The sequence below is a fragment of the Gossypium hirsutum genome, chromosome A12 (genome assembly GCF_007990345.1).
Source record: "Gossypium hirsutum isolate 1008001.06 chromosome A12, Gossypium_hirsutum_v2.1, whole genome shotgun sequence".
Lineage (NCBI taxonomy): Eukaryota > Viridiplantae > Streptophyta > Magnoliopsida > Malvales > Malvaceae > Gossypium > Gossypium hirsutum.
In genome coordinates this window covers 84,614,706-84,744,853 of record NC_053435.1, presented here as the reverse complement: position 1 = coordinate 84,744,853, position 130,148 = coordinate 84,614,706, and the positions used below count along the sequence as shown (strand labels likewise).

The following is a 130,148-nucleotide window of genomic DNA, read 5'->3' as shown; positions in this document are numbered from 1 at the left end:
TCTTTCTCCCAGCTTACTACGATTTCCGGGTGGGAAGAAAGTCATTGCTAGCTCTTTGAACGAATACGCTCTTGGGCCGCAGGAAGATCATCTCTCTCTGTCTATTCAAAGATCCGAGACAGCTAGTTCAGTTGCCCAGAAGAGTCAGAAGCCTAGAGTCAACCTAGAATAGGAGGCCTAGTAGTTTTCGTTCCTTACTTATTGAACTTGAGGGCCTTACCTAGAGTTAAGTCCTAGGAAGTAGTCAAAGAAGTACAGTCGAGAAGCCAGGCACTATTGAATTGACAGGACATACGATAATTCTTCTTTATAATAAAAAAAAGTACTAGGTAAAAGTGAGTTCACATTGGGACGGCTGTAGTCAATGTATGACTGAGGCATATGAGGATAAAAACAAGGCTATATCTTATTCCAAAACCACTGGGTAGTTGTATGAGGAGAAGAAATGCTGTCTCCACCATGCAATCGAATAAGCGCAATACCTACAACTCCTCCCCCCTAGCTAAGGCAGAACTGAAAGTCTTCTCTACTTCACTCCGCTACTAGTTCTATTTTCGGAGGAATATTTTTCTACTTTCTTACTCTTATTCTGTCACATCGAGGTAGTGCTAACTCATCAAAAATCTCCTTACGATCTGTCTTCTCTTCTGAAATTGATAGTTAGTGCGTAGTGGGACTGCTTGTTCGTGAGGTGGATGCTGGCTGACGAGCCAGGAAAGGACTCTTCCCACTAACTAGCGTTTCGCCCCTTTAATAGAATAGCATGTACCCATCTTCCTAAAACCGATGCCTCAGCACAAAAAAAAAGTAATATTAGAGACAACTGGCCAAAGGGTTAAGGCTAGACGCACCTCTTCCTGTTTCTTACTTGCTCTCATGCAGCGAAAAAGCTTTCAGTCTCGCTTACCCGAGAGCTAACCTATGAGAGAGATTCTTTGACAACAGACCGGCTATGTAGTTGGTTCTGTGTAATATGATAATTATTACTAATTTTATTTTATTGTAATAATATAATAAAACGGAGAATGTGTTTGCTAGGCATTAATATGTGTATGTCTTAATGTAGACAATATTCTGAAATGACATTTGCTAGAAAAACATTGTTGTTAAACTTAACAAAGGTGAAAAGCTTAGTGAGAACAATTTTGAGATATGGAGTATGAAAATCAAGTATTGTACTGGAAAAAAAGGTTCATGAAATTGTAAATAATGTCCTAGTTGAGCTTGAAGAGGGAAATACAACCCAAAATAGAAGGGATCGGGAGGCATAATGATGCTTGAAAAAAGAATAATTCCATGGTTCGCATAACATTGTTGAGCAGTATAGACAATGACATCATGCATGAGTTTAAGAAGTATGAGGTCATAAAAGACATGTGGTTTGCTCGTAAAGAGAAATTTGGTGGCACTTCAGTCACTAAACTCTGGCTGCTCACAATCAAGTTTGACATTTACAAGAAACGACTCAATCATAACATGAGACAACATGTAAGAGAAATGTCAAACATGATTAGTGAACTGAAAGATGTAGGTCACACTCTGTATGATGAATAATAGGTTTAGGCACTCATTCAATCATTGCCTCACAGTTGGGAGCATATAAAATTGCATTTTACTCACAATGAGGGCATCAAGACTCTAGATGATACCGCTCAACATCTTTAGCTGAAAGAAGATCGTATTGAGGCAATTATGTAACACCCCACGCCCGTATCCCTCACTAGAATAGGGTTCGAGGTGTTACCCGACTTAAACTCAGTCAATCACACAAAAACCGTGCTGAAAAAATTTCAATCAATTTAAAACTTTTCTTTTCACATGCAATCTATCCCATATATGAGCTTACGAGGTCCAAAACATTAAAACCCTATACATGCCATAGACTTGAAATACTAGGATTTACTTACACCGATAACGTGAGCTCGACAGTGTGATAATATCTCCGGCGAACTCCAACCCGAGCAGGTAACTGAAGTCAACAATCTATAAAACAGAGAAATGTAACAACGGAGTAAGCTTTCATAAGCTTAGTAAGTCTTAAGCAATGGAAACAAATAAACGCAATTATACTTCGATTATTTAATTTCTTAAGAGGCCAAATTCTAGGGATATTGCCATCTGGCCGAATATACACAAGCACATAATGCACGTTCAGCATTCTTATCACACTTAATCTGAATTCATATAACATATTTAAATCAAATACCCTCATATACTTTCACACCCTGACCAGGTGTATCATGATCATAGGTATAGTTTTAACATTTATTCACGTACGTATCACATTATTCACTTATGATTCACTTCAAATCAAACTCACATCTGAGTACATACTGCGTACATGGCCCACTTTATGTATTAAATGTATTCATTTGACAATCTAGCACGAGGTACCTTAGTCATAGGCTTTTCTCAAATCACCGGCATTTCGCCTACTAGGCTCGAGGCCCGATATCATTTCACCGGCTTTATAGCCTGCTAGGCTCGAAAGCCCGAATAGTATCTTACCGACATTATAGCCTGCTAAGCTCAAAGGCCCGAATAATCAAATCAACAAGTTCCATATAACATATTCATATCAATTGAGTACTAACATCATTCAAATGTATATAATTATACATCTCAAACACTTTTCTTTCATCTCATTTTCACACTTAACATTTGATAGCTTATGCATAACATTTCACTCCCATTCATTTCAAACTTATCATTCGATTATAAAAGCACATTGCATATTTACCAACATGTTATACTTGCCATTAGGCCATATAAGCATGATACAATACACTATCATTTCATCTTTAACATTCGGCTAAACCCTTATCTTACAAGGAACACCGAATTCACATAACATATCATTTCACCGGCATTACGCCTGCTAGGCACGAAGGCCCGAATACACATCACCGGCACGAAGCCTGCTAGGCACGAAGGCCCAAATACACATCACCGGCACGAAGCCTGCTAGGCACGAAGGCCCGAATATACATCACCGGCACGAAGCCTGCTAGGCATGAAGGCCCGAATACACATCACCGGCACGAAGCCTGCTAGGCACGAAGGCCCGAATACACATCACCGGCATGAAGCCTGCTAGGCACGAAGCCTGCTAGGCACGAAGGCCCGAATATACATCACCGGCACGAAGCCTGCTAGGCACGAAGGCCCGAATACACATCAACGGCACGAAGCCTGCTAGGCACGAAAGCCCGAATATACATCACCGGCACGAAGCCTGCTAGGCACGAAGGCCCGAATACACATCACCGGTACGAAGCCTGCTAGGCACGAAGGCCCGAATATAATACCAGCACTAGGCCTGCGGGATTTATCCCTGATATAATACCAGCACGAAGCCTGCGGGTCTTTAAGCCCGGATATTTTACCAGCACGAAGCCTGCGGGTCTTTAAGCCCGGATACACATCAAATATCATGCATATTTAATCATATATTAACACATCTCATTCAACATATCACATTTCCATTTCACCATTCAAACTTAATCCATAGTGACCATTCGACTATAAGTCATATGCATAAATTATTTATCGCGCAACTTAGTTCAAGTAGAACCAAAAGGTCACGATTCATCTAATATATACATATTGCTCACTGATTCGCACACAACCTTTCAAATTAGCAATTATAAGATGGTTCCGCACATAGCCCATCCTTATCAATAATTTACGATGGTTTTACCCTTACTCACATAAATGTCATAGGCATTTTTACCTATGCTTCTCAATTCACATTCATGATTCAATTCCAATCGATTTAACATGCCTAAGTTCATATCGCATACTTGAATAATTTACTTTACGGAACGAATCCACATATCGTATTAGCCCATAGTCTTATAGCACCACACTTTTAATGGTTTACCTCATCGAAGTTCACATTTAATCACTTTAGTGCCAAGCCATATTCGGCTACCACAAAGGACTAATAATAATAATTTTATACACATCATGGTTTCCTTTAAATATTTAATAATCATAAATCGTGATATCTCCACCAGCACATATACGGCATAGTTTATTCATTGTAACACTCATTTAGTGCATCAAATTTCCAAATCCAATTCAACTTAAGCATAATAGCCATAATCGGCTTATAGCCTTAAATCATTACATATTCGGCACATTAACTAAATAAAATTTACATTCCCTTTACCATATTAATTTAACTCTTGGGCATATAAAAAGGAATCAAGCTTAAACACTTAAGAACTTACCTCGAATGTTGCCGAACGGTTACAACGGCTATTCGATTACTTTCTCTTTTCTCTTATCCGAATTTGCCCCTCTATGCTCTTGAGCTTAAAATTTAAAGATTTTAAACTAGTCATTATTCGACTATTCAAGCATCACTTTCAAAATATATATATATATTCAACTTTCACATCTACTGATCATAGTAAGCTTATAAGAAATCAATAAGCAACTCATTAACAAATTTTTGTCAATGTTTACCACATAATCATAATTTCACTGCAAGCTGTCTTCCTGAGCAACAGTCACTAAATCATTTATAACTGGAGCTAAGAAACTCCAAATCAAGTGTTGTTAATTTTCTATGAAAATAGACCGATATATCTTTTACCCATAAAATTTTCAAGATTTTTGGTTTGGCCAATCAATACCAGATTTTTCTTAAAGATTCCCTTATTTCACTGCTTGACTAATCTGACCACTCTTCACTACGAATCAAATTTCTCATTGTACAGAATTCAAAATATGTTCTCGTTTATTTAATTTGAAACTATACTCATTAAGGAGTCTAAGAATATAAACTTCATCTTATAATCATTTTTGTACAATTTATAATGATTTTATGAAAACAGAACAGAGAATCTAGAAGTCATTCTGACCCTGTCCCACATCACTTCAAATATCTCATCATCGGCAATTCTTTTGCTTACACAGTTTCTTTTATAAGAAACTAGACTCATTAAGATTTAATTAAATAATTTATTCAGCTTCTAACTCATCTCCCACAATTTATGGTGATTTTCCAAAATCACGTTACTACTACTGTTCCAAGCAGATTTATTACCAATTCACTCTTTCACACATATCTTGCATGCATGTTATTTAAACATGCATATCACAAATCAATCATCACATACCTATAACTTCACTTAAGCATAATCTTCCTTTCATCATTTTAAATTACAACATTACTCAATATTATCCAAGTTCACATTCGGCCATAATACACACAACATGTTAGCCGATTTTCCCCCCTTAGCATCTAAGGCACATGCATGCTCATTTGCTTGGCTCAACTTCATCTATTCTCCATTTTTTATCAAAAGAACATGAAACAACAACCATTTCTCTCATTTCTATTCATGACCGAATGCTCACAACACAACCAAAAATAAAAAATATGCTTCATGGGTTAAGGTAGAAACAAGAAAAACCCATGAACATCAAAATAGAAGCAAAGCACCATGAACTCACCTTGGATTTTCTTCCCCAAGTGACTGAACATTCAAGAGCTCTTTTCCTCTCCTTTCTCTTCTATTTTCGGCTACCATGAACAAGGATGGACAAACTTTTCCCTTCCATCATTTTGTTATTTTTAGTCTTTATTTTATGACATAAAATGACACATATCAATTAGTACCATAACTTCATGTCTTAAATTATTATTATCTAATGCACATGTTGCTTCCCACCAACATCATGGCCAGCCACTACACATAAAATGGGGAGTTTGACATGCAAATCCTCCCATTTTACACTACAAATTATTTGCCCACTACAATTTGGCCTATAGCATTTTCAGAAATTTTCACATAGGTCCTATTTCATAATTTTACTCTCAAATGACAAAATCAAAGCATGAAATTTTCACACATGCACTTTCACATATAATAAACACAGAGTATAACATTCAATTATTTCTGTGACTCGGTTTTGTGATCCTGAAACCACTTTCCAACTAGGGCCAAATTAGGGCTGTCACAAATTAAGCCTAATATTATGTATATATGGCAAGAATGAGTTCCAATGCAACTTTTGGCTCCAAGAAGTGCAAACCATATGATGGGTACAAGGGAAAAACTTTTAAAAAGCAAAAGTCTAACTCTTAAGGCAAAGATAAGGCTTCCCAGACATTTAAGAAGAAGAAGAAAAATAAAGCTCAAATTAAATGTTTCAACTATGGCAAGAAGGATTACTTTGCTCATGAGTGCACTTAGCCAAAAAAGGTAAAGACCCATAAAGTACTTTCAAATGCAATAAATATATTTGAATGTACTACATTTGTTTCTAGTACTATATTACTAACAGAATCTTATCCTTTGTGGAATTTAAACTCAAGGGCCACAGATTATGTAGTTAGAGACCAAAATGTGTTTGTGGATTTCTATCAGATTCCATTGGGAACTAAATGGATTATGTAGGCGACTAGCTGCACGCGTGCGCATTAAAGCACTAAATTTATGAAACTATATTTAAAGTCTGGTTTTACTGCAAGCGTACAATGTCAGTTGTAATATTTATAGTATTACAATGAAACACTGAAGTTTTTCAAGGATCATACCCAAAGGATTTGACGATTTAATGATTTCTATTAAAAAATACATGCAAGAAAGGAGTTTAGCTAGCTACTCACTAATTATTATAGTACGAAAAAACATAAACAGAGATTTTTAACACTAATTTCTAAATCAACTATCCTAAGGACTAAACTGTAAAGAACACAAAACTAAGAAATTATCTAAACTAATGGTGGTTGGTTGATTTTGATGTGGTTTACCGATCCTTGAACAATGAACTTAAATTGCTTAAATTACTAAGTGGCTCCATTTTATCTCTTGATCTCAATTTTACCGACTTAGACGAATTAGGTCTAGTTTATCTCTCGATCTCGCCGGTCCGGGACTAACGAATAGGTGCGCAACAAGATTACCGGTCTCACTTTATCTTGATATTCCTTTAGGGGTATCACTACTTAAGTTCTTAGTTCTATCCGATTTAGTCAAATTTATTACAATTTAATTCTTTGTCCAAAAATCAGCTTACTCACATCTCCATCAATAAACCTCTTTGGGTTTAGTTACCCATTACCATATTAAAGCTAACAAACATGAAAGAAACAACTATGGAAGCTATTAACATAAACTTGAACAAAAAGATGAAAGCTTTAATTTTTAACTTGATAAACTTAAATGAAAAGCAACTAACACAAAGATTAAAAAAAAGAACACTAAATATGAGAGCTTTAATAGATGAAAAGAAAGAAAATTGAAATAGGACTAACTCAAATATTAAAGCGTGATTACAACTAAGTTTAAAGTCTTTAACATGTAAATGAAACTAAGTTATAGAAAAAACTAACTTAACTAACAACTATGAAACTAAATAAAACCAGAAAGAAACATGAACTAAACCCCTAAAACTATAGAGATGAAATCTACCCTATTCTTAAGCTAAAAGATAAAAGAAAACCCTAAAGCTAGAAAGTTTTCTAACCTAAAACTACAGCCTCCTTTGGTCACAGCAAAAAAATGGCTTTATGTAGCTTATTACAACCCAATATTTAGTGACAAAAATACCCCTGGACTTTATATTTTGATTGGTGTTGGACAAAAACTACCCCTTGCAATCATTTTTCTCCACGTTAGATAGTGATATCGCGATACCCAAGCTTGGGTATCGCGATACCCACAACAATTACAAGTAGGTGGTCCTTTGTATTAATATCTCATTAAGAATCAAATTGCTAAGAGATAAAATCCTATAATATCCATTAGAAATCAAATTGCTAAAAAATAATATCCCATAATAATATATTAACAAAAAGCAACTCTTCCACAAACTGAACTGAGAGAAAGACGGGAAACAAGAACCAAAAAAGAACAGTGACCCATACAAGGAAGAAAAGGAGATGAAAGCAATCAAACGTCTCCCATCGTGATTGGAGAAGTCAACGTAATCGATGGCAGCAACACTCTTTAGAATAGCAAAACGATAGAGAAAAAAGAGTAATAACTTTTTCAACATATTATAAAAATTGAAAATGAGAAAAACTGAGCCTTGATTAGTGAAGTTAAATTCAACCCATTTTTTAAACAGATTTAATATTATTATCTAAGCTTATTTTTAAGCTTTATTTTTGTTCAAATCCTTCAAATATTATTCAAACCTTCATATTTCAACTAATAACTAAATAATTATATGTATTTACAAGCTTCACTTTATAGGAAAAAAAACAAACAAACAAACAAATATCCTCAAAAGATTTATAAGATTTAAATAAAAGGAATGAATAAGTTAATTTTTCCATATGAATGAAAAATCCAAGTTCAAAATAATTAATACAAATGGAAACACAAAATCTTAAAAGTATTTATTTCCATATTGGTGAAATTTTCAACTTTAAACTTAAGACTTATATATATGAAAACCCAAATTCTTAATTTGAATCATACCATCGTTTTGTCTATTGATATAATGTCAAATTTCAAGTATTTTTCTATTTGTCTAATTCTCTTATGTATTATCTTCGCTGAGAACTTGGATCTTTACGAATGTAAGTATATATGTTTCATACTAGTAAATAATTTATATGAGATTTCAGATTTAAATTAGTTGAAAAATCATATTTCTTACTCAATAAAAAATATATATTCGTATTTTTTTATTTCATTAGAAAAATACTTATATATTGGATGTTTAATTTTGTAGGTAAAAGCAGAAAACTTGTAGGTACCGAAAATGATATGGATTGGTTTGAAAAAAATGGGAAGAAAATTGAAAGTGATGCAATAACGTTGTCACCATGCCATAGATTGCTTTGCAACGGGTTACATAATTGTTATTATTGTATTGCAAAACCAGATTTAGGATGTTTTAATGTGCAGGCTGATTGTGAAAAGATTTGCCCTTATCAATAATCTCATCTATTTTGTATTAATTTCAATAAATTCATGAAATGGGTAAATAAAATGATTTCATATTTATCATTTTCTATTGATTGGCAATATTGTTTTTAATTTTTTATTTATAATTACTTATAAATAGTAACCAATAGTAGAAAATGCTTGGTAAATATGAAAACTATTATAATTTCGTATTCTTTCTCATTCATATATTAGTATTACACTATTGTTCCGCTTGAGGTTAAAACTAAGATTAAGATTAAGATTTTTTATTAATTAACATTAATTTTATCAAAAGTTCAGGAAACATATATAATTGAACCCAATACATGAGAGACCTAAAATCTCTCATATCACTTAAGAGGCTGCAACCCTAGTTTTATTATCTAGGGTGTGTCATTCACCTCTACTCCAGTTGGAGTAGGAGTGTATTTTCTATTAAATAAATATTATTTGTGTTATTTTTATTTAACCTGGATTCACCTCTCTCTCTATAAATTGACACCTACGGTAAAGGAAAATAAACTTGATTCATACATTGTTATTCTACTGAAAAATAGGGTGAATTTATTCCTAAGCATAAATTTTATTTTTCGAAATAACAAACTTTTTGATTTATAAAGAGAGAAATTACTTTTACGCTGAAAGTAGTCCTTCAGTTTGTTGTTATGTGTTTGGTTCATGCCACTCAAGCTTACACTTACACAATTCAGAGTTCAAGGATAGCAGCAAAGGTTGCTTGGTTGAAAGCCAAGAATGTTTCAAATTCGTTTCATACAAAGCATATATACTTTTTTTGAGAAAAGTTAATTGCTATAAATATTACAAGTCGGCTCAGTTTTTAAAATTTTAAACTTCTGCTATAACTGAAAACTCTTTTCTTAACCGAATTTTTCCAACACTCGAGACATGTACCCTATGGTATCGAGCCAAGTAAACATCGAACCTAAATTAATTTTTCCCTGTTTCAGGTCTCGAGAGAGATACCCTCTGTCTCGAGCATCCAAACATCAAAGCTAAAATAAGAAAACAAGGGAGGCAAGTCTCCAGACTAGTCTCGAGACATGAAAGTGTTGGAAAATATGGACATCACATATATAATAAGGATAATTACATGTTATTATTTACTATCATGATATGTTAGCCAAAATTAAAAATAATCTAATTTGGTTAGAATTTTATTGGGTTTTAATTATTAAATAAAGTATAAGTCAAATATGTGTAGATACTCTACTAATTGAGTTCTAATCAAAATCTAATCAATGATGGCTAATTAGAAATTGATTAGAACTAATATGCCAAGGTTATAAATACTAGGGTTATGATCCCCAAATTATATACAGGATATCTTTTCTAATATCCCATCATTAGGAAAAAGAGAGCAGATATTCTCTGAATTTCTTGTGTTCTAATTTGGAAGATCAAATCCCCAAGATCTGATAAAACTTCAAGGATTTCATGGATTCAGGTACGCTTCCGCATCTAATTTTGTTCTTGATTTATTCTTGATGATTTGACATGATAGATCTTGGTTTATTAAGTTTTATTTCAGATTTATTTTACATATTCTAAAAAGTGGTATCAGAGCCTTGTCATGTCGAATCATTGAGAATTGATTAAATTTGTATTCTTTTTAAAATCATCTATTCAAGAAATTTCATGGGTTTAATATTTTAGTTTGATGTTTTGATCATACACCTTTTAAATTTTTTGGATTCAAGATTTTAGGGTTTGGTATAGAAATTGGGCAAGTGATGATGTTTATGAGGATTTATGTTGAAATTTTAGGGTTTTAATTTTTTTATGAATTTGGTTTTTGAGGAAATTGTTGTGTGAATCAAATTATAGTTTATTTATATTTTCAGATTAAAGTTTTGTTAAAAGTAGATGTTGATGTTTGCGTTTCATTATGAAACCATATACATTTATTTTTCTTTAACTAATTATGTGTCTATTTAAAAAAAATTATAGAAATTGATTCATATATATGTTTCGTTTATATATATAAATATATCACTACAGGAAAATAGGGCTTTAACGGCATTTTTAGTGGTGTTTGAACAAAAACGCCGCAAATATTATACATTAGCGGCGTTTGCAATAAAACGCTACAAAAAACTGAGCAATAGCGGTGTTTTTTATCCAAACGCCGCTAAAAACTGAGCAATAGTGGCGTTTTTGGCCCAAACGCCGCTAAAAACTGAACAATAGCGGCGCTTTTGGAAAAACGCCGCTATAGGTCGAGGTTTTAGCGGCGCTTTTGGAAAAACGCCGTAAAAAAGTAATTTAGTTTATGGGTTATGGTTTAGTGTTTAGGGCCTAGAGTTTAAGATTTGGGGTTTGAAATTTAGAGGTAAATATGGTAAACTATTTAACTTGTGTATCTTAGATTTTTTTATAATATAAATCTAAATAAGATAAATATAAATTATTATTTTAAAATATACATATATCAAAATGGGTTAAATCCCAAAAGTATACGTGAATAATAGTTTAGTGTGCAATAGGTTAAATCCTAAAAATATAAATTATGAACACAATTATTGATATAACATCATTTTATATTTATATATTGCATACATAAATATTTATATTTATTCAATATAAAAATATATTGATGTATTTATTTTTTAAAATGTGTATGATTAAATCAAAATTAAAGTTTCAATTATACATTTAAACCACAATTAGAATTTCACATCTACAATTACACATTAATCGAAATTCATATATAATTCTGATATGTATCTCTATCAAAATTTAGGTGTATACATATAATTAAATATCTAATTATGGTTTAAGGGTTGGGATTAAGGGTTTATGGTTTATGGTTTATGTTTTATGGTTTAGAGTTTAGGGGATAGGGGTTATGATATAATTTTTATTATTTTGGGGTTTAGAATTTATGATTTAAGATTTAAGGTTTAATGTCCATGGTTTAAGGGTTTAAGGTTTATGATATAATGTTTATTGTTTTTGGTTTAGAGTTTATGGTTTAGAGTTTGTGGTTTTTTTGTTTTACAGTTGGGATCGTAGTATTGTTCATGGTTTTAGGGGTTAGGCTATTAAGGTTTAAGAGTTAGGATTTTTAATAAGATAACAAAAAATCAAATTATTTTTGGGTTTAGGTAAGTAATAAGATCCTTTTTTAATTACTTTTATCCCTAGTAATATATATATTTAGGGTTTATGATATAGGTTTATAGTTTGGGGTTTAGGTTTAGGATTTACTATTGGAAAATTGAAGCAATATTTAGATTTTATTGAGAAAAATTTTAAAAGTAAAAATATAGAAAAATACATGTCAAAAATGAAAAAAATAAAATACTATTAATTAAAATAATTTTAAAGTTATTTTTGGGTATATGACTGATTTTTTTAATTTATATATTAATTAATTTCTTATATAATTATAAAAAAGATAATATTTGTTTTAATATATTAAAATTATCAATATAGTTTAAATTATTTAAGAGATAATGATAAAATTTATATATATTAAAACAAAATAATGGATTTTTAGTAGAGCAAAACGGCGCCATTTTGTGTAAAGGGAAATGACTTTTTCCCAAAATGCCTTAAAACTTTTTCCCTAAATCAGTTCCCCTTCCCCCCGAAATCCCAAAATCTCTTTTTTTTTTTCCCTCCTTTCTTTTTCCCAAAATCGGTTCCCTCCCCCCTCCCCAAAGAAATCCTAAAATTTCACCTGAAATTAGTAGAAGCAATGGCTGAAGAAGCAGCAGTAGCATCGACGCCGCCTCAATCATCTGCGCCGCCGTTGGGATCTACCGTTATACCGTCACAAAAAGAAAGTAAGATTTTTTTTCTTTTGGATTCTTTTTCCTGTTTCTCTTTCTCTCCTAATTGAAGAATATTTTGATATCCTTTCTCAAAGGTGCATTCGGTAGCCTGGAATTGCACCGGCACCAAGCTTGCTTCCGGTTCCGTCGATCAAACCGCTCGAGTTTGGCATATTGAGCCTCATGGTCATGTAAGCTGTCACCCCTCTTTTTTTAATTTTCTTCGTTTTTCATTGTTTCTTTCTCTTCTGGGTATTTTGAATGTTGCTTTTTTATTACAGCACTAATAATGAATTGGGATTTGATTCGAGATGCATCTTCGTGCACTCGTTCTCATAGGCATCCTTTTACTTAAATTTTTGAATCTTAGTTTCTTCAGCCATCTGCTTGATCTCTACGTTTTTTCATTATCAACCTGCTTCTTTTCCGATAAATTGTTCATTTGTTTTCTCCATTTGTTACTACTTGAAAAATTTCAAAATCGAGTATTATGATTTCGTTTATTTGAATAGGAAGATCTGATGCCTCTTTATTTCTTTATTTATTTTGATTTTAATCTTTTTCTTGCAATTTGTGAAAGAAGCCAATGATGAAACTATTTGAGATTTTTTGAAATGCAGTTCTATCTGTGCTGTATGAATTTGTAGAAACTCATGAACTAGGACGGTCTGAGGCTTTCTTTAAAAACAAAATAATATCCATATTATCTTATTTAAGAGTTTTTACTTCAGTTCTGTCTGTTTATGATGAGAAATCTTTGAATCAGTTATCCCTGTCTGAGTTTTTTGGATGAGATCTTGATATCTGACACAGACAACTGAGTTTTAGTTCTTGTTCTGTTTTTTTAAATGTGGTGCTTAGACAGATGAATTTCAGAGCATTTACTATCTTCATCTGTTCAATCTTTCTTTCTTTCTCCTTCTGTTTCTGTTACTCTATCTTCTCTGGTTTCTATCTATAATTCTCTCTTTCTCTATATCCTTTTTTTCTCTTATTCTTGCATCTCTTTTTTCTTACAGCTGATGATTGGTAAATTCTTTTAATGAAAACCAGTTCGTTAATACTGCGAATGACCTGATATAGCTATGAGATCTGAGGGCTTTGTTCAACATTTTGAATGTCGGGGTTTGTCATCCAGAATTTGATTTATAATAATCTTGTGGAGGATAGAAATTTCATATGATCTTGAATTTGCTACTCGATAAGTGATCATTCTTTTTTGTCCGAGACTTGTTTTCTCTCAAAGTAATGATTATGTAATTCTCTTGATGTTGATTGGCTGCTTACTTTTATAGGATTATGAGTATGCAAGTTATAATCCTGTTGCCTTTGATATTGCAAATCACTTCTGTGAGATGGCTGCCCATTATACACAGATACACCCCATGTTATGGATTATAGTAAATATCCAGGTGAACCTTTTGGATCTCATTTTTTTCTTTTGGATCTTTCTTTTGATTTTTTACCTGTCAGTTGTTAGCTGCTTAAGGTGTAGGCAATAAAACAGGATTGTCAATGACTCAATTCTACTTTAAGTTTACTATGCTTTTTAATATGTATTTATGATCTGAAATTTAAATAATTCATTTGGATGAACAACTTATTATATTGCCTGAAATGCTGTCAAGAGGCATGCTTCTTTTCTTTTCTTTTTAATATTAAATTTTGTCCATTTATTCTGTCAGTTAGAGCATATTAAACAATATATATATATACATGCATATATGTGGTGTGTGTCCCTTCTATTAAATTCTTCGTTATGTATTTGAACTTTGTTAATATTTTAGGTTTTTTTTTTCTCATGGAAAATTTTTGGTGTGTTAAATTTTCTATGTGTTCAATATCTTAATATAATTGTTAATAAAAAATTTCAAAAAAGAAAAAAAATGTTGAATAGGATAAAATATTACAGTAAGAAATATATAAATTATTACATCTATTGTATTATCATCTTTAAATGTATACATTGAGTCAGCTTTAAATATATAAATTCTTGGGAAATTATTACACAAGTAATATATATATGCAAGTTTTTTTTTTATCTTTGTCTGTTTCTGCTAAGCTGTATGGTATAATTCGTGTCGTGAACTTTGTAGGACAATCAAATAACTGGACCATGGATAGCTCAAGGAGTGCTGTTGGTAGGAAAGAAAGTGGAACAGTTCCACCATTAGATAAAACAGGAGGTGATGAAAGTTGTATCATTGTGAATGAAGCTAAACTTCATTGTCATCCTCATAGGCAAGGCAAAAAAAATTGAAAACTACGGTCTTTTCTCAAACTACGGACTTTTAAAAAAATTGTCAATTTTGTTATGATCAGGATCAGCAAAGCAGAGAGCTGTCTCAAGATCCCATATCTAAGCGAGCCAAGAAACGAAGAATGAAGGTATGGCTGGGGTGAAATGTTGGCACTTTTCTGGCTATGTCTGCATGTATTAGTCAGCTGTTGTAATTTTTTGAGTTAATTTTTGAGTTCAACTTAGTAAGAGAAACATAGGAAGAGGCAGGTGTTGAAGTGGAAGTCATTTCCCCTTTTGCACAACTGGATATTCCCCTTATTGGACAAGTTAGAATAAGCATCCTTAATTTACCTCTGTATCTCATGTACATTTATGTAAGATGTTTATGTATCTAACATCGCTCTGTCTTTTTTGGAGTAGACATATGTAATCTTCTTGGCAAAGCTGAAGAAGCCCCAATTTTCACCAAGACCAGAATCATCCGAGTGCTGTCTCTTTGAATTGGACGACATTCCCTTTGATTCTTTGGCATTTTCTTCCATTTTTGTTACTTTGAATTTGGTATGAGCTTTTTGTTTTTCTTTCTTTCCATAAATGTAAATGTGCTTAAAATTTATCTAAAAATTCTCATCAATATAAATTTTCATAAATTGTATTATCTCTCTGTTGTTGGTAGATTGCCCATTTATTTAAGCATAATATTTAAATTCTAAATTTAAATTCATCAATTTTTATATTTAGTTTTAAAGTTAAAATTTTAATAGAAAATTTAATTTAATTAATATTTTTTATTTATCCTTAAAAGTATATAGTTTAAAGTTTCAAAAATAAAATATAATATAGAAAATAAATATTATTTAATAAAAATATATATTTTTAAAGGTTATATTCTTTAGCTGCGCTTGTGACAAAAGCGCCGCTAAAGGTTTGTTCTATAGCGGCGTTTGTAAAAAAACACCGTTAAAGGTCATGGTCTTTAGCGGCGTTTGCGGGAAAAGCGCCGCTAAAAGTCATGGTCTTTAGCGGCGTTTGCAAGAAAGGCGCCGCTAAAGGTCATGGTCTTTAGCGGCGTTTGTAGGGAAAGCGCCGTTAAAGGTCATGGTCTTTAGCGGCGCTTGTGAAAAAAGCGCCAGTAAAGGTTATGGTCTTTAGCGGCGTTTTTTAAATAAACGCCGCAAAATTTTGTGCGTCTATAGCGGCATTTTTTGCAGCGCTTGTGAAAACGCCGCTAATTGTTTTAGCGGCGCTTTCCAAAAAAAAACGCCACTAAAAGTCTGTTCTCTTGTAGTGTATATAATATATGTATGCTTTGATTGGCTTAATGCATGTTGTTTTGGAAAATTATATAAATGTATATGATTATCTTTTAATTTCATTGAAAGATGAAATTAAGGTAAATATTTTGAAACAAATAAATTCAGATTTTTGCTTTTAATTAATGATGTCTAATATTTTAAATAAATTAGTTGAAACAAAATGCCACCAAAAGTGACCTCTTTTGTGTAGATTAGTTTATTTGAAATATTAAGATGATTATATGTTTTTTTGATTCATGCGTTTATTGATTGACCCAAAGGTAAGTTAATATTTAACATAATTTCAACGACATCTGTGGTGATAAATGTATGACAATTATAAGGTATTTTATGTGAATAAGTTAGTCCAAAGATTAATTCATTGTTTGACATAATTTATTGTCAATGTTTGATTGCTACAACAAGAGTATCGTTTACTGTTAATATTACTGTCCAAAGACTTGATATTAATGTTGTGTTTGGTATCTTGAGATGGGATTAGCCATTATCTTGAATTTATTGTTTACTTATGAATATTGATTTAAGCTTGTTTTTGTTCTATATTCAGCTAATTCATCTTCTGCTGCCACAATATCTGCTAATATAAATTCTATACCCATGCTTAATGGGACTAATTTTAAGGAATGGAAAAGGCACCTACTTATAGTGCTTGGCTGTATGGACATAGACCTTACACTAAGGGAAGAACAACATGCACCCCTCACTGCGGAAAGTACCCTTGATGTTAAGAGGGATTTTGAGAGGTGGGATCATTCAAATCGCATGAGTCTAATGATCATGAAACACAGCATTCTAGAAGCCTTTAAGGGTACAGAATCTAAAGAGATTACTCAAGCCAAGGGTTTCCTTGATGAAATTGAGAAACATCTTGCTAAAAACGATAAGGTTGAGATGATATTACTTCTGACTTCTTTGATGTCTATGAAGTATAAGGGTTAAGGAAACATAAGAGAGTACATTATGGAGATGTTTCATACTGTTTCAAGACTTAAGGCACTTAAGATCAAGCTTTCTGAGGAATTGCTTGTTCTTATGGTTTTGGTATCGCTTCCTATACAGTTTAATCAATTTAAAATTAGCTATAACTGTCAAAAGGAGAAATGGACCCTAAATGAGCTCATTTCTCATTGTGTGCAAGAGGAAGAAATGTTGAAGCGTGATAAGTCTGAAAGTGCACATTTGGCTAGTGCCCCTAAAGACAATGGACAAGAAAAGAAAATATCAGAAAGAAGCTGCTAAGGGTCCAGCTCAAAAGAAACAACAACAAGCTACAAAGAGTTGTTTCTTTTGTAATAAGTTTGGACACGTAAAGAAAGATTGTACCAAATATCATGCTTGGCGTGCAAAGAAAAGTATAATTCTTAATTTGGTCTGTTCTGAGATTAATTTAGCTTCAGTACCTAGAAACACTTAGTGGATAGATTCTGGTGCTACTACTCACATAAGTGTTTCTATGCAGGGTTGCCTGAGTTACCGAAAGCGAAGTGATGGTGAAAGACACATCTTTGTGGGCGATGGAAAATCGGTAGAAGTGGAAACGATTGGGCATTTTAAGCTATTATTAGGAACTGGTTTTTATTTGGATTTAAAAGACACTTTTTTTGTACCGTCATTTAGATATAATTTAGTTTTCGTTTCTTCGTTGGACAAATTTAGATATTATTGTTCATTCGGAAACAATCAATTTAATTTGTTTTTAAATTCAAATGTTATTGAAACTGGTTATTTAAATACTTATGACAACATTTAGTTACTAGAAACAGTTGCATTCTATAATGAAACCTTGCATGTGGAATCACATGGTATTAAACGCAAATTAAATAAAGAAAACTCAGCATCATTATGGCATAGGCGCTTAGGTCATATCTCAAAATTTAGAGTTGAACGCCTTGTGTCTGATGGTATTTTAGAATCTCTTGACTTCATAGACTTTGATGTTTGTGTCGATTGCATTAAGGGAAACAAACCAAAACCAAGAGATTGGGTGCCAACAGATCTTCAGACGTCTTAGAATTAAGTCATACAGATATTGTGGGCCATTCCCTATGGCATCCTAAAATGGTCAACAATATTTCATAACATTCATAGACGATTACTCACGTTATGGGTACTTATATCTCATTCATGAGAAATCTCAGTCTTTGGACATGTTCAAAGCTTATAAAGCTGAAGTTAATAATCAACTCAACAAATGGATTAAAAACGTCAGATTTGATCATGGTGGTGAATACTATGGTAGATATGATGGATCAGGTGAACAATGTCCAAGACCATTTACGAAATTTCTAGAGGAATGTTGTATTATCCCACAGTACACCATGCCAGGATCACCTAGTATGAATGGTGTAGCTGAAAGACAAAACAGAATTTTTAATGATATGTTAAGGAGCATGATTGCTTATTCTACCTTACCTGAGTGCCTTTAGGGAGAAGCATTAAAGACAACAACTTACGTTCTGAATAGAGTACCCAATAAAGCAGTTGCAAAAACACCTTATGAGCTTTGGACAAGTCAAAAGCCTAGTATAAAGCAATTTCATATTTGGGGATGTCCAGCTGAAGCAAGGCCTTATAGGCCACATGAAAAGAAATTGGACTCCAAAACAGTAAGTAACTACTTTATTGGTTATTCTGAGCGATTTAGGGGCTATAAATTTTATGATCCCATAATAAGAAATACTTTTGAAACGAGAATTGTAATATTTTTTTGAGGATGTTGAGTTTGGGGGAAGAAATAAGGCTAGAGACATTGCTTTTGAGGAGGAATTGGATTCTAACTCAATTCCTACTATCACTTTTGACGATGTTCAGGTTCTTATACATATCATTGATCAAGAAGTGAATTTAAAACCTTTACAAGATAATGTTGAACAACTCCTCATTCAAAATGAGGTAATTGTTCCGGAAGAACAAACTCAACAACCTCAAGAACAAGTGCCATTAAGGAGGTCCACAAGAGAAATGAGAAATGCTATTCCAAATGATTATATTGTATTTCTCCAAGAACATGAGGATGATAATGGAATGATGAAAGATGATCCGATTAATTTTCATCAAGCCATGAAAAGTCCTAATTCTCAAAAGTGGATTGATGCCATGAAGGATGAGTATAAATCTATGCAAAACAATAAAGTTTGGGAACTTGTCCCATTACCTGAAGATGCAAAATCAATTGGTTGTAAATGGATATATAAAACCAAGAGGGATGCAAATGGTAATGTGGAGAGGTATAAAGCACGTCTTGTAGCTAAAGGATATACTCGAGGTATTGATTTTACAGAGACTTTCTCTCCAGTTTTATCGAAAGACTCCTTTAAGATAATCATGGCGCTTGTTGCTCATTTTGATCTTGAGTTACATCAAATGGATGTTAAAACTGCATTTTTTAATGGCAACATTGAAGAAACAATATATATGGTGCAACTAGAAAATTTTGAGTCGGAAGACTCAAAGAATATGGTTTGCAAATTGACAAAATCCATCTATGAATTTAAATAAGTTTCATCAAATAATTGTTTCGTTCGGTTTTGAGATGAATATTGTTGATGATTGTATGTATCATAAATTCAATGGGAGTAAGTACATAATTCTGGTTTTATATGTTGATGACATTTTGCTTGCTGCTAATGATATAGGCTTATTGCACAAAATTAAGAGGTTTTTATCCAAGCACTTTGAGATGAAAGATCATGGGGACGTCTCTTTTGTTTTAGAAATTCAGATACATCGAGATCGATCTCGAGGTATTCTTGGATTATCACAAAAGAGCTATATCAATAAAGTATTCAAAAGGTTTGGCATGCAGAGTTGTATACCAGGTGACAACCCTGTCACTAAAGGAGACAAATTTAGTCTTACTCAATACCCTTAAAGTAACCTTGAGATTCAGAAAATGTAAAAGATTCCCTTTGCATCAACTGTTGGGAGTTTAATGTATGCTCAAGTATGTACGCGTCCGGATATTGCATACATTGTTGGAATGTTAGGCAGAATTTAAGCAACTCTGGTATAGACCATTGGATAGCAGTCAAAAGGGTTATGAGATATCTTCAGAGAACAAAATATTACAGTTTACTTATATAAGAGATCAGATCTTTTAGAGGTCATAGGGTATTCTAATTCTGATTTCACTGGGTGCCAAGATAGTAGGAAATCTACATCAGGCTATATTTACCTGCTAGCTGAAGGAACTATATCTTGGAAAAGTGTCAAACAAACACTTGTAGCTTCGTCCATTATAGCAGAAGAGTTTGTAGCATGCTATATGGCATCAAACCATGGAATATGGTAGCAGGACTTTGTCACAGGGCTGCGCATTTTGGAGAATGTAGAAAGACCACTCAAACTATTTTGTGACAATAAGTCAGCAGTGCTGTATTCCAATAACAACATGAGTCTATCTAAGTCAAAGCATATTGACATAAAGTTCCTAGTTGTAAAAAAAAAAAAGAATGCAAAATGGTCAAATATCCATAGAGCACATTGGGACAAACTCCATGAAAGGTTTACCACCCAAGGTCTTTCATGAGCACACTGCTCACATGGGTGTTACATTGTTTGAGGATATCATGATTTAGTGGGAGTTTATATTTTATTTGTTTTCAGACATTTATGTATTTGGTTATTTTCTGAGTATTTAGTTTATTCACTCTGTTTATTGTTTTGAAACTGACCTCACTTAGGTTTAAAGAGGACTAGTTGGAAATAGACATATTTAAATCATATTGCATGTAATTTCCATGCTACACATCCATACTTGATCTATGTCATTTAGCTGTGTTAATATACGTGATCATGGATGAATTTAGTTATGATATATGTAACAAAAGTCGTCTTGGTTCTATGTTAACAATTAATGGACGAGATTGTTCGGAATACCTTTTAGATATGATAGTAAAATTTTGAGCTCATAAGGTTATATAATGACATGTAATTATAGAGTAACTAGTATATATATATGTAGTCCAAGTGGGAGATTGTTGGAAAATATGGATATCACGTATATAATAAGGAAAATTACATGCTATTATTTACTATCATGATAGGTTAGCCTAAATTAAAAGTGATCTAATTTGGTTAGAATTTTATTGGGTTTTAATTATTAAATAAAGTATGGGTCAAATATGTGTAGATACTCTAGTAATTGAGTTCTAATCAAATTCTGATTAATGATGGGCTAATTAGAAATTGATTAGAACTAATATGCCAAGGTTATAAATATTAGGGTTATGGTCCTCAAATTATACACAATATATCTTTTCGAATATCCCATCATTAGGAAGAGAGAGCAGATATTCTCTGAATTTCTTGCGTGCTAATTTGGAAGATCAAAACCTTAAGATCTGGTAAAACTTCAAGGAATTCATGGATTCAGGTACACTTCCGCATCTAGTTTTGTTCTTGATTTATTCTTGATGATTTGACATGAAAGATCCTGGTTTATTAAATTTTATTTCAGATTTATTTTACACATTGTAGCAAAAAGACCTAATCTCGAGACATTAACCCAATGTCTCAAGACATAATTACTTCAAAGCATAAATAGTAAGGAAGACCGGTCTTGAGACACAATGCAGAACTTTGGCATTTTAAGTTAGATTCAAGTCCAATCTCTAATTTTGGACTTGTGTAGCCCTGAGACTCAATAATTAAATATATTCAACACCTATATAATGCATGTACATGGTTATAAATGATGATTAAATTGATATGATTGTAAATTTAAGTTAAATTCATAAATTAATGAAGTGAGCTAGTCTGAGTTACTTTGACAATATAATATAATATCACACATTTAAATTCGGCGACCGAATTGGACGTGAAGTGTAACATGATATCTTTACATTCCTCTCTTGAGGAGATTGGTGTGCTAAGGATGATTTGGAGGATGCGTGGAGGGAGTTGGTAAGAAATGCAGTTCCCTCCTAATGCATTCTATCTTTATCCGACTTGCTTAAATGTGCACTTGCTCTTTACATTGCAGAATTATCCTGTAACACTCCTAACCTGTATCGGTTGTCGAAATAAGGTTATGAGGTATTACTTGACTGAGCAAAACTTCTATAAGGTCAAAGATACTTACCAGACTTAAATTATCAACAATGTAAACAAGTCTCATTGATTTTCCATAAGAGCTCTTATAAATTTCCAAAATGACTCACTATCAAAACATAACCGAATATCTAATAACAAATTAACTACTATCAAGTTATAACTAAAACATTTCACCACATTAGTTCAATTATAAGGCTTCTCTAAACAAAATGAGCAAGCCATCTTCGCATGGCTATAATGTATACAAAGTCGAAATATCATTCTACCTATAGTCTATCCTATACATGCCTTAAACCATGATGATATACAATCTTCTCAACTCACATAATGACTCGATAGTGTGATGATATCTCCGGCCCTTCCAACTCGAGCTAAAGTATATACCTATAATAAATGGAAAAGAGAACACGGAGTAAGCTTCAATGCTTAGTAAGTTTTAAGCAATGCAAACAATTAATTTACTTATAGATCGATTATTCAAATTTTCAAGAAATCATTCCTAGATAATTGCCATTTTGGCCAAGTATCCATGAACATAATGCATATTTAGCAAATTCACCTCACTTGAATCTGAACTCAATTAAAACCAAATATTGAAATTACAAATAAGATCATAAGAACTCGAAAAGCATCTCATTAACAAGTTTTAACCATGTTTGCAACAAATTCACTACAAGCTATCTTCCTGAGCAACAGTCACTAAATTATTTATAACTGGAGCTAAGAAACTCCAAATCAAGTGCCTTTAATTTTCCCTAAAAATAGACTCATATATATTCTATCCATCAAATTTTCAGAATTTTTGGTTTGACCAATCAATACCATATTTTTATTGAAGTTTCCCCTGTTTCACTGTTTGACTAATCTGACCACTCTTCACTACGAATCAAATTTATCATTATAAAGAATTTGAAATATGTTATCGTTTATTTCATTTGAAACTAGACTCATTAAGGAGTCTAATAATATAAATTTTATCTTATAACCATTTTTGTACCCTTTGTAATGATTTTCTGAAAACAGAACAGGGGACCTCGAAGTCATTTTGACTCTGTTCCACGCCACTTCAAATATATCATTATTGGCAATTCTTTTGATTATACGGTTTCTTTTATAAGAAACTACACTCATTAAGATTTCATGACATAATTTATTCAGCCTCTAACTCAACTTCCACAATTTATGGTGATTTTCCGAAATCACGTTACTGCTGCTGTCCCAAGCAGATTTATTACCTATTCTTTGAATTCATATTATTTAACATGTATATCACCAAATCAATCTCATATAACCTTTCACCATAACCGAATACACACATACACATATGAGATTTTCACATATACTTCTCATTTCGCATTCATGATTCAAATCCGATCAATCTAACATATAAAAGTATATAATACATACCTGACCAACTTAATGTATTGAACATATTCAATGGTAGTTTACTACGGACATTCGAAATCATAATCTTACTCCAATCATCGGCATTAAGTCTGCTAGGTTTAAAACCCAAATCCAACACCACCACAAAGCATGCGGGACTTTAAGCCCGGATATAATACCAGCACAAAGCCTGCGGGACTTTAGCCCAGATATAACACCAGCACGAATGCCTTCGGGACTTAGCCCGGATATAACACCAACACGAATGCCTTCGGGACTTAGCCCGGATAAACACCAGCACGAATGCCTTCGGGACTTAGCCCGGATATAATACCAGCACGAATGCCTTCGGGACTTAACCCGGATATAACATCAGCACGAATGCCTTCGGGACTTAACCCGGATATAATTCTCCATTATCATGCACACACATATATATATCATAACACATTAGCATTTCATTTACATTACTTGAACACAAGCACAACATGCTTATCAACCATTCCACTTTCGGCTCAATAGCCACATACAAAGAACACGATTTCGTTTTGCTATCCAACATGATTTCTATAACCATTCGGCTACAAGTCATATGCACAAATTATTTATCCCACTACGTAATTCAAGTAGAACCAATAGGTCACAATTTATTTATTATGCTTATATACCATGATTTTATCAAATCATAAGCTAAGTTTCATTACTCAAAGACTTACCTTGACTGTCGTCGAATGACTACGGATATGCTATTCGGTTAGTTTAGCTTTTTCCCTTATCCGAATTAGGCTCCTTAAGCTCTTGAGCTAGATTAAACAAATTCACTTGTCACTAATTCATTAATCATGCCTTTTATTCGGTTATATTATAATTCGCTCATAACAAGAATTTCAACTATTACTTAAAAATGCATTCGGCAACACATACATTTCAAAACCAATATAATTCTTTCATTTATGAACGCATTCGGCTATGTTAAAATAAATTTTTAACAATTTAAGCATCCTCTTCTATCAACTAATATGAGATTTCGTACATTAACATTTCACTCAATTGACATATTAAATATTTTAACCCTCCTTCACTACATGACAACAAAACCTCAACCATTTAACATATAACAACAATTTTCCTCAATTCATCTCCTAAGTTCACTTTCGGCTCTTACACAACAAATAAATAATTAACTTTTAATTTCAATATTTAGCAAACTCAAACATTATCTTTCATCCATTACTAATTCAAAACATTAAAATATTCAAGATCCAACACATAGTAGCCAAAACCGAATATCATAAGCTAATGACTTCACCTTAAACTAACTTATTAAGCCTTTAAATCAACTTCTAACCATCTCACATTTAAAATTATCCATCATCTAATATTCATGCTTACATGCCATAACTGTATGGTTCTTATCACACTTGGACCACAAGATGCATAAATTTCACAAATTCTAATTACTATCATAAGCTCAATTTCGGCTAACACTCAATTAAATACTTATAATTTAGCACTAATTTAGCATTTCAACATAGCCGATTGTCATTAAACAATTAAGCTACAAATATTAAATTTTATCAGACTCAACCAATTCAAGAATTAACAAGCTCAAACCTTATCCTTCTACCATATCTATTTCAAAACATTAACACACTATCCATGAAGTAGAAAACTTCCATGGCAGAATATACATGACAACACCAAACTTAAAATTTACACATGGGCTAAGTAAAAGACTTAGCAACTATCTCAAATTCACTAAAATTTTAAAAGCAAACTCATGGAACATACCTTAATTCAAGATATCTAAGGACCGAATGCTTAGCTTCAACCTTTCTTTCACTTACGGCAATGGAAGAAGGAATATGGAAAACATTGTTTTTTTTTGTCACCCTTTTTCCTTTTATTTAATTTTGTTTTCATGTTTTAAATTCATTTCATTTAATAATGTATATATATAAAATACATATATTTAACTCAAGAAATCAACATGGTCGGCCACTAATTTGGAAATGGCAAAATTGACATGCAAATCCTCATCTATTAAATCATATAACGTTTGGCCATTAAAAAAAAATTAACCAAGCACATTTTCTAAGTTTCCAACTTAAGTCCTATTTAATGATTTCACATTCAAATGATAAAAATCATTGCATCAATTTTTCACACATGCATTATCTCATATAATAGACATGAAATTTAATATTTAATTATTTTCATGACTCGATTTTGTGGTCCCGAAACCACTTCCCGATTAGGGTCAAATTAGGGTTATTACATATCCCTTATAAAGAAAACCCATTACTTAATAATTCATAAAAAGAAACTTCAAATTACCAAATTAATTGATATCATTTTCTTTTCTAGGAGTGTATAATTTTAGGATTACATCATTATAACAAACTATATAAACCAACAATAAAATATATTTCAGATTAACATCCAACTATAATCTAAGAAACTAGAAAAAACAAACATTTTCAATTATCATAAGTACGACACTCATCCGTCTCCGGGTTGTCTTTACAGTAATTCTCCAAAGGATCATCGTCTTTCTTCTTGTCCCTAGCGTGGCTAGCCGCCGCACTCAGCTCTTCCACTTCGTCCCAAGCCGCCACACACTCGCCACTCGCCGGATCATCCGAACACATCTCTTGTGCCTCTTTTATGCTTTTCTCCACCTTCTCCGATATTCCATCCGGTGCAGCTCTAACAGGCCCGACACGCAGCTTCATTGGGGATACCCTTTTCCAAGGCCGGTTAAGGCATGGGACCTTGACGGTTGGGACGTCTGGTCCATTGGCTATGATTCTTGGGGTTACGAGGTTCACGCTAGACAGGGTTGCCATTGGTAATGTTACTGTGTTTGGATATTATGAGTGGAAATGATGTAATGGTTATGCTAAGACCGGGGATGAAAAATATAAGGGTTTTTCTAATGGTTGATGAACACAAATTTCTTATCATTTTGGGACCAATAAGATGGAGAAAAATGGAGATATTTTATGAGAATATCTTTTTGTTTTTCTTTATACATTTTATGGGAATATTTTGTTTTGTTTCGAATATCTTTATAAACCACTCGTGTAGGAATGTTAGTGATCTACGACTCTCCATTACTTACAACACTTTATCATCAAAACGTCGACAATTATTCGGATAGAAATAATGTGTATTAAATGTAATAATAAAATATGGGGTATAGTCATTTTTATTTTTTTCATGTTATATTTTAGTCACTTATATTTGTATTGTTACATTTTAGTCACTTACATTATCGTGTTGTAATATTTTAGTCACTAAGCATTAATTATCGTTAATAGTGTAACGGCAAACTGACGTGGCACGTTAAATCATCATTTCAAATAAAAAATTTGGGTTAAATTATACAATTGGTCCATATATTTTTTTCGTTTTCAACAATTTAATTTGTTTTTACGTTAAAAGAGATGAAGAAGGGAGGAAAATAGAAAGAGAATCAGAAAAGAATGGAAAAAAAAAGAAGAAGAATAGTTACAAGAACATAAAAGAAAAAAATTGCTCAAAACGAAAAAATATAGAGACCAATTATATAATTTAACCTAAATTTTTTGTTTGAAATGATGGTTTAATGTGCCATGTCAACTTACCGTTACACCGTTTACAGTAATTAACGGTTCAATGACTAAAATGTTACAACAGGTTAACGTAAGTAATTAAAATGTAACATTTTAAACATAAGTGACTAAAATATAACTTAAGGAAAACAAAAATAATTATTTTGATAATTTAACCTAAAGTATATTATATTTTTAAAAAAATAAATTCGATAATATTGTTAGAAAGAATATCTACCATCATCGAATATAAACTGTGATAACAAACGTACGTGAAGGATTGAAATATCAATAAAAAGCGTAAGCTGCTTAACATCATAAATAATATCTCGACCAAGCACACCGATCTATATGTGACTTCATAGACAATGATATGTTGTCGTATTTTTGTTTTTCGTTATAATGGTCGGCGAGAAATATAGCAAATGCGTGATAGCAGTCGTCACTACTGGTTGAGTGCTAGCAGTCTGCGAGAAATATAGTTTTTTTTGAAAAAAATAATTTTAATTTTATTTTAAGTAATATAGAAAATATATTTTATAACTTAAATTCAAAGCTTAAATTTTAAATATTTAAATTTTTAGCATTTACACCTCGTTTGATAGGTAAATCGCTAATCACGTAATAAACATATATTATTTTGTTTGGTTAAAATGTTAAAACAAGTAAAACATAAGTATTATTCTATAAAAGATCAATTTTGCCCTTAAAGAAAAGTTAAGCTGTTAAAATATTAATTTAAAATTTCAATTTAGCTATAAATTTATCTCTTTATTACTCCAAAAACGTTAAGATCAAATATAACTTTCAAATACCAAAATATGAGTCAACTAATATTTAAATGCAATAATCATTTACTGGAAAGATGAGAAGCAAAAACAACCTTGATAAGACATGAGAGTGTTAACATTTTAATATGTAATTTTTCAAGCAACCAAGATGATTTTATTTGTAAAATAGAAAAAATATTAAAATAAAATAAAACCTAAAAAAAATATTGGGAAACCACTTATCTGGATCCAACAACTCAAATGGTCGGTACGAAAGTGAAAAGCCAAAAATTTGAAAATACATAAATGGTATTTGTTGGAAAAAATGTAATACTCCTGCTCGAAGATTTGAGGTTAACAAATTATGAATAAAATTATATGCAGAAATGTAACTAAATTCATCCATTCCTTTAAATTTTTTTTAAATAGTTTTTCTCTTTTGTATAATTCGGATGAAAATGATATGCTATATAATTCTATTCTTTGGGGATCACTACCTCTTTAAATAATTAATTATTAAATTAATTTTAAGTATTTATAATTTGATCCCTCATCAAATTATAAATACAACTTATGATACCTACATATTATTTCCATAAACTTTAATACCTATGGCACTTATAACATAATTAGTCACTTAATTTTATATCACATTATACATATATATCCACGATTAAAGATTTTAATCCAACAAAATTAACATTCGATCAATTAAGAAAAGAAAGATAAATAAGATCATTTAAATAATTATTTTTAAATTTAAAATATTCATTTGCAAATCCATTTCTTCTTCTATTTCTAGAGGATATATCTAAAATAGTTAGCTTACACGTTAACTCATGAATCAATCAAATATACACATTCCATTAAGGGTAAAGTAAGAAATTTTTCATTCAAGGATCGATATTGAATTGTAAATTCAGAGGGTAATACTTTTACCATTTAATTAGTTAATAAGTTCACAAATTTAGAGGACTAATAGAAAATTTTTACCAAACTAAGACGGCCAAGGCTTTTTACCTACTCCCTTGACGCCACTTGATAAAAGTTTATATACTTTTTCATATTTGAAATGATTTAATATATTGCATTAACAAAAAATTAAATAAGTATCTATTATTTAATAAAATTTAACTTAAAATATTAAAATTTGTTGATACAATGTACAATAAAATAAGAGAGTGGGAAGGAATATGTGGTAGTGCCGAAGAAGCCAGTTCACTTAAAGAGGCAGAGAGCTAGAAAGGAATAAGAGGACAGATCGACTGCTGGAAGAGATGATATTTGCTCAGAGTAACTTTGAAGACTCAAAGGTCGACCCGTTCTTTATGGTTAGGGGGTATTTATAAAAGGGGTTCTCTTATCTACTAGTATGACGTGGTAGGTTATTAGAAGAAGGTTGTCATCATACAATACGTGAAGGACGTGCACCGTGGGACTCATTTTTTTATGCCTTTAGTTAATACAAAATTGTTATGCACAAGTGGGTCCTTATTACCTTAAGAGTGTGTTCACACTTGAATAGTGTTCACAACTAAAATGCAAGTGCTTGTCTCATTTTAGAAGAGTGGAAGGTCTTACCAAGAGTGCTTGTTAAGTGGGTGGTCTTGAACATGGAAGGTTGATACTTTTCTAGTCAAGATGGGTGGTCAAGCAAGGCACTTTCTTAGGTGAAGTCAAAGGAAGCGTCGATGCCATTTGTTTTGTTGACACGTGTACAAGTTAGGGAGAGTCAAATTTACCTCGTAGAGAATATGACAACCATTACAACACCGTCGTAGAGAATATGACAACCACTGCAATGCCAAACTTGAAAGAAAAAAACCCAATAAATAAAAGGGTAATGTATGAAGTAGTTGTTAGTAGTGAGTATGAATATAAGTTTAGTCCTTCAAAAATTTATTTTACTTTTTAATCTTTATTTTTTAAATATTTTATCTTATTCTAAATAAAATTAAACTTTAAATGTAAAATTTTAATAAGGTAATATAATATTAAAATAAATATTTTCAATTTTTTTATAAAAGAAAAAATTAGAGTTATTTTTTATTTTAAATTGTTAAACCGTATGTAAAAATAATTAAATTCTTAAATTATTATTTATCAAACAATAATTTTTATTTTTAGATTTTTTCTATTTTTATTGTATTTTATGTTTTTTATTATAATAATTATTGAGTTGACATCGATATTGTTATCAATCAAGACGGCGTAGCTTCAAGCTCCTTGAAAGGAAAAAAGAAATCATGGATAAACTAATCAACATTGAAGAAATTATAATTATTTATTTATAAATTAAAAAAATACAAAAGAAATTATGATTTTCTAAAAAGTTCTTTAAGTTGCAATTCAGAGTGTGGTATCATCATAGATTATGGAATCTAAGTTAAAAGATTAAATTGAGAAAACTTTCAAATATTAAGATTAACGTAGAAAAACAGTTCAAGGATCAAAGTGAGAAAAAATATCAAATTCAGGGACTAAAGGTTACTTTACCCCTTCAAGAAACCACAAATTCCTTTAGGGCTACTACTTTATTTTATTTTCTTTTATTCTTTTTTCTTAAATAATATAATTGTATCACTTCAATTTTAGTCGCATCAAAATAAAAAATGATGCGACTTTACAAAGTGCATCATCGGCTCTCCCATTTCTCTTCATCTTGTTGCTGTCTCCTCCATCCTTTTTCTCTCGGCAACGCTCGATTCCCTTCTTCTACCCTTCGCTCATTTCGCCACCTCAGAACTGATTCTACAAACCTCTTCAAACCGGCCATGTCTGCTTTCCGCTTCAACCGTCTCGTCCCTGTTAACTCATCTCTTGCTGAAGACGGCTCCACTGCCGGCAATGGCTCCGCAAATGCTTCTCTTACTTTCGCTGAAGATGACGATGGTACTCTTTTTTTTTGGTGTTGAAAATAATGATTTTTTTTATATTTCAGTTTTAAGTTAGTTATACTTAAAAGGTTTTAATTTTGATGTTTGATTTATAAAGGGTTGCAATCGGAGTTAAAATATCAAAATTTGAATTTGATTTAGCTTCTTTTGTGGTGAATTTTGAACTTTTAATTTCAGTTCCAAGTTAGTATCTTTTTTAAAATTAATTTAATTTTGAATTTGATTTAGAGAGTGTTGCAATCGGAGTTAACTATCAAAATTTGAATTTGATTTTAGTTTCTTTTGTGCCGAATTTTGAACTTTTAATTTCAGTTCCAAGTTATTAACTTTGAAAAAAAATATTAACTTAATTTTGAATTTGATTTAGAGAGTGTAATCGGAGTTAAATACCGTGTCCCGCCGTTGGAGATTCGAGATATAGTTGATGCTCCGCCGCTTCCCGCGCTGTCGTTTTCGCCATTAAGGGATAAAATTCTGTTTTTGAAGCAGATCTTTGCCTCCATTGGCGGAACTAGCGAGACCTGAGGAAAAGCTTGCTGGTCTTCGAATTGATGGGAAATGTAACACCAGGAGCCGGATGTCTTTTTACACTGGCATAGGGATTCATCCACTGATGCCTGATGGTTCTTTGGGACCTGAAACAGAGGTTAGCGGATTGCCTGATGGTGTTAAGATTAATTTTGTTACTTGGTCTAATGATGGTAAACATTTGACCTTTAGTGTTCGTTTTGAGGAAGAGGAGAGTAGCTCAAGTAAACTTAGAGTGTGGGTTGCCGATGTCGAGACTGGAATGGCTAGGCCACTGTTTCAGTCTCCAGATATTTATCTGAATGCAGTGTTTGATAATTATGTTTGGGTGGATAACTCTACCCTCTTAGTTTGTACCATTCCTTTGTCTCGTGGAGATCCACCAAAGAAGCCTTTGGTTCCTTCAGGTCCGAAGATTCAATCCAACGAGCAAAAAACTATCGTTCAAGTTAGAACTTTCCAGGATTTGCTGAAGGATGAGTACGATGAGGATTTATTTGATTACTATGCCACTTCTCAACTCGTTTTGGCTTCCTTGGATGGCACGGTGAAGGAGGTTGGTTCACCGGCTGTTTATACATCTCTGGATCCTTCCCCCGATGAGAAGTACATTTTGATTAGTTCAATTCATAGGCCGTATTCTTTTATTGTACCATGTGGAAGATTTCCCAAGAAGGTGGATTTGTGGACAGCTGATGGGAACTTTGTTAGAGAACTTTGCGACTTGCCCCTTGCGGAGGATATCCCTATTGCATCCAATAGCGTACGAAGTGGGATGAGGTCACTCAATTGGAGAGCAGATAAGCCTTCAACTCTATACTGGTATATATGTATCTGTATTTTTTACCCACTTATGCATTTGTTAAGATGAAATTGAATGTAATTATATAGGACTATTGATGGTCAAACTTTTAAGCATTTTATGAAGTCATAACTTTTAAGCATTTTATGAAGTCATAGTTTCATCATGAAGTTTCTCTATGTAATTTTAGTTCCCTGACTCTGCTGAAGTTTTTAGGGCAGAGACACAAGATGGAGGTGATGCAAAAGTGGAAGTTTCTCCACGTGATATAGTTTATACACAGCCTGCCGAGCCACAAGAAGGTGAAGAGCCGGAAATCTTACACAAACTTGATCTTCGCTATGGGTAGGTATACTTGTTTCACTTCTTATATTTATCTTTGTAGGTTTCTTTATATTGATTTTAATCGATGAATGTAGCTGGCCTTTCTTTCTTATGTATTTGCAATGATGTCACAAAACCTTGGAGATGTGAACTTTGTTTGTTACTGCTTGCTGGTGTCAACTATATCATCAGAGTATAGGAATTCTAAAATTGAGTTAAAGATTTGTAGTAGATGGAGAAGGATGTTCTGAACTGAATTGCTACCTACTAATCTATGTTTGACTGCCATTCCATTACCTAACATGGAGATCCTCGAGTTCCTGCAGCAAATGTTGGGATAAAGATTTTTCTTAGCATGCATCTATATGACTTAACTTCCATTTATGCATTGTCTTTGCTCAATAGTTTATAGCAAGGGGATTGATCGGCTTATTAAGTATTGAGTTGTACACAGTTTCTCTAATTTGTGTGACTCTTCATTTTGACAGAGGTATTTCCTGGTGTGATGATTCATTGGCTCTCGTGTACGAGTCATGGTACAAGACTCGTCGAACAAGAACCTGGGTTATATCTCCTGGATCAAAAGATGTGAGTCCACGCATACTCTTTGATAGGTCATCTGAGGATGTGTACTCTGATCCTGGTTCTCCAGTGCTGAGGAGAACCTCTACTGGGAGTTATGTGATAGCTAAACTGAGGAAAGAAAATGACAACGCAACTTATCTTTTGCTGAATGGAAATGGTGCTACACCAGAGGGGGACATCCCCTTCCTTGATTTGCTTGATATGTAAGTGTTTAAGAATTAACCTTTTTCTTTTGTGTGTGTGTGTTCTTGTTGTGGGGTCTATTGGTGCCTTTGTAATCTAAAAGCAAAAATTTTCCAGAAATACTAGCAGCAAAGAACGAATATGGGAGAGTGACAAAGAAAAGTATTATGAGAGTGTTGTTGCTTTGCTGTCAGATCAAAAAGAAGGGGATATACACATCAATGACCTGAAGATTCTTACTTCTAAAGAATCGAAAACTGAGAATACCCAATATTACATCCAAAGTTGGCCAGATAAGAAATTATGTCAGATCACAAACTTCCGTCATCCATATCCACAGTTGGCATCATTGCAGAAAGAGATGATTAGATATGAGAGGAAGGATGGGGTTCGACTTACTGCAACATTGTACTTGCCGCCAGGCTATGATCCATTAAAAGACGGCCCTCTTCCATGTTTGGTTTGGTCTTACCCAGGGGAATTTAAAAGCAAAGATGCAGCTGGGCAGGTTCGTGGTTCTCCTAATGAGTTTGCAGGCATAGGTCCAACATCAGCTCTGCTTTGGCTTGCTAGAAGGCATGAAACTATTCTTTCAATATTTGCTATATACTCATTTTTGTGTTTTTAGTTTCCTCTCCACCGGTTTTTCCTTTTCAGCTGGATGCCACTAGACTAAATTATGGTGACTCATATTTCCGCTTTGTAGATTTGCTATCTTATCCGGGCCGACGATCCCAATAATTGGCGAAGGGGATGAAGAAGCCAATGATAGGTAAAGGTTACTTGCATGATTAATATACATGTTTGTGTATGTCTGTGTATGTATATCCTATCCCATCATATCATTATCTGTGTAGGTATGTAGAGCAACTGGTTGCAAGTGCAGAGGCAGCTGTTGAGGAAGTTATCCGACGTGGAGTGCGTATATCTTTCATTCCCATACAAATCATCATCCTGTTGCAGCATACCGGTTATAAAGTTCTGACTTGAGCTTTTCTCATGCTGCATGTGTTTAGGTAGCGCATCCTAACAAAATCGCTGTAGGAGGACATTCCTATGGAGCATTTATGACTGCAAACCTTCTCGCACATGCTCCTCACCTTTTCTGTTGTGGCATTGCTCGGTCTGGAGCTTACAATAGAACCCTTACACCTTTCGGTTTTCAGGTAGTGAACTCAAGCATTTGAATGTATTTAATTCAATGCCCATTTCTGTCCTTTCTTCTCTTTCTTCATTTCTCATTGGTGGATTTATGGCTTCCTTCCTCTTTTTGGCGCAGAATGAGGATAGAACACTTTGGGAGGCAACTAATACTTATGTAGAGATGAGTCCATTCATGTCTGCAAACAGAATCAAGAAGCCTATCTTGCTTATCCATGGAGAAGAAGACAACAACCCGGGAACATTAACCATGCAGGTACATGGCTTCCCACACCCTCGTACGAATTATGCTATTTTAGATAGCCCTCTCTGTCTCCTTGATAGAAAAGCAGAACCTGTTACCCATTTCTTTTTAGATATTAATCTCTTCCTTTGTTTGCTTACCTACTTGTTGGCCATATCCATACGATGCAGTCGGATCGTTTCTTCAATGCCCTGAAGGGTCATGGAGCTCTCTGTCGCCTTGTTATTCTACCCTTTGAGAGCCATGGCTATTCTGCTTGAGAAAGCATCATGCATGTCCTTTGGGAAACTGATAGATGGCTTCAAAAGCAGTGTGTGTCAAACACTTCTGAAGTGAGTGCAGATATTGGTAAGAACAAAGACGGAGAGGGCAAAGAAGTTACAGATATTGAAAACAAAGCAGTTGCCGCCAGTGGAGGTGGTGGTGCGGAGCTGGCTGAAGATATTGAAAGTGGACAGTTCTATTCCAAGACAAGGTCATTAATGTGGTAATTTAACTGACACCTCCGTTCTTTCTAGTCTTTATATTCGCTATAGTTAATTGAGCAACAGTTTCACTGACTTAATTTCTGTTGCGGATCATGTGTTTGTACTTTGTAGATTACATTACTGAGCTTCAACCCCCGAGGGGGAGTCATGATGAGTGGCACCTAAACAGCAAATGCTGCGAATTTCAGTTCATACTTTCATAATCCCAGATGATCGCTGCAGACATCATATAATATCAAAACCCCCAGAATGCCATTTGGTTTGAATTCTTAATGCACCGGCACCACGGTATGTGATCTGTGATCTAAAATCAACGTAAACGGCCCTCGTTTTCCGGTCATTGCCAGCTATCTAGTTGTAAGTTTATGAGAAAACGTTTAGTCATGTATTAGTTTATAGTTGAGAAAACTCGAAATTCAGAAACTGGGGATTGTTGGGGGGGTCTGAAGCAAATTGTGACAAAATACGATGATATTTTTATTACTCTATTTTAAACTCTGGATTTGATTGTTTAAGTTGCAAAAGATTTGAATGCTAGGGCAATACGGTCAATATGTTCGTTGTTCAAGCTCAGCCCCTTCAAAAAGCGGGTTTTACTTTTTAAAATTAATAAAATATTTTTTGTGGATATTTTATATATTTTTTATTAAGTAAAATTTTTTAATATTTATTTTTTATTATGTAAATTGAATTTGGGCTGGGCTGGTTGAATCGGGTCCAGGTGAAAAATCCCCATTTAATTGTGAAATGGTACATTTTCATTCGCATAATGTAAATTTTAAAGCTAAATCTCGTATGCATGTATAATTTTTATGAAACGTATTTGAGAGTGTCACTCAAGTCAGGCTGGGTTGGGCAAGTCATTTGGCCCTTGAACAGGACTACACATAAATCAATGTTTTTTTATTGGCTTTAATGATTTAGTTTGTATTTGGTTTTATGTGACTAGTTAGATCATTGATGATCAATTTAATTAGTCAATTCGATTAGATTTTAACATTATTTATCCTAACTTAAATTTATTTAGTCAAAACTTTGAAAATTTTGTTTGAGATGATTTAACTTGCAAAATTATCACATGATTTAAACTTGAAACCAGCTTGACACATGTAATTGGTCGGAAAATTATCCACTTAATTTATTGGAAATAATTTTCCACTTAAATGATTGATTAATTATGGCAAAAAAAAATTAATTAATTTAATTTATGATATTCTGTTTTTGGTTTCATAGGGTTTAGAGGACCCTAAGTTTAGGCATGTGCATTCCAAATAAATTTATTGATTAATTTTTAATAAATATCTTTATCCCTTGACACAGAAGGGATCATATACAAATAAAATTTCTTTTTCCTTAATGAAAAATAATAAAATAATTATTACTTAACATCACTTTTTTTTATTTGACTTAAAACACAAGCAAAGAATGCTTAATAATCTTAAAAACACTATAGACAAAATTTAAGGATGGATTCAGATTTGTCAAATATATTCAACATCGCTTTGCTATATGTCTTATCTAACTTTAATTGCACAGCCTCCCTAATATATTCAACATTGCCCACCACTAGGGTTAGTATAACTTTTAGTACTTAAGCTTCATTTTGATACTTATATTCTTTTTAGCTCACTTTGATATTTAATTTTGGTCCTTGTGTTTGGTATATGTAAATGTCTGATAACGTGACGCTTTGAGATTGTGCCATCCTATTACCTAAAAATTTTAAAAAATATATTTCTTTTTAATTTTCAAGTGATGATAGGTACGATTGTTGGAGTGGACCGGCCAAACATATTGGACCAGAAATCGACTAGGATACTACTTTGGACAAAAAGTTGAATTGACTTTTGAGCGAACCACTCGAAATCAATCGAATGGGCTAAAACTGGATTGATCAGTTGAATCGTGAACTAGTGGTCTAACTAATTCGAACATCAATTATATTTAAAAACTTTGATAACATGGCACAATCTTAAAGTGTTGAACCCTCAAATCTTTAAGAATCCAAGGTCAAGGAACTAATTACCAAGTTTAAATATAAAAGTAAACCAAAAGGAGTATAAATATCAAAGCGGACCTAATTGAGAAGTTCAGGGGCTAAACATTATATTAACCCTATATATATATCTCATATATGGCTTATTGTTGCCGCCAGCTATGTCTCTCGTGTCGTGTGGAGAAGTGGTTCATATTCTAGTAATTCTCGATTTCTATATTTTTTCCCTGTTAAACTATTTGGTTATTATTATTATTATTATTATTTTTTGTGTTTGGTAAACTAAAAACACTAATGGTCAATTATTTTACAGTCGTTTCTTTTGATAATTTCGTACTTTTATCCTCATCTATTCATTAACATGCTTACATGCATCTCTGATAAGTTTCCTCTACCTAATCCCATTGAAAAACTATTCTTTTAAACTATTTTTCCTTTTTTTTGAAGCATTTTTACTTGTGAAGCTTCCATTGATGGAGAAACAAAGAAGTTTCTCATTGAAATCCACTAGATTCTTAGTGTTTTCTTTCACAATTTCTTCTTCTTTAATCTTCTTGGTTCTTTTATTTACTTGGGTCATCAAATCTAACCCTTCAATCCATCGAGAAACCCATTTTCAGTTCAATAAACCACTTTTTAATCATAAACCCATAACCATAGAGAGCTCAAGTAGTTTCAGTAGCAATGGTTCTTTACAGAGTGTAAACCATTCGACCCATTTTTTGAAACCTGAAAATGAATCTAGGTCTGTAAAATTTTCAGTTTTTAAGCAGATCCAGAGACAAGAAAGTGAAGGTGAAGTTGTAGAAGATGGTGATGGTGATGGTGATGGTGATGGTGAAATTGAGGATGCTGAAGAGGATACACCTGCACCTACAATGGAAGAAGACATTGAAGTTGATGATAAACTTGAGCTTCTAAAGGAACACAAAGAACTGAAGATGACAAAAGTGAGTTCAGTTGATGAATTTAAAGCTCAAGGTGATGGGAAAATGGAGGAGAAGAAGATGAATGGCTGTGATGTAACGAAGGGGAAGTGGGTTTACGATGAGAGCTATCCACTCTACACAAATGGATCATGTCCTTTCATTGATGAAGGTTTTAATTGTGGCACCAATGGAAGGCAAGATAAGGATTACATGAAGTGGAAATGGCAACCACAAGACTGTGATTTTCCTAGGTAAAAAGATTGATTTACTTGATACTTTCTTGGATATTGTTGAAGGTGGATTCCTTTAAGAGAAGTTTTGAATGTGTCGATTATTTAATGCCGTTCTGACCCCAACAATGGAAGATAAGGTATGCTTGCTTCGGTAGATCACGGGAGATAAAGTTCCCACCAAAAAGATACCTGACATTGTTGGGGTTTGGCCGATTATCCGGCATAAGATAGTTCGAAAACTTCTCCTAAAGGTCGACCTTCCTCAAAGAATCTAGCAATTGATGCAAGCAAAGACTCTTTCTTTCTTCTTTTTTATGTAGGTTCAATGCTGCAAAAATGCTGGATTTGATCAGTGGGAAAAGACTGGTCTTTGTGGGGGATTCAATTAATAGAAACCAATGGGAATCCATGCTTTGTATGTTAATGTCAGCTGTAAAAGATCCTAAGAAGGTCTATGAAACTCATGGAAGAAGAATCACCAAAGAGAAAGGGAATTATAGCTTCAAATTTGTGGTAATTTAATTGATTGTTTAAAGTTCAATGAACTTGTTCATATGTTTGAAAATTTGAGGCATAGTTGAATTATTGAGGTTGTTTTTCTTTGCAGGATTACAAATGTACAATTGAATACTATGTTTCTCATTTTCTAGTTCATGAAAGCAAGGCAAGAATAAGGCAAAAACGGAGGCCGACTTTACGGATCGATGCCATCGATCACGGTTCTTCTAAATGGAAAGGAGCTGATATTGTGGTCTTCAACACTGCACATTGGTGGTCTCATTTCAAAACAAAAGCCGGGTTAGTTCCATTATCGAACTGTGGCTCTTCCAGTCTTGTCATGTATGGTTTTCAATCTTGCATTGACTGTAAGCTAGGGAAGTTCAAACAAGGTTGTCTGAATGTTTAGTTCCCTTGTAAGAATTAGGATGACATCGTTGTGATAGTGAGCTAAACATTTATATATCCTTCTATTGGGTATTTTTTTTTATATTTTAGGATCAACTATTATCAAGAAGGGAACCAAGTACATCCCAAGCTTGATGTTTCCACAGCTTTTAGAAAAGCTTTGATGACATGGGCAGGATGGGTTGATAGACACATTAATCCGAGGAAAACCCGAGTTTTCTTTCGGAATTTGGCTCCGTCCCATTTCAGGTTTGCTGCTGTTCTACGCTTTCCCTTTAACATCTTGGATCAGCCGACCTAAAACAAAGAAAATAACATCTACTTTTATCGGTTACAGGGGAGGACTATGGAATTCAGGCGGCCATTGTATGGAAGCTACTTGGCCTCTTAATGACACTTCAGGCATGGAATACCCTGAGAAGAACAGAATTGTGGAAGAGGTCATTTTGCAGATGAAAACTCCGGTAACGTTACTGAATGTAACCGGTGTATCTGCGTATAGAATCGATGGTCATCCGTCAATATACGGGAAAAAACCAGGGACTCGTTACTCTTCCAACATTCAAGATTGTAGCCATTGGTGCCTTCCCGGTGTTCCAGATACATGGAATGAAATTTTGTTTTTCCATTTGCAATCCAAAGAAAAATCCAAGTATCACTCAAAAATTAGATTGTGATCTTTTTAACACATATTATTCTTTTAATTATTTTTACCTTGTAATATTGTGAAATATCATGCAAAATGTAATATTTTAGGAGATATCTTTTCAAATGCGATTTGAGAATATTTAACTGAGGTTAATTTTTGTTGATTCCTCTTTGAAAATGTGTTAAGCCTTGCTCTGGTGATTTTACACTGCTCTCAACCTTTGGGTTTGGTCCTTTTGAAAGGTTGAACTTTTTTTTTTTAAATAGAACGAATTGATATTTTATCTTAGCAATGCAATTTAAAAAATTTATTTTACAAGCCCTTTTAGAGCCTTTTAGAGCAAATTAATCCTTTCAAGTTAACTATAAAAATCGAGATTTAATAATTGTACATTTTAATTGACAAAATTGTAAACAATTACTTTTATTATAGTTTTTTTATCATATAAGCTCTTTATGATATAATAACTAAAACTACTCATAACTCTTTCTAAGCTCTTAATTAGGAAAATAATGTGTTTCAGCATACTTGAACACATGACCTCTGATAATAATGTCGATGTCAATTGTAAACATTTTAAAATGTTCATTTGTCATGTTGTAAAATAACCATGAAAAAATAATATTTTATTGTTTAAGCTTAAAGATAGATTTAGCTACTAACATTTACATGTTTTGTCAAGATAGCTCAAATTATATTTTTGAGTCTTTTGTTGCCATCAACCTTTGTTCTTTTTTTCAATTTATTTTTTTCTAACAAATTTAATGAATAAATTCAATATTTCAATCTTCCATATATTTGTTTACTGAGAAATTTTTCTACTGAGTTAATTTTTTTAGATAATTATACTTATTTTTTTAAATTAAGAGTTGTTTTTAAATTTAATGCATTATTTATTTCATTATTTTCCATATTTAATTATCTTATTGTGTTATCTAAGTAATATATAATTTTTTAATGATACTTTCAGTGAATCTATTAGAAAACAAATTGAAAAAAATAAACCAAATATTGGTGGCTAAAAAAAACTCAAAAATACATTTAAAACTATTTTGACAAAATATATAGTCAAATTTATCATTAAATCTATTTTTTTGTCGTGTTTAAAGATACTAAAATTTAAACCTCGACTTTTGACCAGCACCGAGTGTTCACCTCAAAAATCCAAAAGATTCAAATCACAGTAGCAATCCTGTCTGTGGTGAAACAAACCTATTTATAATGCAAATTGACGGTGCTGATTTACTTCCACTAGGATTAAGAGTGCGAGTCAATTGTAAATACACTGAAAAAAAGGACTAATATTTGATTTTATTTTTTAACGGTCCGATACTCTAAATTACGGAATAATTTACTCTAAACAAAATAACCAAAATAAAACAAATTCCATATTGCAACGAAAGGCAGTGCTAAAAGAAAAGAAGAGATCCCCAAACCACTCAAGCAAATATTTCAGGTAATGATTTCACAATTACTTGAATCAAAGTACTAAATACAATCCTAGTACTGCAACTTTATTCAATAAAAATATAGTAACAGGGTCAACATTTTTGAAACTTTCTATTATTTCTATAAGATTAACATGCTTTTCTACCACCAATTCCTATAATTTTATTGTTAGATACACCTAGTTTGTTTGCCAAAGCAATTATTTCTTTCTAACACCTAGTTTGTTTGCCAAAGCAATTATTTCTATCTTATTTTCTTGACCCTAATATCTTTAATGAAACTAACTATATACCGCATAATGGCACAATATTGCATATGTTTTACTTACGAAGAAATTCCCCCTTTTGTGATGATACTAAGAAGCTGAAGGATATATAGAGGTCTAGCCGATGGTTGCTTTAATGAGACTGGTGTTTCTTCGCTCTACCTTGAGAGGCTGATGTTTCATCTCTTTTGGAACCCTCAGGTTTCCTAGCCCATGCAGGTGCTTGATCTGGACCGTAACGGTAATCATAAAAGAGTTCTTCACTAGCTTCGATTCGTTCCTTGGCAAATATTCCTACTCGATGATCCCCAGCTACCAAGATTACCTGTGCAAGCTAAAGGAATTAGCTTAGCTAACAACAAGAAATGTCCCTAAAATGTATTGTGGACGGTTGTATACCTTGGCATAGCAATTTGGGTTAGAAGAGTGGTTTGCAAATTTCAATTTGTCTCCTTTGCGGTAAGCGTCGAGGACATACTGCAAAGACAAATCAGCAGCTTCCAATCAGATTCTACATGCCGGTGTAATGTAGTTATTAACATAAATACATTTAGGATTATATAATTAAGCTCCGAAATGTGAACATGGTACTTCCGATATTAGGATCATCGCAGCAATCTTAGATTAAAAAAAAAAAGAGCAGTTTTGTTAACAGAGGGGAATTTTAGTGCTGAATGTGAAATGTGAAAGCCACTTGCCTGATCATTCAAGTCAAAAAGAAAAGATGAATTTGCACGATCGTAAATTTTCCCTCGTTTGTCTGCTTCTGTGTGGGAGATCAATTCACCAGTATATTCTCCAAGATAATCATTTTTGTTGACAGAATTCTGAACCAACATCATCAAGTTCACAGAAAAGAGTTTAAACACAATTGAAGAAAACAGAGACAATTAACTATCCAAAGGTCTGCATTGGGAAAAAAGGGGGTAGTATCCTACTTTTAGGAATGCTCCCCATCCGGCAACATCAGACTTTGCCAAGAGTATCTGAAGAATAAAAACATGAAAGATTAGATGAGGAGCAAAAAGAAAATTCCAGTTTTAAAGCATTTCGAAACTATAATTTTACAACTAAAACATTCTAAGTAGCTCACTCTCTGCTGTTGCCTTAGAAGAAGCCTCATATTTCCACACTGACCATCTCCTCGTTTCGGTGGCTCACCCAATGAATCCCCACTACAACTGCAAAATGTATAAATATTACTAACAGATCATGTTAGTAATATGTTATATAAAATCATGAAACTTTACCTAACCCAACAATTCCTACAAACATCTGGGTCACATTCACGCCCAGCAGCAAAACATGGGCACTGCCGGCTTCTGCATTGGCTTTTTGCACAGTGGCATCCCCTAAACCGATTTTTGCAACTCTTCGAGCATCTGAATGATAATAATCTTTGAATTTATAAGAATGTTCTGGACTTGATTGGCTCATGGTATTTTTGGTTCAGGAAAAAAAGAACAAAAACAAAAACAAAACTGAAACAACTGGTTCATCCATAACAAAAGCAGCGGGTCAAATGTAAATATTTCAGATTCAGTGAGATATAGATTTGCTTACCCATACCATCTAAGTATATATTTTTTCACATTCGCATGTTAAAACAACTTAACTTACCCACAATACTTCTCACAGCAAGTTCCATTGTTCAGACAAGGGCATTGCTTTCCACACATTGATTGGCATCCACATGGAGTATATTGCTTGCAAGACTGATTTTTTCCATCTGCAATTCTTTTCCAAATTGAGGGATGGCCAGCTGACTTCCAAGAATATTTAAGTTTCCGTGTTCTACCCTTTCTACGAAGCAATCGTGGTCTTGCTGACATCTCTTGCTCCTGAGAAGAATGTTAATTAGGAAAAAGTAATTATAATGCAATGCAAACAGGAAAGAGAAAGGTCTACAATGGAGAACCAATTATTCACCCTAAAAAATACAATGCTATATAATGAACTGATCAAGATAAATTAATAATGAATCAATATTAGAAGTTGCAAAATTAAGTAAAAAGAAAACCAGAATGCAGAGCAACATAGTCAGCTTGCTCCTAATTTACCATTGTTCATGGAAATCAGACACTAAAGATATAAGCTTGATGAATTCAACAACTTTCAGGTTGGGTTTCCTACTTTAACACTGTGTAACTAAATAGCCAAACCTTAATGGCCACATAACTCTAATTGCAGATTGTAATGCCACTCTATATCTATGGATTCTTATACATTTCTTGAATCGGTAAGCATTTAAACTTAAAAGGAATGCTTGCAATTGTAGCTAATAAAGGTGATAGTGTCATTAATATGGCCTCAGGAGAGCCATGCAGGTTGGCAATTGGAAACCTTTTCTTTTTCACCCCTTATCAAAGAAATACCATATGGTAGGAAATAGAGAGAAATTAGGGTTCGGGTACATACCATAAAATCTGATTCAGATTTCCCATTTTCTTCCAAAAATGAACTTGTCATGATGGACCTATTTAGTGTTGAAGATCCACCATCACACATGTAACTCGATACTTCTAGGCAAGTTTTCAAACCAGAGAGTAAGTTCCTGGCTATAAGGCAACTGTAAAGCATGGATCACACATTAGTAGAAGGATGGACATATTGTTATCTAGAAGGGAGAAGAAAGTCGTCTAATCACAACTGTCTAAATGTACAAGTTCATCATGATAAGAGAGTAAAGCAGTTGAATCGTACAAATACGTGCATGTTACACAATTTTAACTATTGAGTTTTTTGCTCTGCACATTTTAGTCTTGTAAAAAAAAAACTGCTGAGCTTAGTCCATTCAATATTTAGAAATGCAGAAACCAATGCAAAAGAAAATATTTATATTTGCATTTTATGCAAAGCTAGACTGACAAGTTCTAATCCCTTCTACCTGTTTCTCCCAAATATCTCCACTCCCTTCAAATACAATTCTCTCTCAATAGGCTTCCACTCAGAAGATGACCACTTCGATTCGGGCACCTTTAAAACATCTTTGGCTCCATTCCTTGTATTATCCTTGGTCTTGGAAGCACTAGCAGAACAGGTGGAAGTTTCCAACCCCCGTTCACCAGATTCATTTTGGTTGTTTTTGGCTGTAATTTGAGTTTCATTTTCTTGAAGAGTACAAACTTGATAGTTTCTACTTCTACTACTTTGAGCACTGGCATGACTTGGTATAGCTTCAGAAGACTCTGTGGCTACATCCAAAACCAATAATGTCTTTTGTTTCTTACATGAAGAATCCTGTCTGCTATCAGAGCAGTGTAGCAGGTCATCTAATGGCCTATAGCTTTCTTGGGAGGCCTTCCGCTTTCCAGAATTTTCATGGTTATCTATTGGTATGGAAGACATCACCGAAGTTAGAGCTTTACCAGCACCTTCTGAATCATTAATTCCTTCTAAAGTAACAGGCCCTTCTTCTTCAGAGATGCCACTTTCATCTTGCATGAGATCTGCATCAACATTAGTCTTTTGCTCTTTGGCATCAGACGATGCAACCTTGTCTTTTTCTTCTAAAGTTGTTTTCATTCCATGCAATGCATTGACACCAGAACCTTCTGCCACATCTTTGACAGCTCTTAACTGCATGAATTGATGTAGAAATCACAAAACATTTTTCTTTCCCGACAAATATAAAAAATCTTGATGATAACTAAAATTAAATATGGAATATTTAAATATGGAATATGATGATAACTAAATACTTGAAAAGAAACTAAAAGGTACTCCACTGAACAAGTTCAAATTCACATCAAACCAAACTTGTCTCAGCAACATATGAATACGAGCACAAAAACAATCTATTTCTCTTCGTTTGGTAAGAACAAATTAGACAACAAACCAATGGAATGAGCTGCAGATAAACACAAAAATAGGAGGCTTATTAGTTAAAATAGGTAGACAAAACATCTTTTGCATCAGAACCCAGGTGCTGAGGACAAGGAGCAGCATCAGAGAACAAGAAAGAATGCAAATATTAGGAGAACAAGAGAGAACTTTTGTCCATGAAGTTATCAACAAGAATGGTTTTTGCAGTATCAACTCATAAGACATCATACAAGGTTTTTAGCACAGAAGAATAATAAAAACCAAACCCGGAGGTAACACTGATCACTGCAAGGCTTTCTGTCATCTTCATATTCAGACCAATATGGCTGCTTTTCACTCTGTCAAGCAATAGATACCAAAGCAGATAAACTAATGAGTCAAACTCACATTAAATTGAAACTTTGACAGACAAGAAACACATTGCTTACAGGATTAATTAGAGTTTGAGAACAGCCATGAAGACGGCAGTCAAATAACTGTCATGCAGATACAAAATATATCAGCACAGGGAGTTAAAAAATGTCAAAAGACTGCCTATGATATCTACATGTCCATGCTTCTCTTTAACAAATAACATTAAGAGTGATGGTTAGAGACTAAGCACCAAGCAACGGCGGCAAAAGAGGTTATCAAAAGAATCTAAGGCAGCACTGAGGCTCTTGTCCAAAGATATGCCCTTCTCAGATCTACAATCCTCAGAATCTTTAATGTTCTGGTCACTGTATTTTTCTCTGAGCATGCCATGCCGTTCCTGCAAATCTCATAAGAAAACAGTTACTGATAAATATTAAATATTTGGAAGGATTAAAGAAACCAAACAACATCCAAAGCAAGACAACCATGAGCCATAGTTATAGCAGGATACCTGGATTTCAGAGCCGGTGACTCCAATAAATTGGCTGACAGCAGCCAATGTTTCCTCACCTAGACCATACTCCTGACAGACGTTCCTGCCAAACTCAACATTGTTAATCTAAAATGATTGAGCTTTTTTATTTTTCCCCCATAAAGTGCAATAGAAAAGATCTTATCCACAGTTCAGTAAAATCCAAATAAACTTCTCTTATGGTGACACTGTAATTTCTGCACTAAATCCCACCAGTTACTTAATATACTGAAATAAATGCCAGTATGAAGAGTCTAATAGTACAAAAAGAAAACAGCAGCAGAACCTGCACACTTTCGCCATATTGGTTTTACAACAGTCTAACCCCATCTCACCATGCACTAAATCAGTTACAGGTCCTATGCCACATTGCTGAAAGATTATCAACAATGTCTACCACTTGCATTTCTGTAGATGATGTTAACTTCAGACCGGTATAATAATAAGAAGGCACAGGAAGTTCAGCTGTCCGGGTGCAACTTTGCACTTCCTTTTTTCCCCAAGAGAATCATATATATGTATGTGTATATGTATATGATGTTTCTCTTTAAAAGAAATGAATAACTCCTCTTTTTTGATTAATGGAGGTTGCATCTGGTTTTACTTACCACAAAATGCGGTCTTCAACCTCAGAAAATTCATGTTTTTCTTCCTCAGGCTCCGCAATATCTTCCTCGCTGTCACTACAGATTAAAGCTTCACTGCCATGTTGGTCATAGTATATACGTCTCCTCCCCACAACAGATTGGTCTTCAGCCATTCTCTGATTTCTGTGCTGAATGATGCATATTTAAGATAAGACAAGCAAAAATAAAATCTCATGGGAAACAAGATGACCCGAGGAACAATGGTAGATTCATGTGTGGATGCTTGTGCTGCTGAAATCTCCAACTTCGAACTAAATATCAGTAACAAAACCTTGAGGGCTTAATAACATGGCTAATTTTTCCAAATGGCTTAATCTTGGTGTTCAACATGTTATCAAGCCCTTTCATGAAATCCCCCCCCAAATTATAACCCTCACCGGAGATGACTTAAGTAGCACGGCTAACCCATGACTTAATGGCTTAAGTCTCTAGTGGCATACTGATTCAAAGCAGAAGTATTGTGTACCTAAACAGACAGAATAGAATACTCAAAATTAGGCAAACTAATAAATTAATCCAACTTACTTGTCCAGAAAAATCCATGTCGTATATGGTGGCAACTTTTCAACGTTCGGAAGCTTGACACTTGTTGAAGATACAACTTCGTGACCATTAGAATAGTCTCTATCTCCTGACCCTTGCGCAAATCCAGCATACTTAAATAGAGGAATTAGGATTCTTGAAGAAAGCATTTTACCAAATCCATTCTCCTCCACACACAGAACGCTTCTACTTGATGTAGCTGACAAAATCTCTGAAATATGACTCTCGAGCTTCTTTCTGTTCTTCTCGACTTTTTCCTGTGCACACCACCCAATATAAATATAATTTATTTGCATCTCTAGCAGGTTGGAGCGCAAATCAATTCAATTTAGACAAGCTGAATACAGTAGTAATAGTTTCTTATCAAATTCACACTGAATTGACGACGCTAGTGAAATTCAAGGACAAATAAATAATGTAGCAATAATTTAAAAAGTGAAATTCATAAGCGACTAACATAACTAATCTACCTTAATCGAAGCAATTCTCTCCGCTTGAATTTGCCTTTTAAGCTGATTTAACTTATGTGTCAAGTTTCCTACTCCACCACTAGAGCAGTCTCCAAGTGATTTCTGCCATATCAACAAATAATAGCAATAAAATCAAGACATTGATAATTAAGCTAAAACGGATTTTTTAAAAAAAAAAGAAAAAAGAAAACTCAATTCCATTTTTTTTCCTTTCCGTTTTCTGTTTCTAAATAATTCATTAGCAGCCAAACAGAGTATAAGCTGCAGTGAACGGCGATGGAATTGAGAGAAACCTCAGCCTCCACACAAAACCATTGGCGAATAATATTCAGTGGAATTTCAAGTCTATGTGATCAATTACAAACTAAAAATCAAAATAATATTTTGAAAAATCATTTTAAATTTTATGTTTAAATGATACAGTGAATTTAAGCGACTGATAACTACTTTTTTACGATTAGTAATAAAGATTGAATACAAAAAGAAGAAATCAAAAGGGAAAAATTGAAGATCAAAAGGATAAGGAGAGAAATCCTAACTTTAGATTTAGTGGAAGAGTCGCTCCCTTTAGAGACCATTGTTGGCTGAATTTGGTGCTTTGTTTTCTCTGCGACTCCGAGTCATAAAACCAGAGTGAAAAAGAATCTGGAAGAAAATAATAAAAAAAGTAAAGAAGCACAGTAAAGGGCCTGACACGTTTGAACTGTTGTTACGTGGCCTTTACTGTTGGGGGACTCAATTTTTTAGTTTTTTCACACGGGCCCAAAGCATTTATTTTTCTTTCTCATTTTTATATTTATTTTGTTACATATAAATTTCGCCTTCAGAAATTTTAGCTGGCTTACGCAATGGGCTTTAAGTGAAGGCCCAAATTACATACCTGTCTGTACGAAATGTGTGTTTTTTTAACGAAACAAGTGTATGGAAGAAAACAAATTTTGGTGCCTTCTATTAAATCACTAACTTAATAATAATTAAATTTATTATTCAAAATATTAAAAAAAATTTACTCAACTAAATAATCCAACCCAAAATATAAAATTTTAAAATTTATATTTAATACAATAAAACATTTATTATATTTATTTGTATATTTTAATATAATAAAATATTTATTATATTTATAATAGTGTTTTTAATATAAATATTTTGTAATGTATTTTTTAATGTGTTAGTGCATGATAGCAAAATAAATTCATATTTTTAAAATATTTATTCTTGGCTAATTATCAGATAAAATACTATTAAATTTAGATTTTTCTTATCAGGAATGAAGTTGGTCTGCTGAATTCAAACTCTTACAGAAAAGGGCTAAATTAAAACAAAAAGCAAAGAGGAGGGCTTGATTAAAAGATTGAATATAAAAAGATGACTGGATAAAGATTGAAGGGTTGAAGATTTTTTTTAAAAAGTGATTGGATAAAGATTGAATGATTTTTTATATTATTATAACTCTATAATTAGTTTAAATTTAATATCTAATATAAATTTGATTTTTAAATTTTGAATTATTTAGTGATAATATTTAAAATTATTTATTAATAATATTTAGGATTATTTAATAATAATATTAAAAAAAAATCTAACTAAATTTTAATATAAATACCTAGTGACTACACCTAATTACACACTTGATTTTAGGCTTTAATAATTTCTTTTCTTTTTTTCTTTCCATTACCTGCGCCACTTTTCATTATGTCATTTCAATTATTTTTCTTTTCATTATGTCATAATTAACTAAACCTTTTTCAGCTTTAGCTCAAAAATTGTTCCAATAAAATAATCGTGAGATACGAATTCACTCAAAAAAATCTCTCATCACAATATTTTCTTTCTCTCCAGTATATGAGATAGTACAAATTCGTCCCTTAAAGTTGATTCATCTTCGATTCAAAAAGTGCATGTTGAGTTGGAGTTGTTTTGCTTACAGTTGGGAAGTTGAATCGACCGTACTGTGTTCAAATTCCAGCGAACAAATTGGCGTGTCTAGGTAGAAAAAACCAATTGGATTTTGTCAAGGGAGATAGAGATCAGATTTAAATGACCCACGCGGTTGAGGCCGTTGATTCGAGTTAGGCTTTTCAAATCGCAAGGCTGTCGAAATTTTAAATTGATAACACGTTTATTGCAGTTAGAAATTTGGCAAGAGTCAGTTTACAGGTCGTATCAGGAACGACTACAAACGGAAAAGTTGGTAGTTGAGATGTTGTTAGTCCCTATAACCAGCTTAGCTTATCGCCTGGGAGAGAAAACCTATTTTAAGGATCGATTCAAGATTGGAGTACACCGAGGCTAAGGCTAAGCTTAAAAATATTTGATTTATCCATTTATTTTATTTTCTTAAATTTATTTTTACATTTTCGAATCTGTTTTTATTTTCATTTTATTACACTACATATTTCCTTATATTATTATCTTTATCAATTTAAACCCCCTATTTTTATTTTTCAACATTGCTACGCACAGGTCGTGGGCACGACTGTTATTGCGACAGCGATTCTGGTTACGGAAAAAGACGAAATTAGACAGCCAGTCCCTATGGATTTGACCCTACTACTCTATACTGCTATTTACTGTTATTTTATCGTAAGAATTTATATTTAGTGGTTTTGACGCCCATCAGTGTATTTAGTGTATTATATATATTTTTTAAAAATCATTTTAAAATAAAAAATAATATAGAAAAAATCAAATATAGGCGAGCTAGATCGAACCCAGGTTTACCTTTTTTTTAAATTGGGTCAGATTTGGATAAAAAAAATCATTTTCCGGATCTGATCAAATCTGAACTTAAAAAATTGATTTAAATACCTTACATAGGCCCAACCCAACTCGACCCATGAACAACTTCTAAACGGGTCAAATTTGAACTTTTAAACAGGCCTTATTTTTTTGTCCAAACCTATTTTTTGAGCATATTTTTTTCCAAACCATCTTACTTTTCGAAAGATCTTTTGGGCCAGGTTGGGTGGCCCGACCATAGATAGGTCTAGAAATAAGTATATACGGTGCATTTTCTACAAAAATAAAATTATTATGTTTGGTCGTTGGGTTGAAACAATTTTTTTTTGTTTTATATAACTTTTTGAGATATATGTGCTGACAAATAATCAATTTACAGTTGATAGATTATAATATCTATATTAATAGAAACAGGGCCCACGTATCGCAACAATCACGTTAGAGTACGTGCCACAATAAGACAGTACATATTGACCAGTGGGTTGTATGGGCATCGGTGTTGCAGCCATAGGTGTCGGTTCTTGTGTGGATGTTGATGATGGACCATCCTTGGCAATATTTAGTTTTAAAGGGGCCCGTCGTGGCCTACTTGCATCGGGATGTTGACACCTCGTCTTTCCCGTATAAATATGGTTTGTCATAGATCATAAACCATGGCTTGTACTCTAGATCGCTTGCTAACTCCAGAACAACAATAGGTTCGTGAATAAGTAAGATATCATACCAATTATTCCACAGGTTGATATGTTGGGAGTGAAATATCATCCAATTCTCATCTGTCTGACCTTGTAAGTTGATAGAATGCAGATCATCAAGGTTTTGAGGTGCCACGAAAATCGATTGTCAAAATCTAAATTGTTGCAACACTCTATCTGTCTCGTGCATATCGACGATAGCATACACTACTAATGGGGCTTTCGTGTTAAGTGTTCAAATTCATAAAGAATTCCTCGGGAATGACTTCTTGAATTGCCGGATCCTCGTATGGTGTCCATTCAAACTATATTAATATGATAAAAACATTAGTGTTATATATATATTACTAAAAATGAAATCGACTACGTTAATATTATATAGCTCAAATTTAAATAAATAGATACCTCCTCTTCTGATCATTGGTCTAATAGAAGTCATATATCTTGAAGTTCAGTCAGTAATCTCACGTGACTCGGCCCATGGTTCCACCTATTTAAACAACTTATTAGCATAATAATTTAAATTTAAATAAATTTTATTATGGTAATATCTAATGAAATTCACCTTATTATGAGTGAGAATGTATACGGATAGTTCGCTCGAGGACGTAAAAATGGAAACTGGTACCGCACCTATAATTGTAGTAGTAGAATGCAACCACTAATTTTGATTTTTCGTTGTTGTGTCGTCTGACTCATCTCTCGATACAATGTTGCCAACACGGTGAATCCTCAACTGAGTTTGTCCGCTGCTCTAAAGTCGACGAGTTTCAGCAACCACCTTAGATGGACGAGTGTTTGAGACTTGTTCGACATTAGGATACCCTCAATGATCTGAAGGATGTACGCCTGAGCATGTCGTTCTCTTTCAACTCCAGTCGAATGCTTATCCAGCCCCACGAAATTTCTTCATAACCAATATATTTCGATCTGACCTCCGTAAATTGTCTCTGAAACCAAACCCAAAAGTTTACCACATATGTCTCCTTAAGCAACAGTGTGAACAAACCCGATGACTACCGACCCATCCACCGGTAACCCCAACTGTAAATGCATGTCCTCTAGAGTGATAGTACATTAGTCGTATGGAAGGTGGAATGTGTGCGTTTCAGGTCTCCACCTCTCCACCAACGCGCTTACAAGTTTCAGGTCCAACTTACACCCCCAATCTACAAGGGCTACGTGCCAAAAACCGACATCTCTCAAGTACGATTTGATCAACGGTGATGGAAGAACGGGTAGATTATGAATATGGCATTTTAAAATTTGATCTCCCGCCTATTTACGAAAAAAATATAAAAAAAAGTTAAAATATAACAATAAAATAAAAAATTTTAAAAATTAACATTTATTAAAAAAATATTCTTACCATTTGCAATTGACTGACGGAAATGTGCTTGTCATCATGATGGATTAGAGAACCGATCATTGCTAATTATAGAACATGAATTAATTTTTAATAAAAAAAATATTTTCAGACAAATATTAATAAAAATTCTAATAAAAATATAATCTAGATAGAAATAGAATTTAAGTAATAAAATTAAGAGAGAATTTTGAGAGTGGTTTGAGAATTTTGAGAGAGTATTGTGAGAAATGAGTAAGGGTGGGGGTTTTATATATATATTTTTTTACTGTTAGGGGGGCAACGACTACTTTAATTAGCCGTTGGAAAAGTAGTCGCTGGGGGAGGGGAACGCATCCAGCTGAATGCATTTTCCATAAATGTTTCCAGCTGGAAACGTTTTCCATAAACGTTTCCAACTGGAAGCGTTTTTCTGCATTTCACCTAAAAACACTTCCAGTTGGAACCGTTTTCCCTAAAATGGCCTATTCCCGTAATTATTCTAAAAATCAGCCTAATCTGGTAAATTTAAAATATTTTCGGCATTTTGGGGTAATAAAGTCATACTTTCAAAATATATTGAAGACACATATTACCATATATATGATACCATGTTAGCTTGTTATTTTTACATATTACTAGAAAAATAATTTACAGATTTAAAGATGGTCGTTTGTGCCTAGATTGAAATTTTGAAATTCAAAAAATATTAGGACTAATAAGGATCTAATTGGAGAACATAGATTAATTCTACAACTTTAAACATAATACAGGATTAATATCAAATTTTAATTTCTACTATTTGGTCAAGACTGAAATTTCAAATTTTGAAAAATATAATGACTAAAATTGATCAAATTAAAGTACAAAAATTAGATCCAAAATTTATGCAAAGTAAAGGGACTTATAGCAAAATTTAACCAAATACTTCCTGATATGTATATTAATTTACTTTCTTTCATATGAGTGTAGCATCACGATTCCTAATCTTTGTTTTTAATACAATACTTAAAACTACTCATAATCTCTCCCCACCATTAAATAAAAGAATAATATGCTTCAGCATACTCAAACTTATGTCTTTTTGCACTAACAACAAAATCGATATAAAGTGATTATCATCAGTTTTGTAAATAATAACTATTTGATTACTATTTTTCTTATCTTGGCCTTGTGTTTCTGATGGCGTATTGGAATAAAATAAATGATACTTGTTCATTTGTATTATAAGACTAAAATAAATGCTACCACCCTTCAATCATATATATTTTTGGGATACAACAATATGATTAATAATAATAATAATAATAATAATAATAATAATAATAATAATCCAGCAATAAAAGTTTTACTTGTGGAAAGGGTTGATTAGAGAAGAAGCTAATAAGGAAAAATATTTGCCATATTTTTCTAGTGGGATGTATATTTTGAGTTAGTGTAATCCTAAAATTAAGTGCTATATTTGACTTATTTTCCTAGTTCCAGGATATATTCATTTCTTTAGTTATTTAGGATATAAAACTGTATCTTAATTTTATTTCTATGATATTTATTGGAATAGGTTGATTTTGAAGAGGGAAGAAGAAAACGTGTTTTGTTAGTTGTGTTTTCAGCCATCTTTTGACTTTTTTAACAAATTATTTTATTTGGTTGGATGGTTAAATGTTAATATTTTTATAATTGAGTTCAAAATTCAATTCTTCTCTTATTCACATTTGTCTTTTTAATTTAATGTTTCTTCAATTTTTTTATTAATATTTTTAACACATTAACTTCTTTGGTTAGATGGTGCAATTAGATAATTGCAATTGCATCTTTAAGTCACAGGTCCCATTATTTTTATAAGCATATTAATATATTTTTTATTTCACATTGTTTCAAGATTTTTTTATTATTTTTAATTAATGTGTTTAATTAATACATATAATGTTTACAAGTTTTTTGTTTTTAATTCATCCTTTTAATTAATATCTGTTTTAATTATAAAAACAAATAATTATTATAAATTTCATTATTTTTAGTAAATATAAATTTCAATTAATTATTTCAAATATCATTACGCTTATATGTGAAATACTTCAAATACACATACAAAAATATATAATACTAACTTTTACTTCACTCGTGATATGTTTATAGTCGTGTAATACATATATGTGAAATATTTGATAACATAATGATAATTGAAATAATTATTTGATTTTATAAATAAAACAATTATTAATTAAAAATAAAAAACTTAAAAATAATATATTTATTAATGAAAAAATTAATTAAAATTTAAAAATTAAAAAAAAACTTGAAACAACATGAAATAAAAAATACATTAATATGCTTATAAAAATAATGAAACTTGAGACTCAAGGATGTAATCGTAATTATCTAACTATTTAATCAAATGAGTTAATATGTGAAAAATATTAATTAAAAAAAGCTTGAAGCAAAATGAAATAAAAAATATATAAATATGAGTAGAAAATGAAGTAGACTTGAGACGCAAGATAAAAGCACTAATATTTAACTAAAAACGCGTTTAGATTTTCGTCCTCTCTCCAAAATCGACATATTCTAGTAAATATCACAAAAATCGACCTAAACAGTTAAATTTCTTTAAAAATCGGCATTTCTTCATAATTTAGCCCTGTTCTAGTGTTAGTTGTTGGCAAATTTGGACATCACATATATAATAAGGATAATTACATGTTATTATTTACTATCATGATAGTTTAGCCCAAATTAAAAGTGATCTAATTTGGCTAGAATTTTATTGGGCTTTTAATTATTAAATAAAGTATGGGTCAAATATGTGTAGATACTCTTCTAATCAAATTCTAATTAATGATGGGCTAATTAGAATTTGATTAGAACTAATATGCTAAGGTTATAAATATTAGGGTTATGGTCCCCAAATTAGACACAAGATATCTTTTCTAATATCCCATCATTAGGAAAGAAAGAGCAGATATTCTCTGAGTTTCTTGTGTGCTAATTTGGAAGATCAAATCCCCAAGTTCCAGAAAGTTTCAAGGAATCCATGGATTCAGGTACGCTTCCGCATCTAGTTTTGTTCTTGATTTATTCTTAATGATTTGACATGACAGATCCTGATTTATTAAGTTATATTGTAGATTTATTTTATAAATTCTAACAAGTGGCACCGAGCCTCGTCATATCGAATCATTGGGAATTAATTCAGGTTCTTCATTTGAATAATTGATTCATGAAATTTCATGGGTTTTATATTTCGGATATATATGTTGTTTTTTGAAGATTTATATTAAAGTTTTTTTATCTTGAATTCATATTAAATAAAAAATAAAAAAAAATTGGGTGATTTTCATATTAAAATTGGGTAATATTATTTGATACCTACGTTTTTAAGTTTTATTTGAAAATATTGTGATTCAGTTCCTGTGTATTTGCAAGGCATGTGATTATTATTATTTTAATCCATATGACATTTAATATATATATAAATATATATATATAGAAATTGATTCATATCTATGTTTTGTTTGTTTATATAAATATATAAAATATGCATGCTTTGATTGGTTTAATGTTTTAGAAAATAATATAAATATATATTTATGTTTTATCTTTTAATTTGATTGAAAGATGAAATTAAGGTAAATATTTTGGAACAAATAAATTCAGATTTTGGCTTTTAATTAAGGATTTCTAATACTTTAAATAAATTAGTTGAAACAAAATGCCGCCAAAGTGACCTCTTTTGTGTAGATTAGTTTATTTGAAATATTAAGATGATTATATGTTTTTGTGATTAATGCGTTTATTAATTTACCCAAAGGTAATTAATATTTGGCAGAATTACAACGACATCTGTGGTGATAAATGTGTGACAATTATAAGGTATTTTATGTAAGCAATAAGTTAGTCCAAAGATTAATTCATTGCTTGACATAATTTATTGTCAATATTTGATTGCTACAACAAGAGTACCGTTTACTGTTAATATTACTGTCCAAAGACTTGACATTAATGTAGTGTTTGGTATCTTGAGATGGGATTAGCCATTATATTGAATTTATTGTTTACTATGAATATTGATGTGAGTTTATTTTTATTTATTTTATTTTTTGTTCTATATTCAGCTAATTCATATTCTACTGCCACAATATCTGCTAATATAAATTCTATACCCATACTTAATGGGGCTAATTTTAATGAATGGAAAAGGCACTTATAGTGCTTGGCTATATGAACATAGACCTTGCACTAAAGGAAGAACTACTCGCACCTCTCACTGCGGAAAGCACCCCCTATGTTAAAAGGGAGTTTGAGAGGTGGAATCGTTTAAATTGCATGAGTCTAATGATCATGAAGCACAACATTTTAGAAGCCTTTAAGGGCATAGAATCTGAAAAGATTACTCAGGACAAGGTTTTCTTGATGAAATTGAGAAACGTTTTGCTAAAAAAATGATAAGGTTGAAATGACATCACTTATGACTTCTTTGATGTCTGTAAAGTTAAGGGTTAAGGAAATTCTGAGCAATCTAAGGGCTATGAATTTTATGATTCCACAATTAGGAATATTTTTCAGACAAGAATTGCTACATTCTTTGAGGATGTTGAGTTTGGAGCGAGAAATAAGGTTAGAAACATTGCTTTTGAGGAGGAATTGGATTCTAACTCAGTTCCTACTATGACTTTTGATGATGTTTAGACTCTCATACCTATCATTGATTAAGAAGTGAATCTAGAACCTCAATAAGACGATGTTAAACAACTCCCTATTCAAGATGAGGTAATTGTTCCAGAAGAACAAACTCAACAACTTCAAGAATGAATGTCATTAAAAGGGTCCACTAGAGAAAGGGTTATAATGACTTTAGTGGAATATTTTGACTTTAAGCTATATCAGATGACTATTAAGTTAATGGTTTCTCAATGGTAACATAGATCATACATTTATATGGTGCAATTAAAAAACTTTGTGTCTGATGATACAAAAGTAATGATTTGCAAATTAAAGAACTTCATCTATGGGCTTAAGTAGACTTCTCGTCAATAATATTACAAAATTTACCAAATGATTATCTCATTCGGTTTAGAGATGAATTTTGTTTATAATCGTTTATACCATAAGTTTAGTGGGAGTAAAGTTTTATATTTGGTTTTATATGTTAAAGTTTTATATTTGGTTTTATATGTTAATGACATACTGCTTGTCAATAATAAGTATAGCCTCAATCAATGCCCTAAGAATGATATTAAGATTACAAAAATGCATTAGATTTTTTATATTTTAGCAGTGGAAAGTCTAATGTATGTTCAGGTTTGTATACATTGGAATCTTGTATACACTATTGGGATGTTAGGTAGATATTTTAAGCAACCCTGGTTTGGACCATTAGATAGCATCCAAGAGGGTTATAAGGTATTTTCAAAGAACAAAAAATTACATGCTCACATATTGGAGGTCTAATTAGTTTGAGATCATCAGGCATATAGACTCCGATTTTGATGGAATATGGATACAAGATTTTGTCACTAAGGTGCAAATTGTGAAAACAAATTGCAGTCTTTTATTCCAATAGCAACAGGACACATTAAAGTCAAAACACATAGACTTTAAGTTCCTGGTTGTTAAAGTAAAAGTTCAGAGTGGTTACGTCCTTATGAAGCATATTAGGACAAACTCCATAATTACGGATCCGCTTACTAAGGAACTACACCTAAGATTTTATAAGAGCACATTGCTCATATAGGTGTAATGTCATTTAAAGGATATTTGGTTTTAGTGGGAGTTTGTATTTTTAAATGCTTTTATGTTATAGACACATTTTTAGTTATTTCAGTTTAAAGATAATAAGTTTATTTTCTGCAGAAATAAAGTTTATTTGGTTTATTCACACTCTGATTTTGGTACGATTTGATCTCACTAAGGAGGACCAGTTGGAAATAGACATGTTTGGATCATGTTGCATGTAATTTCCATACTACACATCCATACTTGATCTATGTCATTTGGTTGTGTTAATATATGTGATCATGGATGGATTTAGTTACGATATTTGTAATGAAAGTCGCCTTGGTTCTATGTTAACATAATTAATGGATGAGATTGTATGTAATGCCTTTTAGATATGATAGTAAAATTTTGAGCTCATAAGGTTATATAATGACATGTAATTATAAAGTAATTAGTATATATATGTGGTCCAAGTGGGAGATTGTTGGAAAATTTGGACATCACATATATAATAAGGATAATTACATGTTATTATTTACTATCATGATACTTTAGCCCAAATTAAAAGTGATCTAATTTGGCTAGAATTTTATTGGGCTTTTAATTATTAAATAAAGTATGGGTCAAATATGTGTAGATACTCTTCTAATAAAATTCTAATTAATGATGGGCTAATTAGAATTTGATTGGAACTAATATGCTAAGGTTATAAATATTAGGGTTATGGTCCCCAAATTAGACACAAGATATCTTTTCTAATATCCCATCATTAGGAAAGAAAAAGCAGATATTCTCTAAGTTTCTTGTGTGCTAATTTGGAAGATCAAATTCCCAAGTTCCAAAAAGTTTCAAGGAATCCATGGATTCAGGTACGCTTCCGCATCTAGTTTTGTTCTTGATTTATTCTTAATGATTTGACATGTCGGCAGATCCTGGTTTATTAAGTTATATTGTAGATTTATTTTATAAATTCTAACATTAGTTGTAAATTGCTTTGTTATAATGTAATGGGATTACTTAAATTTCAGGATGACGCCAAATAAGTTAAATAGAAAAAAAGTATCAGAGAACAAGAAGTTCAATAAATTCCAAACTCGGTTGAACCTCCTCAAAAAGTCCAACCGATGGAATCGCAATGCCTTCACCACAATGGAAGCTATGCGAGTAGCTTTGGCGAATGCTGGAATCCCCATGTCTTCATCACAACTTTCAGATGTATAGTACACTGGCGAAACTAGGGCGACACCATTGCCCCTAAAGTGAATATTTTTTTATATAATTCATATAAAATTTTTAAAATTTTAAATTAAAAAAATAAAATTACATTTTGTTCTCCTTAAAAATATAAAAATTTGATTTAATTCTTTAAAAATTATAAAGATATAGTTTATTAAAATGGTAAATTTGTATATTTTCTATCGTAAAAATTACAATTTAATTTCGGTCTCCTAAAAAATTTTCTAATTTCACCCCTAATATAATAATATGATTTTCATTATTGGTGAAAGTTCTATAATTAGATGACATTATATTTTATGTCATTATATTATTGGTAATATATTATGTTTATTTCACAAAAAAATAATTTATAGAAAATATTTTCTATATTTTTCTGTGTTTATTTTATGGAAAATAACTCACTCAACATAAAATCATTTATAAAGTAATTTTAAAGCCTAATATTATAATATTAATAATAATTTTTTAGTTTTAATTTTATTTTTAAAAACATTTAAAATACTAAAATATTAATATAATTATTATAAGTTTTAATATTAAACATAAATGTTTAATTATTTATATTTAATAACATAATAAATTATTAATGATTAATATAATTAATTTTAATAAAAAAATTGGACTTATTATTTTAATAAATTATTCAATATTACAATTTTATTTTAATAATAACTTTTAAATTTTAAATAATATTATTCAAATATTATTGAAAAATATTTTCAAATATATTAACAATAAATATTTTATAGTATAAAGGTTAAAATATGTCATAAGTCTTTGTACTCTTCATAAATTTAAAATTTAGTCCCTATATTTTTATTTTTAGGAATTTAATTCCTCTATATTTTAGATTTCAAAAATTCAGATTCAATTATTAACATTGTTAAACCTTTTTTATTAATTTTGTTGATGTGGAATTTTTAAATAAAAAAACACTCACTTGATAGCTATGTAACTAAAAAAAATTACAAATTCTAAAGTATCTTTGAACTCGTGCTATCTATGTATGAAACTGAGGTTCTAACTGTTGCTCTAAACAAGTCTTAGCGAATTAAATGTGTTAAACAAACAAACAATATCAATAAAATTTAGTAAGGCTTTTTTTTTTAAACCCTTCAAATTCAAGTTGTTTCTTTAATACATATGTTTACAATTTGGTCCATATGTTTTAAGTATGTTCTATATATGTCAAATTTCAATTGATATTTAATGCCCAACTTGAGGAATGACTTGATTAATACGATAATGTACATGTTTTGAAGTTCAGTAACCAATTTAAAATATCGAGCATAATTTGAGGAAATATGTTATTAACCCTTCAAATTAAGTAAAAATATACCATAAGTCCTTGTACTTTTCTAAAATTTAGAATTTAATTAATATTTTTTTATTTCTAGAATTTAGTCCCTCTATTTTTTAGATTTTAAAATTTAGGAACAACTATTAACATTTTTTTTGTTAAATTTGTTGGTGTGACATTTTAAAATAAAAAAATACTCACTTGATAGCTATGTAATTAAAAAAATAGCATTATAATTAACCTGAATTTAACCAAAAATAATTAACAATGTTAACTGTCGAAACCCAATATTTTTCGAATAAAAAAAGCAGCATAGATTGACTTTTGAAAACGAAATATGGATTCGCCACCGATCTTTAGGTGTGATCGAATCACCTAGAAATTTGGTTATTTTAATAAAATATTTCCTTTTACTAAAACAACGATTTTGGCCTACGTAAATATGAGAAAACGGGTTCGGGAGTCGGTTACGTATGAGGAAGGATTAGCACCCTCATTATGCCCAAAATTGGTACCAAATTGATTAGATACTGTCCTTATATCTGAAATTTAAAAATATTTTTGAAATGTGGTTCCTTTTAATAACATTTGAATAACCCAAGTTGGTCGTCAAAGTCTTCTTGTTTCAGAGGAATATAGCAACACATCTAGCACGATAAGACACGATCCTCGAAAACACGATAAATTTTGACTTCCAAAAGTTTATAAATTGAAAATTACAAAAGGATGCCCAATTATTTAGTCCAACGAAAAAACCGAAACCCAACACAGTAGGGCACGATTCCTCGAATTTCCAAACATTGAATATTGCCTCGCCTTAGAATAACACGAGTGAAATTCCAAAGGAATATTTGATTATTTTGAACAAACGGAAAATCGAAACCCAGCACGATAGGACACTATTCCCCGAATTTCCAAACATCGAATATTGCCTTTCCTTTAAAGAGTTTTTAAAGACATGAGTGAAATTCTAAAGGGATATTCGATTATTTTGAACAAACGGGAAATTGCAACCCAGCATGATAGGGCACGACTCCCTGAATTGCCAAACATCGAACATTTCCTTCGTTTTAAAGAGTTTTTAGAAAACATGAGTGAAATTCTAAAGGGACATTCGATTATTTTGAGCAAACGAGAAATTGCAACCCAACACGATAGGGCACGATTCCGCGAATTGCCAAATATCGAACATCGCCTTCGTTTTAAAGAGTTTTTAAATGAATAATTATAAAACTAGCTTAAAACGCATTAATTCGACTTGAAATAAAACGGAATCAATCTTAAAGATTTGGACCTTATAAAACCAAATTTCATAAACCAAGTGGAAAACAATTATATGGGATAATATGCACATGAGGTACAATCAATTAACAAACTAAAAATTAAGTATAACTAACCTAAAAAAAATAATCCGATTACAATCATGCATGGGAAATAATTGATATAATAATACAATGACGAAAATAATAATATAACAATTCAACACAACCAAAACAATACACACAATAATATGCCACAATAGTATACATAGCATGATATAAAATAATCAATGCAAGATGCAAAAAAAAAACATAGCAATTAGAAGCCGATGTGCTATAAAACGATTTTAAAATAATAACGAATAAATGGACACATAATATAGGTTGACAAATTAGAATAAAAGCTAGGGATATATAATTTTTGAAATAGATATTATAGAATAAAAGTTTGAATCAAATCATATGCAAAATATTTTAAACACAAATTCATTTAAAAAATGACAAGGTACATGATAACTTAAATGATATATAATATGAAAGAATAAAAAAAAATATATGACAAGATATAATATACATAATAGATCTACAAAACATATATACATAAATAACTTTTAAAAAACAATTATTTGTAAAAACATAGAAATATACAAGCTTAAATTAATTTTATAATAAATTATATAATAGATTTAGGAACATGCTTATATATATATATGAAGAAAACTATATGTATAAAATACATAGATTTAATAATATATATAGATCAAATATAGGTATCAATAAATATACATACATATATAATAACTACTTAAAAGAGATATTACGTAGGACTATATAATGAAATACAAGAATAAATTTAAGAAATCATATGTGTAAAATAATATAAGGTTAATAATATATATATATGAAATGAAATTAACGTTAATACAAAGTATATGTATATATATATTAATGTTTAAACAAGAGGTTATATGAGAGTATTAAAATAGCTTAATGCAAAAAGAAATTTAAAGTGATGATTTTATAAAACAAAATAAAGTTATGCATGTACAAATATATATATAGAGAATAGAAAATATTATACAAAATATTAACATAATCTAATAAAAAAAATCTTCAAAACAATTGTACAAATAAGTAATTAAGAGTAAAAAGGACTATAAAATAAAGAGACTAAATTAGAATTAAACTAAAACAAAAGGGATAATTTGAAAATAAAATAATAATAATAAAAGGACCACCATGTGATGCGCGCAAATGCGTGGGGACTCAAGCTGGAAATAACCCAGCTCCCAAAACGCAGTGCTCAGATGCGGATTCATTTGCAAACAATGGTAAACTACGGGGCAGATTTAAAAGAGCAAAGAAATATGGACTAAGCCTAATCACACACCAGCGCAAAAGAAAGGGACCAAACATACAAATAACCCTTCACCGCAGAAACACGCGAGTCCTGAGGGTTTTCGGGTCGGGTCATCGGGCATGGTTTCCAAACGACGTCGTTTTTAAACCATTGCATCTGGTTTAAACGGCGCCGTTTTTGCTTCCCTATAAGGATAAATGTGCCTTCATTCAACTGAACCTTAGCAATGCCCTAGCCTCCCCCTTTTGTTGCCCAGTCAAGCCCCAAATGCTCCCCTTGGCGCTAATGCGCCACCACGAACGGTGATCAATGCACTCGGACTCCAAAGGAGTGGTTCTCGGCCTTGAGACCCCGTTCAGACTTCGATTTCAAAGAAGTGAAAGGGAAACGATGACTAGCTCGCAAGGTAAACCCTTCTTTTCGTTTTATTTTCTTATGCTAAAGAGTATATACACAAAACTAGGAAGAAAAGAACAGATTCAAAAAGGAGATAAATGAAGCCCTGGAAAATCACCTTTCAAAGTTTTGATTTTTCTTTGTATTGAGTTTGTGTAGCGCGTAATATGCGTGTCAAAAAAATTACAATGGTCGTGTTCTTGGCTTTATAGCCGAAACAGAATAAGAAAAATCCAAATAAAAATACAAATTTTTCTTTTCGTATTTGCTGTTGTGTGGTTTTGTATTTACTCGCAGGTACGGAGTGTGCGTTGGCGTACGGGGACTGTGCTGGCATACGGAGGCGCGCGTGGCTGCTGAAACGCTGGAGCATATGGAGGCGCCGGGGGGCTCGGCTGCGGCGGAAAGTGGGAGAGAGCCCTAGGGTTTCTGAAACCTTGATATTTTGGGCTTTTCGGGCCTGTTCTTGCAGATGGGCCACAAGTTTTTGTAATTGGACTGTAAACTGGGCTGTTATGATTTAAATTTTTTTTGGTCTTGTATCTGGGCTAGATTTTGGTTAGGTTTAATATTGGATTTTTTTTTTGTTTTGTTCTTTGAGTTTCTAATGGGCCGGGCAAAATAGGCCTCTTACATTAACGATTGCACTTGAATTTTAAAATTTAAAAAGTAAAAAAACTAAATTCTTTAAAATAAAAATATAGAACTAAATTTCAAATTATCGAAAAGTATAACAACTTAAGCATATTTTAACCTTCATATTATAATGAGAGAAAGGACATATATACATCAATTAATATTTAACCTATAATTTTTTTAATACAAAACCTACTTCTACTTGCAATGAACTACTATGTGATACCATATGTTAAAAATTTTAATTAAGGTTTAAAATTTTAAATTTTCTATATTAATTTTTAAGGGTTTATCTACTCTTTATTAAATAGGTTTTATTTAAAGAAAATACTATTTGAAAGGATAATTACGAGAGTTTCGAAAATACAACATAAACATGAAATTGCCATTATAGGTAACCTGCTGATTGCACCAACCAATAGACATAAACATGCAAGAAAACATGGAAAACTAAGAGTTTATTGTTTAACATTTGAACTCAATGAACCTACAATGTAATAAACTACTAACAATTTCGGATTTCAGAATCTATAGTTTCCGAATACCCTCCCTCTATCTCTCGAAAACTTCCAGGCCGAAACCGATTGAACCGGAGTTCCCTTCCATCCAACGATCACACTCTTTCCGCACTTGTCAAGCGTGCAATAACTAACGGCACTCGGAAACTGTTTGATCACCAAACTACCTTGGTATAAGGAAGACTCGCTAAACCCCAATTCGGTCATTCTAAACCTCGCGAAGAATGCCGACCACACTTCCAACTTCACACTTCTAACGACCCTCTCTTTGCCTTCCGTCGCCACAATGTTCCAAATCCCATTGCAAAGCACGGACTCGACCTCGGCTCTCAATTCACCTTCATGTTCCAAGCAAGTGTCAAGGCAGTCAAAAAATGTGCTGTAAAAGAATAACGCTTCGATGAATCGGTTCACGAACGACGGAGAGTTGTGGTTTGCTTCGATTTCGATGACAATTACTATAGTAGGGTTCAAATTTTTCATCACCCGCATCAGATTTTCCAAGCATGTAGGAATTGAAATCATTGTTCTAAGCACCAACGGACAGAAAACAGCCAACGATTCGTTGTTTCCGATTTTGAATAACTCTTCCTTGATGTCTTCCATGTCTTCGACGTAAACCGCAATGAACGAAAAGGGTAACTTAAACGATGCAGCAACACTTTCCAACCTCTTTCCGGTCTCCGCTATCTTCTCGTTGCCGACAAATCCCACGGCCGTTATCTTGAGAATCTCGACGTGGCGAATTTCACGTTCCGCCAGAGCTTGCATTAGGCCGGTCCATTGAACTCCACTCCGAAGTTCAAGATCAATTATATGGATCTTACTAGCAGATGCCACGTTCTCTAGAATGGCTTGTATTCCCATGAATTGCGTTACTTGAAAAAACGGTACATACTCATGAATTCTAACCGATATAAGGTTCGTATTCAACCCGTTTTCAATACCAGTCTTAAATATCATCTCCGGTTCCTTCGCTATGATCCTCCCCATTCCTGTATCAATCCTTTCTCGAAGACCTTCGGCAAAATAATATACGATCCGTTGGACCGGACTGGCTCGTTCCGACGCAATCCATTCGCAACGCGAAAGCAACCGGCTAGCACGTTCGAATTGTTCGTAACCAACTTTCTCCGCTGCGGTTAGGAGTAAGTGCACGAGCTCGACGTCTTTCTTCTCGTCATCGGACAAACCCGAAAGAGCATGACCGAACGGATGCATAATCATGGAGAAATCATCGTACCTCATGTCCGAAAGCTGTATGTACCTCGCTCCGGTCACCCTCATGATCTCCTCCGCTGAAAGTTTCTTCTGGCTGCCACCACGTTCATCCGTTCCATCCCCGCCGTCACTCCCAACATATTTGCTGAATCTCAATTTCTTGAAACCATTTCCATAATTGGTTAGCAGTTCCAGAGACGACGACCGACACGAAGACTGCATATTGCTGTCCTTAATGGGTTTCATGTTTTCCGGCCTCGAAAATTCTTGGAACACCATGTTTCCCGAGAAAACAGAGCTGAAACTGTATTCATCGGAAAAAGCTGACTTGGTTGCTGCTCGTCCCTGTTGTTGTTCTTGATTTTCAGACATCTTTGTTACGTTTGGATAAAGACCATAATTAGGAAAAACAGGATCATTGTCTGGATCATCTCCAATTTCTTGGAATCCAAACAGAGGGTCATGTTTTCCTTTTATTACAGTACCATCTTTCTCGAAATCAGGAAGATTGTAATTTCCTTGGATTCCATTGAAGTCGAATGGACTACTGAAAGGGAATAATCCATTATCCATTTTAGAACTTTTGAAACTTTGCATCAAATTTTACTTCCACAAGAGTATCTATGTAATGATAATCATAATAAATATCAACTCCAAAAAGATTTTTTTATATACCTACTAATCAAGTTAATTGCTTTATACATCCTTGAATTGCAATTCAAATTTTAAATTAATTCAAAGAATTTTAAAATATCACTATCGTATTAAGTAGATACTTCTATTGATATTGTCAAAAATATAACCTATGAGGTAGAGCATATTTAATACATTAGGATTAAATTGTGTGCACATTAAGTACGGAAGGCTTTTTTAAATTTTAGGTATAATTATAAATTTAACGTTTATTCATTTAGATTTTAGGTATAATGATAAGTTTATTTATTTTTTCATTTCGGCTTTATTTTTTTTCTTTATCACTTTAATTCTCAACTTTCAAATTAAATTGTTTTTTTTAATGGACAAAAGATATATGAATTGTTTAAAGTTGTATTGGCACTGACGTGAATTACTTTGAAAATTGTCGTGTTACTATAGTTAAAATTTTAACAGTTCAATCAATTTATCTATTTAACAAAAAACAATTTAATTAAAATTTAAAAATTGAGAAGCAAAGTAATACAAAAAGAATTAAGATCAATGTATTGAAATAGATAAACATTAGCAGCCAAATATATTATTATGTATAAATTTTGTACCTAATATATTTTTTAACATGTCAGACAGCGATGTACCTAGAGGTTGGAGCCTTAGCCCCCGATTAAAATGATACAATTGCAATTTTAGTCTCTCTCATGCAATTTAATTCCTTTTAGTTTATCTGTTAAATAGAAAAATTACTTTTTTTTTGCCTCATCAAAAGTTAAAATTTTAATTTATATAATTTCAATACAAAATTTTAGCTTTAACTCCCAATTTTTTAATTTTATCCGTCTTCCATTGCATAATTCTTAATTTTATATTTCACGTCAAATTTAAGTTATTCATACAACAACTATATACATGTCTATAATTTAAATTTCAAATATGCTCCATATTAAATCTAAACTTTTATATTTAATGCCTAAATTAACAGTTAAATTAACAAAAAAAAACTTGATTGATATAATATTATAGTTTGGAATCAATTTAAAACTTAGACAATAGTTGATGACTTTTTAATAAAATTAACCCTTTCTTTAATCTACAAATAGCGGTGTAACTAGGGGCTGGTAGAGGGTTCGTCCCCTTCCATTTAGACGTTTTAAAATTTAAAATTAATAAATATAAATTATATTTTAACTCTCTTAAAAATAAAAATTTAATTTAATTCTTTAAAAATTATAAATATATAAACTAATAAAATAATAAAATTACATTTATATTATTATAAAAATTACAATTTAATTTCAACTTTAAAAAATATTTTCTAACTTTGTATCTGCACATCATATCATAGTAACGTAAAGGAAAAATAAAATTGGGTTGGATTGCGATGGTGAGACTGATATTTCGATGTGGGCAACATGTCCGGCCGCTCACGCAAAAAAAAAAGAAAAAAAGAAAGCCAATTAAATACTTAAATGGCATGTAAAAATATTGTGGTTAATACAAATGGCACAAAGGACGATAGGATATAATATTTGGTGATTATTTCCACATAGCAAACGAAAGCAGCCATCCAAAATTAATGTTTAAATTGTGGGATCAAAGCAGATTACTCCCATAAAGCATTTATGAATTAAACAAAAGGAATGAAACTACATGACAAGGAGATAGTTGATAAGTACGAGAGAGACACAAAATGACAGCACGAGTATTAATTTTGGTGATTATTTTTTTTATGATTATTAAAATCTAAAAGTCATTATATAAATCAATTAGACCCATAAATTACATTTCTGGGGATAATCAAATCTCTAACATAATGTACATATGCTGAACAGCAATACAGTCTGAAAATAAGACATGAACCCAGTTCGATGCAGGCCACTGGCAAAATATTATACCGAAGAATTTCAAAGTTAATCCACCAAAAATACCTTTTTTTGGTATAATAAACGAACTACTCATATAAAATTTAAAAAGATTTAGACAAAAATAATAAGCTTAAAATAGATTTGAGTAAAAAAATTAGGTTTATTAAATATACGAGTTGAACTTAGGTTTCAATGTACACAACTCAAGCTCAACCTATTTACAAATTTGTAATATGATATTTTTCTTTTCTTGATATATTATGTAATTTATATCATGTTAAATTAAATATATCAAAATAAAACATAAATATTAAAAAATATGTTAAGTTATTTATGTTTAGAAATTTAATAAAAGAAATATACATAACGTCTAGTTTATATTCTCGTGCGATTCATGGTCAATTGTAAGTATTAGATTTATAATACTTTTATAGGATTAATATTTGATACGTTGACAATTTATTTACTTTAATTACTCAAGTAGCCTTAAAAATTGACATGTGACTTGTCAATCTATTGACCTCTTTATAGAGTTTAAAAACTCCACTAGCTTTTTTCATTTTTATAATATTAATTTTTGTTTCAAATTTTTAATGAGTTTCTTCAAAAAATCATTAATAAATTGAAAAATTAATGTAATTGAAAAATATTTTAAAAATATTTAACTAAATTAAAACAAGTTATATTAATTTTATTTAATTTAAAAAATATTTAATATCAAAATAATAGAAAAATTCCTCGTGATTGATTTTAATATTCATATATTATAATTTAAATAATATTATCAATAATTTCTTACAGATTATTTATTTTATATATATTGTTAAATAAATTTATTTTAATGTTAAAATTGTTAATATTTATTTTTGTAATTTTATATTTATTTTTCTCTAATTTAATCAATGAAATAACTCTTATTATATTAGAAAGATATAAATTTAATTTGTTAAAAAAATTATATTTTAAGTTTAACAATTTAACAGTCATTATTTTTAATTTTATAACATTAAAAATTAATTCAATTAAGTAAAATCTTGAAATAAAGAGATAATTCATTTAAAATCAACTTTATATTTAACATATAAAAATTTTTAAAGAAAAATTTTAAACAAAAGAAATGAAATAACTTTAAAAAAATAAAAGGCAAAGAGTAAAAAAAATAACTTACCCAAATTGTAAATTAATGTTTCAATTAAAGAGTGTCATGTCAAAAAAACTGTAATGTAAACATAACTATTCATTTTCTTTTTTTGTAACCTCATAATGCTATAGTGTATATATGTGACATTTTGAATTAGGGCCTAGTCGGAATAATAGTTTCGGGATCACAAATCTGAGATAGAAATAATTATTTTATGATTTTTTATGAGGTCTATGATATGAATGCATGCTTATGTGAAAGTTTCATGAAGAAATTCTATGCATAAAATGTCTAATTGAATTTTAGGGACCAAATTGAATAAAATGCAAAACTTTCATTCTAGAAGCTTTAAGCATGAAATTGCTTTAGATTATGAATTAGAGGCTCCTAATTAGCAATTTGACCAATTTTTATAATTTTGGACAAAAATGGATATGCATAGGAAAATTTTGAAAGAAAGACCCTAAGGGCATTTTGGTCATTTGGTAATTAAGAGAATAAAAAGGGAAAATCAAAGCAAAAATGTGTCCATCTTCTCCATGTGCTAGCTGAATTTCCCAATAGCCATAGCTAGGGTTTTGTTCAACATTTCCAAGCTTGATTGTAAGTGCTCCCTAGCCCCATTTTAATGTTCTTTGTATTTTTTAAGTCTTTGAAGCATGATCTACCCATTTCTACCTATATTTTGAGCTAAGGTTCATGTATGAAATTTGACCCATGTGTAACATACATGTATTTTGATGATTAATGGAGGAATATGAATGTTTGATGCATGATAAACATCTTTTACTAGGTGATTTTTAGTGAAAACACCTAAAAAGGGGACTTGTTTGTAAAAGTGTAAAAGTGGGTAGTAATAATGTGAAATAAAGGAAAATGTGGGCTGATATGAGCATGGTATATGTTCGGCTAGGCTTGGGTAACAAAGAAAATGCATGCATTTCATTTTACGAGCCTAGGGACTAAATCGTAAATAAGTAAAAAGTTAGAGGTAAAAAGGTAATTTTACCAAAGCATGAATTATGGATTGATTTGAATAATGTGATTAATAAATAAGTTAAATTTGGCATTATAGATCAAGAAAAACATGAACCGGGTCTTGATCTAGGAAAGAATAAAGTATACGACAATTAGGCTCGATTACCATCATTTTGTACCGAGGTAAGTGCATATGCAAATAATGTGGTGTTGTAGCATGTTTTTAATGTTTTGATATTATGTGATAAATGTTTTCTTCCTATTATGAGTTATATACTTATTGGTTGTTATAAAAGCATAAATGATAATTGGCCGGTACATACAACATCACGAACAAGTACAACAAAGTATGAGTTGTGCAAGTGAGGAAAATCCCGTTTGAACCTTAGGAATAGTCTAGGATACAAGTAACACATCATTAGGAATTTAGAAATCCGAACTCGTTGAGTTGGTCTGGGTTCGTGATATGTATGAGGCATCCGAGCTCGTTGAGTTGGTCCGAGTTCATTATGGATGCGATACATGTAATTGGGTTCCGGGCAATGGTCTTGTGTGTCCTACCGGTGGCTAGGTAATCCTTGAGTTGGTTGGATACCTGACAGCTTGTGTGAGCAGCCCGTGTAGCTACACTTTGACCGATAGCTTTTATGAGCAAGCCCATGAGTAGCTCCATTGCGAGCGTTACATGTTATTAGGTAGCTTTGGCTACGTATGTATATGTGGCACTTATGTGCAAGTTTTTCGCTTATCCAATAGTATTCCAAGTGCTCAACAAGTAATGTAAATGATGTGATGAAAGTCCCGAGGAGGGCATGTTAAAGAGGTATGGTTATATGATATACTACGATGAGTACAGGTATGTACGCTAAACCTATGAATAATGCCTTGGTAAAGAATACTTTGTGATGAGAAAGTATATCAAAAGGTTTAAATGATGAATAATCTTTATGTATATGTTACTATGTCTTTGCATGTTGATTGCTTACTGCCATTGCATATTATTTGCATGTGGACTTACTAAGTATTAATGTTTACCCCATTTTCTTTCCATCCTTTGTAGTTCCGCCAAGCTAGCTCGGGGATCAGAAGCTGTCGGAGTATTCGATCACACTATCAAAAGATTATTAGGTATAGTGAAATTGTTATTTTGAGTATGGCATGTATAGGGGACTTGGTTATTTTGTGACATGTGTCCTGCTATTTGGCCAAATTGTGAAGGCCTATGATGTTGATGATTCATTTTGTAATGGCCATGTGATATGGCTTATATTTGATCATTAGGTTGTAATCTAATTACCCATGCATGCATGTGTTAGTGCCTTGATGATGTGATTGTTATTGCTTGGTGAATGTATGATAAAGTATGGATTAAATGCTAAAAGGTAAAAGATGACTTAATGGCTTAAAATGACTATAGTCATGAATGCATAATTTGAAGTTATGGTAACAAGTTTAATAATGCATGAAATTGGTGGGGAATGCTTCTAAATGGTGTAACAAAATGAATGTGCAATAGGATGACATTATAAAGATGTGAGAGTGCCATGGTGTTGAATATTTGAGTGTCTAAATATGTCATGTTGCATGCTATGAAATATGTTTGAATGTATGAATGATTGAGGGTGACAATTGGCTTAGAAAATAGCCTTTAAATGGTCCACACGGGTAGACACATGGGCACGTGTCTAGACCGTGTGTGACACACGGTCTACCCCACGGGTGTGTTGAATGGTCGTCTGTCCCCTGCACCCTAATTTTTGCAAGTCAGTATGCCTAGTAGTAAACACACGGGCTAAGACATGGGCATGTATCTTGGTCATGTGAAGTCTGCACCTTTTTATGAAAAATTCATTTAATTTTAATTGACCACACGGTCTAGCCACATGGGCATGTGATGCGGTCGTGCGACCCTAAATTGATACTGATGTCATAGTCAAAGAGTTACACGGCTGGAGGACATATGTGTGTCAAGAGCACACGGGTGTTTCCCCTGTTTCACATGGGTGTGTGGTTCTGTATTAGGGAAAATTTCTCAAGCTTTTCTAAAGTCTTCGATTTAGTCCCGAATCACTTTCGATGGTTGTTTTGGGCCTCGCAGGCCCATATTAGGGACAAATTGTGTATGTATGAATAAAGTTATTTTAAAGAAAAATTTTATAGCCTAGTTTTTGCATGAATGACTGTGTATGTGTTCGGTAATGCCTCGTATCCTATCCTGGCCTCGGGTACCGGTAAGGGGTGTTAAAATATATATATTACTAGATACTAAATAAAATCAATAATATTTTTAAAAAAAGTACTATGAATGGGCCTAAGAGGGATTAGCATAACTGTTTACAAATATGGGCGGATTTAAGTAAAATTTGAGACCCATATTTTTTATGTTCAAGCTTAGGCAACTATGTACGTATGATATTAATATCATGCATAAACTTGACCTAACCTATAAACATCTCTAGTCGTAACCCAGTTAATTGCCATTAAGTCCTTTAAGTCAAATTTTGCTATTAATCTTTATACTATGAGTAAATTGTAGATTTAATCATTGTAGTTCAATTTAATCATTTGTAATATATATATTATTTATAAGTTATAAATTTAGTTGTTATAGTTCAATTTAATTATTTCTAATCCATGTACTTTTTTATCCCTAACATCGATTCCGTGCATCTTTCTTTTATAAGCATTATGTAAAAATAATAAATTGAAATCACATTATATACAAAATTTTCGCATGGTAAAAAAATTAATAACAAAATTTAAAAATAAAATCAACTAAACTTGTCCTAATAAATTTATGAAAGGGCAAGCTTCATTATTGGAAATGTACACGTGCCAAGTGGAGATTGATTGCGTTTATGGGAACAGGAGCCAAACCATGCTGAAGCCAATGAAGTGGAGGATGGGGCCGGCAATATTGTTGTCCTTGAAATATCTACACACATATATTTATATGGTGCAGCAGTATGTGTGGATATAAGGTAGTTTATTTTATTACAAAGGTGGGGGTTCGAGGGTTGATGGTGAGTGACAAGAAAGGTAGAAGAGAACCCAAGTTGGAGGAGGATTTTTTTTTTTTGTTTGTTTGTCATATTGCCAAAAAACCCAAAGTCCCTTTTGTTCTTTTTTCTCCATCACAGTTTGATTGGAGCTCTTCATTTCAATCTTTTTGGTTTTTATTTTGCCCTCTAAGTTCATTAATCATTATATCACCACCAAATAGCTTTCACTGTCTCTTTTTAATCTCTTTTTGGCCATTGCAGCATCAAACAGAAAGTTGCAATGGACGGTTCTATCTCTCCAAAACAAAATGAAACCCAGGCATCCAAAAGAAGGTTTCTATTTTATATAAATACTGAATTGGTTCATAGCAGGCAGCATGCATTTAACTTTGGTCATGTTTTTATTACCAGGAAAGTGGTTGAAAGGACTGTTGTGACTGTAAAGATAGGAGAAAATGGTGGAAAGTTAAAGAATGACGGACCTCCTTATGATTCATGGTCATGGAGGAAATATGGTCAAAAGCCTATCAAAGGGTCTCCTTATCCAAGGTAATTATTTTTTTTTCTACATTTTTTGGTTCATGGTTGTTGAGTTCATGTTTTGATCATGCAGGGGGTATTACAAGTGCAGCACATCGAAAGGTTGTTCAGCTAAAAAGCAAGTAGAAAGATGCAAAACAGATGCTTCAATGCTCATCATTACTTACACCTCTAGTCATAACCATCCAAGCTCTCATCTGCACAACACCAAAACCTTATCACAGTCACCAACTAAAGAACCCCAAAGTAGTGATGATGATGATGATGGTGATAATGATGATCAGGCCCCAACCACTAAGCAAGAACACCTACCTGATAAAGATGAAGAATATTTTCATTACCTACAATCCCCATTAAGCTTTCCCCAAAACAAAGAAGATCCTTTCAGTGGGAATCTAGAGAGAAGCACAGTGGGGTTATTGTTGGATGAAGAGCCAGTCTCTTGTTGTTCTCATATGAAAGTAGCAGCAGCATCTCCCATACCAAAATCAGAAGAAAATGATTTCTTCGATGAGCTTGAAGAACTACCCATATGTTCAGCTTTCACATGGTTCATGAGAAGCAAGTTTTTCGATGAAGGGATTCATGTTGTCCCTCCTTGATCTAAGTGTATATATATTTTTACAGCCTTGAAAAACATGTAATTAATTAAGGTGTTCATAGTTGAAGGGATTATTATGCCTCCATTACCAATGGTTCATTTTCTTTTCTTTTTGTTTTGTCTGAGGGTTTACAAAATGATATAGTTGGATCACTGTGGCTTGAAAACTGAAAAAAAAAAAAAGAGCTTGGGCATTGGTGCCATTTGTATTGATATTGGAGATTGGGAATTTTTGGGGGAGAAAGGTAAAAGAAAAAATCTAGCAAGTCGAATGGATAGAGAGATAGAGGGGGCTCTTTGATTGATGCTGCTTTTTTTTTTTTTTTGGTTAGGTGAGCTGCTCCTTTCGACATTAAAAATGGATGCACGAGGTTCACGCGAGACTGCTTTGCTTTGAGAGCTTTTTTTTTCTTTTCTTTTAAATTATCTTCTTTTATGTTCCTTACTTGATAATGGATGCTTAGATTCCATGGGAAGAGAAGATTTGCATAATGAGTTTTTGTTGAACTAATGGTTCTACTCTAATTAGATCAAATCTTTAAATATATTTAAAAGATTTAAATAAAAAAATTTATTTTAAAGATATTAAATTTTTTATTATTCAATCTAATTTGATGTATTTAATGCATTGAATATTGTTATGGAAGGGGTATGAGACTGGCACCAAATCAACATTGTTGGTGGCGATTTGAGCTCAAACACTTAAGTGTTACTTGAAATCACTATTAATAAAGTTAATTTAGGTGATGAAAGACAAAAAAATAGTATGCATATATCGTCTCCAGTCGCTACAGTCATCAACTGTAATGATTTAGTAGAGAATCTATATCTCCCTAACTTCGATAAGGCTCATGCATACCCTTTTTCACTCAACACCATTTCCTCATTATATTAACTTCATATTTAACTCAAAAATTAAAAAAATCAAATATTAAAAAAAAACCCTAAATCACTTACAAGTTCAAAACCTAAACTTGAGGTATTTAGTCAGAGATTTGGATCAGGTTCCAGATTGAGTTTCCTTAAAAGTCTACAAGGTGTGGTTTTTAGCTTATTTGAGGGATTATTAAGTTGTTGATTCCTAGCTCTTTTTTTTTTTTACTTAAATAATATAAATAAATGATTTATTACTTTAATAATATAACTCAAAATTATGTACCGAAATATAATTGATTGAAATAGTATTATAGGGAGAATGGTACTGATACAAATTCGCATTGTTAGTGGCAATTTGGGTCGATACAAAGGTAATCAGTATTGTATTGGTGGATATGCTATTTTCTTACTAGTACTATCAATATCGATCTGTTTTAATGTACCGTTTTAAATTTTTCGTTATTTTTAAAAAATATTTAATATATATATACAAGCATCAAATGATAAGATTAAATAAATCTCATATGTTGTTTCAAAAATTTTTTTTTCCTCAAATGCAAAATACTCATAAAAAAATAAAGTTTTGATTAAAAAGGTAAAGAAAATGATGAATGCACCTAGTAGATCCCAGGGATTAGATCAAATGAGTCCTATTATTAAATGGATTAATTTAGTTCTTATACTATTAAAAAGAATTAAATAAGGAAAAATTGGTAAAGAGTTACCATTTACTGTTTAAAAGATGTCTTTTGTTGTTTAACAGAGTTTTATCTTGAATACATTTTATGATTCTATAGATAACATATTTTGTTTAAAAATTGAACTGTACACGGAATAAATAATTTTCATGTCATTTTTCAAACAATAAATGGTAAGTATATTTCAAACAATAATAGAGACACTAATTTAATCCAGAGGGTCTTTGAAGGTACATTCACCTAAAAAAATTTAAAAAATAGTGGCATGGGTTCAAATATCATCATATGAAAATTTTACAATACCAAAAAAAAAATACTCATAAAATATTATTTAATAAGTTTCACAAATACAATCCATTATTAAACAACCTTAAAATAAACAAGAAAAAAATTTATTCCATAAATTAAACAATAATCATCTCATACTATGCATATAACAATCCATAATTCAAAAAATTCCAAAACCAATAATAAAAAGTAAATTAAAGTTAAAATATATTTAAAATTAATTTTTCAATACAAATAAATAATAAAATATTCAATTTAAAATTTAAAATTTAAAATTTATTTTTTATGGTATCAGTTAATACACTATTCTGATTGGTAAGGTGAAATCAACCAATACATACTGATACGACTGATATTATCAAAATTTGAACCGAAACAAATCCTTAAGTTTTTTGTTTCGGTTTACTACTGGAATAAAGCGTTCCAATCAATATTGGAACGGAATTGTCTACCATGACTAACACATTTTGGTGATAGTCAATTTTTTTAAAGAAAATATGCATGGAACGAGGAAGAGAGGCAGAAATTCTCTACCCCAAGTCGCTAACAACTGTGGTGATTTGGCAGGAAATCTCTACCTCCCTAACTCCAATAAGACCCATACATACCCTTTTCCAGCCAACACCCCTTCCTCATTATAAATACTCCACACTAAACCCAAAAAATTCAAAAAAAAATCCCCCAAAATAATGGGGAAAAAATCAAATCCTAAAATATATTACAAAAATCCTAAACCACTTACCAAATACCACTTACAAATTCCAATATGAAACTTCGTACCCATATCTTACTTGCATCTCACAACCAAGATAACAATAAGAATGGTTGGCTTGACTTTAACTAACAGTTTAGTGCATTTACATGTTAATTTCACATTAAGTTTCCGGTAGTCTTACAACATCCACATAACAATACAACTGTCAAATCCTTCATACTTACAAATCTCCCAAAGTTATGACCACTTTATAAATAAAGCTTGCACCCTCCACCAACACTTTAGCACTAGTAGATATGATGTCTTTGTAATCAACCCACACGTTTGCACTATAGCGCTTAATAGAAATTATCGATACATCTTTATTTAGAAACTATAACCCTATATACAACTTTTATGATGTTTCATTTGGTTACAAGATATAACTACGTACTATGTAAAGGTATTTGGTGAACTCAAGTGCATGTGTTGTATCTGGGTCAACGCTCAACATAAGAGCCAATAGTTTGTTGCATATAAATAATCCACTAGCATAATGCCCTGGTTGAGGGAAGTAATAAAAATAATTTATATTTTTTCGTCATACCCTCCTCTAGATCCCTAAATTCCTCGACCTGAATATTGAGGACATCATCCTCAATGATATCTTCTACAAGACACTCCCTAAACTTACACCGGTTTGAAAACCAGATACCAATGTATCTACTAACATAACATTAAGATCAAATTCATATCCACTTACTAAAGACCTAGCAATTGATTGTCTCAGTGGGTCAATATACATGGCATGAACTTGGTATTTTTGGTTCAGTAGAGTTAAATTCTGAACATGTCTTGAAGATGACATAGTAACCATTGCAATCCTCTAATCCCCGTCATCCAATTCCAAATAAAGTTCAACGACATAAAGGTTATCATAATAAAAATGTATTGATATCATTGTCGAAGAGTGACAATGTATTATATGTACGATGTGTTGAGGACAATAGATATATATAGATCAATCTTGATAAGATCAATTATAACATCTCGCGATTTTTGAACCAATCTTCTTCTTTAATTACACAAATTTATCACCAATACTAAACCTTATTCTAAGTTTATTCTTGGACTAAAAAACACAACCATGGTTTGTCCAGCAGTGAATTAGTTACTAATCTTCGAACCTTAAAACTACACAATTAATTAACTAGACCAATTTAATTGAATCAATTTCAAATAAAAATTATTATCTTACTCACAACTTCAACTATTGACCATTATTTGTAACATCCCTATATTTAATCCAACCGTCAGGTTAAAATATATGAATGCTACATTTGTTGTCAGAGCAACGAAGATCATACTCTAGAAAACTAAGTTCAATATAATGAATAATTTGATATAACAATCATAATGTTTTTATGTCTACTTGATTTTGTATAAAAACTGGATAAATTTTCGAGTGAAAATTTGTTTCGCCATTTATAAGTATAAAACAATGCCAAGTATCTGTATTGTGCATAAGGTATTAGTACCTTGTCTCAAGTATCGATACCCCTGCCTAATATCGATACCAGTTTAAGCTTCAAAATTTCAAAAAATTCAGCAAAATTCAAAGTATCAATACTCTTGTTAAAGTATTGATACTCCCCTCAAAGTATCAATACTCTATACAAGGTATCAATACCATTTTAAAGTTTGATGTTTGAAAATTAAAGGAAATTTTCTCAAGTACCAAATCTATAACACTTAAATCCCTGCACTATAAACCTCAAAACACAACCAATCTAATTCTCATTTCAACCAAATGAACTCAATTTCAATGATCACATAACTTACCTCAAACTCATTTAATTAAAACTAAATTTATATACTAACAAAGTATTCAAGTTCTACAATTTAGTCCATTAAACATTTCATTTTCTCCCAACATAACCTATGTACATGCCAAAGCTAAACTGAAATGTTTAAACATACTCTGTTCCTAGCTCCTATCTACGTGTTGGAAAGAAATACGCTAAGTTTCTAACAGCTTAATAAGCATTTTAAAAAATTTAAACTTTTTAAAATTGGGAATTAGTACCAATTTTCATATATAATATTATTCCACATATAGGAACCAAACATGAGTGGTCAATTACTAATACCTACATTACTTACCACATTGCTTTGATAGTTTTTCTTATAACATTTTTCCTTCGTAGCCCGTTGTAGACTAAAGAGAACATTTAGGATATCTAAAACAGATATAGAAGTGCACCGAAGTGCCATTTTAGAACAGAACAACACCAATGTGCTTAGCCAGAACAGAACAGCAACGTAGTGCTTATCAAAATAGAACAACACTGTAGTGCATATAATAATAGAGAGCACGTTAATTTTTCTTTAATGGCATGTCATCTGTATCCCAATAGTTCTGATTCATCTACATGGGCTTTAACACAATTAGAACATAACATTTTTTCAATAAAAGAGAAATAAGACAAACTTTTGACCTTTTACAATTTGATACTTATATCTTTAGTTTCAACATAACTTATAATTTCACTATTCATTCAACAGTCATATCATCAATGCTTCAACACTATTCTTTTATGATCTCTTTTCAACATTCAAAACTTCATGTCATACTTTATTTACTTTTCAAATTAGTCCCTTTCTACTACTTTCAATTTTCCACATAAATGGAATTTAAATTATGTTCATCTATACTTATCAATAAATTATACACTTAATACTAATATATTCATAACGTAACACCCCTTACCCGTATTCAATGCCGAAACAAGGTACAAGGCGTTACCGGACTCATTAAAACTTTTTGCTTTCAATCACAATGTCCCTATTACGAGCCTACGAGGCCCAAAACATACTTTGGAAGTGGTTTGGGACTAAACCGAGAATTTTAGAAATTTTTCACTAAACAAGGGTCACAAGCCCGTGTGGCTATGGGACACACTCGTGTGCGCAGGTCATGGGGTCACACACGCCCGTGTCTCGACCCATGTAACTCTCTATTTGTCACCCAAGAACAAATTGAAAACACACGGCCAAGTCACACGCTTGTGTGACAGGCCATATGGTTGAATTAAAATTCATGATTTTTCATAAATTAGGTGCAGACTTCACATGCCCGTACCTGAGGCCGTGTTGTCCACACAGCTCCTGTTTACTCAATTTTGATCATTTTGTTTCTCAAAATTAAGGTGCAGGAGACACACGGCCTAAGTACATGCCCGTGGGGCAAACCGTGTGTCACTTACGGCCTAGACACACGCCCGTGTGTCTAGCCCGTGTGGACAAAAATAATGCTATTTACCAAGCCATTTTGCCACCCTTTGTTGCACACACCTACACAACACAACGTAGCACCAATCCAGACATACACATACAACCAAATCAGCTACAACCAAGACATCAACACATTATTCATATGCTACCATCTATCATACACAAACATCTCATCAACTCATTTCATGTAAATTCCTACATCCATGAAAGGCATCATTATATAAATTACTTATACCAATAGTAGCCAATTTCAAATGGCCTTATACAAAATGAACTTTCAACCAATATAATCCAACACATTTGGTCAAACCAATTATGACACATAACAAAATGACGAAGTCCCCTATACATACCATAACTCAAAACTTTGAAATCATTGATACCAAAATAATTGTTGATAGTGTGGGTGAATATCCGACGGTTTCCAATCCTCGAGCTAGCTTGGTAACATTATAATACAAGGGAAATGAAGGGAGTAAGCTATAAAGCTTAGTAATTTCCTATACAAATAATAAGCATCATAACCGCACATTTAATATACAATTAACATAATGAAATTTTACATAGAGTTTATTAAAATCTTATAGTCATAACTTACTCAATCACCACCTTACCAAGGTTTCATCACATATCGAGCTCATTACGTATGAGTTTTTCGTGCATAACTGCACCAACTCGCAATATAACTATAGTTTTTCACAACTTTGACATTCCCATTGAACACTCGGAATATTAAAGGATACTCAGAAATCTTGCAAATAAGTTCCATATATGTAGCCATAGCTACCTCACATCTCATAATACATATAGACTCGTTTTTGAGCTATTCACGGGCCTGCTCACACAAGCTGTCAGTCAGGACGTAGCTACCCAGTGCTGCTCACACAAGCTGTCAGGTATCCACAACACATGCCGGACTATTCAGCCACTGGTAGGACGTACAAGACCAGCACCCGAATCACATAAACACATGCGTTCCTAGTGACATGTCACTCGTATCATATTCTATTCCTAAGGCTCAAACGGGAATTCTCGCTTGTCGAAATTTTGTCGAATACTTCTAAAGAGTCATTCACAATTCGTACAATATTAAAGCATTTAAAACATAATATAACAATGCATTATTTACATATGAACTTACCTCGGTACAAAAATAGTGGAATTTGACCTAATCGTCAAACACTTTGTTTTTCCCCCAATCTAGGTCCGAACCTCGTTTTTCTTGATATATAATAACAAATTTAACTTATTTAATACTCACATTGTTAAATTCAGTCCAAAAATCATATTATGGCAAAAATTACATTTTTGCCTCTAATGTTTCACATTCTTACAATTTAGTCCCTAGGCTCGTAAATTGAAATGTATTCAATTTCTTCAAAATCCAAGCCTAACCGAACCATTTTCATACTTATACCAGCCCACATTTTCCAATTAATCACATTTTTACTACTTATTTTATAACTTTTACAAATAGGTCCTTTTTGACATTTTTACCGAAAATCACTTAGCAAAAGTTGTTTTTCTAACATCAAACATGCATTTTCTACCATTAGCCATCAAATACACACATGTCTAACATGGGTCAAACCTTAGACCTTAATCATACCTCGAATTAGTGCTAGAAATAGGTAGATCGAGTTACAACGACTTTAAAAATGTAAAGAGCATTAAAAACAGGGCAAGAACGGACTTACAATCGAGCTTGAAAGTGGCCAAACCCTAGCTATGGCTTCCCCTTATAAAATTCATCTATGGAAAAATAAGATGGACAAAAATTTGCTTTTATTTTGCTTTTTAATTCATTGAATTAACAAATGACCAAAATGCTCTCTTTTAAAACACTAAAGTTTCTCTTACTTCATGTCCATTTTTGTCCACTAACTTAAAAAATGGTCTAATTACCATCTAAGGACCTTCAATTTAAAATTTCATAGCAATTAGACACTTCTAGCTTCTAGAATTCAAGTTTTGCACTTTTTGCAATTTAGTACTTTTTTCAATTTAGTCCTTTTTACTAAATTGAGTGCTCAAACGTCAAAATTTTCGAAAGAAATTTTTACAGAATCATTCCATAAAACTGTAGACCATAAAAATATAATAAAAATAAATTTTGTTGCGTCGAATTTGTGGTCCCGAAACCATTATTCTGACTAGACCCAAAATCGGGTTGTTACACCTAATTAAACTAACTATTTAATATTGTTTGTATTTAAATTTAAATAAAAAAATTAAAAATCCTTGAAATACTTACAACCAAATCTTGGATGATATGTTTTCCTTTCTTTTCACTCATTGACCAATCATTTTCCTTTGTCACCAATTTGGTCTTCACATTTTTCTTTCATATAAAAACATTCAACATTTACTTGTTAAAATCATAATCAAATAACATATCTATACTATATTAATAAAACTAACATGAATTGCATGAAGAGACCTATTATTCTTACCTTAATCTCTTACAATCAAAACCTAAATTTTATTTTCTCTCTCCTCCAAGGCAACTATGAATTATCTTTTTCATGAAATTAAGGTGGCTAATAGGCTTCTCTAATGATTTTACTAAGAAATCATAAAAGAAATATGAGAAATTGAGCTTGGAAAGGCTTGAAAATGGTGGAAGCACCTAGTTATAATAAAAGCAAAAGTTTGGATGGATGATTTTGGTGAGTGACGTGAAGCACATATGAAAGATGAAAGGTTCTTCTCATCTTTTCTACATTTTTCTACTAAAATATCTCTTAATTAAATAATCATAATAATAATTTGAAATTTATTCGCCAATCACTATTCCACACAATTTCATCCTTAACCGTTAAGTTTTTTCATAATTATCTAATTTAAGTAATTATTATTTAACCCTTCAACTTTCTCTATAATACAATGTATGATTCATGCTTTACTTTGGTAAAATTTTACTTCTAGTCCTTCCTCATTTTTCCTCCAATTCAATGTAATTATCTCAACCTTTTGATTTTCCTACTTTTGCCCCATCACTTTCCATTCTCCTACAATTAAGTCATTACTTCGAATTAAATTTTTTTATCTCGAAAATATTTCTAATTTTCTACCAACTCTAACTACTTTCTAGATTAATACTCGAAATTCCTATTTTATTTATTTTTCTAAAATTCTATAATATTTGTTAGCTCGATAAATCAAACCAAAATTGCCAAGAGGGGGTGAATTGACTTATACAAAATTTTGAGAAAGCTAGAAAGAAAATTGAAAGATGAACACAATAATTTAGAGTGGTTCAGCCCCAATTTCCTACTCCACTACCGTAGCTCTCCACAACTAAGGATTTTCTCCAAATTCACTAATTTGGTAACCTTTGAGGATAATGTTTAACCTTACAATTCCCTTAAGATTTATGCCCCAATATCTTAAGATTGCATTCCCTTAAGGTTTCTACTCAAACCTTAAGAATTAAACCTCTCTTAAAGAGAATAAATAAGGAAACTAAGAAGTAATCCTTACAAGATCAAAATGTTCGCCAATTAAGCAATAATACAAAGAAGAATACTTGAGTGAAATGAATATAATGAAAGCTCACAAGTTTTTACAAGAAAATGTATGAAAGAATTAAGCTCTTAGGTTGTTTTTATTAATCTTTAAGCTTTGCACATGTTTCTTGTTGTTGCTAAACCTTTGGAAGATGATATTTATACCCTGTAATTGATTTCCAATCATTATAGTTGTTGTGAAAGTGAATAGAGTGGTTAAGATGAACATTCCAGATCATTAAATTCACCTGCGACAAAAGGTATCGATTTTTTTTCTACAAGAATTGATACTATTAGCATTTAATGCTTGATTCAATGATCGTTAAATTTAGTTTACAATGATACCAAAGGCAATTTATCGATACCTGATAAAAGGTATCGATACTTTTTGTGAAAATTGAAAACAAAATATCAATTTGGTGTCAATTTTAAAATGGGTATTGATATCTTGAAAACTATCGATACTTGATACTTTTTGTCCTAGAGCAATGCTAACTTATTTGAAAACAGTTAAAACATAATTGAAAATGTTTGATTTAATTGAAATTATTTCAACATATTTTTATCAATTTGTTCAACTTAACTTTTATTCAAAAACATTTTAATTTGTTATATCATAATATATTATCAAATAAGACTTAGTTTAACAATATTCTTGATCCGATTTCAATATTATTCCTAGCTCAAAGGCATAACGAGGATATTACATTATTGAATGAATATTTCCTGTTGAAAATACCAACAATCAAATTTCACATTTTATTACATAAAAAATTATATTAACACTGTTCCATCAATTATTATAACAGTATATTTCATTTTTGCTAGCATATTATGTGGTTTTCATGAGGGTTTAGGGTCTAACAAAATTACGAACTAATACAAATATATAAAAAAAAAGGTAAATTGTACAATCAATCACTAAACTATGAACAAATTTTTTAAGTGGTACTTTTTTAATAGGTTTGATAATAATTTTAGTCTTCAATTTTTATACTTTTTGCTAATTTAATCTTGATTATATGTAAAATGGTTAAAATTATTTTTTTAAATTAGAAAATTCTAAAAATTAATAAAAATAAAAATTGATAAACTTTTCAAAAATAAATAAAGTGAAAGAAAATGAGAAATTTTTTTTTTTTAAATCTGAATAGAAATGTCCAATATCCATTCTTTAAAAGAACATATAAACAAATAAAAACATTAAGCAATTTTTTTTTGTTTTTAACCTCTTCTATTTGTTGACATAGCTTTTTTATTATAAGAAAATAAAATTTTCAAAATATAGTTTGTTTTTACAATTTGAGTTTTGAAAATTAATTTAAATGAATTGAAATTTTAAATTGAATCTGAAAAAGAAATTTTTTTGATACATTATATATTTTTAGCTAAAAAATGACATCATAATTGTTTTCACAAGCCACTATAATATTTGCTCTGAATATTTTTCAAAGGGCGTGAAGCTTGACTTGATATTACTAATTTGGTCTCAACAAAAAAAAAATGTTACTTAAAAGTCATGTGACCAAAAATAATAATTTTGAAAATTTTAATGATTAAATGGCAACTTTTTTAATTAAGTGACGGAAACTTCTCTATATTTTAATAACTAATGGTGTAGTTTACTAAGCAAAACTTCTCTATATTTTAATAACTAATGGTGTAGTTTACTAAGCAAACTTCATTTAGCGATGATTTTACATTCTCCTTTAATCTTCTATCCCTCGTCACCAATATAACACGGATAATTATTTTCAATAGTCTAAATTATACATAACATTATTTTATAATATTATTAAGTATATTTATCAAATTTTACACTACATATTTCTATAAAGAAAACTAATATATTAAAAAATGCTCACTATTTCAATTAAACTCACAAAACACTAAAAATTAATAAATAATATAAAATATTTCTTACCTGAATTAGTCTTTTTGTATTTTTTAAATGATACATTGTTTAAGTCTGGAATCCTTAGATGGAATGTAGGAAATGATTTATGTTCGAAATTTGTAAATGATACGAGATAAGTGAATTAAAGTTTTTAGCATTCGATTTTTTTCATAATTTTTGGATACGAGGGTATTTATAGTAGGGGAGAGGGTATCAAACGGAAAAAGAGCATGCATGAATCTTGTTGGGGTTAGGGAGACAGAATTTTTTTGCTCTAACTCGTCACAGTCGGCAACTTGGGGTAAAAAATCTCGGCCTCTGCTCAACGCTTACATGTTCTTAAAAAATTCGATACTGTTGATGGCGATTTGATGTCAATCTCGTACCCCTCCCCGTAACGTTGTTCAATCCATTATATGTTGGTAAATGATTGTAGGTATATAATATTTAATAAATTATATATTTTATATTATTTTAAAAATCGTAAAATCTTTTAACAAAAATAGAAAATTTTAAAATTCGACTAGTGATTAAAAAGGTTAAATCTCTCATTCTAAAATTTGAGTAGTTCGATTAAATAAATTATTAAAAAATATTACAAATAAAAAAAAACGGTCCAACTAATTCGTAGGTCAACCAATTCAACCGTTTATTCTGAATCGAAACCTCAACTAATTCTCAATCTAATAGTTTGATGGAGAATTTGGTATTTGGCTTAACACTATCATCATAGTCGTAAATAAATAAAATATTCAATTAACAATTTAATTTTTATTCATTTATTAAACTAAATAAGAGAACATAAACAAGATTTTAAAACTCGTTTATTAAACAAATCGATCACGAACAAAACTTGTTCAGCTTACTTATGTTGATAAACAAACTTCATTTAAAGCTTGTTTAATAAATCATTTAAAGCTTATTTATTATTCGATTATTATATATTAATAAAATTATCATTGTTTGTGTGCTTATTTTATTTATAATATAATTTTTTTATATTTACAATATTTGATCATTTTATGTCGAAAAAGGGAAAAATAAGATAGGTAGTTATTTTATTGTTTATTATTCATAAATAATGTTTGTGAACATCTTTAATTATATGGACATGAACATATCTATTTAACTTAAACGAACGAACATAAATATACATAATTTTAAATAAATGAATATGGACACATATTTAAAATTTTTAACAAGTACAAACAAACATGAATAAAAATCCGTTCATTCAAGCTCGAATAATTTACTACTATAACACACACCAAATTTCTCTAACGCCCATGTTTGCATACATGCACATAACTTGAATTTACCTTTAATCTAACTCTGCTCTCAGTTCTATTTATTGGACTTCTAACATTTAATCTTTCTACTTCTGATTTAAAAAATTATCTCTATTTATTTTAATTGAAAATTAAAATCCAATTCACAATAATGCTAATTACCTTTGATTAAATTAGTATTTGAAACACTAACATACAATACATAGTCAATAATCCACAAGACACCACCGTATAAAGAAAATAACAATTACATATTTTTAATTTTTTAAAAAAAAATTATTCATTGGGTTGATAATGCATCTTAATATGGCTTAATTATAGTATATGAACTCATATACCAGCACTGCATTAACTACAAACCATGATTTAATTAAATTTCATTATGAATTATATATTATTTGTGCATCAAACATAAACCCTAGCTTAACTAAATTTCATTAATTGAACTACAATTTCCACATTAAGTAGATAAACTAAATTTCTAAACGTCCGTTTGTTTATATGTAAAAAAAAATTTACAAAAACATATTTTTGACATTTTCTTATGTTTGTTTTACAAAAACAACTTGATCATGAAAAATAACTTACAAGTTAACGTAAAAATAAGCTCTTTTTCCTGTTAAAAAAGTAAGTCATTTTTTAGAAAAGATCTCATAATTTTATTTTTATATAAAAACTAACTTTAATAAAGCTTAATATTATTATATTGATAATAAATTTTATTTTTAAAAATATTAAAATAAAATATTATATCTTTCAATATTATTAGATATTTAATTATATATATTTAGTCATGTAATAAATTATCAATATAATTAATTATTTTAATAATAAATATTTATTACAATTATAAATATATTAATAATAAATATTTTATAGTATAAAGGTTAAAATATGTCATAAATCTATGTTCTCTTCACAAATTTGCAATTTAGTCTCTATAAATCTATGTGCTCTTCACAAATTTACAATTTAGTCTCTATACTTCTACTTTTAAGAATTTAATCTACTTTTTCGGGTTTAAAAATCAAGTCTAATTGTTGACATTGTTAAAAAAATTTTCAATTTTGTTGATGTCACATTTTTTAAATAAAAAATACTCACTTGATAGTCATGTAATTAAAAAATAACGTTGTAATTGTATCTGAATTTAACAAAATATTTTTAATATATGAAAAAAACAATGTAAAATATAAATTAATAGATATAAAATAAACTCAATTAACTAATGAAAAGGTAAGAAAATCTCAAATGTATTTTTGTTTCATTGAAAACAGTTTTTATGAAATATTTTTAAGAAATCTGTCAAACAACAGAAAATATTTTATACAGATTCATCCAAACACCAGAAAATATTAACTTTTCTAAAAAACTAAGTCATTTTTCAAAAAATATTTTTCAGAAACCATTTTCAGTAAAACAAACAAACCCTAAAATTAAAAACTGATAAACTAAATTTCAAAAACCTAAAGAGTACAAGGACTGGGGCATGATTAGACCTTTTATCTTCGCATTTCAATATTTACTAGCATACCTAGTTTGTTGCACTGATCCTGTATGAAAGAACAAAGACCAAAGTATTGGTGGGTGGTCATGTCAAGGCTAAAGAAAGGTAATTTAGTGATCTTTCAAACTGTACTCCAATGTTATAGCACGGCAAATTTTTTTGCTCGTGTCAGAAACCCGACATCAATGTCGAGTCGAGTCACCCGCCCAGGGCCATGTTTTGACTTTTTGCCGGTTTCACAATATCTGCCATTAGATTACTTTGTTAACAGTACCAGTTCAATCTAGATCACGGTGAAGGCGTTTTTGGTTCATTATTTAGTGATTTCAAACAAATGGGGAGTCCATGAAATTCACATGGAACCTGTTTTTCGAGGTTAGATACCGGTATATTTAATTAACATCAAAATTCGACTCGAGATTATCTAGTATTCGAAGAGGCAATCAGAAAACTGAACAATCATTTCGAATTATCTCTTAGCCATGTCAAATGATAGTAAAAATACCTGAAGGAAGACCCGGCTATTCGTTACTATCAGCTGTAGGAGCTAGTGGCTGAAGAGCTTTAAGAGGATTCATAATGACACCGTCAATAAGTCCGTATTCCTTTGCTTCTTTCGCGCTCATGAAAAAATCACGGTCAGTATCCTGGTTAATCTGATCCAAGCTTTGACCGTTGTGGTAAGCAAGATACCCGTTTAAATTTGCCTTATGATGCAGCATTTCATTTGCCTGAAAATCATGTTTAATATTCATACAGAGGGTAAGGAAGGCAGAAGTACAAAATTTAAACACGAGGCCTCCTTGAGCTCCACCAAGAGGCTGATGTATCATTATCCGTGAATTAGGTAAACTATACCGTTTTCCTGAAGTTTTGAAGAGAATAAAGGAATATGCAAGTTTAGCAGACAGAACGAGAAACTACACCAATCAACGGAGCTATGAACGGCACAAATCTATTTATATACCTTTAGTTCCCGCACTAAGAAGAAAAGCTCCCATGCTGTTCACGGAAAAACAAGACATATCCATTAACAATAATAAACAATTGCATTCGGATTTAAACTGAAATCTTATCATATGAATGCACTTCATATCAAAGAGCTTGCGATCCAAAATATCAATCATTAAGCTCTTGCACCAAAAACATTGTTTGGTCATATTAAATTAAAAGTCAAGCTATGATCCAATACTTGGCTTCCAAACATTGAAACATGAAAAATACAACCAATCTCTTCATACAAAATATATATTACGCATATTAAGAAATATTCTCATCAAGGATCAAATATCTGTCGGAATGAATCGAGTACCATAATTTAAGGACCAAAGTTAAGATTAATATTCCTTAATTAAGAGACAAACAAGGCATAGCCACGACACTACAGTTTTCTGGTGTTCCATACTGTGACTTGAAAATATAATTGCATATTTTGCATTACAAACAGAAAAAACAAAATCAACAAATTTATTACCTAGCAGCAAGCCCAACGCACACAGTCGAGACATCAGGCCGTATATGCCTCATAGTGTCAAATATGGCCATACCTAACAAAATGCAAAACCATACAAGCCAGGCAAGTCATGATTCTTTTTGACACAAACCGGAGCAAATACAAAGACAAGATTCTCTTTAGATGAATATATTACCAGCTGTAACTGATCCTCCAGGAGAATTAACGTACATGACAATGTCCTATCAACAATATCCGAAAACATAAAAGTAGTAAATAATATTCATAATGGCATCAGAGTTCATGGTGTATACTATTGAAAGAAAGAAGGAAAGAAAGCATGGAACCAAACAGACCTTCTGAGGATCGACAGCATCAAGATAGAGAAGCTGAGCTACAATAATGTTAGCCATATCATCATCAACAGCTCCACCACATCGAATTATTCTCTAAAAAATCAGAACAAACAACCGATATAAGAACCGATAAACAATAAGAGAGTACCAAAGTCTAGTAAAGGCCAAAATGCACAACCAAAACAAATCCATACATGCTGGAAAAGTTGGCTAACAACACTTTGAAAACGCTCTTGCACCATTGGAGGCGGCCCCTGCCCTTGCGCATTCAAAGGAATGTAAGCCGATGATGGGAGCTGCAAATCATCCCTGCATAGTTACAAAACAATACTTCAACTCTTTTATAATAGTTTTCCATTAAAAAAAATGAAAACAACAACATAGAGGTGCAGTTTAAAACAAGCTTGTACCTTATTGACCAAATTCCCTTCCGAGAGCTTGTCTCTGCAGCCCAAAAATCCTTTGGCTGAAAACCCATTACTACATTACTTTGATTACTAACTAGCTTCTTCAATTTCCTGAATTTTTTATGAACAATTAAGCTTTCAAACTCAGTAAATTATTTGACAATTAAAAACAAAATAAACCCAACATCTTACACACTCTATAAACAAACCAACATTAAAATAAAAACAAAAAACATGGTTTTTAATCAATCCTAGTGAATTAAACGATTAACTCAAGAAAAAATATTTTAATTTGAAATTGCTATTAGAGTACCTTGTACGACGAGTATGGGAAGGAAAGGACAAGTTATGAGAATCAAGACTGGTGCTTGAATTTGGGTTGTAAAGCAAAGAACTGAACCGAATCGATGAGGCTGATGTCGTAACGCATGTGTGCGCCATTTTTTTTAATCTACGTTTTAGCTCTCTGAATTTCTGAAATAGATTTAAACCCAAAATGAAAACCACTTTGTTTCAGCCAATGTATTGGCGTGTAATTTGGGGTTTCATTTATCTCGAGTTCTAGGGCTTATGGGCGGCGATGGCTTTAGCAACGGACTGATTTTTTTTTTCAAAATTGGTTCGATTCCATAATCAGTTTATTTGGTTTAAATAAATTATTTTTAAAAAAATAAAAATATATCAAAAATAAAAAAATCAGTTTTGCTGATTCATTCGAATTCAAGTAGTTCATAACTAAATCGGTTTAATCTCTCTTCCCAAATCGATATTTTGACCAAATTTTAGTCTAATGAACTATCTGATTCAATTTAAACAATATTGATATTAACCAAACAACTACAAAATGATCCGCTTGTTTGACCAAATTTTAAGTTCCAAACAAATTACACCTAAACCTTTGAGACTTAGATATATTTAACAAAAGATTTTAGAAATTTGATGTTTGGCCCATTGGTCTAGGGTGTCCAAGCACAATTAAAATTTTGATAGAGTTACTTGCACAACTTTAAAAGTTTCATGCCAGTTAATATTGTTTAATTGGGATCGGATTGAGAATCAGCTAGAGTACAAGTATAGAGAGAGGGATTAAACTAATTGATCTGTAAACTACTCCAAACTGATTGAACCGAACTAAAAAATTAATTGTACTTGTTTTCTCTACTTTTTTAAAAAATTAATTTTATGAATTTTTTAATAATCTATTTAATTAAAATGAACAAACCGGTCAAACAAAAAACTAATGATTTAACTGGTTTGACCATTGGTCTAGTTTTAAAAATTTTGGTATTGGTTGAATCTTAACTCAATTAGCATAATTGATGTTGCAATAATCAGAAGGATGTGAGCTTGAATGTGCTTAAGTGCATATTATCTTTTAATTTAAATATTCGAACAATTATAATCGATTTAGGAATTGAATAAATAAATTAAAGTTTGCTTTTAAATCTAAAAGGGTTTCACAAAAATATTAAATAAAAAAAAGGGTTTGAGTAAAAAAAAGTTTGACCCTTTTAAATTATAATTTGAGCTCTCAACTAAGTTTGTTTATAAATATTGTAATATATTATTTTATTTGTTAAAATATATCATAAGTATTTGTACTTTTCACAAACTTAAAATTTTGTCCTTATACTTTTATTTCTATAAATTTAATTTCTTTACTTTTTAAATGTCAAATTTAAGTCCAACTATTAGCACTATTAACTTTTTTTGTTAATTTTGTTAGTGTAACATTTTGAAATAAAAGAAATACACTTGGTAGCTATGTAACTAAAAATATCACCTTGTAACGAATCTAAATTTAACAAAATAATTTTAGGGCTTAATTCACGATTTAACACCGAAATATAATTTTTTTTCCACTTTGATACCTAAACTTTTTTTTCCTAATTCAGTACCTAAAGTATCATTCCATTATATATTTTGGTCCAATTTTTTATCCCCGTTAAAAAATAAGCGCACAATAAAAAAAATTCCATATGGCGTTTTTAATTTTAAAAAATATATTTTTATTATATATTTATATATCAATTTTAAAAAAATTATAAAATATAAATAAATATATAAACAATTCAAAAAATATATAATAATAAAGTATAAAACTAAAAATCCATTAATTCCATAAAAATATTTAAATGTTTTTAACCCAAAAAATCTAACAAAATTATTGAGTGTTCTTCATCATGTGAGAAAAGAGAAGAATTAAATTCTCTTATATTTTTGTTCACCAAAATCTAAACAAAAACAAACTCAAAATAGTTTATAATCTCCTTTAAATAACATTTTATACATTACATTTACTTTAATTAATTTAAAATTTTCTTTAAAAGTTTCAAACCAAAAATCAAACTAAACCTTAAAAATTTCCGGATTTTGGCATCAATAGCCTCCTCCAGCCTCCGCTCACCAATAGTCATTTGAATCCAAATTTCACCATTCTCTTGTTTCCAAACCCCTCTTTTCAATTTCAGCATTTATTTTGTCAAAAGAACACTAGATTTTTGTATATCTACAAATCAATCTCAAAACTTTCACACCAAATCTAGGTGTTTTTTCCCTGTTAGATTCTCTTCAAGTTTCAGTATATTATTCTCCTCTTTATAAACTTCTCTTTCACCATTTAAATCAACCAAACAATACCCAAAAAACCAAAATTTGAGTTAGTGATTTTTTTATGCATTTTTTTTTGGGTGTATAGTGTTGATAGTTATGATATGAATATGCATGTGGTAATATAGAGAAAGATATTAGTATGCTTGTTTGTATTGGAAAGAAAGATGGAGTGGGAAAGAAGATGGAGAGAGAGAGAAAGAGAGGAAGAGATAACTGAAAAAATGAATTAAAAATATTTTTATTAATTAATTTTAATTTTAATAAATATATTGTTAAGTAAAAAATAATTTAAGTAATATTTTTTATGAAAATATAAAGGCCGTGTTGATTTTTTTTTTTAAATTGCGAGTTAACTTTTTGGACTATAAACCATACTAAAAGGACACTTTAGTATCAAATTGGGATAAAAAAGGTTTAGGTATCAAAGTGAAAAAATGAGTATACCTTGGGGACCAAATCGTGAATTAGGCCTACTTTTAACATTGTTTAACAATTGAACTTGAATTTTGAAATCTAAAAAATAGAAGAACTAAATTCTTATAAATAAAAGTATAAGGATTAAATTCTAAAATTTTGAAAAGTAAGAGACTTATGACATACTTTAACCGATTTTATTTTATATAATTATATCGCATACCCGTTATATCCATATAACATTATAATGTAATAAGTTACCTATTTATAAAATGTTAATAAAAAAGAAAAACAACATATAAATTATTAAATAAAGAAATAGAATAATTACTGAAATAAAAAAATAATAATATAGACAAGTTTAAAATATATTTGAATGAATTATTTACAAATTGAACGAATTTAGGCAAAAATTGATGATATTCATATTTTTAGTCGTATCAAACTTAAACAAACATGAATTATACTATATGATATATAAATTTGGTATAACTTAATGTTCACATATATAATTCAAATAAATAAAAAAAATATTTTTAGCCTTATGAGTTATTTTAAGTTTTTAGATGAGGCGAAAAATAAAAATATGAACTTAGATATTCATAATCAAATTTCATCAACAAATCTTGGTGGAATTCAACAGATAATGTAACACCCCTAATCTGTATCCGTTGTTGGAATAGGATTTCAGAGTATTACTGAGTAATCGTAATCTAATCATTCATTTCAAACATTTCAAAACATGCCAAAACAATCATTCTAGGTGCCTAACCAATGTACCCTCATTGGTACCACATTTATATCATCAAAACATATCATCAATGCATCATTAAATAAAAATTATAAACATGCCAAAATCTATCAACTTGGCCTAGCTCATATCGACCTAAAACATTAACTTAAATTCACATGCACATATCAAGCATTGCTTCAATACACCATGCCATACTATGGCTTCCAACACAGACACATGTTTACACAAATACCAAACGAACATTACACTTATAACCTCATTTACAATTCATCCACAAAATAACTATCAATTAGACATCCTAGGTACATGCTGACACAAAAGATAAACATCACCACATTTGAGTTCGGGATCGTTGCTAAATGCTGAATCGACGATCAAAAGAGAAGTACCTAACCTGTGCACAAAAAGCAAAACTGTACGCTGAGTAAAACTCAGTGATATATCCACAAAATAACTATCAATTAGACATCCTAGGTACATGCCGACACAAAAGATAAACATCACCACATTTGAGTTCGGGATTGTTGCTAAATGCTGAATCGACGATCAAAAGAGAAGTACCTAACCTGTGCACGAAAAGCAAAACTGTACGCTGAGTAAAACTCAGTGATATTTCTATATCTCGAACATTTAAAGACGATAGAATACAAAATGCACAATTTAATTATAACACATATTAATAATTAAGATCACAACTATCATATGCCAACCTTTTGAATTCATACATATTAGCACATCATTTCATACTACATTCAATTTACACATGTTATCATATTTCATTTGATTAACAATGTCCCAATTCACACAATTGTTATATAAATAGTTATTCACATATCAAACTACATTTCATTTAAACAATAGCATTATCCATTCCATATTCAATTCATGAGTATATAACTCATATATTTCATGTGTTTATAACATATTTCACATTCCATTTTCAGTTCACTATATCACTTCCATTTCTCATACCATGCCATTCAATATGAATTATAGAACTTTATTATTTATTCACCCCTATTAACACGGCTCGGACTCGGACTCGGACGGATACACAAATCCAACCAACACATCGGTTTGGCACTTAGTGTCTCATCGGATAAATTTGAAGTAATAACTGCGCTCAGCGCTATACATTGACACCCAGTGTCTCATCGGTTAAATCGAAGTAAATTGGCACCTAGTGCCTTATCGGCTCGAAGTCAAAGAAATCACTGAACTTTTCTTATCCTATGGCATGCTATTTATATCCAACTCAACCCAATACAATTAATAGGGTTTAATTTCAAATTTAAAAAATAACGAATATCCAATATAAAATTTTCATATAATCACATACACACATGAATTCAATTCAATCTATAATAACCAATATCCAACTTTCAGATTAGCACATACATTCCTTTCAATTCAATAATCAATACATTAATAATTTATATACCAATTCAATCCATTTCAATCAACTATCAAAATGTCAAATACTCACCTCAAACACTTACCATATGCATTAAATCAAATTACAACAATTAACAACTAGGTTCAGTTTATAGCAATACAAACCGTGAATTTCAAGCTATTTGACGTCGATTTTATCCTTCCCCTTTTTAGTCGAGGATTCCGGTACGACGTTAACTACATAATTAAAACAATTAAAATCCATCAATATAACACAATTCAATTTCATATTGAATATTTCAATTTTTACTCAATATTTGCCTAAATTTCAACTTAGTCCCTAAACCGAAACTAATTTTTATTCTTTACATTTAATGCTATATTTTCATACAAATTTCTCTTTAAATTAAATTTAACTCCCTATTTTCAATTAAACCCTTAAATTTCAAAATTTTTACAATTTAATTCCTATTACTCAAAATTAAAATTTATTCTACAATTTAATCCTTTTCTATTTCTAGCTTAAAAATCTATCAATTTAATCCCTAATACTAAAACTATTCAACATTAACAACATTTAAAAACTTAATCAATGCTAAAATTTCAACATAGGTCGGGTAGCCCTATATACTAAGATTCCAAAAACATAAAAATTACAAGGAAAAAGACTAAATTAATTAACCAATTGAAGTTTAAACCTAGAAGTCCCTAGGCGGTGCGTTCTTCCTTTCTCCCTTTCTTTTTTTTTCTTTCTTTTCTTTCCTGTTTAATTTACATGGTTTTCTATTTCGTTTATTACTATTTGTTTTATTATACTTTATTTTATTATTATATAATACATATATACATTTACTTAATTATTAAGATTTCTTAATATTATTACATATTTAACTTTAACTATTATAATATATAAAATAAAATTTATATAAGTTATATATATAATTCACTAATGGGGTCCACTTAATAGAATAAGGCATAATTACTTCTTTAGCCCATTTACTTAATCTTTAATCTATAATTCAACTTTCACCCTATACGCGATTTAGTCCTTAAACTATAATAACTCTTAATTCATACAAATTCACTTAACCGGAACTTAATTAACTACACAACTAACTATGTAAATATTTATTAAAAAAATTTACGAGTCCGATTTATGGGAATGGAGTCCTGGGAATGCATTTTCCAACACCCCTGACTATAAGGTCCTTACAGATAAACTTGAAAAATACTAGTAAAACGATTTCTTTAGTTTCTTTTAGTTTCGAAATCAAGAAAATTGATTCCTTTAAAAAAATTAATCACGATGTTAATGTTTTTTGTCAAATGCACATAATTTTGATTGGTATAATAACAAATTTAACCCTCAAAGTTGACATATTTTATCAGTATAGTAACGATTTTACAAATTTAGCTTAGAATATTTATGTAAATGATTTAACAAATCTAGACCAAATTGACAAAACATGTAACCATCAACAGCTAAATTTGTTCTCATACCAATTAAAATTACGTACAATTGACTGAAGACATTAATAACATGATTAATTATCTTTAATTACTCATTTTTGAGATTGAAAAGAATTGAAGAGGTTTTTTTTACCAAATACATATATTTTAGTAGAATAACAAACCCTAAATCTTATTCTCTAAATTCTCTAATAATATATAGAAATAGACAACTCTAGTGACTTACCTTCGACCAAAGTCATATTTAATTTCTATATCAGATCGTAAATGTATTATAATCTAAAATTAATAATATTTAAATGGTACCTTTTATCGAGTAAAAATCTAAAATGTTAGATTACATAATAATATAAATATTGTAAATAAAAATATACATTTTTATTTATTTATAAAAGTAGTATTTATGTATATACATTAATACACAATTTGTATTATAAAGGATGATCTTCCAACATTGAAGTTCGAGAAAAAAAAACGATCCTTTTTTAAAAAATATATATAAATAAAAATGTTTTAATAAAAAAAACAATTATAAAAGAGCGAAGAACATAAGATTCCAACAAAAAGAACACAACGTTTCGACACTTTAAAATTTATTTTAGTTCTTAAATGGTAGTTCAGTTCCGACTAAAACTTGACCATGTCGACAGCGATATGAAGGAGGACTCTGTACAGAGCTAAAAGATCTGAATCCATGTCCCTCATCGGTGATGCCAAGTTACCTTCATGGTACACGTCGATGCAGGTGTTTACGCTGGTCAGATCGCCGCTCAGCTTGTTTCTCAAATCGCTCCAGTTGCGTTCCTCGATGGCACGTAGCGCGAGTTCGTTGCCGTCGGGGATTAAGTCGTAGTTTTCGGCGCATACGCTAAGGCATGATTGAGCATTTGGTGAGGTTCTGGGGCCGTCCCTAATCTTTCTAGCGAGATTGAGGGCTTCTATGGTCATGTTAGTCGCTACGTGAATCCCGACTTTAAGGACGTTGAGTGGGTCGATTTTGATACCGTCGTTCAAGTACGGAGAAATGAATCTTACGCATTCGATGGGGTAGTCGGTTGCTCCACAAATTTGATCGAGCTCAGGGTAACTACCGCCTGGCAATATTGTAAAGGTTGCAGATGGGGTTGGTGCTTCAGGTGGAGGTGCATAACCGTCTGCTGCTTCATCTGGTGCATTAGGTGAATAGTCATCATCAGGTGCCTCGGGTGTGGAATCAGGTGATTCGGGTGTGGAATCAGGTGATTCGGGTGTGGAATCGGGTGACTCGGGCGTATCAGTAATGTCTGAAGGAGGTCTAGCACAAGCTGAGATAGCTGCGAGGGAGAAGATGGAGATGAGGAGGATAGAACGTTTGATCCCCATCTTCTTTTAGGAAAGTAAAAACAACGTTCGATTTAGGGGAGAAATGGGAATGGTGATTCGATTGCTTATCAAGGCATGAGATGTGCATGGAAATAGCATATGCGTGCGAGTTTTAGCCATACAAAATGTACCGATACCTTAATTTTAGGGTAAACACTAACCAATTCACCGAAATTCACTCGAAATTTAGCCATACAAAATGTACCGATACCTTAATTTTAAGGTAAACACTAATCAATTCACCGAAATTCACTCGAAATCCTATATTTTAATACTGGTTGGTTCTATAAACTAACTATTTTAATGATTAATTTATGAATCAAATAATCGATTTAACATTAATTTAACCAAAACTTTCACATATAAACCCATAATAAAATCAATAAATATGGAGAAAAAAAAACAGAGAGAGGACATTTATTTAACAATCATAATTGATAATTGGCTTAATAATAAATTTGGATACTAACGTATATATGTTTTATCAAAATGGTCCTAATTGTATTTTTGAATTGTTTTTTGGCTATCAACCTTTGTTTTTTTTTTCAAACTGCTTTTTCTAACCGATTTTATAAAAGTACTCTTAAAAAAAGTTAACAAGGATAATGTAAAATATTTTTACTAAGATATAATTTATTATTTAGGTAACCCAATAAGATAATTACATATGAAAAATAATAAAATAAACAAATCATACATGAAATTAAAAAAAAACTCTTAGTTTAAAGAAAATAAACGTAATTATCTTAAAAAAAAGTTTCAAAATGTATGCATACATTTGTTTACTAGGAGGATTCAAAAAGATAATTATACTGAATGTGTGCATTCATTTTGAAACCTTTTTTTAGATAATTTCGTTTATTTTCTTTAAATAAAGAGTTATTTTTTTAACATCATGAATTATTTATTTATTTTATTACTTTTCACATGTAATTATTTTATTGGGTTATCTAAGTAATAAATTACATCTCATTAAAAATATTCCACATCATTCCGTTAAACTTTTTTAAGTACTCTTTCATCAAATTTGTTAGAAACAACAATTTGAAAAAAAATAAAAGTTGATGGCTAAAAAAGGCTAAAAAATATAATTAGGACCATTTTGACAAAACATATAAACGTAAGTGGTTAAATTTATCATTAAGCCTCGATAATTTAACTCTACTTGAGGTATATTTTATGAAAAATACTCTTAAAATCAAATCCCATAGTATTTAAATTTTATTTTAAATACTAAATAAGGCCCCAAAAAAACTTGTTTAGTCAAACAAATATTCAATAAATTTAAAGTTTTGATGATTTAATGAAGGAAATAATGATTAATTCATTCCATCATTTAATTAACAATAATTTCCATTAGATTTATTAGATAACAAAGAGGTTGATTGAATAGAAGAAGGTGGAGAATTTCGTCTTTCAAAGAAATTTACCATAAATGATTTAAAAATATGATTTCAAATTCATAACTAACTGATTAATATATAATTAAAATATGTTGTTAGTCTATGTACTTTAATTAAAATTTAGTCCTTGTATTAAAATAATTAAAAAAAAGACCTCCAACTTTATTTATTTATAAAGCTCAGTCCAATAATTAAATTCGTAAATATTTTTTTATAAAAATTTGTCTATTTGTCATGTTAACTAAGCTGTTTTCATGTGATATGGTATATGATTGTTGAAAAATAAAATGCTAAGTTGACAAAGTAAGAGGATATTGATTGGATTAAGATTTTTAAATTGAAAAAAAATAAGAAAATTTTAATTTTAATTTTTAAAGTATAGGAACTAAATCTCAAATTCTATAAAAATATAGGGATTAATAACAAAATTTAACCTTGGTATATTTCTTGAGGTCAATGACTTACCGGTTATCATGGATTATATTCTTAAAATGTTAATGTAATATTTTAAAATTTAAAAACATAAAAATTGCATTTTTGAAAGAGCAATTAATTGTTATATACATTAAAAAATGCTATATACCATTAATTAATTCTTTAAAAACAAGTAATTTAATTTAATTGATTGGGATACATATATTTTTAAGTATTTATAAAAAAAACCTCGTCTCCTATTTTTAAGTATTTAATAGAATGGAATGAATATTGTAATATTATTCATACGTTTGATTGAAAGGAATAGATATGTAATAGAAAAAAAAATACTCGAATGACGAATATGCCCTTTAATATTTTAATATTTTTTTACATCAATTTAATATTAAATTTTTATATTAAATTATATTAAATTATATTCAAAGATTTTTTATTTTTATTAAAATATATTAAAATATTTTATACTTATATTTTCTAAAATTTGAAATTAAATATTTTATATTAAATTATATTAATTATTTCTTTGGTTTAATTTAATTAATTTACCTTCTATAAATCTACACGATGTATCAAATTGAAAACAAAAGAAAAGAAGATTTTTAGTGTCAATATGCAATTTTTTTTCTTAAAATTTCTTAAACGTATACTATCAAAGTATTTTATACAACAGCCTACCAATGTTAGTGGGAATGTTTTTATTTAATTTATAATTTTTCATCTTTATCACTAATATGAATGGCTAAAATTTTTAAATTCGACATCTTTTATTTATTACATTTTAAAATAATACACTATTATTAGAATCTAATGTTTCTCAAGTTATCTTTATTATAGTTACAACACAATAAACACATGATTAGAGTAGTTTATCGTGGGCGAAGGACCTAGATGTGATTGAATAAAATGGTAAGTCCTTTATTGTACTCATGAAGGTTTATTCTTAATTTGATGTTACATGCCTATGTATGTTATGGTGTAGAATATGATTATGAGTATTGAGTATAGACAATGAAATAAGAAGAACATACTTAATCCAATCATTGAAAAGCATTCACCAAACAGTTTCTGGATTGCAGCGGTAGCACAAGTTTAAAGATTCACCATAAATTGTAGAGACCTAGTTAGAGATTGAATTAAATATGGAATTAAAGATTATATAATCTAGTTTCATAAGAAAGAAATGGTTTAAGCAATAGGAGTCGAAACCCTTTTTTTTGAAATCAACTTTTATTTAAAAAAACGAAAGTGGGAGTCGCCACCAATCATTTTTAAGAGGTGTGATCAGGTCACCTCGTAATATGATCATTTTGATAAGAAGTTTGATTTATTAAAACAATGTTTTTCGATCTACAAAATCCAAAAAATAGGTTCGGGAGTCGGTTAAGCAAAAGGAAGGATTAGCACCCTTGTAACGCCCAAAATTGGTACCTAGTTGATTAATTAATGTCTTAGTGTTGAAAGTTGAAAACTTGAAAAGAGCTTAATGTAACAGTCCGGTTTTGACCCTAGTCGGAATAGTGGTTTTGGGACCACATATCCGAGTCAAAAAAATATTTTAATATTATTTTCCATACCTATTATAAGTGAATAGACATGTGTGAAAGTCTCGTGTGAAAATTTAACTGTTTGTGTGCTTAATTTGCAAAAATGACCTAATCGCGTAAAATGTAAAAGCTGTGTGCTAGATGTTAAAAGTGTCTATTTGATTTGGCTTATTAAAGGTGAGGTCCTTAAGGTGTTATAAACCCAATTACATGTTAGTGGATGATATGGCTTGGCAATATGGTAAATATAGGTAAACTTAAAGGGTGGTTAGGTAAATGGCATATTAATGTATATTAAAATAAAACAAATACAAAAGTATTGCCATATTTGCTTCATTATTGCCGAATATGCAAAGAAAGAATAGGAGAAAAGAGTTTTAAGGGTTTGGCACATTTGGGGCTTGGTTTAGGTAAGTTTTAAGCTCAGTTTTTTATAATTTTTACGTTTTTGAGATCGTTGTTTCGTGTTTTATAAAATTCATGCTTAAATTTTAGAATTTGATGATGATTTCATGAGGTGCCATTGTTGATTTTGTGAGCTTTGTGATGATAAAAGGTGAAATATGAAAGCTTGATGATAGATAAATATAGATTTTTGATGAATTTGAATATTTTGGGCTAAATTGTAAAAATGTTATTTTGAGACTAAAATGTGAAATAAATGAAATGTGTGGACTAGTATGAGTACTAGGAGAATTCGGCTAAGCTTGTGTATATGCAAATTATGTGTATTTTGTGATTTTGTGAAATAGGGACTAAAGTGTCGAAATGTGAAAATGTGAGGGCTAGTTTTCAAAATGCCCTAAATATGTGTTTATGGATTGAATTGAATTATTTGGTGAATAAACAGGTTAATTTTAAATACATATAGATCAAGAAAAGAGGAATTCGGATTTAGATCGAGGGAAGTCGAAGGTTATCGAGTAGACGATTCAAATCAACAATTTTGAGTACGAGGTAAGTTCGTACGTGATAAATGATGTTAAAGTTATGTTTTAATGTGATGGTAATGCATAAATTGAATATATATTTGATTACGGTTTGAGTATGATGATATTCGACTATGCTTGGCACTAAGTGTGCGGTTTAATATAGCTTTGGCTACAAATGACGCTAAGTGTGAGAGTTGGAATAACTTCGGCTATATAAGGCACTAAGTGTGCGATACCGATTTAGCTTCAGTTAATTGAAATGGCACTAAGTGTGCGGAATCATTTTAGCTTCGGCTAACCTTTACAGCACTAAGTGTACGGATGTTAAAGTATGAATAATTTACGGAAAGTCTTGAGATACTTAAACAAGAGGTGAGAATGAAAGTGAATAGGTATGGTAAGATCTACATATGTAGGATACCTTTGTGGTAGATGATATTATGTAGGTGAGGTTCATTGGATTGTTATGAACATATAGATTGGGTTGGTATAGATTTGATGATGATTTGAGAATTCGTAAATATTTATGTGTTGATGTTTTATGTTTTATATACTGTTGATGATTATAGTACTAGCTTACTAAGCTTTTGAAAGCTTACTTTATGTGTGTTTGCATTGTTTTATAGATATCGAAGCTACTACAAGCTGGGGGATCATCAAGGATCGTCACCACACTATCGAACCTCATTTTGGTACTTTTGAAAATGTATATTTTGAAGTATGGCATGTATAGGCTAGTAGTTGTGGAAATATGTTTTGTGATGTATATATTTAGCCATGTGATTTGGCTAATTTGTGCTTGAACTCATAGTTGAGAATGGTTTATGGTATGTGATGTTAATATGCAATTGTGGTATGTTTTAGATGGACAAAAGAAATGGTATATGTTGGTAAGTTTTGGTAGGTTTAGTATGGCTTTGAATGATGTATGGAAGGAAATGTTTTGATACAAATTTACCCATGTTTGACATGAATTGGTAAGGTTTATGAGTATGGAATTGGGTGACTATTTTATGAGATGAATAGCTTAAGATTTGGTGTGAAATTTGGCTAAATTGGTTATGTAAAAATGCTTATTTCTTTGCTTGTCATACAGGCAGAGACACGGGTGTGTGTCTCATCCGTGTGCGACACACGGCTATGTTGCACGATCGTGTGTCCCCTGTCCCCTGGGGCACCCTACAATTGCAAGTCAAATTCGACCACGGCCAAGACACACGGGCATGTCTTGTGACCGTGTAGGTAAGTCAATAGCTGCCACGACTTTGACACACGGGTGTGTTTAGACCGTGTGAGGCATACGGCCTGTTCACACCGGTGTGTGACCTTTTAAAAGTTGAAAATTTTTATAAGTCCTAAAACTTTTGGTATGTTATCAATTTGGTCCGAATGCATGTTTAAGCATTGTATATTCGATTTTAGGTGAATATTGAATGTGTATGAATGACTTTTATTAGTAATGAGATTATATTTGATGTATGGTGGTTATGATTTGAGTTATAAGTCCGGTAATGTCTCTTAACCTATTCTGGTGACGGTTACGAGTTAGGGGTGTTACACTTAAAATACGACCCCTCTTTGTATTAATTTTATTTTTACTTAAAATTTGCTTGAGTAAATCGAAACATATGTTAAAGACCCTCTCATCTCGAGGTAACAAAATGTCACATCCCGTAAGTTAAGCCATGACACCTTGAATCCTTGGGAATAAGCTTGCCTTTTATTTTTTATTTAAATCTCAAGTGTTTTAATTTTAAAAGGATATTCGGTCATTTAGGTTCAACGAGAAAATCAAAACCTCGTAAGTTAGGGTACGACTTCTCAAATATCCAAATACGAAATATTGTCTATTTTTAAAATTTTCTTTTTATGCATTGAGCAAAAATTAATGTAACACTTAAAATGATTTATATTTAGTTTATTTGGGTATCATATAAAAAAAACTAAAAGTAAGAAAAAAGAAGAAGTCATGCTTAGCGAATAATAATAATGCGACATAAATTAGTAGTAATAATGGCATGATATGCTTAATAAAGTATAAAAATATAATGATAATAATGAATCATGATGCTAATATGCGTAAATAAAAAAAATGATAATATCAACAACAACCACAACAACAACAACAACAACAACAATAATAAAATCTAAATTTTGAAATATATTGAAAGTAGTAAATAAATAAATAAATAAATAAAAATGCACAATAAAAGAAAATATAAAAGAGCCAATTGTAAAAAATAAAATAAAGGAAATATTAAGTAAATAAATAAATAAGTGAATATCAATAAAACATTTGATTAAAAATTAAAACTAAATAAATAAATCAAACAAAATATACATGAAACAGTTTAAATAAAAATTTCGAAGTTAAATAGACTAAGGATTGAATTGAAATTAAAAGGGAGTTTTGGGTTTAAATTATAATAAAATAAATGTAAAAGGACTAAATTGAAGTTTAAACAAAATTTTGGGGACAAATCAAGATAAAACAAAAATAAAGGACTACATTGTAGTGCGTGTAAACAAGACAGGGACCGAATGGGAGAATATCCCGACTTCCCTGTGCGATGCTCTCAGAGGACTAAAATGAAATAAAAATAAAATTTCGTGGTAAAATTAAAAGAAAAAACTGATATGTGAATCTTCCAAAAAGCGGAAGGACCTATCACGCAAATAGACCATTACTTAAAAACACGTGGATCCTTTAGGCAGATCGGGTTGGATTTCGGGTTAAAGGCCAAAACGATGTCATTTTGGCGTTTGAGGAAACAGGCCAAAACAGCGCCGTTTCGGAGCCCTATTTAAGTCAAAAAATTTCCGAAAATATCATTTCACCCCCATTTTAAAAAAAAAATCTGAAAACCTCTTCCTTCTCTCTAGGCACAGTTCAAAATCCGGCCAAGGGAGCCGCCGGGCTCCACCTTGCCGGCCGCCGATCGCAGCGATGGCTCCGCCCTCTACGATGGCTAGCAAAATATAGAAGGCCCCTTTTGATCGCCTTGGCCTCCTAAACTTAGATCGGAATTCGCTTTTTTAAAAAAAATCACCAAATTGTAGAAATCTCGAAGAAACCCTCATTTTTTTAATAAAAAAAACTTTCGTCAAAACCACCTATCATCGGAGCTGGTGGTCTCGTCTACCCATGATGGCAGAGCGTGATGACTTAGGTAAGCTCTTCCTTTTATTTTTTATTTTTATAAACTTTTTATATGTATAAAAAATAGATTCGAAGAAAAAAATAAATGAAAGAAAAAAATCACCTTCAAATTTTGTATTCTGTTTATTGTTTTTTTGTATTTCTTTTTTTTATGTCTTTTCGTCTCTAAAAAAATCATTGGAGTTGTTATGGTCTTTTATAGCCAATTTACAATATATTTTTTTATTTATTTTTCTACTATTTCAACTGCTTGTGTTTGGTTTCTGTCTTTTCTTTCTTTTCTTTACAGGCGGTGATGGTGGCGATGGCAAGCAGTTGGTGGCGGCGATGGCGCAGGCTAGGGTGCAGTGCTAAGGATATGTTAGGGTTTCTTTTTCTGAAAAGTTTAGGTATTGTGGGGTTTAGGTTTTTTTTATTTGGGCCGCTTGGGCTTAATGTAATTTGTGTCTGCTGTTTGTAAATTGACTCTGAACCATATTATTTTTTATTTTTTATTTTGGTTTGGTTTCTGTTTGGTTGGGCCCGGACGAAATTGGGCTTTCACAACTTCCCTTCTTTGCTCGTTGTTGTGTAACAAGAATGGAGTAAAGACTTTTAAGAAGGACCAATTTCGTTTGGTCTCGCTTAATCTCGACCTCTTTGGTGCTAATTTTTTTCAAGTAACTTCATTCCAACCCACTGTAACTTCAGGGGTATAGGACTTGCCACTTCAATCTACTCCACTGCAACTTCAAGGAGATAAGATTAGTAGCTTCAATCTGGTCCACTGCAACTTCAGAGAGATAAGATTTGTAGCATCAATCTGCTCTACTGCAACTTTAGAGAGATAAGATTTGCTATCTTCGATCTACTCCACTGCAACTTCAGGGAGATAAGGTCTGTAACTTCAATCTGCTCCACTGTAACTACAGGGAGATAAGATTTGTAATTTATAACTTTAATCTGTTCCACTGCAACTTCAGGAAAATAAGATTCGCTATCTTCAGTCTGCTCCACTGCAACTTCAGGAAGATGAGACTTGTAACTTCAACCTGCTCCACTACAACTTTAGAGAGATAAGGTTTATAGCTTTAATCTACTCTACTGCAACATCAGAGAGATAAGATTTTCTATTTTCAATCTGTTCCATTGCAACTTCAGAGAGATAAGACTTGTTATCTTCAACCTGCTCCATTGCAACTTCAGGGAGATAATATATGTAACTTCAACCTGCTCCACTGCAACTTCAGAGAGATAAAGTTTATAGCTTTAATCTGCTCCACTACAACTTCAGGGAGATAAGATTCGCCATGATGACTTCAATCCGTCCCACTGCAACTTTAGGGGTATAGGATTTGTGATTTCACTAATCTGTTACACCGTTCTTTAGGGAACATGACCTATAGAATCCATTTCAAGGGCCTATATTTATGCCAAGCAATTAGGATGTTATAATCAGAATGAATCAAATGCTCCTAACTAGATGTGTATGAATGATGTTTGCATGAATGTAGAATGTCATTTTTTTTCTCGAGAATGATCCCCTTTTAATGCTTAGGTTGACATTGCTTGTTGTTCATCAAGGTTCTATCACTGACGCATTACCCTGCCTTCTTGTTCAGCTGGTATCTTTGACAGAAAATCTGAAGAAATAGTCACAATTTAGACTATTCGTTCCCAAACATTTCCAAACCCTAGATTTGGTTAGTTCTGACAAGTAGTTCTGTTTCAGGTCCTTGTACTATTTAGAACCTTTCAGAGTAATATGCAAAAATCCTTTTACTTGAATATTATTTTTCCATTAATCGTTATTTTAATGAAAAATACTTGAAAAAGATCGTAACAATGGACAAGATTGAAATTTATTGGGAACAAAGCTTGAAATGAATAGATTAATCAAAATAGCAAACGCTGCTAAAATACAAAATGAGTAAGATGAAAACAGGTACGCCAAATATCATAGCATAAGCTTCTCTGCACAAACTTCTCGAAGACTATTTTGAACTTGATATGTATTTAGAAGATCTAAAGTATTTTGTTGATGTCCCAAGATGTAGTGTTCTTCTTTTTGAGAAGACCCGACCATCACATGTTCAATCTTCAATCCAAATTTGAGCTGCCCATTCTTAGATTTTCAACTCAAAATTCCTTTGGTCTCAAGGCGCCCTTTGCGAGTTTTCACATTGGCCTCTCCTCATTTTTTTAGGTGAAGTATTTCTTGACTGAATCTAAATTCATAGGATTAGACAGTTTTTTCTATCAATCTCGGTCAAAATCAACGCTTCTCCAGAAAAGGCCTTCTTTACCACATAAGGTCCTTTCGAGTTTGGCATTCACTTTCCTCTGAAGTCCTTTTGTATAGGAAGAATATTTTTCAATACTAGGACCCCCCTCACGGAATTCTCTGGGCTAAACCTGTAACACCTCTTACCCGCATTCGACGCTAGAACCAGGTACAAGGCATTACCGGCCTCACATTACAGCTAATCATACAATTCCAAATCATAAATTTGCGTCCAAATTAAAACTATTTGAAATTAATCATGAAGTCCCTATCATGAGCCTACGAGACCCAAAACATGCTTTGGGAATGGTTCGGGACTAAACCAAGAACTTTAGAAATTTTCACAAAACTTAGAAAAATTTTCCACTATACAGGGGTCACACACCCGTGTGGATATGGGACACACCCGTGTGGATATGGGACACGCTCGTGTCCCAACCCCGTGTAACTCTCTGATTTGTAACCCATGAACAAATTGATATCACACGGCTAAGTCACACACCCGTGTGCTAGGTCGTGTGGAAAACTAATTTTCATAAAATAGGTGTAGACTTCACACGGCCAGGGCACACGCCCGTGTTCGAGCCAGTGCCGTCCATACGATTGATACACACGCCTGTGTCTCTGCCTGTGTGCTCAATTCCGAGCATTCTGTTTCTCAAAATTAAGGTGTAGGGGACACACGACCTATACACACGCTCATGGGGTAGACCGTATGTCACACATGGCCTAGACACATGCCCGTGTGTCTACCCGTATGGGTAAAATAAAGGCTATTTACCAAGTCATTTGCCACCCTTATTCATATATACACTTACACCAAATCAAAGGCTCAAAAAATAATATACTTAGGCAACCAAACATCCACAATTAGGCAACCAAACATCCACAATCATGGCTAAATCATATCAATACAATACCATTCACTATCATACTCACAACATTTATCATGTTCCAAATTAATCATGCTAATTTCACATATACAAAGTATCATTAAACTATTTTCAATGACGCCTATTTGTACATAAAATTATCATCTCACCAATAAATCACATTTCCAAACATTTCACATTAATGCTAAAAATCACACTCCATCATACACCAAGCATAACATGACCATAACACCAAAGACATTGGCACATATAAATATATAAATGGGCTCACAACCATTTTAGCCAAAATAAGCCAATTACATGGCTAAATACCAAATCAACTTAAACAAATATAAGCCAATACATTTGGCCAAATCAAATAACACATATAACAAAATGACTAAGTCCATATACATGCCATACTTTCAAAATACTAATATCATCAAATACCCAAAATAACAGTTTTGATAGTTTGAGGCGAATCTCCAACGATCTTCGATCCCGAGCTAGTTTGGTGACACTATAAAAACATGAAAAATAAATGGAGTAAGCTCGTATGCAAGAAATAAGCAACCTTACCATGCATATAACATTCAAATAATATAACATAATTAAATGTACATTTACCATGGTCTCATAATCATAACTCATTCCATCAAAAAACTTACCTCATATTCATCATTTCAAGCATTTAATAGATATGAGCTTCAAGTACATACCTGTACCCTCTTAAAAGGAATTTACACATAATCTCATCTTTAACATACCAGTGAACCACTCGGAATAACAATGTTGGATACTTGGGAAATTTGCACACTAAGTGCCACATATGTAGCCAATGCTACCTCAAATCTCATATCACATAGTTACTCTCTCGAGCTATCAACGGGCCTGCTCACACAAGTTGTCAGTTAAGACGTAGCTACGTGGTGTTGCTCACACAAGCTATCAAGTATCCGCAACATATGCCAGTATACTTAGCCGCCGGTAGGACGTACAAGACCAGCACCTGGATCACATAATCACATAACACATAACTACCCTAGTGACATGTCACTTGTATCTTACCCTATTCTTCAAGTTTAAGCGGGATTTCTTGCTTATCGATTCATTTTCGAACTCGTTCATAAGATTAAGTTAATCCACATTATTAAACATACAATTCATGCAATATTAAAGCAATAAAATACCATCATATTAAAGCTTATTTTTACATATGAACTTACCTCGGTACAAAATGGCTAATTGTTTGATTTTATCCACAACTTTGTTCTTTCCCCTGTCTAGGTCAGAACCTCGTCTTTCATGATTTATAATACCACATTTAACTTATTCAATCATCACATTATTAAATTTAATCCCAAAAAAAATTTATGGAAAAAATTATATTTTTGCCCTTAACTTTTTAACTTTTTACATTTTAGTCCCTAGGCTCGTAAAATGATTTTCATTCGATTTCTTCATTACCCAAGCCTAGCCAAATCTTTTTCATGCTCATAACAGCCCATGTTTTTTTTATTTATTCACATTTTAACACACATTTTACAACTTTTATAGATAGGTCCCTATTTGACATTTTCATCAAAAATCACTTGGTAAATGTTGGTTACTTAACATCAAAATACAAAAATATTCTACATGGGTAAAATTTTAGACTTTGATTTTCTTTCAAATTAGTCCTTTAAATAGCTAGATTAGGTTACACAGATATCAAAAATATAAAAATCATTAAAAATGGGACAAGAACGGATTTACAATCGAGCTTGAAAGTTGGCCAAACCCTACTATGTCTCCTCCTTGTGAATTTCAGCCATGGGGGATCAAATTAGAAAAGATGATATCTTTTTATTAGTTATTTTTTATTTATTTATCAAATGACCAAAATACCCTTTACTTAAAACTTTGAAATTTCACCTAACCATGTCCATTTTTGTCCAACTTAAATTATAATGGTCTAATTACCATTTAAGGACCTCTAATTTAAAATTTCATAGCAATTAGACACCTCTAGCTTCTAGAACACATATTTTGCACCTATTGCAATTTAGTCCTATTAATCAAATTGGACACTCTATCGATAAAATTTCTTAATGAAATTTTTACACAATCATTCAATCATACTGTGGACCTTAAAGAAACAATAAAATAAATATTTCTATTTCAAATTTGTGGTTCTGAAACTACTGTTTCAATTTGACCCAAAACGGGATATGACAGAACATTTTTGTCATAAGCTCGCATTATTCATTTTTGGTACATCTAACCATGACGGATAGCTTTCAGCCTCTTCTCTTCAATCAATTTTAGCTGATCATATCGATATTGGATCCATTCTACTTCATCTAACTTTAGCTCTGACAAAACTCGAAGAGAAGGAATCTCTACTTCAATAGGCAAAACCGTCTCTATTCCATAAACAATTGAGAAAGGTGTTGCCCCGGTGGAGGTCCTAACAGACGTTCGATAAACATAAAGGGCAAATGGTAACTTTTAATGCCAATCTTTATAAGTCCTAGTCATTTTCCCCACGATCTTTTTGATGTTCTTATTAGTTGTCTCCACCGCGCCATTCATTTTTGAGCGATATGGTGACAAGTTATGGTGTTTAATCTTGAATTGACTACAGACCTCCGCTATCGTGCTGTTGTTCAAGTTTAATGTATTGTTAGATATAATCCTTTCGTGCATCTTATACTGATATATGATATCTTTCTTCAAGAATTTGTTGACTACCGACTTGGTGACATTGGCATATGAAGTGGCTTCTACCCACTTGGTGAAATAATCGATGACCACACTGATGAATTGATGCACATTAGAAGCTTTTGGCGATATCTGCCCAATGACATTCATACCTCACATAGAAAAAGGCTATGAAGAAGTCATAACATGAAGATGCGAATGAGACACATGAATTTTGTCTCCATAAATTTGACAGTTATGGCATCTCTTGGCATAACTGATACAATCCCCTCCCATAGTGGACCAATAATATTTGAATCTCATGATTTGTCTAGCCATCGTAAAACCATTACTATGTGTTCCACAGACACCCTCGTGGACTTCTTCCAAGATTTTTTTAGCATCAACAGTAGCACTTGATCCTTTCTTTTTTTGTATAGAATTTCTCCATCTAAGACATAGTCACTGGTCAGTCTTCTCAGCATCCTTTTATTATTCTCGGTTGTTTGGTCAGGGTATTCACAATTCTTCACATATCGCAGTATATCATGGTACCACGGGTGATCGTTCTTTTCTTATTCCTCAATTTTGTAACAATGAGCTAAAGCCTCATAAAAACTCATCTAGATAGGTTTTATTTCCTCTTGTTTGTTCACTTTGATAATGGAAACTAAGGTAGCCAGGCATCAGCCATTTAATTCTCATATCTTGGGAGATAGTAGAAGGTGATGTCATCAAACTTTTCAATTAGCTCAAGAACTAGCCTTCGATAATTGATCAATTTAAGGTCTCTCATCTCCCATTCACCTTTGAGTTGATAGACTAGTAGTGCAGAATCCCCATATACTTCTAGCATTTTGATCTTACGTTCTATGGCTACAGGGATACCCATGATGCATGCTTCGTATTTTGCTATATTGTTTGTGCAATCAAAATCTAGTTTACCAGTGAAGGGATAATGATATCCGTTTGGGGATACCAGGATTGCCCCAATTTCGTTACCCATAGTGTTTGAGGCTCCGTCGAAGTTTAGTTTCCAAGGATGACCTTCTTGAGAGTTTTCTTTAGTGGTTGCAACATACATTAGATCTTCATTCGAGAAATCAAAGTTTAAAGGCTCGTAATTTTTTAGAGCTCTACTGGCCAGAAAATTTACTATTGCGCTCCCTTTTATAGCCTTCTGATTCAAATAGACTATATCAAATTCGGAAAGTAAAAGTTACCACTAGGCCATTCTTCCATTCAAAGTAGTCGACTCCATCATGTACTTTAGATGGTCCAGTTTTGAGATGAACCAAGTTGTGTGGTACAACATGTACTGTCTCAGTCTTCGGGTTATCCAGATTAAGACACAACACAACTTTTCAATTGACGAATATCTTGTCTCACATTCAGTAAACTTCTTACTGAGGTAATATACCACACTTTCTTTTCCTCCTGACTAATCATGTTGGCCCAGTACTGCCAAGTACAATATCAGTGGTTTATCTGGACTTGGTGGCATCAGTAAAGGGGCGTTAGATAAGTAATGTTAGACCTTGTCCAAAGTTTTTTGGCACTCCTCATCCCATACACCTGGATTGTGTTTCTTAAGGAGACAGAATATGGGGTCGCATTTATCGGTCAGTTGTGAAATGAACCGGGCGATGTAATTTAATCTCCCTAAGAAACCCCAGACTTCTTTTTAAGTGCGCGGAGGAGGAGGTAGTTCCTGTATAGCCTTGAATTTTTTCGGGTCAATATCGATTCTTTTTTCACTGACTACAAATCTTAGCAATTTTCCCGACCTAGCCCCGAAGGTACATTTTGCTGGATTGAGTTTTAGCTTGAATTTTCTCAACCTTAAGAAAATTTCTTTAAGACTTGCACATGCTACTTTTCCGTTCTGGATTTTGCAATCATGTTGTTGACATAAACTTCAATTTCTTTGCGCATCATGTCATGAAACAAGGTTATCATGGCTTTTTGATATGTTGCTCCTGCATTTTTCAGTCCAAATGACATTACCTTATAGCAAAATGTTCCCTACATGGTTACGAATGTAGTCTTCTCCATGTCTTCGGGATGCATCTTTATTTGGATGTATCCTGAGAAACCATCCATGAAGGAGAATAGTGAGTAACCTGCTTTGTTCAACTCCCTGTAGTCTACGCATATTTATACTTCCCATCTTTTTTGGGGACGGGGACGATATTGGCTACCCATTCTGAGTATTTAACTGCTTGTAAGAAACTAGCGTCAAATTTTTTATTGACTTTTTCTTTTGTTTTTAACAAGACATTGGGCATCATCCTTTGAAGTTTTTGTTGAATCGGCTTGCACTCTTCTTTTATTGGGAGCCGATGTACCATGATATCAGTACTTAGACCATGTATGTCTTGATACGACCATGCGAAGACATATTTGAATTCTTAGAGTAACTCAATAAGGTCTCGTTTTGTCTCTACAGTAATGCAAACTCCGATCTTCACTTCTTTCTTTTCTTGTCCGCCTTTCAAGTTCATAATTTCCACTGACTCTTTGTGAGGTAGGATCTATTGTCCTCTTATTTTACCATCCTTAACAAATCAGCAGATAAGTTACAATCTCTATCATCTTCAAAGTCCTAAGGTACCTCTAGAGACATATCTCGCTCAAAAGGAGATTCTAGGTCAGTAACAATGTCGCTCATGTCATTGATATTTGGAGACCTGTTGTGGGCATGAAAGAAGATCCAAAGAACAAATGAATCTAAGAATAATTATTTGTGTAGTATGAGTATGAATGAAATGAAGGAATAAAAGAATATATGAGACAAAGATGCATTTTATTAAAATGAAGATATTGGACATAAGCCTATTTCACAAAAAAACATTCTTATTGCTCCTAGGCTTAGAGAATTAAGTGTGTTTTGAACATTACTCTAAATTAGCTTTAAAAACTATAGGAATCTCTTCCGCAGTCCAATTGTTCAGAACACTTCCACGTACATAAGGGTGAATGCCTGATGAATTTTCTCTCCAAATTTTTTTTTTGAATATGGCGTTGATGTTCATATTTCCTGGCATTTCTTCTGCAGTTTTTTTTCTTGACATTTTTTGTTTAGGGTAAATAGTTCCTCTTGACACGAAAGTTCTGGATAGATGGGAAAAAGTCATTGGTTCCCATTTGACCTCTCTCTCGCTTAATCGCGCTCTTCTTCTTTCTTGCTTCTTTTCCAACTCTTTCTTCCTTTTGCCTCGCATCTGGCTTATATCTTAAGCCAAAGTGGTCTCATTTTTCCATCAGAATTGGTATCTCGACTCTCTCTTAGAGTATTTTTCGAGTCCCCTTCCAGGCAAGGCTCTTTTTCCAACCATCAGTTGTAGGCCTATCCTCGTAGTTTTGGGTATTTTGGGCATCAGGATTTTGTTCTCTTCGACAATGAAGGTTGCATTCATAAATTCCAAAGATTGAAAGGAACATTCTATCGCTTCATCGTCTACCTCTATGTATGGCGTATCACTGGTTACGGATGCAATAATATCTTCTTCTGCGTTTATTTTTACCAGTCTACCCTCTGTTACCAACTTTCGCTTTTGGTGCAGTGATGACGAAACTGCCTCAGCTGAGTGAATCCAAGGCATTTCCAACAAGCAATTATAAGATGGCTTGATGTCCATCACTAAGAAATCTACCTCATACGTGTTTGGACCAATCAAAAGGGGTATCTCAATCCTTTCTATCACTCTTCTTTCTGTACCATCGAATGCTCTCACTATGATTTGGTATGTTTTCATGTGAGAGCTATCCATTGGTAATCTGTTCAGTGTGGATAGAGGCAAGACGCTCATTGCAGAGACATTGTCTATTAGCACTCTTGGCAATGTATATCCTTTACAACGAGTAGTGATATGTAGGGCCTTCGTAGATCCCATGCCCCTCGAAGGTATTTCATCATTATTGAAAAAGATGAAGTTGTTGGCACTTATATTGTTAACCAGGCGGTCCAGCTTGGTCACAGAGATATCATTAACGACATAAGTTTCATTCAGCACATTCATCAACGCGTTACGATGAGTCTGTGAGCTCAAGAGCGAGGCTAGGATTGATATGTGAGCTGGTTGTTTGTGTAGCTGTTCTACCACACTATACTCGTTATGCTTTAAGAATTTCAAGAATTCTTTAGCCTATTTCTCAGTTACCGGCTTATTAACAGGTGATTCAAGTTTGGTTATCTTTTCTTTCTGTTGTTTAACACCAAGGCTTTTCTTTTTACGGGCTCAGCTCTTGCATTTGATGGATCATAGTGGCTCCCACTATACGTGTAGAAACCCACATCTTGACCCTTTTCTGAAGTGTTAACTGAGTTTTCTTCTCCCAGGATCATCACGTTACCGTTATAATTCCATGGAACCCTTTTGCTGTCCTTGTAAGGAAAAGCTACGAGTTTTTAAATTATGGCCCCTGGAACCATTTGTACTCCCACTTCATTACTTTTTGGTTGTGAAATAATTATTACCGGGTTATTGACCTTGTGGACTTTCTCTATTGATTCTTTCTCTAAAGCATAAACATCTCCTCTTTCCAAGCCCTTGATATCTTCATAAAATTCAATTTCTTTATTATCTATCAGATTTTGCACTAGATCCCTGAACTCAATGCACTCGTGGATCTCATAACCCTCTTCATCATGGAATTCACAGTAGTTCCTCACTCCTCTGAGTCTCTCCTTTAAATCTTGCACGATTAATCTTCCTCCACTATCTTCTTCCAAACCCATCTTAATCAGTTTTTACCTCCGCCACATCAATTTTGGTTCTATTACTTCCACTCTCAATTATCGTGTTTACCCCTTTATCAGAATGACTGGGTAACGAATTTCCTGCCACATTAGGTCCTAATGGGTTGTAGAACTTCACAATTCTCATCTTAATGAACCTTTCAATCAACTTTTTAAATGAGATGTAGTTCTCAATTGAGTTTCCCGTTATTCCCGCATGGTACTCGCATTGAGCTTTCGCATCATACCATTTGGGAATGCATAGGTTTCAAGTAGAATAGGGATACCGCATGTACATCGAATAAACTCTGATCCAACTCCCTATATGTCATTGGGATAGGTGTGAACTAGAGTCTTTCTTTGTTCGGCCTTGAGTTAGATTCCTGCCTTGAGAGGCCCTGATGGCTGGTAGTTATGGCTCTTGGTTGGCTTATAGTGACTGGTTTGGAATACCCTTTATTATATAGGCTTGTGCTATTCACTTCAAGTTCCTTCTTCCTTGGGGCTGATCTTTTAGCGTTTTTCCCGCATCTATCTTTCCACTTCTTACTGCATTTTCAATTATTTCGCCGGAAATTACTATATCTGAGAAGCTCTTGGTAGCGTTTCCCAACATATGGTTGATGGAAGGGGCCTTCAGAGTATTGATAAAAAACATTGTTATTTTTTTCTCCAGAAGAGGTAGCTGGACTTGCGTTGCCATCTCTCTCCATCTTGAGGCATACTGCAACACTCATTACCGGTATTCAATGCCGGAATAGGGTCCGAGGCGTTACTGGACTTACCATACAAACAATCATACAATTCCTGGCCATAAATTTCCGTCCAAATTAAAACCATTCACATATAAACAAAAAGTCCATAATACGAGCCTACGAGGCCTAAAACATACTTTGCATGTGGTTCGAGACTAAACTTATAGCTCAGGAAATTTTTACAAAACTTAGAAAATTTTTGCTATAAATAGGGGTCACACACCAATGTGGCTTCGGACATACCCATGTGGCAGGTCGTGTTGTCACACACGCTCGTGTCCCTAACCTGTGTAACTCTTTGTTTTGCAATACATGAACAAATTGATGTCACACAGCCAAGTCACACGCCCGTGTGCTAGGTCGTATGGATAATTAAATTTTCATGAAATAGGTGCAAACTTCACACGCCCAGGACACACGCCCGTGCCTGAGGCCGTGTCATGTGCCTCTGTCCGTATGGATGATACAGCCTCAGGCATGGACGTGTGTCCTGGGCGTGTGAAGTCTGCACCTATTTCATGAAAATTTAATTATCCACACGGCCTAGCACATGGACGTGTGAATTGGCTGTGTGACATCAATTTGTTCATGTATCACAAAATGGAGAGTTACATGGGTTAGAGACACGAGCGTGTATGACCACACGGCCTGCCCACACGGGCATGTCCCAAACCACACTAGCGTGTGACCCCTGTTTATAGCAAAAATTTTCTAAGTTTTGTAAAAATTTCCTGAGTTATCGGTTTAGTCTCGGACCACATGCAAAGTATGTTTTGGGCCTTGTAGGCTCGTATTAGGGACATTATGTTTATATGTGAATGGTTTTAATTTAGACAAAAATTTATGGCTAGGAATTGTATGATTGTTTGTGTGGTAAGTCAGGTAATGCCTCGAACCCTGTTCCGACGTTGAATACGGGTAAGGGGTGTTACACATACTGGCTGAAGCTTTCACTTTGCTTCTTTTCCATATTCTGCAGCGTAATTCTGTCAGGTGTCAAGTCTGTTACATGGTTGTATTGCTTCATAAAAGCTTGTGCCAAGTCTTTCCATGAGTTGATTTTGGCACGGCTCAACTGGTTGTACCACTTGGCAGCTGGCCTAATCAGACTATCTTAGAAGCAGTGGATAAATAATTGGTCATTATTGACGTATCCTGTCATCTTTCGACAGAACATCGTGATATGGGTTTCAAGACAACTAGTCCCATTATACTTTTCAAACTCTGGAGTTTTGAACTTCGGTTGGAGCACTAAATCTGGGACCAAACTCAGATCATTAGCATCAACCCCACAATGGTAGTCAGCATTCTCCATTGCTCTGAATTTTTCTTCTAACAACCTGCACTGATCTTCAAGTTTTTTGGCAGTTCTACCGTGTTTTTTTTCCATTTCTGCCATATTGTCTAGATCATGAACAATGGGATTGGATGGATTATCCCCCAGATTGGAACCTAAGCCTTTTTGGTAGTTTATTGGCACCGAGGTACCGGTTTGATATTGTTGAGGTCTGATTGTAATGGGTACCCTTCGTGGGTACATATCTAGTTGTGCCTGGGCATTTATCGGGGTAAAACCCAAGGGGTAAGTAGGGTCTTCATTATCATCCTCTGAGTTGACCACAGTGCTCTTCCCTTTTTCAAGTCCTCTAGCCAGCAACTGCGTTAATTGACTTATCATAATTCTTTGGGATTTCTGTATTTGATCCCTCATGTCCTGTTGTACTTTTGCTAATTGTTCTTGCAGCTGTGCTTGCAACTGATCTTGTATATCTTTTGAATTTGTTCTAGCCTTTCTAATATTTGATCCATTACTTTGGTTTTAACGCGAGTACTGTAGCGATATTCAGTTGGTAGACTCTTGTTGGTTTCCAAGTTAACTGTCATAATTTCGATTAATTAGGGTCTTCTTGTAAAATTTAATGCATATGATTCAGTGTGATGGAAACGCAAGGAATGAATGTAAAAAAAAACATTGACTCTGATTCAATTCTGTTAGAACAACTTTACTAGAAAACAAATTTCTTTACATAAAACGGATTACATATACGGCTTTGCCCTAATACTCAAAGCATTAACTTTCCTAAGAAGCCAACCTAACTCTCGACCCCGATCTAATTTTGATTCATATTTCAAGCTTAACATGTCAGCCTGAACTGCTAGGGTGTTAAAATTCTCGTACTTAAGCAACAGCTTCACCCATGCTATGATCTTTATCCCTGACCTGACCTTGAGAACGGTGGAGTTGTTCTTTCCAATTTTCATTGTTTGCTTCAATGAGTTCAACTCGGAGTTCACAATTTTGTAATGTGGTCTCAAGCTTTTCTATATTTCCTTTCAGCTCTTCAATTTTGTTTATGCTCACTTTCAACTTAATTGCGGAGTTGCGACTACGATACTAATAAAGTGAGTTTTCTAGTTCTGCTACTCAGGCTTTTAATCCTATCTTTTAATTTCAACTCTCTGAAAAACTCCTTTCTATAGCCTTCTTCCGAACTTAAGCATCTTGAAATTTCTTTTCCCATTGATAAGCTCTACTCTTTTCTTCTTTTATTTATTGCCACCATTGTTTTGATGTTTTTTGTAGCTCGACAGTCCTCATTGACAAGCGCAACAACTTCTTTTCCTCCTCTAATTTCTCGGCTTCTAATTTCTGGACGTCAACATCTAATCCTAATTGCATCTTTTCCTCCTCTAATTGTTCTATCTTCTTTCCTTGCTCTGAATTCCTCTTTTCAAAATCCTGCTTTATAATCTCTAGTTTAGACGAGATCACTTGCAGGTGTTCCTCCATTGATCGAGTGTCTTCTGAACTTGGCACAGGGATGTTGTCATTGATTTTTTTACCCCACCATCAACCATATTTGAGGGTCGTCATCGGATTTACGAAAAATACTTTAATTCTGTGAGTTTGGTTCTAAGTGTTAGATATTTCTCGAACCTTTTTCTTGTAATTATTGCCCTTATACGAAAACTCACACTGGGCCAGCCATTGCGTTGCTGGTATGAACTGCCTCGATCTATACTGCCTCAACACAAGTAGAGGAGCATATCCAACAGCTCCCCATATCCCAAGTAGAGGGACTCAGAGTACACAACCTCATCAGGGATCATCCAAGGAGCCCTCCATTCAACATCTTCGTCTTGGAGATTTTGGAGAATCGCCATCCATGTTTCTTTTAAAATATTGTCTCGCCTCGGTGTAGCCACTAATTCTTTCAATAGAGAGTATTTCTCTAAGAATACTCGATAAGAAACTTTTTCTAGTTTCCAAAATTGGCTATGAAACCATCCTACCAAGAGTTACACACACTTGATGAACCTACCTTCACTCGCTCTCCGGTATGCATTCAAAGATCTAAATGTTTAGACCAAAATTGTCGAGACGGGCGTAACCCTTTTATCGAGTTGGTCAAATAGGTCTGAAACTACCTCATCTACATGCCCTAGTGCTTTAGGGAAAACAACTAGCCCGTAAATACTTAAAGCGAAGACACCGACCCTTTTCTTCATATCTGGGTGTACCAAGATCAAATATCGCAAACTTTTCCAAGAGATATATTTACTATCTCCTTTTTGCTTGATTCGGGCCGCGACCCATTGCTTACTCATCCCCGTGATACTCATTAGCTTCTGTAAGAAAGTTGGGATATTGGCAGCTTTAGAATAAGTTTTGTCAGCTTGAATCTTCAAGTATCGAAGCAAAGTTGTATACTCATCCATAGTAGATACCAAATCTACCTTCCCAAAGGTAAAGCAGCTATAGGCGGGATTCCAAAATTGAGTCAGAGCTCAAAACAAGTGCTTGTCTACTTTGATATCAGTAGATAGGGTAAATCACCATAATTACAGTAAAATAGCAGCTTGATTTCATCATCCCATTGGCCTCATATCTCTTTCAACTCTTGGAGATTATTCTAAGTTACACTGATACGAGTGAAATCCTACAATTCTGACACATATCCTCCGCCAGACTATCACCCTTCTCTATTTGCGTTTTCTCAGACCATATTCGGATAGCCGCATTATCTTCCACTTTATCAAAAAATCCATTCTCCATGACAAGCTCTCTATTTAATAACTAAACGTGAATCAACACTTTTTTTATGATGAAAATGCCATGCAATCACAGTCAAAACAAAACAAAACAAGTCAGTACATTGCATACCAAGCTAGAATTTAAAGTAAACAAGAAATAATAAATAGAGCACCTATTCGGGTGACCATTAGGGTTTGGTATAGTTCTACCTAGGGTAAGATTTTAGGGCTCATTATATATGGTTCGGTTCTAAAGTAAGGGTACCTAAACTCGCAGATTCCTTGATCCTCACCTATTATAAGCTCATATACAGACCGAGTTCAGTTCAGGGGAATACATTTCCCTATGGCTAAACAAAGATGAAAATCTCACGAAGACATAGGTACGGATGTATCCCAAAAGTGACCCACTATCCTATACGGAGGTGAAGACTTCACGAAGAAATAGTTTCTCACTCCCACTTAAAAGGGTATAATCGATCAATTATGAAATGTGATATGCGAAAATATCCAAAGACTCGAACCAATAAAGCAAATATATCAAAATGATGCAGACCATAAAAATGAAATGAACCGAAAGGATAGTAAATTTAAACCAAATTATCAATTTTTTACAAAAAGACAATAAATAATCAACTTGTGGCTTGACTCTTTTATTTTGTTCCCCAGCGGAGTCACCAAGTTGTCGAAACCTTTTTTTTTTTAATTTGACTCTCTTAATTTGGCTAGGCTTGAAATATAGTGGATTGAAAGCATTGTTGGAGATTACTCACACTATCCATTGGCCCATCTTGGTATATATGGTAAATTAATAATAGTTATAAGGGCATGTATAGGTTAATTAGCCAATAGTGGCATGTAAATGTTTTAAATGAAACTAGCCATTGGAATGGCTTGTATTTGACATATTTTGATATGTTTATAAGTGGACCTATCATGTTTGAAGTATGAATGTGATCATGCATATATGCATTTGATAAATAGGAAAGTATGAATGATAGATTAACATGTTAATAAATCGTCATCTGAGATACTTAAGGGTACATTGGTCGTATGTGAAATTATGTCACGTTTAAAACTTGATTTAGACTTGTTTTAAATGCTTGGATATGATTTGTGAATGTGTAAAAGTGTTGGTGTAGGTCGATGAAAATATGGGTGAGAATTGTGGCTTGAAAAATAGCCTATTTTTGTCCACACGGGTAGAGACACGGGCATGTGTATCAGCCATGTGTGACACACAGCCTAGCACATGGGCGTGTGACCTAGCCGTTTGTCCTTTGCATCTTTAAAATGTCAAAACATAATACTCAGAATTGATCACACGATTGGCACACGGGCGTGTGGCTTAGTCGTGTGACCTTTACACTGACACACAGCTTAGCACACAGGCGTGTGACTTGGCCTTGTGACCTAAGTCAGAGAGTTACACGGTCTAAGACACGGATGTGTACTTGGTCGTGTGAGCCATAAAGCCTGATCACACGAACGTGTTACCCCTGCACGTAGGAAAAAAAATTAAATTTTGCGAAAATATTCTCTAAGATTCCAATTTAGTCCCGACTTGATTCTAATGTTTAAATTGGGCCTCAAGGGTCCATTTAAGGGACAATATGATTAGTTTCAGTTATATAGTAAATGACATGAATCATATGAAATTATTCTGTAAAATCTGGTAATACTCCGTAACCCTGTTTCGGCAACGGATACAGGTCAAGGGTGTTACAACAGGGTTCACACGAGTTGGCACACGGTTTACGACACGGCTATGTGACCCAAGTTAGTGAGTTACACGAGTGAGCACATAAGCGTATGGAGTAACCACAGAGATGTGTGGGATAACCACACGGCTATGCTTGGAGCCATATGGTTTGGGCTCTGTCATACGGCCTGGGCATAAGACCGTGTGACCTCTGTTTTGAAAATTTTTAGTTTTTCCCTGAATGTTTTGATTTGCTTTGAATTGGTCCCTGATTGTTCCTAAACTATTTTAAGGCCTCGTACGCTCGATTTAAGGCCTCGAGGGTCCATTTAAGGGACAATATGATTAGTTTCAGTTATATAGTAAATGACATGAATCATATGAAATTATTCTGTAAAATCTGGTAATACTCCGTAACCCTGTTTCGGCAACGGATACAGGTCAAGGGTGTTACAACAGGGTTCACACGAGTTGGCACACGGTTTACGACACGGCTATGTGACCCAAGTTAGTGAGTTACACGAGTGAGCACATAAGCGTATGGAGTAACCACAGAGATGTGTGGGATAACCACACGGCTATGCTTGGAGCCATATGGTTTGGGCTCTGTCATACGGCCTGGGCATAAGACCGTGTGACCTCTGTTTTGAAAATTTTTATTTTTTCCCTGAATGTTTTGATTTGCTTTGAATTGGTCCCTGATTGTTCCTAAACTATTTTAAGGCCTCGTACGCTCGATTTAAGGTCCACAACTATATGTTTTACTCCAATTTGATTATTTATGAATTTGTTAATTAAATTTGTTAAACTTGATGCTATTTGTTATTATTTGTTCTGTATTGTATAGCAATACTCTATAACCCTAATTTGGAAACGGTATGGGTTATGAGTGTTACATTTAGTGGTATCAAAGCTACAGTTTAGTCAGTTCTTAGATTAAACATAGCGTGAATTATAACAGCTCATTTTTGGTCAAATCAAAACAGTAGTTTTGAAACCACAAATCCAAGGTCAAAATATTTATTTTATTATTATTTTAATGTCTACCACATGATAATGCGATTGTGTGAAAATTTCGTTAAGAAATTTTAACGTTTGATTGGTCAATATTAGAAATGACTAAATCGTGTAAAGTGTAAAAGTGGATTTCCATTAGCTAAAGGTATTCAATAGCTATAGAAACTTAATTTAGATGTCCTTATGTTGTAATTTGACCATTTGACACATGAGTAAACATATTTGGACATTAAATAGATGTTTTAAATGGTTTTTTTATTAAGGGTATAATCATAATTTGGTAAATATCATAAAATAAATAAAAAAAAACAAATAATTAAAGGCTATCATCTTTACCATAGCCGAATGAAGTATTGAGAAAAGCCATTTTAGGGCTTGAAAGTTTCGGTCACTTTGATACTCAATTGTAAGTCGATTTTTGCTTGGTTTTTAATTATTTCTATGTTTTTGTGATCGTTGCATCTAGTACTAGCTAACCCAGGGACTATTTTGAAAAACATTTAAAGATTTTGAAAGTTTCCATTGATGAATATGTATGAATTTTGATGATTGATGATAGATTTTGAATGGTTGTTGATAGTTAAACAAGTTTTGTTAAGTGATTTTTAGTGAAAATGAAAATTAGGAATTAAATGGTGAAATGTGTAAAGTTAATGGTTAAAATGTGAAATAAATGAAAAATATGGGCTGTTAGGGGCATAATAGTAATTTTGCTAGCATGAGTCTATTTTGAATTTCATTAATTTGTGATTTTATGAAATAATGACTGAATTGTGAAATATGTGAAATATGTAGGGAAAAAGTGTAAATGTGTTTTAAAGTGTGTTTTTGACTAAATTGAATGAATAGATGATTAAATAAGTTAATTTTAAATATATTTAGATTAAGAAAGGAGAAATACGGGCTTGGATTAGGGAAAAGATAAAGTACTCGATTAATCGATAATTTTATCGTTTTTGAATCGAGGTAAGTTCGTATGTTATATTTTCATTTCAAATGTATTCTATATGCTTTGATATAGCATAAATTGTGATTATGTGACTTCGAACAAGTTTGAGAATGATTCGACAATGATTCGATAGTTGGAATCCAGATTGAACCTTAGGAATAGTTTATGATGCTAGTAACATGTCATTAAGGATACTTTGAGTTGGCTTCGGGCCATGATATAACACTTCGGGTGTGAGATAAACCGATTTGGCTTTGGGCCATGCATATCGACTGATTTGGCTTTGGCCCATGATATCAGTATTTCGGATAAGTTACCTTGATTTGGCTTCGGGCCATGGTATAGGAACTTATCGTGTGAGACCCTTGAGTATCCGACTTCTATTCTGAATGGTTCAATGGGTAAATGAAAGACGATAATGTATATGAGGTTGGTACGAGATGATACATGTATGTGTATAAACTATTTTAGTGTTGAATCGAAGAAATGAGAATTGAAGTATATAGTTTTGTGAATGAGCATTTGAAAGGTTTGATAGTTAAGGAAAGCTACATATTGATGTATTCAAATTATTGATTTATGTTAATGTAATTGCATTAAGTTTATCTCATACGAGCTTTCTAAGCTTTATAGCTTACTTTGTTTACTTTCCCATGGTTTATAGTGAATTCAAAGCTAGTTCGAATTCGGGGATCGTCGGAGATTGCATCACATTATCTACCTATCACTTGGTCCATTTAAACTTTGGTATTTAAAGTATATGGCATGTATAGATATTTTTGAGTCATTTTGATTATGGGTTGTTAGTGATTTTGGTTATATGTAATGACTTGTAATGACATATGTTTTAGTTTGTAAATATGGCCATGAGTGTTGGCTTAATTTGGTGGATTTGGTTATGTGCATATATGTGCTTATATGGTTGATATTTTGAATTCATGGTTGGACATGTAAATGGCTTATATTATGAAGTTTGTGGATATTGATATAGTATATGTTAAATGGTTGACATTAGATATGAATTATGTTTGTGAATTGGTGAAAAATGATCTATGTTTGGTAAAGGTTTAGTTAGTTGATTTGTAAATGTGTTTTGGTATGTTTTGATTGAGTAAGACTTGAGGTTATAAGCATGTTAGTTGTTAGTATTGGAAATGGTATGAATTAGCCTTGATTATGGCTAAATGAGATGTTCAATTATGCTATGATTTGGTGTCATTTTGGTTGTATAGGTATATGCATATTTGGGTGGCAAATTAGCCTGGTAAATAGCCTATTTTTGTCCACATGGGCAGAGACACAGACGTGTGTCTTAGCCGTGTGTGACACACGGTTAAGTACACGGCCATCTATCCCCTGGTGTTGATTTTGAAATTAAGTCAGTATGCTCCACACGGCCTCACACACAGGCGTGTGACTTGGCCGTGTGGAAAAACTGAATATACCCTACAGGTTTGGCACAGCCTAGCACACGGGAGTGTGTGGCCATTTTTAGGGCACATGAGCTAGCCACACGGGCGTGTGTAACACCCCTTACCCGTATCCGATGCCGGGACAAGGTATGAGGCATTACCGGACCTAAACATACACTTACATGCAAAAACCGGGCCATAAAATTTCTTTTAATTCATACTTTTCAAATACATGAATGTCATCCCTTAATTGGGTTTACGAAGCCCAAAACATACATCGGAACTAATTTGGGACTAAACTGAGAGCTCTGAGAAGATTCAGGAAAAACTTAGGAAATTTTCCTAAGAAACAGGGTCACACCCCGTGTGGAAATAGGGACACGCCCGTGTCCTCAGGATGTGTAACTTTCTGTTTATGACGTCAGCATGCAAATCGAACCACACGGTCGGGCCACACGCCCTTGTCTCCAAGCTGTGTCCCTCACACGGTTGAGACACATGAGCGTGTCTCAGCCTGTGTGGCTAACACTTAGGTTATTTTCCAAGCCATATTTCTTACCCATTTAATCATTTATCTTCACCAACATTTTAATACATTTATGAATCAATTTAAGGTATTCAACCAAGCCTTATAATTATCATCGTTTGTTCATTTCATAGCCATATCAATCATGATAAAATCATAATAATTTGAATTTCAAACTTACTAAATACAAGCCATACCAACGGCTAGTTACAGTTATATCATTCATAAGCTAAAATTGACTAATCAGTTAATATATATAAGCCATATCTCTGTAATTTAAATATATTTTTATAACAACTTATCTTGATTTCATACTATTTCATATTTGAGCTTAAATAACCAAAGTATTTGAAATATCATCTTTGTTTAAATAGTACACATGAGATACATAATTCCATAAATATGAATGAACACATTTATCAAACATATTCCATATTCATATATCAATGTCTCATGTCTCCATATATCAATAACCGTCATTTCATGAATTTCGAGTTTAATTTCATACTTATTTGTCTCGTGTTCAGTTTCTTCCATGTCGGAACTTTATTTATTAAATCATTTGAAATATCAATACATATGGACAGTACACTCAATATGAACAATTATATAATCACAAATGAATTCATTCATCAACGAAGTTCTACACTCATGTCATATCAACTCGAACTTCTTTATATCACATAGTTCCATGTAACACTTACCAAACTTTTTCAAATTAGTGAACGTCTTACGGAATTGAGTACTTCATTTTCTCGATGCCATAGTTCAACTATGGTCTTACACATCTTCACATAATGATGCCACAGCCCAGTTATGGTCTTACACATATTCACATATCGATGCCATAGCCCAGTTATGTCTTACACGTAATCACATATCACATATCGATGCCATATCCCAGCTATGGTCTTACACGAATCACATATCTCACTGATGCCATATCCCAGATATGGTCTTATTAGCATATATCACACCGATGCCATATCCTAAATATGGTTTTATACGGAAATCACTTGTCACTTGTAGCCGAAGCTACCACTATTCACTGATCAGGTAGCCGGAGCTACCATTTTTCACTGATCAAGTATCCAAAGCTACCACTTTTCACTGATCAGGTAGCCGAAGCTACCAGCCGAAGCTATCACTTATCACTTTCACTTGTCCTTGATTAGATAAGTGTAGCCGAAGCTATCACTTATCACTTTCACTTGTCCTTGATCAGATAAGTGTAGCCGAAGCTATCACTTATCACTGGTTGCCATAGTCCAACCATGTTCTTTTCCGTCAATTCACCTTGTCACTGAACTGAAGTGCTCAATTTGATCATTTATCCAATTTTCATGCTTCAACATTATTCACGATTTTATCATCAATACATATGAAATAACACATCATGAAATTCATAAAATTAACAAATAATCACTAAAATTTAACCATATAAACTCACAAGTTCAATTTTTGTATTATAATGATAATCATAATTTCATAATAAATATTCCAAATAAAACATTATATCATTTCTAATTCAACAATTATCGATTATAATCGGGCATGTGATCAATTTATACACGAGTCATTCATATATTTTTTCCTCCTCCTCCTCTCTATCCACATCCTTAGTATAAATAACACACTTGTAAGAAACCTTATCCATAATTTTCACTAATTACTTATGTGAATATTCAAGCTATCCACATGTGTCATAGTCACTAAATTATTTATATCTGGAGATACAGAACTCCAAATTAAGATCTGCTAATTTTTCATGAAACTAGACTCACATATATTCTTACCATAAAATTTTCAGAATTTTTGGTTTAGCCAATAAGTACATTTTATTCTTTAAAGTCACCCCATGTTCTGCTGTCTGACAGTTTTGACCCTTCTTCACTAAAAATTAATCATGTCTTCATACAAAATTTGAATGATGTTCCTGTTTATTTCTCTTGAAAATAGACTCATTCAGGATTCTAGAAATATAAATTTAAGCCCCTAATTATTTTTTTCAATTTTTTATTATTTTTCAAATTCAGAAAAGGGGAACCCAAATTCATTCTGATCTTGTTTCACAAAATTCATTATATCTCACGATTTACAAATTCATTGCTTACACTGTTTCCTCTATGAGAAACTAGATTCAATAAGCTTTAATTTCATATCTTTTTC

At 32.2% G+C, this 130,148-nt stretch overlaps 8 protein-coding genes, 2 long non-coding RNA genes, 2 other non-coding genes and 2 pseudogenes across 18 annotated transcripts; 8 read left to right on the top strand and 6 right to left on the bottom strand.

The window, feature by feature from the left end:
* The first annotated feature begins 12,493 nt into the window (after positions 1-12,493).
* On the top strand, positions 12,494-15,627 carry LOC107940559 (uncharacterized). Of its 3 annotated transcripts, XR_005906196.1 has the most exons (6): positions 12,494-12,706; positions 12,790-12,885; positions 13,714-14,106; positions 14,791-14,880; positions 15,017-15,262; positions 15,357-15,627. It is a non-coding gene; the product is annotated as an uncharacterized lncRNA (long non-coding RNA). The 3 variants fall into 3 exon arrangements; XR_001695472.2 differs by having other exon boundaries at positions 14,791-15,082; XR_005906195.1 differs by lacking the exon at positions 15,357-15,627 and having other exon boundaries at positions 14,791-15,355.
* On the top strand, positions 13,137-13,219 carry LOC121211607 (small nucleolar RNA snoR64a). The gene has a single exon (XR_005906826.1). It is a non-coding gene; the product is annotated as a small nucleolar RNA snoR64a (small nucleolar RNA).
* Positions 13,277-13,369, top strand: LOC121211609 (small nucleolar RNA snoR20a). The gene has a single exon (XR_005906828.1). It is a non-coding gene; the product is annotated as a small nucleolar RNA snoR20a (small nucleolar RNA).
* LOC121211599 (uncharacterized) lies at positions 13,430-13,509 on the top strand (annotated as a pseudogene).
* A 10,398-nt stretch (positions 15,628-26,025) lies between the features above and the next one.
* LOC107940561 (calvin cycle protein CP12-1, chloroplastic) lies at positions 26,026-26,731 on the bottom strand. Its single transcript, XM_016874007.2, has one exon. It carries the CDS (start codon positions 26,539-26,541, stop codon positions 26,173-26,175), a length of 369 nt encoding a protein of 122 aa, XP_016729496.1. The 5' UTR covers positions 26,542-26,731; the 3' UTR covers positions 26,026-26,172.
* Positions 26,732-30,650: 3,919 nt separating this feature from the next.
* Positions 30,651-35,785, top strand: LOC107940570 (probable glutamyl endopeptidase, chloroplastic; annotated as a pseudogene).
* A 1,625-nt stretch (positions 35,786-37,410) lies between these two features.
* Positions 37,411-40,136, top strand: LOC107940571 (protein trichome birefringence-like 6). Its single transcript, XM_016874015.2, has 5 exons — positions 37,411-38,446; positions 38,749-38,941; positions 39,036-39,226; positions 39,425-39,583; positions 39,672-40,136. Exons 1-5 carry the CDS (start codon positions 37,740-37,742, stop codon positions 40,009-40,011), a joined length of 1,590 nt encoding a protein of 529 aa, XP_016729504.1. The 5' UTR covers positions 37,411-37,739; the 3' UTR covers positions 40,012-40,136.
* A 1,336-nt stretch (positions 40,137-41,472) lies between these two features.
* Positions 41,473-48,780, bottom strand: LOC107940563 (histone-lysine N-methyltransferase EZA1). Of its 4 annotated transcripts, none has more exons than XM_016874009.2 (17): positions 48,608-48,780; positions 48,069-48,170; positions 47,581-47,855; positions 47,017-47,178; positions 46,388-46,472; positions 46,127-46,273; positions 45,951-45,998; positions 45,789-45,860; positions 44,585-45,276; positions 44,116-44,266; positions 43,318-43,538; positions 42,948-43,079; positions 42,791-42,878; positions 42,636-42,683; positions 42,396-42,524; positions 42,097-42,174; positions 41,473-42,022 (listed from the first exon to the last, which is right to left on the bottom strand). In XM_016874009.2, exons 1-17 carry the CDS (start codon positions 48,644-48,646, stop codon positions 41,831-41,833), a joined length of 2,661 nt encoding a protein of 886 aa, XP_016729498.2. In that variant the 5' UTR covers positions 48,647-48,780; the 3' UTR covers positions 41,473-41,830. The 4 variants fall into 4 exon arrangements, with proteins under 4 accessions (XP_016729498.2, XP_040938854.1, XP_040938855.1 ...); XM_041082920.1 differs by having other exon boundaries at positions 41,473-42,031; positions 48,608-48,735; XM_041082921.1 differs by lacking the exons at positions 48,069-48,170; positions 48,608-48,780 and having other exon boundaries at positions 41,473-42,031; positions 47,017-47,183; positions 47,581-47,851.
* Positions 48,781-63,920: 15,140 nt separating this feature from the next.
* Positions 63,921-64,660, top strand: LOC107940560 (uncharacterized). The gene is made up of 2 exons (XM_041082919.1): positions 63,921-64,132; positions 64,420-64,660. The coding sequence occupies exons 1-2, from the start codon at positions 64,036-64,038 to the stop codon at positions 64,644-64,646; spliced, it is 324 nt and encodes a 107-aa protein (XP_040938853.1). The 5' UTR covers positions 63,921-64,035; the 3' UTR covers positions 64,647-64,660.
* Positions 64,661-65,129: 469 nt separating this feature from the next.
* LOC107940562 (DELLA protein RGL1) lies at positions 65,130-67,146 on the bottom strand. The gene has a single exon (XM_041082918.1). It carries the CDS (start codon positions 67,092-67,094, stop codon positions 65,280-65,282), a length of 1,815 nt encoding a protein of 604 aa, XP_040938852.1. The 5' UTR covers positions 67,095-67,146; the 3' UTR covers positions 65,130-65,279.
* Positions 67,147-74,096: 6,950 nt separating this feature from the next.
* Positions 74,097-75,360, top strand: LOC107946000 (probable WRKY transcription factor 65). 2 transcript variants are annotated; one of them, XM_041082917.1, is made up of 4 exons: positions 74,097-74,155; positions 74,396-74,467; positions 74,546-74,683; positions 74,748-75,360. In XM_041082917.1, the coding sequence occupies exons 2-4, from the start codon at positions 74,415-74,417 to the stop codon at positions 75,274-75,276; spliced, it is 720 nt and encodes a 239-aa protein (XP_040938851.1). In that variant the 5' UTR covers positions 74,097-74,155; positions 74,396-74,414; the 3' UTR covers positions 75,277-75,360. The 2 variants fall into 2 exon arrangements, with proteins under 2 accessions (XP_040938851.1, XP_040938850.1); XM_041082916.1 differs by having other exon boundaries at positions 74,129-74,171.
* A 12,863-nt stretch (positions 75,361-88,223) lies between these two features.
* On the bottom strand, positions 88,224-92,175 carry LOC121210928 (ATP-dependent Clp protease proteolytic subunit 5, chloroplastic). The gene is made up of 8 exons (XM_041082915.1): positions 91,857-92,175; positions 91,547-91,654; positions 91,331-91,445; positions 91,137-91,229; positions 90,977-91,022; positions 90,802-90,874; positions 90,295-90,329; positions 88,224-90,192 (listed from the first exon to the last, which is right to left on the bottom strand). Exons 1-8 carry the CDS (start codon positions 91,982-91,984, stop codon positions 89,849-89,851), a joined length of 942 nt encoding a protein of 313 aa, XP_040938849.1. The 5' UTR covers positions 91,985-92,175; the 3' UTR covers positions 88,224-89,848.
* A 3,155-nt stretch (positions 92,176-95,330) lies between these two features.
* On the bottom strand, positions 95,331-96,937 carry LOC121210927 (uncharacterized). Its single transcript, XR_005906194.1, has 3 exons — positions 96,885-96,937; positions 95,832-95,890; positions 95,331-95,718 (listed from the first exon to the last, which is right to left on the bottom strand). It is a non-coding gene; the product is annotated as an uncharacterized lncRNA (long non-coding RNA).
* A 1,879-nt stretch (positions 96,938-98,816) lies between these two features.
* Positions 98,817-99,551, bottom strand: LOC107943114 (pectinesterase inhibitor 10). The gene has a single exon (XM_016876861.2). The coding sequence runs from the start codon at positions 99,549-99,551 to the stop codon at positions 98,817-98,819; it is 735 nt and encodes a 244-aa protein (XP_016732350.2).
* Between the last annotated feature and the right edge of the window lie 30,597 nt (positions 99,552-130,148).

Bases quoted from the DNA above. Each gene is read 5' to 3' on its own strand.
- LOC121210928 (XM_041082915.1), bottom strand. From the start codon at position 91,984: ATGGCGCACACATGCGTTACGACATCAGCCTCATCGATTCGGTTCAGT. The intron at 91,446-91,546 runs GTACAAGCTTGT...GTAACTATGCAG, and splicing joins AAGGGAATTTGGTCAATAAG to GGATGATTTGCAGCTCCCAT. The intron at 90,193-90,294 runs GTATATAAATAG...TCAAAACTTCAG, and splicing joins TCTTAGTGCGGGAACTAAAG to GAAAACGGTATAGTTTACCT.
- LOC107940561 (XM_016874007.2), bottom strand. From the start codon at position 26,541: ATGGCAACCCTGTCTAGCGTGAACCTCGTAACCCCAAGAATCATAGCC.
- LOC107946000 (XM_041082917.1), top strand. From the start codon at position 74,415: ATGGACGGTTCTATCTCTCCAAAACAAAATGAAACCCAGGCATCCAAA. The intron at 74,468-74,545 runs GTTTCTATTTTA...TTTTATTACCAG, and splicing joins ACCCAGGCATCCAAAAGAAG to GAAAGTGGTTGAAAGGACTG. The intron at 74,684-74,747 runs GTAATTATTTTT...TTGATCATGCAG, and splicing joins AAAGGGTCTCCTTATCCAAG to GGGGTATTACAAGTGCAGCA.
- LOC107940571 (XM_016874015.2), top strand. From the start codon at position 37,740: ATGGAGAAACAAAGAAGTTTCTCATTGAAATCCACTAGATTCTTAGTG. The intron at 38,447-38,748 runs GTAAAAAGATTG...TTTTTTATGTAG, and splicing joins CAAGACTGTGATTTTCCTAG to GTTCAATGCTGCAAAAATGC. The intron at 38,942-39,035 runs GTAATTTAATTG...TTTTCTTTGCAG, and splicing joins ATTATAGCTTCAAATTTGTG to GATTACAAATGTACAATTGA.
- LOC107943114 (XM_016876861.2), bottom strand. From the start codon at position 99,551: ATGGGGATCAAACGTTCTATCCTCCTCATCTCCATCTTCTCCCTCGCA.
- LOC107940563 (XM_041082920.1), bottom strand. From the start codon at position 48,646: ATGGTCTCTAAAGGGAGCGACTCTTCCACTAAATCTAAA. The intron at 46,473-47,016 runs GTAAGTAAAACC...TGAGTTTGGCAG, and splicing joins GTTGAAGACCGCATTTTGTG to GAACGTCTGTCAGGAGTATG. The intron at 42,684-42,790 runs GTGAGCTACTTA...TTTATTCTTCAG, and splicing joins TTCTAAGGCAACAGCAGAGA to ATACTCTTGGCAAAGTCTGA.
- LOC107940562 (XM_041082918.1), bottom strand. From the start codon at position 67,094: ATGCAAAGTTTCAAAAGTTCTAAAATGGATAATGGATTATTCCCTTTC.
- LOC107940560 (XM_041082919.1), top strand. From the start codon at position 64,036: ATGCACTCGGACTCCAAAGGAGTGGTTCTCGGCCTTGAGACCCCGTTC. The intron at 64,133-64,419 runs GTAAACCCTTCT...ATTTACTCGCAG, and splicing joins AACGATGACTAGCTCGCAAG to GTACGGAGTGTGCGTTGGCG.